We start from the raw sequence: 144,179 nt of genomic DNA, 5'->3' as shown, positions 1-144,179 counted from the left end.
GATGAAATCCGTGATATTTGGGGATATTTAATAATTATGATTGTAGTGTAAATACATGCCTGTTGGTATCTCTAGCTATGCAGGTTGCTTATACATGTATATATATTTGGACATAAAGCACATCATGACATGACTGACTAATATTACCTTATTGCAGTTACAATGATACATTAAATGGTTTCTAATAAAATATCAAATATAACAAGCACACACGGGACTGACTTTATTTCATAATAACAATTCCATATGACATCCTTAACTTTTGCAATAACTTATTTTATGAAAAAATTATGTCAGATGCTACAAGTATATATCTCTTGTAACTCTAGATAAAAAAAACGCCTTAGCAAAAGTTGCTAAAACCTTTCTTTTATCTTTAGCAAAAAAGAAATATTTTTAGCAGAACACACCCTAGTGCCCAACAAAGTCACTTATTTGTCTTTTTAACATTACGATATCTACAATAGCGCATAGGGCAAAATTTGCAATGCTTAAATTGCTAAAAGTAAACTAAGAAAATAGTAAAAGAACATGATATTTTCATAATCTTCCACATAAATCTCCCTTTATTCCTCAAGGCCATAACAAGGCCATTATTTTTTCAGTGTAACACTTGGAATGACAAATGTTTAGGAACTTAAATTCCATCTTGAATCATATGGATTTGATAGCTCAGGTATTTAGAATGAAAAAAAAATCAAACTACAAATTTATTCTCGTTCTTCAGCCAAAAAAATGGCTTAGCAAAAAATGCTAAAATGATTATTTTTATTTTAGCAATTATTGTCTTCTATTAGCAAAATGCCCAAAATTCTATCCATTGAGTGAGCACAGTATATGATTTTTCCTGAAACTTTTTAAATTTATTTAATTAAACACTGGTAATGCTGAGTAATCTGATTTTTTGTATATATAACCAAAAAATGTTAAGAGAAACTCGAACATTTTTTTTATCTTACTATGACTATTTTAGAGGGAAAAAACCAACGCATTTGATGACAAAGTGTTCTTTATTTCCAGAACAGTGTACAATATGATTCCGACTTCTAATGAAAGTGTTAACACAGTATGCCATCTCCAGTATATTACATGCAGTTTGACTTTATGTCCGTAGATTCAGCTAAATAACTTGTAGATCATGTGCAGTTTGAATGTAAATGTTTCTCTTTTACATTTCAGGGATTGCAGTGGCAAGAAGATCAAGTAAAGGACTTTTGGAAGATAAATAACATAAAGCAGAAAACAGACTTTGTCATTGTTTTCCTAGGGATGGGGAGGGGGAGGGGGGGGGAGGAGGATTCTAGGCTGTGTAACAGATCCTCTACGAAAAAAATCGACCCACTAAAGTCAAAGTTCCTAGAAAAAAATAGTTGAAGAAGGTGAACCTCTTTGAATGTGAATCGTTTAAAGCTATCATGAAATGACAAAACAATCTGTGATTGTCATTTCTTCTTTTTAATAGATAAATGTATTTACAACATGTACGTATATATAAAACTTAAACAATATGCTATGGTGAAGAATACTTGTTAAAATGTGACCTTTTTGTCAGACAATTGATTTATATTCTGTAATTTCTTATAAGACTTCGCTAGGTTGTCTCCTGATGGTAGCATTACCCGACTGTACGTGTTGAAGGAGGTTATAAACATGTGCGGATGCTGCAACCTAGTAACCTCGTGACCTGATCATTTGGAATGTTTAGGGCCATAAGCTCCTTGCTATGAACTGGATGCGGTCTTTTATATCCACGAAGTTCATGGTTTAGAAGTAGTTAAGCCGCCTCTGCTACTTTTGGGTGGTCACAATCATTCCTTATGGTCAGTAAAGTTGAAAATGTTATGAAAAATAAAAACAATCCAATGTTCACATTTTGATTAATATTCTTTAACTGTAAAAGACTGTTTCCTTTTCCAAAATATCTTGATACAAATGACCAAAATCACCAAACATTCCTCAGCAGTGTGATTGCAACACCTGATATGCTCAGAAATGGGTACAATTCTAGAACTACAGTGATGCAAGTGAGCCATTTACCAGGACATTGCCAGTAAAATTGAACTGAAAATGACCAGAAGAAAACTTGACCTGAAATTGACCAAGATTTTTTCTGGTAAATTTGACCTGAAAGGAGCAGAAAAGTCAATTTCAGGTTTAAAATCTAACCTGAAATTGACCAGAATTTCATATGATTTTAACCAGAATTTCACCTGAAAATGACCTCAGAAAATTGAGGTCAATTTCAGGTTAAAAGTCTAACCTGAAATTGACCAGAATTTCACATGAAATTGACCAGAATATAATTTGAGGTTAATTTCAGGTTAAAAGTCTAACCTGAAATTGACCAGAATTTCACATGAAATTGACCAGAATATAATTTGAGGTCAATTTCAGGTTAAAAAACTAACCTGAAATTGACCAGAATTTCACATGAATTTGACCAGAAATTTCACATTAATTTGACCAGAAATTGACCAGAATTTGACCTCAGCAAGTTTAAATGTGAAATTCAGGTCAATTTCAGGTGAAATTCAGGTTAGTTTTTTAACCTGAAATTGACTGTTCTGCTCCTTTCAGGTCAATTTCAGGTCAAAATTTTAACCAGAAATTCTGGTCAATTTCAGGTTAGGAAATATTGGCTGTGTAATGCAAAGTAGTGATCGTATGAGAAAGATTTTTGAAAACCATACAATTTTACAAAGTAGAAGACAACCTAACAATTTAAAACAAATGTTAACAAGTTCCAAGTTCAATAACTCTATTGCTGACTCCGGGGTGTCGAAATGTAAGACACCTAGATGCGGTACATGTCCAATTATTATTGAATGTAGTACATATGTGTTTAAAAATGGCTTGCATTTTACTATAAAAGCTAACATGAATTGCAAATCGAAGTGTGTGATATATGCTATAATTTGTTCTCGTTGTGGTGATTTTTACATCGGCCAAACTAGTAATGAACTTAGAACACGTATGACTGTTCATAGGCAACAAACAAGAACGGATTCTCTACGTAATTTGAATGTCAATAAGCATATACATGGTTGTGCAGGTAATCAATTTAATGTTATACCTTTATATAGAGATTACATTCTTCAGACACTAAAACCAACTCTCAATTCCAAATTTGCATATTACAGAGTTATCCGCACTTGCGGGTACATAGCCAATATTTCCTAACCTGAAATTGACCTGAAATTGACCAGAACTTCTGGTTAAAATTTTGACCTGAAATTGACCTGAAAGGAGCAGAACAGTCAATTTCAGGTTAAAAAACTAACCTGAATTTCACCTGAAATTGACCTGAATTTCACATTAAAATTTGCTGAGGTCAAATTCTGGTCAATTTCTGGTCAAATTCATGTGAAATTCTGGTCAATTTCAGGTTAGTTTTTTTAACCTGAAATTGACCTCAAATTATATTCTGGTCAATTTCATGTGAAATTCTGGTCAATTTCAGGTTAGACTTTTGACCTGAAATTGACCACAATTTTCTCATGTCATTTTCAGGTGAAATTCTGGTTAAATTAATATGAAATTCTGGTCAATTTCAGGTTTGATTTTTAACCTGAAATTGACTTTTCTGCTCCTTTCAGGTCAATTTGACCAGAAAAAATCTTGACCTGAAATTGACCTGAAATTCAGGTCAATTTCTGGTCAAGATTTTTTCTGGTCATTTTCAGGTCAATTTTACTGTCTATGTCATTTCCAGGTAAATGGTTCACTTGCATCAGGGTATTGTTAGAATTTGTAGCCATTTCTGAGCATATCAGGTGTTGCAATCACGCTGCTGAGGAATGTTTGGTGAGTTTGGTCATTTGTATCTTATGTTGTAGGAAACAGAGTTTTACAGGTGAAGAATATTAATCAAAATGTGACCATTGAATTGTTTTTCCTTGACATTTTCAACTTTACTGACCATAAGGAATGAGTGTGACCACCCAAAAGTAGCAGAGGCGGCTTAACTACTTCTAAACCATGAACTTCGTGGATATAAAAGACCGCATCCAGTTCATAGCAAGGAGCTTATGGCCCTAAACATTCCAAATGATCAGATCACGAGGCTACTAGGTCGCAGCATCCGCACATGTTTATAACCTCCTTCAACACGTACAGTCGGGTAATGCTACCATCAGGAGACAACCTAGCGAAGTCTTATAAGAAATTACAGAATATAAATCAATTGTCTGACAAAAAAGTCACATTTTAACAAGTATTCTTCACCATAGCATATTGTTTAAGTTTTATATACATGTACATGTAGATATACGTACATGTTGTAAATACATTTATCTATTAAAAGAAGAAATGACAATCACAGATTGTTTTGTCACTTCATGATAGCTTTAAACGATTCACATTCAAAGAGGTTCACCTTCTTCAACTCTTTTTTTCTAGGAACTTCGACTTTAGTGGGTCGATTTTTTTCGTAGAGGATATGGTACACAGCCTAGAACTCTCCTCCCCTCCCTCCCCCTCCCCATCCCTAGGGAAACAATGACAAAGTCTGTTTTCTGCTTTATGTTATTTATCTTCCAAAAGTCCTTTACTTGATCTTCTTGCCACTGCAATCCCTGAAATGTAAAAGAGAAACATTTACATTTCAACTGCACATGATCTACAAGTTATTTAGCTGAATCTACAGACATAAAGTCAAAACTCAAAATAAAACTGCATGTAATATACTGGAGATGGCATACCGTGTTAACACTTTCATTATAAGTCGGAATCATATTGTACACTGTTCTGAAAATAAAGAACACTTTGTCATTAAATGCGTTGGTTTTTTCCCTCTAAAATAGTCATAGTGAGATAAAAAAATGTTAAAGTTTCTCTTAACATTTTTTGGGTTATATATACAGTAAAACAGATGACTCAGCATTACCAGTGTTTAATTAAATTAGATTAAAAAAGTTTCAGGAAAAATCATATATACATGTAGCATCTGACATGTTTACTGTATATAGAATTCTACATAATTTTTTTCATAAAATAAGTTATTGCAAAAGCTTAAGGATGTCATATGGAATTGTTATTATGAAATAAAGTCAGTCCCTTATTTTCCACGTATGGTTCTTCATAAAGATGTTGTGTGCATGTTATATTTGATACTTTATTAGAAACCATTTAATGTATCGTTGTAACTGCAATAAGGTAATATTAGTCAGTCATGTCATGATGTGCTTCATGTCCAAATATATATACATGTATTAGCAACCTGCATAGCTAGAGATACCAACAGGCATGCATTTACACTACAATTATTTTATAATTATTAAATATCCCCAAAAAACACGCATTTCATCACAAATATCAATACAGCAGTCAGTCAATTTATTATATACAGCATAAGCCTACATGTACAAATGTAGTTGCCTGTTACAATATTTTACTCAACATGGTATTAACATAATAATAAGAAAACCAACAAATCAGAATAAATTAACAATAAATCTGTGTAATTATGACGACTAGAATATTTGATGAAAGGCGTGATGTTTTACATACAATGATAATTATTCTATATAGACAATGCAATTTGTAACTTGGTTTTTTTTAAGAACTTGTAAAATTAATCGCATCTTTACTTTAATTTTAATAGGCCTAGCATAAAGTACAAATTTAGTTCTACATGGTACATTACTTGTCATTAGCTGCAACAAATTAGCTACTGTTTTAGCTAAAAGATATCACCTTCTGACTGATCTTTTTTATTTTTATTCTTTTTCTTGTACAGGTACCCCTATACTTAAAACCACTTTTAAATATAGTACTGAAAATCAATTTGGAGTAGTTTATATATTATATTGTAAATTTACATACCGTACATGTACAATTGACAAAACGTCAAGCTCCTATGATTTACATGTACTGGCTAGGCTACTTCAGTCATATTTTTTCTGTATTTTGACAAAATTTCAATTTACTGTCATGCTTTTATTAAATTTTCCTAAATTGGCAATTATTGCAGTTATGGGCTTAACGAATCATATTCCTAGGGAAATCTAATAAAATAACCGCAAGGAAAAAATATCCCAAGGTCTGGGTCAGGACCCCAATGAAACTTTTCACAAATATTGTCTGATCAACAAAAAAAACAACCTCGTTTGTTTTATGAGAGAGAAAAAAACTCGTCTAAATTTAATATTCATATCGATGGATTACCTGAAACAACTTCTTTCGCCTCTACTCATTTTCTACGGAAGATTGTCAACATCCCGGCCTCTGTAGTCAAAACGCGCACGTGCTGTTGTTTACGTCTGCTCGATATAGATGGCGCTCTAGCTAAAATCTAGATCATCGATATGTTTATCATTTACGGATCGATGGAGTCAAACATCTCATCGACCCAGATTGGATGGAGTCTGTGACAACAGATCAAGACGGTGGCTTTTGATATTGTCACAATATTTTGATTATATCGTCAATATTAGTGAATGTGGTGTAATACATTACGATATATGATGTTTGCCGGTACACTACGACTAGGATGCCTAACTGTCAGCGATATTACAAGCAGCTTAACTATGTTATCGGAAAAAAATACGACAATCACAAAGTAAGTTTGAGAAGCCAACATCTGATGAAAAATAAATCCTATGCCGCCCGGAAGCGGGGAGGTTCTGATTAAGACAGTAGTTTTAGTGTGTCTTTTTATGACTCCATATATTTACAAAGTACCTAAAATTAAAGCCAAAATAAATCCGTAAGAAAGCCCAGTCCATCTGACCCAAAAATAAAGGTGTATACATTATGTCCAATAGGCCTACTGTTTGTAGGTCTACTCTATGTAGAGTCTAGTAGTTTGTGTATCATCAGGTACTGTATGGAGTGTATGCATATCCATATTCAGTGAATTAGATTGTCACAACCCATACTGTAATGAATCCTTCAAATTACATTTATAATCATGATTGGCATGAAGAAGTATACATGTACATTAATTGTACCCTACATGTAGACTACATAGTACATGTAGAAATCTACATATAATAATTCTACATGTAGAACTAACTATATTTATAAGACTCAAGACTGTCATCATTCTCTTTTGTCCATAACCTTGCGTAAAAAAAAGCTTATATAAAGAATAAAGGTTAAATAAGAAATCAAATAAAACATGAACACTAGCTGTTTGTGTTATCACAACTTCAGTGTGGTAATTGTATAAATTCCACACCATTATGGATAATGTTTATATATATAAATGGCGAAGTTTACATTGGTATACATTATTCTGCAGCTTCACAAATTAATAAATATAGTGTATAATTATGTAAATGTACCTACCAGGAAAGGATCCCTTCATGTTTTCGACACAGCTTTTTTAATGAAAAAAAAATCACTAGACTAAGAAAATAGAAATACCAGAGTAGTGATGCTTTAATTTAGATACAATAATAATTTTATAATTAATATAATCCTGATTCAATGATGGCATTTATGTTTTGTAAACATTCTTTAATTTGTTCTTAAATTTATCTATGGTACATATTGTGTCAACTGAATATTAATTCAGATCCAATATTGATGTTTTCTTTGTGAATCTTATCAATATGCACTTTTGAAATACATAGATTATTTATAGTAAATAACTGACAACCAATGGCTAAATATAATTATATGATTATTTAATAATATATTTTCTTATATTTTGCTATCATGAAAATATAGAATATTGAAATTAATTGTGGATACTTATAATGACATTTTGTATGTCTAGTCTTTGATGAGGACATTTATATAACTTTTAACTGATTCGATAGTTCTGTAAAAGTTTATTTTAAGAGAACAGTTATCAGCATGGTGTAATAGGGAAAAGTAAATCTTTAAAGAACCTTACTTGCAATATTGATTCAATAACCCCAAGTAAATACGGGTAGTTAACCTATAGGTACATATAGTTACATACACAAAATGTATATATGTACATACATGTATATGTCAGATATACAAACATGTTAAATTGCCATCATTAGTTTATTTTTCTTTAATTTTCCAGATTTGACAGATTGATGTCTTTGAAATTAAATACCGGAGATATAAAATTGATTTTAATCAAGAAAAATATTCCAGGACTGGGCAAGAAGAACTTACCCAAACTTTTTTATTTGGTAAGCAAACAAAATATGGAAAAAAAAGTTTGTATGATATTGTACATATGAATGTCACTGTATTGATAAGTGTATTGGGAGCAAAGTTTTTATTCATTGTAAGTTTTATTCCATAATTAACTTTAAAATTAGATTGCTATAACTCATGTGGTATGTTATACCATATACATGTATACTTCATAATATCTTCCCTTTGAATAAAGTGAGATATATTGTATAAGAACTGGCTCTTCATCCTCTTCTTATCTAATAATATCCTGCAAAGCCCTGCATTTCTGAAGTGTTAAATATATGACTTATGGTGATGAAATTTGAAGGATACATATGTAGTTCAATTCTATAACCCAGAGCTAATGTTTAATACACTACATTCAGGTCATTGACCCTATGTTCTAAGAGAAAGGTAAAAAATAAAAGCCAAGTTCACAGTGATTTGATTGTCCAGGCTGGACCCTATTCTGAACTATTTGTAGTAATAACTACTAATAAGGGGAGACAATCTTGAGTTACGCTGCATATGATTTGTTCTACAGATGTAATATTTAATTTAGTCACAATTTTTTTTTTTTTTTCTTTTTCATACACATGGGTCTGTGAAAGACTTGCCATGGACCTAACATATATAAAAAGTATGTACCCATTTTCACAAATATGTACATGATCTAATAGTGACTTTCCAACATTATAATTTATATGTCTAGGCATTGATCATAACAAAAAGGCACTAGTATTGTAGCCTCTTTGTTGTAAAACTTTATTAATGACAACTGTTGAATATTTCAGACTGACCACATTAAAATGCATGGCCACAAACAGCACTTTTCTCCAGACGTGACAGTGTTTGAAAATTGAAGATCAGCAAACTAGCCATGCCTCTTCGGCTACGAAGATCAGGTATTTTTTCACATCTGAAATGATTTCATACTGAAATACGAGTTGTCTTTCTGAAATTTATGAAACTTACTTAGTCAATATATTTCTTTTGTGACATTAAGGTCCTGCTTGTAAATTTTATATAATGTGGTTAACATTTACCTTGTTTGAAACACATACATTTCTAATGTAAGAAATAAGGACTTTTCAGTTGGAGTTGGAGAATGGTTTTATACTAACCATGTAGAATTTTAAATACTTGTTGTAATACCTTCGGATAGATCAAATGTCCATAATTAATTAACTTGGTAAAAGACACAAATGGTTTTCGGGATGAATAACATGACTTGGTAATTTGACGAACAAATAACAAAATGTTTTTCTTTTTTACTTGCGGTTAATTAAGACCAATATTCATATTTTATGCGTGCCGGCAAACCACAGAAACATCTAGTAATACATACACTATGTACATGCTATCATGATATTTACTTAGTCAACATCATATTCATTGTGGCATTTGTTTTTTATTTCTATTTTTTTAGGTTTTCTTTCTCCCTAAATGGATGGACTGCTGCCTTCTGTTGGTATGAGATTGCAGATATCTGGGGCCAGTCAGTGCCTGTAACCCCTGAATTGGAGTGAGGAGTCCATACTCTGTTTGTCTGAATTATTGGTTAGGTCAACAAGCGACGGCTACTCTCAAGTAACAGGCTTGACCATGGCAACAAGGGATTTGATTGGCTACAAGGCAACACCTCTGGTCATATACACAGCTCCATATATAGCAAACTGACAAAACCCACATCATACTTTGTACAAAGCATGTACATATATGTAAAAAGTTAACTTCATTAGTGTATATACCAATTATTACCGAATTTTGTAATTATAAGTACAATTGCTATGTGTCAGAGAAGGAACTTTTGTACATACCGGTATATATATCATGCATAATCTGCATATTTCTCTGTCCAAAGTGATGATCAAACAAGATATTGGTAAAGAGTTATCGCTCTTTGCTACAAATGATAAGCAAAACATGTGCTTAAGTTTTATGTAGCAGTTTTTTTTTTCTTAACTGCAAAATAAATACTGCTTTAAAACACTTACAATGTCTTTTTTTTCAGACGTTTTTTATACTGGAGGAATCATTTTAATAGACAATTTTACAAATTATTTTTAATAGAAAGTAGATCAATGAAAGCCATAACAGTATCCAGTAAATGATCCAAAGAAAATTTGAAAAATTTTGGGTGACCTGAAAGTCACCCAAGGAAATCTTAACCAGAATTTCAGGTCAAGATTTCTTGACCCAAATTTGACCTGAAATTCAGGTGAAGATTTCTTAACCTGAATTTTAGGTCAAGATTTCTTGACCAGAAATTGACCTGATAATGACCAGAATTTCAGGTCAAGAAATCTTGACCTGAAATTCAGGTTAAGATTTCTTGACCTGAATTTCGTGTCAAGATTTCTTAACCTGAATTTCAGGTGAAGATTTCTTGACCTGAAATTCACCTGAAATTCACCAGAATTTCGCATGAAATTTGACCTGAATTTCAGGTCAAGAAACCTTCACCTGAAATTGACCAGAATTTCTCTTGAAATTTGACCTGAAATTCAGGTCAAGAAATCTTAACCTGAAATTGACCAGAAATCGACCAGAATTTCAGGTCAAGAAATCTTGACCTGAATTTCACCTGAAATTTACCAGAAGTTCTGGTCAATTTCAGGTGAATTTCAGGAATTTCAAGAAATCTTGACCTGAAATTCAGGTTAGGAAATATTGGCTGTGTAGCCTTTGATTGTGACGTCATGTGTTTGCGAGCGTAACGTCATACGTTTCGGAGAAAACGACGTAGATTGCGCTCACAAAATAATGACGTAACAATCGATACCTACCCGCAAGGGAGCTAATTCTGCAATATGCAAAGACGGAATAGGCCATAATAGAAAATGGCGCAACTTCATATTGTTGTTATGTAAACATGTGTATCTTGTGACGTCACGCTATTTGTGACGTCATTAATTTGTTCTTTGAAAAATAAACATATTCCTGAAGAGCCATCATGAAATGGTGAATGTACAAGAGGAAAGTCGTTGACTTTTTTTTTTATATATTAAACTCTACATGGACACGTACTTTTGGGAAGTTTCTAGTATAGCGGACCCCGGAAGTTTAGAAACATAATAATCAGTGCGCATGTCAGAGGTTGCTACGGGTCATGTAAATATGTCGCCATTTTGAATCACCGCTTCGAAGAGCCGACGGGGGTTCGGGGGTGAAACCCCGAGGAAAAGAAAAAAAAAAACCCTCAATTTTACATCTTGAACTCATCTAACTGTTTTTGTAGCATTTGAAATATCTAAAAAAACAATTCTAGGACATTTGAAAGGAACTTTAGCCTCAGTGTGATCTTCGATAATGTTTGGACCATGGCCAGCACATGTGAACACTGAGTCGCTGTCTTTTCCACGCCAAATTTTCCTCTGTTGAGCAATATTTACCTGACAAACTGAATAATGATCCAATTTCAATAAGCCAGTGGATGGATATTGCCACGTTTTCATTATTTCTGTCATATATCATTCATTCGAATCGTCACCATCGTAAACTACACGTGTACTTGTGTTTACAAATAAAATCAAAGTCCGTAAAATCACTCATTGCGCATGTTCAGCGCGTGCTCGGCTAACAACCAAAACGAAATCCCGAATTTTTTTCTCGTACAGTCTACAATGTTTTCCGCATGATCCCTAGTTAAAAACTTTGTTGAAAACTTCAGTTTTTAACCAAAAAAGGACACGGTAAGCTCAAATTTTAACATTTTTTTGCATAAAAAACCCATATTTTTTATTTTTGACCGCCCGCTCACGCGGTCACTATATATACAGGTCGCCGTCAATAAACTCGTGATATTTCGCGGAAAAAATGGGGTCCGCTATACTAGATGTGTTCCGTACTTTTTTCTTGGTTTACATATATATATGAATTATTTCAAATACACAATATATCAAATGTATTAAGTACTGAATAGAGATATGTTGGAAAACATTAGGAAGGCTTGCACAATTGTAACTTGAATAGAAAGAGGTAGGTGATAGAGAATGTACAGAAATCAAAATCTTTTTGTATCGTTAATATATTTCTGAGTGTGCAGAAATATTTTTTCATTGTCTGCTTTGGATAATTCTTGACTGCTATGTAAAATTAGCTGAAGGTCCAGTGGGATGAAGTCATTTAACTCACGGTACCACTTTATTCTCTGATCTACATACTTATTGCAATTAAAAAAAAGTGAAAAGCATTTTTAATAGAATGTCCACAATTACAAAGTTTGAAATCAATTAAATTAGCATGAAATAAGTCATCGTTTAGAGTACTTGAATTAGTTCTTAATTAAGGTCTTGATTTCAGTCATATTATCCGTTTTAATGATACAGCAGTAAGCTATACCAGTAAATGTATAACCTATATACATGGAACTCACAACACTCAGTAGCTATATAGGTCAGCAGCTTAACAGGATAAGCCATGTCGTACGCGTGTAAGCTAATGTCTACTCGAATACATCAAGGCGTTGAATATATTACACTTACCGCGTACCTTTTTATTTTGGTATCCACCCATTATTTACATCAAATGAGATGTTTGACTTTGACGATGAAAAGGGTTTGCACACACAAACATTAAAGGGTCATTGAATTGATGGACATCGAGCCGCGTGTCATATCATATTACTCCATCTCTTCCAATTCTTTTGTCATCTTAAAGACACCATTGTCAATACTAGTCTGTGATATTTTAAAGATAAAATATGCATACTATACTTGACCTTGGTGCAGTAAGTCGATACTCGGAGAGACATTGAAGTGAGGTTATTTTTACTTGGTCTAGTTCTTGCCTATATCGTGATTAATTTACGTAGTAAATAAAACAGTTTAAGAGTTTCATAAAACCGTTCGTACGTAAAAGATGCAAACCTATTTAAATGATAACTGTTCAAATTAATGCACTCACGTTAAAACCGGTATAATCCAGTTGTCGCATTATGTAACCAATAAATAAACATACAATTGAATGGTATAGGGCGTGGCATCAATATTAAAGGGTTTTCTAAGTTTGTCTTAAAAACTTTTTTTTTCTAACCTGTTCTATATATACACCGCTGGAGATCGTTAAGTCATTTCATTACCTTAAACCTCACAGCATCTAAACATCGTGGGGTATACACCGCCGGAGCTCGTTAAGTTATTTCATTGCCTTACCTCACACATTCTAAACATCGTGGGGTATACACCGCCGGAGCTCGTTAAGTCATTTCATTGCCTTACCTTACAGCATCTAAACATCGTGGGGTATACACCGCCGGAGCTCGTTAAGTTATTACATTGCCTTAAACCTCACAGCATTTAAACATCGTGGGGTATACACCGCCGGAGCTCGTTCAGTTATTTTCATTGCCTTAAACCTCACACATTCTAAACATCGTGGGGTATACACCGCCGGAGCCCGTTAAGTCATTTCATTGCCTTAAACCTCACACATTCTAAACATCGTGGGGTATACACCGCCGGAGCTCGTTAAGTCATTTCATTGCCTTACCTCACAGCATCTAAACATCGTGGGGTATACACCGCCGGAGCTCATTAAGTCATTTCATTGCCTTAAACCTCACAGCATCTAAACATCGTGGGGTATACACCGCCGGAGCCCGTTAAGTCATTTCATTGCCTTAAACCTCACAGCATTTAAACATCGCGGGGTATACACCGCCGGAGCTCGTTAAGTCATTTCATTGCCTTAAACCTCACAGCATCTAAACATCGCGGGGGTATACACCGCCGGAGCTTGTTAAGTCATTTCATTGCCTTAAACCTCACAGCATCTAAACATCGTGGGGTATACACCGCCGGAGCCCGTTAAGTCATTTCATTGCCTTAAACCTCACAGCATCTAAACATCGTGGGGTATACACCGCCGGAGCTCGTTAAGTCATTTCATTGCCTTAAACCTCACAGCATCTAAACATCGTGGGGTATACACCGCCGGAGCTCGTTAAGTCATTTCATTGCCTTAAACCTCACAGCATCTAAACATCGTGGGGTATACACCGCCGGAGCTCGTTCAGTTATTTCATTGCCTTAAACCTCACAGCATCTAAACATCGTGGGGTATACACCGCCGGAGCTCGTTCAGTTATTTCATTGCCTTAAACCTCACAGCATCTAAACATCGTAGGGTATACACCGCCGGAGCTCGTTAAGTCATTTCATTGCATTAAACTTCACAGCATCTAAACATCGTGGGGTATACACCGCCGGACAATCTAATTAAAATTAGACTTGTAATTCCGCTCCCACTACGATACTCTACGTTACGCTTCAATACAAGATCTAACGATACCCCGTTCGGGGTCACCTCAGCATGACCCCTGGCCTAGATTTGAAGGCCAATGAAAAATTGGCAATGACGTCATACTTCGACCAATCAGAAATCGCCTCCTAGAATCAGTTCGGTTCTATATATTTGTAAACAAATATGGCTGCGTACATAAAGAACGTATCGTCGCGACTAAAACTACAACTGAAAGAAGAACAGATAAAGATAATCAATAGCCTGTTAGACAAGAAAGACTGCATGGCCGTTCTCCCAACAGGATTCGGGAAGTCTCTGCCATTCCAGGTACTGCCACTCATCCAAAAAGAAATGGGAACCACAGGCATCGTACTAGTGTGTTGTCCCTTGATATCCCTTATGAAAGACCAGATAGAGAGGGCGAATGCCATAGAAGGTGTCACGGCAGCACAGAAAGGTAGGCGATATAATACCAATGTCAAATGCCAAAGTAATAAATTTAGCATACTCCAAAGCATCACATCCACGCCGGTGCCAATAAAGGCTATATCAAAAAATGGCCGCCGCACACTGAACTTGCCCGTACTAGCCTAATCGACCAGCTCTCGACGAGTATCAATTTTCGCCATCGTATGTGTACGATTGCCTCTCAAATTTATTTCAATTAAGTAAACACTACCATGCTGGTTTCCATAAAAAAAGTCTGAAAATTCATGTGTGATCGAAACGACATGAAACCTTTGAGATTTTTTTGTTGAGAAGACTTATATTTTTTATATTATCACAGGAAAGAGTCCAGAATTGGATAGAGACATTTTGGACGGCAAAATAGACATTGTCTTTGGAAGTCCTGAGGTGTTGCTGGATGAGCAGAGAGAATCATTAGGACAAATGAATGTGTCAACTATAGTAATTGACGAATTTCATTTGATTTCCACATGGTAAGATTAATAATGTTTTTGTCATTTTCAACCAATACAACCTGCTTTTCAAACCCAACAAACTTATTTATCCTGCAACTGCCCTGCAAACTGACAGATAGCTACTGCTGGATAAACGTTGAATGTCATATTGGTTGCAGGATAAATACAGTTAGTATCTTACAGTACAAGTTTTATTTTGGTGTTTGACACGGACAGCCTAAGTTTCGCACCAAAATAAACCTTGCATTGTAAGATACTAACCATGTATTCTCTATATACATTTTGAATTCAACAATATCCAGAGCAAGCTATATACACGTGACATACTGAACAAATCATTATAAGTGATTATTTATTTTTTCACAGTAAAATATGAAGAACCAATATTCTGTAGTTAAAAATATTCATTTGAAGATTTTCCATGTTACCGGTATCCTTTATATTTTTATCAGGGGACAAGATGACAAAGAGCAGCGAAAGAAAGCCTTCAGAAAATGGTTTGGGGAACTTGGAGAGCTGCGGTCTTTATTCCCAAATGCTACACTTTTGGCTTTAAGTGCCACATGTACCTTGAAAGTCCAACAGCGTGTCATGAAAGCTGTGATGTTTCGACATAATTATACATACGTTTATGTATCACCGGACAAAAGGAACATTAAGTTTGTTATAAAGAAAAGTCCTAATGATGTAGAAATGGCTTTTACGTGGTTAGTAGATGGACTCCTACAAGGAAACACGTTCCCCAGAATTCTTGTCTATTGTAAATCAATTGGAGAAGTTGCCAAAATCTATGACTACATAACAGATGAATTACCTGATCATCTCAAGTGTTCAATATCAATGTTCCATTCTGAGACAGAGGAAATGGTTAAAGAACATGTATTGTCCTCCATAAGTGATAGTGAAAGTGAGTTACGGGTGATTGTTTCGACGAATGCTTTGGGTATGGGAGTAGATTTTAAAAAACTGTCTGGTATCATTTTATATGGTCCTCCAAATTCAATGCTTGATGTAGTGCAAGAAATTGGACGAGCAGGAAGAGACGGTGAAAAGGCTGTGGCCATACTTGTACACAATTCCCATCATCTTCGTCAATGTGATCCAGATGTTAAAAAGTTGTACCAGAAAAATGAATGTCGGAGGCTTAGTATGATGGAGTCATTTCTAAAGGAAGACGAACTTGAGAAACTGAAATCTAACATCGGGGACTGTACTTGTTGCGACATATGCCAGGCTACCTGTACTTGTGGAGATTGTTCATTACTTCCCCTTGAGAAACTCTTCCTGGGTGACAGTTCAGTAGATGAGGTAGAGTCAGATAATCCTGATGACGATGATTTTTCTGATGATGCAGAATTAGAAGACATTGATTTAGGTGATTATGATTAAAATGTGCATACTTTTGTCTATGATTTGTACTGCAACCAGTTCAACATGGTATATAAAATATATTTAAAAGCTATATGTGCCACGACAATTTTGACAAACTATAGCTATTTGTTCTTTATTACGTTGAGTAATATATTGAAAGCCATAAGGTGATAAAGTCTGTGTGAAAACCATCAAATCCAGATTAAAATATTTGATGAGTTATGAACATTAAGTAACAACAGATGTTTTGGCACTGTAAACAAGTTCTTGTTTGTATGTTTTATGAATAGATAAAAATTGCAAACATATCTGCAAAAGTCACTCTACAATTACTATTAACACAAAAAATGTGAATTGAAATAATTATAGTCCACAACTTGGCTTCCTGTAAGCATTTCACTACACAATCAATGTTAATGTGAGGATTTTTGGCAGAAATTCTTATTTGTATATGTAAAATGAAAAAAAAAATACCAGGTATTTGTTCTGTATTTCTCAAAATGTCTTAACTTTTTGTGGTGAAGATATGTAACTATGTTTTGATTAGTCAGATTACTTAGCACATATGTCCTTAAATAGTACTACTAGTTGTGTTAAATTGTGTTCATAAAAGAAAGGTATATGTTATCAACAATTAACTGATTTTTACTTTTTTCGTTTATTAAAGAAATCTGCATGTATATATACTTTAAGTTTTAATTTGTAAACATGCATTATAGCTAGGCCATAAAAAAGAATATGTCTATTTAGAGTTACATTGGCAAAAAAAATTCAGGTCGGTAGGTGGGGATGTTTTGGGGTTTTTTAGTGTCCTTCACTCTAAAGTAGTGGCCGGTATCTAGTGGCCGGAACTGGAGTCTGAGATGAAACACCCGACTTTAAATTATATTTTTCAAAAAAAAGTGGACAAAAATTAGGGTGGGGGTAAAAATTTAAGGTTGGTCGGGAAACCCTAAACAGACATTTTTTTTGTTGGCCTTAGAAAAATTAGTCATGAATTTATTTTACTTTTCCTTCTCTTTATTATACATGTTCAGTCATTCATAATATGCAGAATACATGTACAATCATTATTATCAGTATAATCGTGAAAATCCCAACTGCTACATGTGTAATGATACTTGTATATGAAAGCACAAGTGAATTTTGATTCATTGAAATGGATAATATATCTATAAAAAACTTTATTTTGTTATTTTGTCATTTTTTCCCTGAAAGAGGTCCAGCGAATATAGCTTTTTAATATAAGAAACAAATGGATTATTCCGATTAATACAGTCCTACCAATTCAAATGGCTGTGTGAATTGAAGCAGCTAAATTATATTTCTGTAAACTACAATGTACACATACTAAACACAGCATGTTGCATAAAAATGAAAAGATTCTCATGGAAGTGAATACATTATATATTGCTTCCCAAACCAAATTTGATTCATTTAAACAGTAACTTTTGAGTTTTATTATATAATGGTTATGACAGTTACATATTGGTTTAACAGAGACATGACCTTGGCATTCAACCATTACAGACTAGGGCCTATATATTTTATTAATGAACAGATGGCTGTTAAAGCCCATTGGGCCTCTTGTTATATATACTCTGAAATTGTTACTAACAGGAGAAAAAGTTTTACATTTAACTATATTGATTTCAAGGGAGGTTATTCTAAACATTAAAAGTAACCGTGAAGAACTCTTCTTGGCCTGAAGTGTAACTGCATAACTCATGCAGTGGTACTACACAACTAAACTTAAAACTTGCAGTCTCTTAATCGTCCATATGGGGACCAAGGTCTATGCCGATGTAGCATGGTTGGCAAATCTTGCGAACAGTTTGAAAATGGATTTCTGTCCAGACCAGGAAGCCTTTTGTGAAGTTTCCTTGTGTGATCGGTCCTGAAGACATCATGCTCTACTAAGTCTTTAAGTACCTTCTGAACATCTGCATTATAGGATGGCAGATGATGGAAACCCTTCCTTTGGCCAAACTCACTGGCCTCCTCCAATTTCTTTGTCAGCAGTATGATTAAAGGATACTCTTTGGAGTGTCGCAAAATACTTTCTTTTGTTTTGTGACCTGTACATGAAGCCTTGCTGTCACGGTTCAGCATTTCGATATACTCGTCCAAGGCAATGTTGTTGTTTTTTCCGCCCTGCAAATTAACGAACCTGTTGCTTATGAATCGTTCCTCCTGGTCTGCTGTAAGAAGACCTGAAGCCATAGCTGTAGTATGCACAGAGCAAATAGTGTATTTAATTTTGTGTGTTTTGTGATAGATTGGAAGCTCATACTTAGCAGAGCGGACACAGCGGCCACCATCTCCCATATCTACACCACTATCAAAGTTCCTATGGAGCATTACCAACTTAAATAACATTAGGACGTAGTCATGAACTTCATCAGTTTTCACTTCCTTTTTCTTTTTGGTGCGACTTAATGACACTCCATGGGATGAGGACTCGTGAGCTTTCAGTGAACCAACTCTTTTATAATCACGATCACAGAAATGGCACTGAAAACGTCCATCTTTGCACTGACCACTCCAGTAGTTTTCCTCATGCTGAGGATTCTCCAGTACGTGCCTCAATTCCTCACAAAGATCATCTGTCTCCTCGAAAAACCATTTCTTCAGTAATTGTTCACAAGTATCATTTAGCCAGCAAATCCGATCGTTTGGGCTCATTTCTTCTAAATCTGGTAACTGCAGATTATCCACATCCTTTGACTGAAACTTGTCAAGGAACAATGCTACACAAATAGCATCTAGAACTGTGTAATACAGCATTTTGTATGCTCTATATGCGTTCTTCACAGGTCCCTTGGCACTTCGGTGTCCAAGGAGGTTTCTGTAGTAATGCACAGTACCTGGGTCTCCTGCCATATCTGTACTGTAGGTTAACTTGAAAATAGCCTGTAGATGAAAATTATGTTATATTAGAAATACGTTGTTGTAAATTTAGCTTTATTTCAGAGTAATCAAACATATCGAACTATCAGTTTATCCCCCAAGCTGTTTTTTACACAGATATAAGGATCTTATGTGGATGGGAAAACTACATAATCACACATATTATCCCTATTTATAATAATCTAATCTGAACTGGAAATCACACTTGTACACCTATTGAAACACAATTACTGACCCACTGTCCATTCTGACCACCTAACATGGCAACATAACAGTAAACCTAATTTCTAACTGAAATGATATTATATATATTACAAATTAAAGTATTATTACTTACTTCAAGAAAATTCATCAGGCGATGAAAGTCTTCTGACTTTGAAATAAACCCTTCCAATCTTCCTTTTGATGTCCTTGAGTCTTTCAAGGCAACCTGAGCACACTGGACTCTCTCATCAGTAAGACGATCACCTTGGAAAAAAGACAAAAATTTAAAGTAAATCTAGACACTGACAATCGTCATCCAAAAAAGTAACCTTATAGACATGATATTTCCAAAATTCAAATTTGTCTCCAATAAAGTTGAGAATTTTGCAATAAGAATGATACAAGTGTAACAGATATGAACATTCTAGGCAGATTGATATATGTATAGCAAAGAAAACTTTTATTTTAAATGCTGTAGTATATAATGTACACCAACTGGGAAAGGAAAAAAGGTCTTTCCAAACAAGTTGTCTTTTTTATAGAAAATGAAATTGGTTCTATAGTAAGTCCAGAAAGTGGTTGTATTAATCAGGTCATTGTTATACAGAGGTTGTCGCTACAGCAGGTTTTATCATACCTCCGAAGAACACAGCATCAACGACCTCATCATTTTCTGTTGGAACATACAGATCTGTAAGAGTCTTCAGGAGTCGAATCATTTCATCAGTTTTGTTTTCATTGGTATCGAAAAGTCCTAATGGAAACTGTGAATAGAATAGTAATTATGTAATTATGTAAGATTGAGCAGAATTACAATTAAGACAAACATGACTTAACATAATGATATATAAGAAAACATCTTTAAATTTTTATATATAATGTACATCAAAATAACAGTAATACATTGTGTGTCTATAATGTGTAAATGTGAAAATTTTTCAAAAGTTTTCAAACTTGCGTTTGATGGTTTCAGTAATATCTCTAATAAACTAACTTCAAAAGGTAATTTTTACATGATACCTTAATTACATACTAGTAAACATTTTTATACATGTACCTGTGTTGTTTTAATTCCAGCATGATTAGTATGCTTGTGCTCCAAATGTTTTGGAAAAATCTTTTCCAAATACTTGGCCACTTGTGGAATGTGTCTGATGACAGCTGATGCATAAATAAATGTAAGTTCTTTGAGTAGTTGTTCCTGCTCCTGGATTGAGGGAATGTACGTGATGTTATTTTCAAATCCTTCAGACCTAGTTGGATTGATGGGATTGAATCGGTCAACAATGGCATAAACATGAAACAGATGAAGACTCTGAGTTTTCCTGTCAGTTGTCCGATAAGAGGGGAGAATGTCTTTATCCCAGTTGTCGCCAACAAGCTGAAATTTCTGAGACAAGTCTTTATTCACTTCCCAATTAGTCTACAATAAAAAGATAAATTTAACATTTTTCAGTTAATACTTGTATTCATAATTTATTTTTAAAGTGCACAACATTCATGTATTGATGAGTTGATCCCTTAATACCGATCAATTTATGAAACTGAGGATTTGAACAAAACTAAGTAAATATATTTAAATTAATTACAAATGTACACTGATGTTTAGTGTGTAGAATGGTGTAAAATGGTCATAAGATTTTAACTAAATCACACTTTTTACATTGTTTATTTATAAGAAACACAGTATTTTCTGTATTGAATTACCTTCAGCAATCGAAGTTCTTCATCTAACTTTTCATTCCATCCTTCCAGTTTGTTGTGAAGAGTTCGAGGGTGTACACACAGACCAATCTTACAGAGTAATTCTATTACCTGTGTTAAAAACAAAAGATAAAATTATAGAATATTTCATTGAGATATAAATTGAAACGCAAGTCGAACAAATTCACTGTGTATCAAAATAGTTTTCTCTTCAGCCTACAGAATTTGACTGGTTTATGAAACAAGAAGTTGTTTAAAGGACTTTAGCCTATTTGACCCGGGTGACCTTGAATGAAGGTCAAGGTCATTCATTTGAACAAACTTGGTAGCCCTTCATCCCAGCATGCTACAGGCCAAATATCAGTACCCTGGGCCTTTCGGTTAATGAGAAGAAGTCGTTTGAATGTAAAGTTTACAGACGGTGCAGGGCGGACAGCGCACGACGATGGACGGTGCATGATGACAATAGGTCATCCTGACCCTTCAGGTCAGATGACCTAAAAAATATAGTCACTTCTACAGTGAGATTTAACAAATAGCAGCTTGACTATAACTAGTTAAAGCTTGTACAGTGTTCATCAAGAAATAGCATTATTCTGTGCTATGCACATTTACAGAATTAAATTTGCTAGAGATATTAAGTTACCTACATGTATATACACAATTTGAAATCTATTAGATTTATTTTTGAATAGCTAATTTTAGTTAATTACCCTTTGAGTGCAGCCACCACGGGCTAGGAGGAGTGCAATAATGTAGTGTATGGTAGACATCTCCTGATTTCTGCCATGCAAACCTATGGCTGTGGAAAGCATTCTATGGAAAGAAGGTTTACTGACTATGGGTGCATCTTTCACTATAGATGTTAACACAGATGTCATATGTGGACATCTTTCCTGAAAATCAGCATGAAAAGTCTCCCAATTGAAGTTCATGAAATGTTCAAAATCTTTGTTTTGGAGGCAGGCACCAGAGCCTCGCTGACAGATATTGGTGCATTCTTCTTCAATAAGTTTAGAGACAGCTTCAACAACAACATCTGGATTTTTCTGGCATAAAGTTGTGGTTATTGTTTTGTCTAGTCCATCTCTGTTGTCCACTATGGCCTTACATATAGACGAAATAGAAGATGAGGTGACAAGTACCGATTTCTTCCCACTAGGATAATTAACAGACACCTAAAAAAGGAAAAAGGTGAATTGAAGTAATGGCAAAACAGCATATCATGGCAATACATATAATAATAATTGTCTTACTATTAGTCAAGTATAATAAATGTATCAAAACACCTTTTCATTTCATCATAATTACATATATAAAATGCATTGAATAGGATCAATCAAATGCATACAATTATGTCATTGTAACAGTAGAATACATGTTTTAAATTTATATATAAAAATTGTATTCCAATAAAACAAACCTTAATCAACAGTAAAACTTACCAAGTTATTGATCCAAGAGGTTAGAATAACACTAGTTAACTATGAGTAACAAATCATGCGAGAACTGTAACATCTCCAACACAAAGTTTCTGAAAAAAAAACAACAAACATAACACAAAAATCAACTGTAACATGAAAAAGAAATAGCCAAGCAATAAAAGGTAAATTCATAATGAGCATTTGAGTTTTTATAGTGTTTGAATGAGCTATTTTTATTTCAATAAATGTAGATAAATGTTAATCTTGCTTTATGCGATAGATACAATTTAAAGACAAGAACAAAATAGGCACCATCTGACCACCATCAATCAATTTAAAATTTAAATAAATATTGATATATGTATAGGTAATAAACATACTTCCACATATGTGTTTTCATTGAATATTAACTTGTTCATATGAATATTTCAGTAGTTACTGTAAAATGCAAACAATGTCAATTACGGTCTGTTAATTAGTTATACATGTACATAGTAGGCTTTACACAATGATGGTAGCTAAAGTCTTGTACCCTGAACATGAATCAGTGGAGTAAACTGATTTTAAGTTAAAATTCTAATAAATTGTCTCTTACAATCAAGATGCATATGAAGATCTTGCCTTATAAATATGTCTACTCTTATGAAATATTTGCTTTGATTATGTATGAAATATGTGTTCATTTACACTGGTACCTGTTGCAGTAGCAGACACCATGTTTGATTACATTTATACACACAGATTGTATGTTTATACAAGTAAAAATGCCCAAGATTTCAATTGAAATAGTTAGCATGTATTGAATTATCATTATGTACTACACATTTGTTTTATTTTTCAACAGGGTACAATGTATATCCTTTAAATTCAGAAATAGTGTGAAAATTTGATTCACAAGTTCACACATCCCTACATGTATAACCAAAAACAGATTTGAATTTAATTTATACTCTGTAAGAGATATAAATTTGCTTTTGCAAATCAAACCAGAAACTATGCATGCATAACATTAACTGCAACTCTTCAAACAAAAACCTACCTCTACTTCACTTTGGCCAGGGATATCAGGCCTTTGACTAGAGCTTGGAATGGTGCGCATTTTCAGATCATCTGCAAAAAATAAGGTTTATAATGTTTATTAGGTTTATATCAGGTATGGTTAATGTTAAACCAGTACCTGAAGGAAACAACCATCAGTGCATGACAAAGGATATACCAAGTATTGTGGGTTTAATAGAAAGGAGAATGTTAATTATTCAGCCAATTAAAATTTTAGAACTTTAAATCTGAAAACAAACAAAAAAGACTTTTAAACTTACCAAAATATCTGATTTTCAGTAACAGGAGCAGAAATTTAATTATTGATTAATATATAGCTATTAATTAACATGTATAATAGTGATTCCTCTACACTTTATGCCAGGTGAAGAGTGCATGAAAAGAGAGTTTGTGTAATTCATCTGAATTACAACATGTTTGTATCTTTAAATTGATAAGCTTAATGTCTTATAGCATACAAAGAACTCTAACATAGAACTTTTTCTTTCTAAGATACAGCACTGTATGATGTATACATATGTATGCAGATTTCTCTTCTTAAATTAACCTAATACCAAAGCATTAGGTTATTACTTCTTACCTGTATTCTTCAACAGAGAACTAATAGGGCAAACACCTATGTCTTTATGCTGATGTTTTACAGCTTCTGCAATATCACAAATACATTGAAATGAATCATACAAAGTCTTTTTCATAATACTATCTGAAAAAGGGAAGTTTCATTTGAATCATTTAACTTTTGAGTATTTCAATTCTATTAGGTATAGTGGTGAAGGAAGAACACAATACAATGAAATACCCATTAAATATTGATACAATACAATCATATAATATGAATGAAACAATGGCTGCGAGATATCCCATACTTTTACACAATAGTATTCACAATTACTATTCAAATGCACATTAACTAAAATGCATATATGCTAACCTTTTGTAGTAGTACTCTCATCCGAAAACAGAGACTTCCTTGCTGTTATTTCTTCCTGACCTGTAAAATTTAGTATTTACAATAAGGGCATTATAGGATGATGATGCAAAGTTCATTAATAGCTTAATATAATAATAGCACAGTAACTTATTATTAATACAATACATATCAAATTTCCTATGTGGTGAAATTTGTGTAACAGGAGAGAAGAAAATGTAGCGACCAGACCGGGATTTGAACCCGGGACCCAGATCGCTAGCCAAGTACTCTACTGACTGAGCTACGGATACCTGGTCACCGATGATTGACCCAGTCCAATCCAGCTACATTCAAATAAATATTGTAACATAGCATCCATATCACAACTTTTAATGCCTAGCCATCTCATTATCAATTTGGAAATATACACCTTTTCATTACCATTATTTTAAAAATAAATCTCTTATTTGAAATATTCAATTTACATAATTCTAGCTGGCATTTGTCCAGTAGTGTCTGTCTATGAAATTACATGATATGCGACATAAAGTTTTCATTATTCAATGCACATAATTACAATATGATTTACTTTGATCTTTGCTTAAATTATCTGCTTGCATACATCTATACAACTTCTTACCTTTAGGTTTTGGCAATATGGCTTTAAGTTTGGTGTCAGGCATGGCTTCACTGCTAACTTTTATATGTATGTCCTTTGATCCAGACATCTAAATGAGAATACGTAGACATATTGTATATATTTAATTGACTTTGAAGATCATCGGATCTTGATGGTATATACAATGTACATTTATATTTTGGATAGTTGTATACAATGTACATGGGATAGGTGTGATTACATGTATCTGTGCATGTATAGGGAAGGGGGAAATAATTATGGAAAGGTTAGAGGTCTAACTGAAGCCTGTTACAATACGCGGAAAACTGACTGTTTGCGAGAGTCTGTTCTGCAGTAATTAGCCTAGGGGATGATTGTAAAATTGTATCTCAAACTTTCATTAGCTACTGTTATGAGTGTTTGTGGTCATGACACACAAAACGAGGTGACATATATTTCATATTGTTTTCATTCTATATAACGAGTAGAGTGTCAAACGTGTCGTTTCTCTCCCATATTCCAAAAGTATCCATAATATGCGTTTTTCATAGACAATCTAGTAGTGAAACACATAGTTACCTGTGGGGAACCAAGCTTTCGCTTTCTAGCGGATGATCCTGGAGTCTTTGCCTGGAACCTCTTCCTCGTTTCTTCAAACTTTGTTATAATATCATGTATTTCAGCTCGGTATTTTAAAACCTTCTCAACTTTTGAAAAACACTTAACACATACACCGTCTGCGCGAGACGGTAAGTCAATAACTTTGCGCATAACATTAGCCCTTTCTTCTGTAAATTTTAGCTTCAATTTGTACAATTTTTTCACTCTTGTGCTTCCATCATTACATGTCTCTTTTACAATGAAAGAAAATCCGCACAGGCAACAAACATTGCTTAAACTGTAAACCCGATGGGGCGTCCGCGGCGTAGTTGGCATGGAGGCAGCCATAGTTTTATCTCTATCGGAACACCTCGGGACGTTCTAGTAAACGTTTATACCTCCGAGAGAATCAAGCACACCGAAGATTTCATAGGCGACGCGCTGATTGGCTAATCGTAGGGGTCATGCTGAGGTGACCCCGAACGGGGTATCGTTAGATCTTGTATTGAAGCGTAAACGTAGAGTATCGTAGTGGGAGCGGAATTACATAGTTAATTTTAATTAGATTGACACTCTCCTAGAAAAGTAAACTATGAACGATCACCTAATATCGATCACGGGAAATCATAATACGAATCTCGTGATTTAAACACATGGTACGTGGGCTTGTATCTCTGACTTCCAGAAGTCTACTTACAAACAATGATCATTTGGTATCTCTTTATGGCATTCCATGACCTATGAACTCGCCTTTAATCTTCTATAATTGGCCAAAATGGTGTTCAGTTTCGAGCCGTGTTAGTGTAGAAAGGGCTAAAATAGACTATAGATTTTGACAGGTATTTTTAATGTCATTAGAACAGAAAAATGTTATTATGAAGCACAGAAATTGACAGTAGCACAGAAAAGAAAATGAGAGAGAGAGAAAAGGTTTTCGTGTTTTTATTTGTTTGATTCAATTCCTATTAATAGTCATGGTCATGTAAGGACGGCCTCCCATGTATGTGGTGTGTTGCGTATGAAGTGCGTGTTGCATGACAGTGGTATGTCTTCTTGTATAGTAGGACTATTGCCCTTTTTATAGTGCTATGACCGGGTGGGGTTTGTTGCTTGGTGTCTTTGGCGGCATGCTTCAGTGATATAGCACTATAAAAAGGGCAACAGTTCCACTATACAAGAAGACACAACACGAACATACCGCAGTCTCCCAGTACACTCACCTCGCACAACATACACGCAACACACCGCATACATGGGAGGCCGTCCTTACATGACCATAGCTGTTAATAGGACGTTAATAAATCAAACAAACAAACAAACAAAAATCCTGTGTGAGGTACACAAATCACAGTACATAAAACCATCGACATATCTCAACCAGCTGTATGTCTGAAGCCACTGCTGACGAAAATTTCTAGTTTTTGACTTTACAGTTTCTTTTTCATTCGAGTTTATGTCTGTTGAACTTTCTACATGTTTTTCTATTGTTCCGCTAAACGTTAGACGTGTTTGTGTCGGTTCAGGATTGTTAAATTTTCGTTTACGTATTTTACATCTCTGGTATTTACATCTGGATAAATGAAGCGCTTTCATGCCAACTGTGCTTTGTTACCCTGTATTCAAAACGGCTTAATGACCAAGACTTTCGACGGTACTAATTCCTAGGGTAAATCCCGAGACGCTCCGAATGCTTATAGTCTTGTTCAATCGGACCCTTGTTGCCTACGTGTGTTATGCCAGATTAATCAAGCGTTTGAACGTACACATGATTAACGAGGTATTACGAGGGAAACGACACTTCCGACATTTATCGACGTTCTCATGAATCTAAACACGGCAAACAAATAAACACAACTCGTTAGATAATATTTCTTTGCATCCTTTCAAATTTCCGTGCGTATTATACGCGGGACGCAAGGCAAAATCAATCACTGTTTCATATGAAAATTGAGCAAAAAATGCTCAAAAATATATTTTCTCTATAATATAGTTAATTTGACCCCCTCTCCAGGGTCATACAATTCATATTTTTTTTGTAAAGGAACTTAAGACCTTCCCATCTATGAAAAGTATTTCATATTTTCAGACGATTTTTGAAGTTTTAGCCTATTTGACCCGTAAGGCCCCTGGGGGTTAGACATGGAAAATTTGTTAAAATGATTCAATAGCCATCTCATACTTAAAATTCTGACAATATTTTAATCATTTCCTATTTCAAATGACCAAATAATGGCCAAAAATGTGTTTTCGCTATATAAACTATAGTAAACTTAACCTCCTCCCCAGGGGGGAACGAGAGACCCCAGGGTCATAAAATTAACAATATTGGTAAAGGACCTTAAGACCTTTCTATCTGAAGAGTATTTGATTCCACCACATGTATGAGTGGAGACGAAGTTTTTTGAAAATTTAAATATTTTTTTACCCCTTTTGGCCTTTCCCACAGCCCCCTGGGGGAACCATATAATTCACAATTTTGACTGGCCTTATGCCTTAAAAGATTTGTACAAAGTTTCATTGAAATTGCTTCAGCAGTTTTGGAGAAGTCGAAAATGTAAATTGTTTATGGACATACGAAGGAGAAAAGGCGATTAGTTTGTTTGATGAATTAATGTCCTATTAAGAGCTATGGTCATGTAAGGACGGCTTCCCATGTATGCGTTGTGTTGCGTGTTTGTTGTGCGAGGTGCGTGTCTTGGCAGACAGTGGTATATACATGTTGTGTCTTCTTGTATAGTGGAATTGTTGCTCTTTTATAGTGTTATATATCACTGAAGCATGCCGCCAAAGACACCAAGCAACCCACCCCACCCGGTCACATTATACTGACAACGGGCGAACCAGTCGTCCCACTCCTTGTATGCCGAGCGCTAAGCAGGAGCAGAAACTAAACACTTTTATAGACTTTGGTGTGTCTCGGCCAGGGGACAGAACCTAGAGCCTTTCTCACAGGAGCGAACACTCAAGGCCAAAAGTGAGGCGGTGCCAAGGAAGGCATTAGGAAAGATAAAGTCAGTTAGGAAGAAGAGAAAAAATAAGATCCTATTATTGAACCTTGTGAACACGGTAATGTAAGTGAATATGCACCAAGCTTAATGAAACTTTATAGTTAGACCTTTTAGATGTGACTACTGGCTCGCCCGTTGTCAGTATAATGTGACTGGGTGGGGTGTGTCGCTTGGTGTCTTCGGCGGCATGCTTCAGTGATATAGCACTATAAAAAGGGCAATAGTTCCACTATACAAGAAGACATAACATGAATTTACTGCAGTCTCCCAAAACACGCACCTCGCACAACATACACGCAACACACCGCATACATGGGAGGCCGTCCTTACATGACCATAGCTGTTAATAGGACGTTAATTAATCAAACAAACAAACAAAAATGTTCCATTTTGTGAACAAAAGACATCAGCTAGCTAGTGAATCACATAATTTCTTTGAATTAAATATCAGATTACCATTAAGGCCAAAGGGCCAATTGTTTGAATTAAGAAAATTTCTAAAAGTTATAATTATATTTCCGTGACAGTTACGGTTAATTGTATAGTACAGATGTGTGACCTATTCCTAAACTTCTGTGATTGGTGCACGAGACCTATGTGAGATATAACTGGAACTGAAACGACAAAATCGTGCTAATTACATAATTGTACATTTAACCTATTGAAAGCCCCACCATTTCACACAATTTAAAGTAAATTGTGCTTTAAACGTTGTATATTTTGCAGCTGAACGTAATTGTTTCAACGCCTTCCTCAAATTTCAGGTAATGCATTGTTGTGTATGTATCGTTTCTATGGACGCTATGCGTATCCAAGGGAAATCATTGATTCCCTGTACAAGTACTATATCTGAAAGGTGCCAGGAATACACTTGCTCTTACAAATTACACAACACACCACATACATGGGAGGCCGTCCTTACATGACCATAGCTGTTAATAGGACGTTAATTAATCAAACAAACAAACAAACAAACAAACAACTGAAGTCACAAATGGTTTATGCTTAGTGATTTCTAGTGTTAGTGATTGAAATGTATTCCATCCAATACGGAGTTCAACGCCGTGGGCTGATCAGCATCCCATAATATAAAGAAAATGCTATTTTCATATCACCCACTCGCGAAACAACTACATGTATACAAGTTTGATTAGTGTCGTGACATCTTGTCTATTTCAATATTGTTTTTGTTTGGTTGTAGATTTGTACAATTAATAACAGTGTGCTTCAGGTCGTTCTTGATCACGACGGGATAATAAACGTAAATGAAACGCCATTATGTCTTACAATTCCGTAGAGTAAGGTCGTGGCTTTTCACTTAAGAAGGGTAAATTGTATTTGTGATAATTCCGTTTTGACGACACCAGTGCAATAAACTACAGCTGTGAAGCTCAACTTTGGCAATGACATGCTGTGTTTTCGTGGAAAAAAACCTATCTAAACCATCATTTATCTTCAATCGTTCATCACACATATGTAGTAACGGAAAACAATGCATGTATTATTCATTTGAGAATGTTTTAATTAAATGACAAAATAAAGACACGAGAGTAGCACATGTTTCAAACAGTTTTTTAATTTTATTCATTATTTTCCTATTTTACAAGTCATAAAAAACATTGCTTTATTTTCACTATCAGAGTAGTGTATTTACGAACATCGTTGGTAATTTGACATTTTCTGCTACATTTGATAGATGGTTATTTGATGGAAAAATCGAAACGTAAATTATTAAATGTAAGATGTATATAATGATTTATTAGATGACTCCAGCATTGGGCAATGATGTTATCAACGTCAAATCGGTACAAATGAACCGATGAGAATGCAATTTAATTTGAAATAGCGCAAATTAGGTCAATAGTGTCGAATTTACCCAGTGCTTTCTGCACATTACTAAATGCTTTTTGAAAAATAGGCAAATGATGAAAACAAACAAATTCAAAAGTAAATTTACGAAGATAACTACACCGCGTGAACGCTAATATCCGAGGAAGTGGGACATACTGGCATTTTTATACGACACATGCAGTTTATTATCGTGTCATGTCATTCAATGCTAGTGTTTCATTGTTGTGAAGCTCGTCCCAGGGGAAGTGAAGATTATCCCTCAAATCGGTTGGTTTTTAGTTGGCAGCATGGAGTACATAGGCGTACACGCAATAGGAACTCCACAATTTTCCTCGCTTTTTAAAATATTTCTATGAAAGGAGGCCAATATGTCTTACCATTCGCCTGTGTTCTGATGAGCCGTTTATTCCACATGAACCCACCAGTTTCTTTTTTTAACCAGAACGTGTTTGAATGTTCAGAATATCATAATAATGGTATAATTCAGTGCTTTTGGAGAAGTCAAATACGATACAGTTTACCGACACACGACGATGGACAAGAGGCAATTGGATAAGATTTATTTTGTTTTATTAAAACTATTAAAACTTAGGTGATAAAGCAACGAGCGCCATCACGACTCTCAAAGAGATAATAAAATATGAAACTATTTATAATTCTCGTGGGAAAAACGTAAACGTGAATATCAGTGAACACGGCTTAAAGCTAAAACGCCAAAGGTCGTTTTTGTTTAATTGTTGGATTAATATCGATTTGTTATTTAGTTAGACTTACGCTTTGTTTTTATCTAATATTAATCATCCTTATTTCACTTGAATTACCATTACTCGATATAATAGAATATGCACTTAGGGATCTGATATTAGAGACAAATATTTATATCGCTTGGGTATGATGTTTAATGTGATTGTGTTAGTGTCGAATGGAAATCGGGCAATTCATGTGCAATACGTAATCATTGTTTCATATTTTCTATTTTTGCCATAATGTTCATATTCCATCATGATTTCGTTATAAAACTTTTCATATAATATGAGGGGAAACCTTTATTAATGATTATCTAATATGATCAATTATCAATTATTCATTATAATCATAATTATAAATAAGATCAAAATTACTTATTATGAATTAATTATTGTTCATGATAATTAATTATTGACCATAAATGTCATAATGAAAGAAAACTCGGGTTGATAATTAAAGCTGTCAATGCAAGTTAAAAAGTATACATTGGAGATTTTTTTTTTAAATCAATTTTTTTTTAATCTCAAAAGTATAATTTTTAACTTGCATTGTGAGCTTTAATATATTATGTCTTGAACTCTTTATTGAAAAAATAGCATAAATCATTGCAATTTCGGCGAATATTATCATCGTTTCGTTTAATTATATGGATTCACGCTATTATGGATTAATGGTCAATTTGCTCCTTCATAAAATGAATTTTTGGTTGATTATGCATAATGCCTTATCAACAGCTTTACCCCAGTCTATAAAAGTGATAGTTTCTGCTCCTGCTTAGCCCTCCGCCTAAAGGGGACGACTGGTTCGCCGATTGTCAGTACAATGTGTCCGGTTGGGTTGTGTTTGGTGTCTTCGGCGGAATGATTAAGTGGCATTGCACTATAAAAAAGGCAAGAGTTCCACTATAAAAAGACATAACACAAATATTTCGCAATCTCCCAGAACAAGCACCTCTCACTTCACATACACATGACGCCACATCCACGGGAAGCCGCCATTAGATGTTGAGAGGACGCAAATATAACAAGAGGCCCAAGAGGCCTTGGCGGTAACCTGAGTGCTGCTAGAGAAAGAGTATTGCGAAGTTGGTTCAAATCTATAAGAAATATTTACGAATTAAAACAAACTTTAAAGTTGAACTTTCGTATTAGAATTTTTTTATTTTTTGTTTTTCATTTTGATAGTTAGTGTATTATGTTACCAAACCTTATGCTTAAAATTCCAATTTGCTTTGCTAACGTTAAACAACAAAATCAAACTATAAGTCAGTCAGTGTCAGTGATTTTATAAATTTCACTTTTTAATCTAGGAGATTATTTGGTTCCATCAAATCTGTGAATTCAGAAGAAGATTTTTGAAATTTTAGCCATTTTGACCCGCCCCTCTGGTCCCTGGGGGTCAGCCAGGACCAATATGGATATAGTGTGTTCAAAATGCTATTTCAGGCTAATAATTCTAACCAAGTTTGACTCGTTTCCTATTAAAACTAAACAAATAATCTTCATAAATGTGTGTTTTTCCTATATAGACTTGATCAAATTTGATCCCCTCCCCAGGGGAAAATCTGAGATCCCAGGGCCATGAAATTCACAATTTTTGTTAAGGGCCTTAAGACCTTCCAATCTATGAAGAGTATTTGGTTCCAATTCAGAAGAAGATTTTTGAGATTTTAGCCTATTTTACCCTTTTTTGCCCCGCCCCTTAGGCTCCTGGGGGTCGGCCAGGACCAATATGGATATGACGATAAAATGCTATCTCAGGCTAATAATTCTAACCAAGTTTGACTAATTTCCTATGAAAGATAAGCAGATTACATTCATTAATGTGTTTTACAATATAAACTATAGTAAATTTGACCCCTTCCCCAGGGGGAAACATGAGACCCCAGGGTCATATAATTAAAATGTTTTGTAAAGGACCTTAAGACCTTTCAATCTATGAAGAGTCTTTGATCCTACCAGTTCAAGAATTTCAGAAGAAGGCTTTTGAAGTTTTAGCTTATTTGACCCCTTTTGGCCCCATCCCTATGGCCCCTTGGGGTCAGTCATGGAAAAGATGTTAAGAGGATTCAATGGCCATTTAATAGGGATAATTCTGACAACATTTGACTCGTTTCCTTTCACAAACGACCACATAATCCTCAACAATGCGTTTTCTCTATATAAACTATAGTAAAATTAACCCCCTCCCCAAGGGGAATCCTGAGACTCCAGGGTCATATAATTCACAACTTTTGTAAAGGACCTTTAGAACTTTCTATCTATGAAGAGTATTTGATTCCATCACATCTGTGAGTGGAGAAGAAGATTTTTGAAATTATAGTCAATTTTACACCTTTTGGCCCCTCCCACAGCCCCCAGGGGGTTGGGGACCATATAATTCACAATTTTGATTGGCCTTATGCCTTAGAAGGTTTGTGCAAAATTTCATTGAATTTGCTTCAGCGGTTTTTGAGAAGTCGAAAATGTAAATTGTTTACTGACATACGACGGACGACGCACGACGACGGACAAAAGGCGATTGGTTTATTTGGTTTATTTGGTCACCCAAACCAAACTAAAATAAGTGCGATCGCCTCTCTATGCAACACGTTTTGCGTCTAGCTGTGTGATTTTTTTGGAAGGCTACAGATTGTTGGGTCTTCTGTGATTGTGGAACTATTGTTTTCTTTATATTGCTATTTATCGCACCTCGGACAGGGAAATGTCCATGATTTCCAGTGATAGATTTTTGTATCTCGTCCGATCTGTCTGGTACCTTTACGCGATTTTTTGCACTGTCGGGAATCACGTGGTTTGAAGTGATGATCCCACAAACAGACAAAATGGCTGGCGCTTCGAGGCGCTTCGGGAGAAACCAGACGGTAAGCTTCCGAACTCAATGGGTCGAATGTATCAAGAACTGGCCTATAGACGTCCGACATTATTACTTAATATACCCATGTTTACATTTCTGCTGAATTTTGTGTCATTGTTGCAAACATTCAAATAATCGGAGGGTGGGTGTAGAAAAAAATCTCCAAATGGTGGGTGACACGAATAGGTCATCGTAGTAACAAGGCGGTGGGTTACCACGAATGATAAATGTTTCAAAGTTATATAACAGAGGTCTTGGTAATATTCGCAGTTTCCAAGGCTGCTAACTCGATTTGGTGACTGACGACACTTCACCGCACTTCAATCGATTAAATATAAACTATTCTGAATATAACGTTACAAATTGTATTTGAATCGGTTATGTAAAATCAAAATGTTATAAGTGATGTGATTCTCAAAATGTTGGTATCTTTTAGTAATGAATGACATTTAAAATTATTCTTCACTCAGTGAATTCCACGCAAACCATTTGGGTTGAGGGGGCGGTCATAGTACAAAAACCTGTAGATTTAAAAATTACCATTTCTTTACTTTTTTCTAGATGCTATGTCAATCGGTCCACTCCTTCAGATGTTGAAATAAGCTATTGTATACATGTACGTGATGTTTTCATAGTGTTGATCTCTTAACTTTGCTCTCAGAGAACAATAACAGGTTATTTTTAGAGGTATAATGTACTTTGGCAAAGTAAAAGTATATAAAAACATGTAAATCATAATTCGCATCCTTGATGACTAGTTTACAACTTATGTATAATTTCAATAAATTGATTGGTTATATTTCAAATTTGACATAAACAATTTAGACAGCAATAAAAGGAGCAACATAATACAACTATCAAATTGGCTTATGTGTTTATGCTTTCAAATAATATGATTAATATGAGATCTATGTGCTATTATAAACATATGTAATAATATTTACCCCTTAAAGGCAATGCCTGCTTCACAATAAAACAACACATGTGATCGCGGCTGATTATCGTTTATGTGTATATGTTATGTGTATGTACATACAACCCTTCTTGTTTCCGATAGGCTTTCAACTTCGGACTACTTTTTATAGCGTATTTTCTTTCTATTGCATTTATAACAGGGCCCAGTTTCACGAAAATGGAACTTTATCAGTGTTTAAGTTAATGGATGTTTATCAACTAATTCGAGTTTGATAAACTTGCTTTACATAGTCACTTGTTGGGAACCTCTATTTTATTATTAAATGATGATGATTACTAGAATCAAAACTAATTTACATCAGTCACTTATTTCATTCGCATGATGAAATTCAAGTCGTACACGTATAACTTTAGGCCCAGACTTAACACTCAGAAGTTGCGAAATACGTATTTAGTTGCATTTGAATCTGCATACAGTTTGTATGCGCAATAAAAAAAAGCGCGGAACAATTGACAGACTGGCGAACTATAATTAAATACCAATGTTGATACAAATGAATAAACTTAATGAGCTTTAACATATTAATACTTACGACTTGGTTGGGATTATGTTACAAAATCTTAGCCCTCGACTGAGATAACCCGATTTCGATCACTTACAAGTAACCGATTTTATTATTCTCCCAAACTTCACAGGGATATCCCGTGGTTGCTAAGGAAAAGCTAACTTTGTCTTACAAGGGGGGTGTACCCCTGCGTAAGACAACTCACACGCGCTAGACAAGTACGTTACGTCATCAATACAAGCGGCGTAACCGCGGATGTATTGTAGATGTCGTCATTGACAAGCCTCGGGTTGACCAGCCAAAATCTTTCACTCGGGTTGAGATATTCCTGTCCATTTGACAGACCCCTGTAAAACTCTATAAATCCCAGTGAATTATGATCTCGAAGATACTGAACAAAAACATCCCACAGGCCATATTATAAAAGCGCAGCTCTTCACAGTTGAATTAACCATGTCATATGTGTCAAAAATACCGTACGACTCTTTCATGTGTTGATATGAAGAACAGAAATATGCTACCCGAGGATCACATATTAAAATTTTGTATAACTCTTAAAAATATTTTTCTCTCATATTTCGAGGTTTTATTACAGTTTTACAGTCAGATTTATGATATCACACCATTTTGAAAATTGCATTGATATCGTTAAGATCTCATTGTTGGTGTTCTTGATAATAAAACCGGTATAGGATTGGCAAATGGCTTAAAAATCTTACCAAAAATAGAATTTTGTTGATGCAATGACGTCCATGGTTAGTATGCTATTGCCTCTTTCAGATGGTATAAGGATAAGGGATATTCATGCACATATAAAACCCGAGGGTTAACCGACCCGAATTGTAGGACTATATTATATACATTATGAAAGATTAACCAGTTTTATGCAATCCAATAGCCTTATGAATGATAACAAAATCAAGTACAGTTCGCTACCCCTTGCACTTTAATATTGCGTCCCGTAGTACATTGTAAGACATGTTCTCGTCAGTCATCATCACGACGAGATTTGAAATATTTTTCTATAGACCAAACTTGCCATCGGATACAATTTGAAATCACTGTTAGTATTTAAAAAAAAAAAACATATTGACATGAATGGCAGGCATTGATCAAAAAGATACTGTTACTATGCAAGAATGAAAAAACAGAGATTAAGTTGAGGGACAATTGAACTGTTCCAATTTGAATTATTTTTTTCTGGTGTATATATGAGCGGCCAATTATCGATATTCTGTCAATGAAAAGCATATACATATTTTGCTTAACATAAAACATCTATCATACATGTAATATTAAAGAATCTTATTTCTTTTATACCTACGGGCTAGCTGGTCTAGGGCAATACACTCATGTCGCCTGAGGCTGTATTGCAAGGCTACCCATGCAATAAAGCCTCGTGACGTCATGGCATCAACAAAATCTCTTTTTTCTCAGCAAAACATTTTTTTCTCGCAAATATGACTGGTTTTACTATAAAAGATGAAAACAACGGAACTTTTGTAGAAAATAACACGTAATTTTTCATGTATGGAAAATTGACTTCCAGTCGCGGATATCTTCGAATTTCTTTCAAAGTGGCGGGATATTATAGTTGTAAAATTGCAATAAAACGTCGAGGAATGAAAGAAAAATACTCTTTCATAAGTGGATATGAAGGATAGGGATATTCTACCTTCGGGATCATAAAATGTTGCAAAACCCTCGGCAAGCCTCGGGTTTCCCTCAGGTAGAATATCCCTATCCTTCATATCCACACATGAAAGAGTCCTATAATATTATATACCCCAGCAATCATTTCATTTAAAATGCTTACAGAATTTATGGCACGAAATGTTCAACTTAATGAAAAATGACCCGGGGAAAAAGTACATACGCCATGCATTCTCATACATTATGACCAAGACATCTGTATCACAATATATTCTGGTTGACGATTAGATGCTATAATGATTTTGCACATAAACCGTGCTAAATACTAAATGTTAAAACTCCAGAGACTATTTAGAGTTAAACTTTTTATATACTATTGCAGCTCCAACTGTAATGCCGAAATGCAATGTTCAACAGAAGCCACCACCTAAAATGATTTGTGCCTTTTTTACAAAATGATCTTCAAATTAAGATTTATTCTCAGTATAAAATATACCAGTAAGAAAATTGAGCAGATTTTAGCGGGCGAGTTTTGCGTACTCCGACCGATGATATATCTATACCAATAGTTAAAGAAAACCGCAGATATCATGTCGTTATGTGTTTTCGCCTTTCTCACTACTCCTTGTGTAACTTCGAAATCGGGTAATATCTAAGACCTTTGTATGTTTTCACTATAAGACCCATATGTTCCAAATAAATAGATGGAGTCGAGTTTACCAAACAGTTTCTGGCGATCCTGGTAAACACATTTCTCATATTCAAATCGATTATATCTTTACACAAATAAGTATTAATTGTTATCATTCCGTTCCGAAACATAAATTGTCACAATTCTCCTTTTTATTCTGTACTCTTCAAAGAAGGTGACCTTTAATACCTCTGTGCGTCTTTGTTTCTCTCTATATAAGCCTAATGTACTAAAGTTCGTGGGTGTTTTCAATTATCCTGTCTGTGACCCACTATTGAATTTACATCTCTGATCTTATCCGTTGTGTTCCCAGAGTGCAGGGAGGTCATCTGGTCATACTCATAACATGGAATAATTAGATTATTTCCTGAAAGGAACTCGCATGTTCACAAGTGTTGATCAATGTACTCCCATTTGCCATGTGGAATGATACGTTTCATTGATAAATGATTAAATAAAACCAACACCAGAAAAGATAATTACTTAGCTAGCCAGACAGCCCTCTTAATGGACAACATTTTTCAGGAAATCTTTACAGTTCCATTAAGCATCACTAGTCAATATCCTGATATACAGCGCAATATGCCAGATTGCTTTGCCACATAAAATATTCGTCCTTAACAGACGTGACATGAGTGCTAATTTTGTTCTTTGATTTACCACTTTAAATGGATACGAGTGATCTGACCTTACGTTGGATCCCGAGCCTGTCGCATCTCATCAAATCGAAATCATGGACATGTGGAAACGAAAGCGGAAGCTGTTTATAAAATCACTTTAATCTTATAACGTTCGGGTGACAAAGTGATTCGACATGTTCATTGGTCTGCAGAGCATCGTTTGAAACAAATATGGACTACAAGACAATCAGAACCAGATCTTAATGTAGAAATTACCTTCACGATTCAATACATGTATGAGCAGATTGATCTTGTTGTTCATCAATATCACGTAACTGCTGCTGTTTTATCTTGTCGTGGGATATCTATTTATCCGTATCCATCGTTGCACTCTGGTGTTTGTCTATTTGTTAACCTTTTACATCAGTAACGTTTCCTTTTAAATTAACACTGATTAGATTTTTTGATTCAACGTTCACTTTTAACCGCCAGTGTCATTTCAAGTTTTTATTTAAACGTGCCAGGTTTGTTGGAGGCAAGCTAGAGTGGTTAAGATGTCTCGGAATATTACCACAAGCCCTCCACCTCTGAGTCACATGTTCGAATCCCATGTGAAGCAGCTGTCGGGTGTTTTATCTCCGGCTTTCAACTACCAACAGACCTGACACGTCCTTACATGACCCTGGCTGTTAACTAGGACGTGCACTGAACTGCAAAGATTGAGGTGTTTAAGAAACAATTCATGACCTAAGGTCGATAAAAGTATGGGTCTTAAAGTATGGGTCATCTGCACGTTGGCCTTTATGTGGTTATATAACATTTAGGGCATAATGATTATGTCTGCTTTCTCCTTGCAGAGTTGTAAAAAACTACATAATGTGATGTCTTGTCATAAATAGATTATTTATTCTGAACTACGTCCACATATTACTATTAAGCCATAAGAGGCAAAATTTCAAAAATCTTATTCACAGATGTGGTAAAATAAAAAAAACCTAGGAAAGGGAGGTCAGTGTTACTATACATTTATTTTATATAGGAAAAACACGTTTATAAGCATTATTGTTGAATTTCATAAAACCTGATTAGAATTGATGACAAAGCATTTTAACAACATATCCATATTGTCCTGGCTGACTTCCACGTGCCAGAGGGACGGGGCCAAAGGGGTCAAAATGACTGAAATGTCGAAAATCTTCTGCATTTACAGATTTGATAGAACAAAATACCCTTTATTGATTGGAAGGTACTAAGGCCCTTCACAAATACTGTGAATTTCATGACCATGGGGTCAGAGATTTTCCCCTGGGTAGGAGTCAAATTTACAATAAAATACTTCTTAGCATAATTTACTCAATTTTCAAGAGCCTGCTGGATCACTATATAGTGTACATATGTCTTTGTTTTATTCTGTATCCGTTAAATACAAGGCCATTGGGCTACGTTACATAAAATGTGATTGGTTAATTATGTTAAACATTCTTCGAAAAACTATGACCACTACTCACCATCCGTTATGCAATATGATGCATGTGGTATTTGGGAGACTGTCGTATGTTTCTGATTGTATAAAAGGAGTGGGACGACTGGTTCGGGTGGGTTGTATTGCTTGGTGTATTCGACGGCATGCTTCAGTGATATAGCACTATAAAAGTGCCACTTTACAAGATAACACAACACGAATATATCGTAGCCTCCCAAAACACGCACCACCCACTTCATACACACTACACACATGGGAATCCGTCCTTACATGACCTGGCTGTTAATAGACGTTAATTATTCAAGCAAACAAACAAACAAACAAAAAGAAAAAACCATATAGATATTCGTGGTCACTCTTGTCCGTTTTATAATGATATCTCTCTGTAATATACTGTAACATTAACTTACAAAAGAACAACAATTGTATAATAAATCAAACATTTGCGTTAAATAAATAACAGTTTAGTGTACTAAGTTCGGTTAGAATGAAATCTATATACTACATTTTCGATGACGTTCGTCTGCGTACTCAATTCTCTACGGTATAACATCTGCCTCCTCTTTTATACTTTACCAATATACATAACGTTAACAACTTCGTAGGCTAGAATGCCTTTACGCATTTGTCATTCAGTTTACCAATCCCAAATTGTCTGAGAGTATACTACCCTGAAACACGGTTAATGGCCTTCACATACATCAAACAATTAGCAAGACGAGTCAAATGTGTAAATGACAAGAATGCGGTCCTTGCCCTATAAATTCCATGAACACGTCTCCAATGCTTAATCGTTATTTGGTCGTTAAATCTCCAAACCGGAAATATGCGTCAGGGATAGCCGTGCGCATGTCATCGTACAACTAAACTGAAATTTATATTGCCGATCGTAAACTCACAACAAGGACTTTTTGGTGTCGCCGTTTCCGTCAAAACATTAAGGCGTCACTCCTTTCATTGCAACTTTTAACGAAGGCTTTACGCTATTTTTAAATTGAAGTCTCTTGTTGGACATGACCATAGCTGTTAATAGGACGTTAATTAATCAAACAAACAAACATTGTCGATACGAAGACAAGCCGACAAAAAACAATCCAAGTAAACAAAAATAAGGTCCTGTGCAGAAGTGAATAGGCTTCATTTTATTGACCTATATAGTGCAAGAATTGTGTTTGAAATTAATATCGGATATCAAAACCACTTCCTTTGCTTAAACATCAACATGAATGTCGCTGTCTTAGAAAACAGTCTTAGCATTTTAATATGCAGTGCAAAAAAATGCGTTTAAAATTAGAATGGGAAATTGATTTATGATTTTATATTCTTAGACAATGTTGGATGTGCTAATGAACAGGGGATAGTGAACTACGCAACACATATTGAATTTGATTGTCCAAAGCAGTTTATGTTGATTACACAAGATTTGTTTTTTCCGCATGTACATTGAAATATTGTCACATATGTTTTTTGATTTGCAGTTTATTTGTTCCCAGGGTATGTAAATATACAGGAACTTCAATCGTTTGCATTCTGCTGTGTCATCGACATGTAGATATTGATCTGATAAAAGTATTGTTTTAATCGTCAGCTAGGGCATATCTAGCCCTTTATCGTCTGGAAAAATCAGATGAATAAACAAAATAAGTATAGATATAATACAAAAAATAGTCTCCTTGGAATTAATCGGAACGTATAGTAATGGATGCACACTATATATAGATTAGTGATTGTTGATTGAAATCCTTTATCGTCTAGAAATATCAGAAAATGCTGGGAGAAAAAATACGTAGATATATAACAAAACGTGAAATCGCCATGGAATAAACCGGATATTATAACAATGGTTGCACAATATATAGATCCGTAAGTGTCGATTGAAGTTTCCATTTTGAAATTAATACTATATCGATTTCGCTCTGTTTAAATTCCAATTGCATTTTAGCGTAACTTCAACAATATAACTTTAGCAATCAGATATATTATCGGCACTTTTCTTATAAATACTTAACAACAAAACACGGAGGATTCAGCCTTCATTCTCATAAAAAAACCATCATATTATATTTGTATAGCGTACAACCGATGCTAGATACTTGGCCAAGGAAAAACGCGCTGCGTCATCAATCAGTTGACATATATTTCATTCAACCATGATGAGGATATTTTTTTGAGAATAAAAGGCGTATGTCAGCAGGGAATTTGCTATAATTTCATGAATGAAACAAATTCTGGTAAATTAAATGGATCCCTAGAGTAAAGTGTTACCGATTTGAAACGTGCTGGGTATCGTGTGTGCCTAGCTGTGTGTGCTCACCAAAACGTAATGTTTTATTTTGCGTTTTCTCGACAGCCATGGTTATTTAAAGACGGCGTATGATGGGAGAATGCTTTTGAAGTTGTGTCTCCTTTTAATAATGGAACATAATAATATCACATTAATAATGCAAAGTGCAAGCAGAAGCCGAAAATAGTTATAAAAAAACAATGGTCCAATTTGGAAACACAATAAACAATAGTGATTACACTACTGCAAGGTGAATACCTTACGAATCCATCAATTTACTTATACCATCAGGCCTATTTATACACACTGGGACAAGGCCATCCTTAAGTAGCTTTAGATGCTAAGAAGATTTTCAGTAAAGTAACAATAATTAGTTTCCCTGACGTTTGGGCTACAGGTCGTGCCGTTGTTGTCGCTTATGGGTTAACAATGCTGAAACAGTTTGCTCCATACCGTTATCAAGTCACTGTGACCTACAATGTTACTTTTCCTGGCTCTAAAACCTGTATCACAAGGTACTATAACTCCACACCTGCTTCATAAGTCTATGTACATAATTATGCCACTATGATCTACATTTTAACCTTTCCTGGCTCCAACTCGTGTGTAATATGACTAGAACTTCATACTTGTTATATGTGTGTATATACATCACATTATAAATGAGACGGTGTGTCATGTACCCAAACTAGGTCACTGTGATCTATAATTTGACCTTTCCTAGCTCTAACCCCTGTGTGATAAGACGGGCATTTCATACTTGTTACATTGGGTTATACTGTTGAGACGGTGTGTTGTTTCCATGCATTAAATTCGGTCAATATAGACTATACAGTGTTAAATCTTTGAATTAAAAAATAGTTCACGTCCAATATTAACCACTTTATTTGTATCTTTAATAGTTTGAGATGTCTTAATGTTAAGGAAAACAATTGCCAATTGCAATGCTACACCATTGTTTTATACCGCTTAATAAGAAAGCCTTTACAGCCGATGTCAAAGTCCACCTGTCGAGGACATAGTTTGAAAGATTAGCTCACCTTACCAACAGGGTCGGTGATCCAGCTTATGTCATTGTGCAGCGTTTGTCGTCCGTCAGCTTTTCGAAAAAATCCATACTAGTCATTAATGGCTAAATTGGTTTTGACCCGATTTGGTTTGCAGTTTCTTGATAATACACAACGTGTCTGGTACCTTAGGGGCGTGAGGTACGGAGCCAGTCAGGGGAAATGTAGCAAATCCTTTAATATTATTTCCTTCTGTACGAATGAAGAAATCTCGTAATAACTTGGTCTTAAGGTTCATGTAAAGGCTTTAACCAGTGATATTTTGCAAGCCTATAACTCATTACTGTGCTGCAATTGAACAAAACTAAATTCATTAATTGTTGGTATGTACCCTGGCTAACTGTCAGTCTTACTGTGGATTCGCTGGTCCGATTTTGCCAAACAAACTGTTGGAGTACCTGGCATATTCACAACTGAACACGATGGCATGATTATTTGGTTCCATCAATGCAATTCACACGAGTTCTATTTCTTCTCCAGAAATATACATTTTTCTCATATTTTACTGAATTTTACAAGCAGCTTCACAAATTACATATCAACAGTAAGGTGTTTGATATGTATGGATGTTTGTAGAATTTATTTTCCAGTTGTCTTCTTTAAAAAAATATACCAGTTTTGATTAATAAGACTAATATTTTTTCTCCGAATAACAACATATACTACCCCTACCCCTTAATTTTGATTTACAAAGTGCACCATTTTCAGCCTTTTTTGCAAAATCTAACCCTTTATAGAAAAAGTTCTGGTATTAAACTTTTGTTAATAATTTGCATTACAACAGGGAAAGGATTGTTTTTTTTCTAAATCAGACAGAAAATTGGGGGTCCGTGAGCTTACTTTTTTGCCCCATTTGAATATTTGTTATTTTTCAGTATTCTAAAGTGAAAAATAAAAGTGCTTAATTTGCCATTAAATGTAAAAATAAAGTGACAAAAGTGTATCATTTCACACATTAATGCTCAATATTTTAATAACCACGAACCCAGTAAAGATTTACAGCAAAAATTAGCTCAATACAGCTAAAACTACTGGCACAGTGATGATTTAAGTAAAAACAGGTTCAGTAAAAAAAGGTTAAACTGTGGCTCTACTCAAAGCGAAAAAAGACACAATTTCAAAATGGCCGCCAAATTGGTCATTTCTTAAAATCCCTGTATAAAATAAATCTACTAAAAATAGAAAAGTATTTTTTGACAAAATTTGCAACTGGCAACTTCCTACAGATATTGAAAGATTTTATTTGGAAATCACAAAACTTCTTTGATCTATGTCGAAACGAGACTTCAACGGGACTGAAACCTCAGAAGAATACATCTTTAAACAACTTTGTATTAACGGCGGGTCTAGCGCACTGAGGTCTGAGCCCAATTTTTTTCAAAATCGTTTTTTTTTTCTGTACGAGCGTTCAATTTGGTCTATCAAATCCAACGCCTTGCTAGTTTGTGTTCTTGAACTGAAACAGGAGAGCGATACAGACCAAATGGACCTATTGTTAAAATCCGGTTAACTTAATAAGATACTGTGTTCTCCTCTGAGTATTTATAGCTAGCCGAATTCGAATCTCATCACTGTCCTTTTTTCATGTACGGAATTCTTTCAGATGTGTTATACTGTGTTTGACTTGCTTAATTAGGTTAGGCAGCAAACATAACATTTGTAGATCTACTGCATTTTTAGGTCATCTGACCCGAAGGGTCCAGGAAGACCTATTGTCATTACATGCACCGTCCGTCGTTCGTGGCCGTGCGCCGTGCGCCGAACCACCGTCCGCCGTGAACGCCGTGCCGCCGTGCGTAAACTTTTTTGTATACAAAACGACTTATTCTCAATAACCGGGAAGGCCAGGGTACTCCATATTTGGGCCTGTAGGTTGCTGGGTTAGAGGGCTACCTAGTTTGTTCAAATGTATGGACCTTGACCTTCAATTCAAGGTCACAGGGGTCAAAAAGGCTTAGGAATATTCTTTAAAACAAACTTCTTCTCAAGAACCAGAAGGCCCAGGGGTACGCTGATATTTGAACATGGCCTGTAGGATGTTTTTTTTTTTAATGAGGATTTTTTTTTTTGCTACCAACGTTTGTTTTTTTTTTTTTTTTTTTTTTTTTTCAAAATAAATGTACATTGACCTTCATTCAAGCGTACACTGGGTGTCAAATAGGCTAAAATCCTTTAAACAACTTCTTGTGAATAACTAAGAGGCTTAGAGACCTGATATTAGGCCTGTGGCATGCTGGGATGAAGGGCTACCAAGTTTGTTCAAATAAATGACCTTTACCTGCATTCAAGGTCACGAGGGTCAAATAGGCTAAAATCTTTAAACAACTTCTTCTCAAAAACCAGAAGGCCCAGGGTACTGATATTGGGCCTGTGACATGCTTGGATGAAGGGCTACCAAGTTTGTTCAAATGAATGACCTTAACCTTCATTCAAGGTCACGGGGGTCAAAAAGGCTATTTAAATGACTTCTTCTCAAGAACCAGAATGCCCAGGGTACTGATATTTGGCCTGTAGGATGCTGGGGATGAAGGGCTACCAAGTTTTTGTTTCAAATAAATGACCTTGACCTTCATTCAAGGTCACAGGGGTCAAATAGGCTAAAATCATTTAAAACAAATTCTTGTGAATAACTAAGAGGCCTAGAGACCTGATATTAGGCCTGTGGCATGCTGGGATAAAGGGCTACCAAGTTTGTTCAAATGAATGACCTTGATCTTCATTCAAGGTCACAGGGGTCAAATATGCTAAAATCTTTAAATGACTTCTTCTTAAGAACCAGAAGGCCCAGGGTACTGATATTGGGCATGTAGCATGCTAGGATGAAGGGCTACCAAGTTTGTATAAATAAATGACCTTGACCTTCACTTCATCAAGGTCACAGGGGTCAAATAGGCTAAAATCTTTTAATGACTTCTTCTCAAGAACTAGAAGGCCAAGGGTACTGATATTGGGCATGTAGCATGCTTGGATGAAGGGCTATCAAGTTTATTCAAATGAATGACCTTGATCTTCATTTAAGGTCACGGGCGGCAAATAGACTAAAATCTTTAAATGCCTTCTTCTCAAGAACCAGAAGGCCCAGGGTACTGATATTTTGAGCATGTGGCATGCTGGTAGCATGCTGGGATGAAGGGCTACCAAGTTTGTTCAAATGAATTACCTTGACCTTCAATCAAGGTCACAGAGGTCAAATAGGCTAAAATCTTTAAACAACTATGTTGTATTGTACTAATAGTCAGATGACCGTTAAGGCCCATGGGCCTCTTGTTTCTTTTTTTTCTCACACTTTTACACTGATATTTCAAGACACTGTCTGTCTTGTTTGTTTTTAATTGCTCAGCTTAACTAAATAGTTTAGCGCAGATAGACATGGCGGGCCCGAATCATATACAAGCGATTCGAGCGCATACGTGTACTTAGTTCTCGTACAACGAGATTTTCTTTGTTTGTTAAATTAAATTGACGTCCTATTAACAACCAGGATCGGTGTGTAGCGTGTATGTAGTGTTTGGTGTTTCTGGGAGTATATATTCGTATATCAGGTATATTCGTGTTGTGTCCTCTTGTATTGTGGAACACTGGAAAAAAACTTCATACTTGGTATGTAGGTCTATCTATGTAAGGTGATTTTTCACATTTTGACAGTAGATTTAATGATTCAGTTTGTATAATGTGCAAACCAATCAAAATAATGATAATAGCAATATTTTAATTGATTGCCTGACTCGATTCCTAATATAAATTTATTAGTTACATCCAGTCTCTGTTTAAAAAAAAATATGTCATATACTAAAACTAGATTCATCTGCAGATTTCTTGATTGAAGGAGAATCATTGATGGATAAACGGCGTGTCTGGTCCCCAGGGATCCAAGGTGCGAGGCCCGAAAGGAGAAATATATATCAACTTATCTAAAATCCTTTTTTTTCTGTAAGAATGAAGAAATTTCGTACTTTTTTCGGTCTAAAGCTTACTTGGATGAAGAAAAATCAGCGTTGTTTAAACGCTGGATGTGAGGGGAGGGGCCTTGGGAAATCCGGCAAATTCATCAAAATAGCTATTCCTTCTTGCTTGGGATTGTACTAACTTGGTCTAGCAAATTAAAAAGTAGTTTGTGTTCCTAGTCTGGAACAATTGAACGGTACAGGACCAATGGAACTCTTGTTAAAACACGGTTAATTTAAGAAAATGTCTCCTTTTCAGGGCAAGTTAGTCTTATTCGACTCTCATGCAGTAATGTCAATTGGTTTTTCATGTACGTGTATTTTGTTATTTGAGTAGTGTTTTTATGTGTGTATATTGCTTGAATAGAAAAAGCATCAAAGCATAGCATTTGCAGATCTAATGTATTATTTCTTGTACATTTACACTGATTTTTCGAGACACATTCTGTCTGGGCTGTTTTTTAAACCGCTCAGCCGGCTTATCCAGATAATTTGTCGCAAATAGACATGGTCGGATCGGATTCATTTCCTGGTGATGCGAGAGCATAAAGGTGCTTACTTCTTCCACCGAGAGAAAAAATATCGCTGTGAAATTAGTAAAAGCAATCCCAGGAATTACCCATAACGAGGTCTAATACTAAGCATAGTGTAATGTTGATGTTAATAGCTTATTCAAATATGTGTTTCTTTTACAATTATGTTTCTTTTTGTCTGGTTACGTTACGATGGCTTTCAACAGTTTAATATAACCATAATACCAACTATGTACATGTATAAAGGATTATCTATATAAATCACCATTTCCCTGTAGATTATTTATTTTAAATTGTATTTAAAATAAGATGAAATAATAATATTGTACAGTTGGCAGCACAAAAATTATCATCCCTGTCAGCAGACTTCAAAAAGGATTGGGGGCGGGGGTCATAATGTGACCAAAGCTATTAAAAGAACGTTCAACTCGTGCCACATAGCGAGGGTATACGGTATGTCTGTGTCGTCCGATGCCGTCCAGTTAATATGGAGGCGAAACTTCCATATCATATCTTGTTTCGATAACGGTAATACAATAATGATAACGTTAAGAACACGTTCCTTGTAATATTATTTTTATAATAACTCTCTGTCAGTTTACTTAATGCCAGTTCAAATTATCAGCTCTTCCGGGAAATCTCGTTGCCAGTATTTGTGGCGCCGACAGCAGGTTTTGTATTTCCTACATACGTGACTTCAAGATTGCCAGAGGCGGACTTTAAATACTCGTCGTTAAATTAATCTTTAGCTTAGTGTCAACGTTTTAGACAGCACTATGATGATAGCAGGTTTAAATACAAGATACATATATTGAACGGGGTTATTCTATCCAGACATTAACTAATTTACTGTAGCCCCCCAGTACATAAAAATTCACACACCCTACACACATGGGCGGCCATCTTTAAACAATCATAGCTGTTGTAATAGGACAATAAACCAAATAAATCAACAAAACGAATTTGTAAAGTTTATTTGAGGATTAACTTGAATATGTTTTTTTATGTTATGGAGATATAACACAAAAATCCGAGTGTACTCTATATATCTTAATAACATAACAAAATATATTCAAATTAATCCGTATAATTCAATCTACTAAAGATAAACGCTTCAATACTCAAAATTCATTTTGGGACTCTTTTGTCAATGAAATCATTACGCCGTCATTTCAGCCAATCAGAAACAACGTCACAAACGGCGACGCCATATTTTCCTTTATAGACTGATAAAATAAATTTTTAAAGCCAATGGAAATGCTCGTAACAAGCAAAACTGCATTAATTAAGTATAAACATGCAAATATAGCGAAAATAAAACACAAGAAAAAAATACCCGCAGTACAGAATTCACATTCGACGATGATTCATTATTTGCTCTGGGTTTTCTTGGTTACTGTAAACTATGAAAACAATAATTATAATAATTACGTCACAATAAAAGTGTAACGTCCAGGGGCTTGTGTAGCAAACGCAACCCAGTATTTAGCTTTATTGGCCTGAGTCCTGCACCATAAAACTTTCTCAGACATATTTGTTTTACAGAATTCTATGTGAAATCCTATACTGGAGTAAAAAAATCTGTCTGAGAATAGTTTTATGGTGCCGGGCCCAGGACAGACCTGTATCAGTTTTGAGCTGGTTTCCTGCAACCAACAGTCAAAACTGTCATCCCAAGGTGTGCTTACAGTTTACGTGGGCGGAGTCAATGCCGAGGGACTAGGCATGAATCAGTAATTTTGTTATCTGGCCATTGTTGTGGAAATAAACAAAACATAAACTTAATCAAATTTAGCCCGTTAATCAAAAACGGTGATAAAGTTTGCCATGGTTTATCGTACGCCATATATTCGTTTTCCATATAGATATCTATTTTTGATTAACAAGTGTGTTTCACTTTTGTTATGATTGACATTGAATATTCTCCATCACTTATAAATAAAAAAATAAAATGAAGCAGACGAAATAAATCATATCAACGTTTGAAACTAGGCGTGTTCGATTCCGAACTACGTAACTGATTAATAGTTTGTGGATACATGTAGCATACACGATAAATCATTTTACATAAACTGGAAAACCTGTCTATAAAGACTATCATAAGGACCAGAGATGCTGGTCTTTATAACCAGGTGGTCTTAATTGTGTTTAATTTGAACATTCGGGACTCTTTTATATAGAGGTGGTCAGGTGGCTGTTAAATTTCCATACCGCTGGTTGTATGCTGATTTGCATGAGTTGCATGTTACACCAATTTTCGGTTCTGCATTAGGCTCAGCTACTCATAAGATGTCATTTGTTTTCAACCCAAGTATGTAGTGGGAGTGTCTTAATACCAGCCAATATCACGCGAAATCAACTCATGAGGTAATAAATACATATGGGAATTTCGGCGATATTTTTGTGTCTACGTATCGATTTGCGTTGGTCTTAAAACTTCAGTGTCTATATTCACAATTCCGTATTTAAGGAAATGACTCCGAACACGGAAGATTTCAATAGTGAAACGGAAATGGTTATTGAAGAACTATAATTGATTCCATGCCGAGGAACAATATATGACACTATGACCTATATGGAATGAGGTAGATTGTGCAAACAACAAAAGCAAATTTATTTTTATGTATTTTTCTCTTAATAAAACAAATATTTATACATCATTAACTGTCGGTTATTCTCCAAATGATAGATATGATTTATGCTCCGTCAGCAATGGAGCATCTTTAAAAAAATCTTGCTTCTTGCAGATTGCTGACTCCTTAGGTTCTGATGGAATATGATGTTTTTTGACCAAATAAATGAATGCTGGAAATCAATAACTTAGAAGTACGGGGAGTGTTCCTTTAATTTGTATCGGTATTGCATTTTCCATATTTTCAAATTTAATAAGAAATTCTTTATATCGTTCTTAATTGATTTGCGGAAACGCAGAAGCGACGGTTTCTGTGAATCCGCTCTACTTCAAACATCCGCATCGACAATTCCATGATTACATTTTATTGCATTTAAATTTCTTTATATCAGTTTAAATTGATTTTCCAGGAAAACTAGAGCAAAGCATTCAATAAATCGACTTTACCTCAAACTTCGCATCGACGAGCTCACGATTACATTATAATAATGAATAGAGATTTCATATGAATTAATTTACTGCCACATGGGTTATAAATTGAATATACTGTCATATGTGATTTAAAGCAGTTGAATTGCATATAAGATATGGAGGAATGTATCGCTGAAGAAAATCGAACCTCATCTGAATTCTATCAAATCGCCCTGTTGGTGTTGATGTAAAAACATAACCTAGCCATATGTTAAGAAATGTATGTCAGGTCATATCCTTGAACAAAATTAATTAATAATAAAAAATATATCAAATTAATTTCACGTGTATTGACTTTCTACTCTAATTTCTTTGCCTTGACCTATTTGTCGAAGAAAAATACTTTAAATTACCTACGTACGTTAAGAAAAGAAGGCCGACTAGATCCTTGAACAAAATTATCTTTAAAGAAAAACGAGGATATAAAATCAGTTACAAATGCATAACGTATTAATTTCCCGTTCTCCTTTTTTTTTACCTCTTGACATTCTGCTCTACTGTCTTTGCATTGACTTATTTGTCGGAGAAAATACTTTAAATAACCTCACCTTCGTAAAGAAAAGAATGCCGAATCAGATCCTTGAACAAAATTATCTAAAAGACAAAAAGGCAATATTTTTTAAAGGACATACTAAATAATATTGTTTTTTATTAAATTACTCACAATGCATATCCTAATGACTCTGCCATTCTACTTTCTTTGTAGTGACTTATTGAGAAGGAAAAAAAAATGACGGAGAAAAATTACTTTACATATTTGTATAATTAAGTCTATATTGATTTTGCAATAAATGTAAACAATCATGATGTCGTGTCTTTTATTATATTTGCTAACTTGTTCACAGGAAGATAAATGGCATAATCGATTCCGTCATTTTAGGGCCATTCGAATCATTAATAGTATAACTACCTTTTTTGCTATGCCGGGTTTCGCCTAGAGACCTTCCGGTGTTGAATGGCATATTGAGGTCACAGCGCCGGTCTTGTATATAAATGTTAACTTAGTTAGGGTTGACACGCACTTAACGATGTTATTTAGTTGTTCTAACTAGTCCCGACAGTCCTTCAGATTCAGTTTATTAATTTGAGAAGATTTTATTAAATTCATTTTCAGTGCCGTATTATTTTTATAGGTCAATGGCTAATTTGGTTAGATTTTATAAATTCTTGAGAGAACGTTGAACGAACCTTTAAATCCTATATGTACTGCTCAGTAGTTTACTAATTTAATCATTTGCATCAGAATTTCCTTCTTTCAATTTCAACAAACATATAAAAAAACCTTCAAATAACTGCAGCAGAATGAGCGCCCACCACTGTGAGGAAGGCTCTGCTTTATGCTCCATGGCCGAGACGCACTGTTGATTTAAAGAGGTTAGTTTCTGCTTTTGCTCAAAGTTCAGTATATAAGGAGTAGGACGGAGTCTAGTATGTTATTTGTAAAATGTGGTTGGCTTTCAGTTGGATAGCAAGTGATATAAAAGGAGTACGCATCCCACTATTTCAATAAGACCTAACACCAATATACCTCACCTCCCCCCCCAAAAAAAGAAAAACATTAACATCAACATACAAAACTGACTGTCTTGTGTAGTTTATCCTTCCATAACCATGTCTGTTATTATGAAATTAATAAGACCATAGAACCAAATGATTTACCGTAGACAACAATTTTAACGTTTGCCGCTGTCCAGGTTAAATAAAGTTTTAAAGTCCAGTCATTCATCACTAATTTTGAAGAGGGTTATCATACACAACTGTGAATAAAAACTGTTAAAGAAGTATCATCTTGTTACACTTTTATGGGATGGTTCCATTTCTTGTTGAAATCCGCACTTAAATTTTGATCAAAATTTTCATAAGATTCCTATCTTAATTATCTCGCCTGTCAGTAACAGACTTAAAAAATTCAAAAATTTCTTTGAATATCACATCTGCATATATTGCCCTACCCACACATTCAACATTTGAAACTGATAAACCATTAATACCCAATCAGCAGGCTCCGAAACATCTACCTGTCTATGAATTCTTGTGTCCAAAATGAGATTTCCAGACGTTTATTTTTGGTTTCATTCTGCGGTGCCTTTTCAAACCGATCAACAAACCAATCTAGTAATATTTGTCATATATCACATACACTTTTCTATTGCAATCCTAAGCAGTAATTTTTAGAACTACTTCACATTCTGATCTGTGCACTGACCCTTCATTCTATCACGGCGAACTCGATTATAACTATATTTGACTTTAAAAGTGACGATTCCATCGTTAATACTATTATAACAGTATTATAAATCAACTCATAGTGTAGATTGATTGGATCAGTTGTCGGTGTTATCATCATCTTCGGTTAATAGGTTGTTTACATAAGTAAAGCAATCATTTAATGGTATATTTCCAAAGAAGGTTCGACGTCCCTTCCACATAAAGTGTAAATTAAGGCCAGTCGTTACGGTGTAAGTCTGGTAAGGCGGAAACAGACTACTTCCATTTGTTGATTAGGGTTTTCATTAAGTCCGCTAGTGTTACCTGGCCAGGACAAATTAGCCATTAACCAGGTGATATATCGAGAGGTTACACAACCAATGGTTTGGATTGGTTTATCATGTGTGACGTCCTTTTAGCAACTAAAGGTCATTGACGGACGGCCTTGTTTGTGTGTTTGTTTGTTTGATTATTTTAACGTCCTATTAAAGGTAGGTTTCGCCCAATGAAATATTAAGACTGCGAAATTGAAATTTATCCTATACGTAGATATAATCTTCAGATCATTTTCAATGCATACAGCGAACAATATGGGTGGTCAGTTGCCTAGCTTGACCAGGAAAATACTCCTCTAAAAATAGAGCGAAGTCAAGCTTTACATAGAACATGACGTATTTTTTCCAAAACGAGGCCGCAGCAACAAACGGAAGCGTGCAACAAAATGTCAGATAGAATTGACAGTCTTGCAACGGCATGTTTAGTTAAAAAACAAACAACAAATCGAAGAGCGAGGGACTGTTTATACATATAATATGAATCTAAAACACTTCATGTTACTTACATACGCTCGCTAACTTTGTACACCAAATATACATGTAGTTAGTCTGTGGCTGTTTGTGCGCTGGTATATGTGTTGAAATTTAACTCACCACGTGCAATGCCGTTACACGAGTCCCAACAGATCCCGGCAAGTTCCGCTTAAGATATGGCTTCTGTTTCTTCTATTGCTACATGCCATCTGTGAATTGAATTCCCTATAGATATCCTAGGGTGCTACCGAATCCATTATAATTTCCTCCACTTTGTTGCCGATTCAGATATATTTTTTTCATCTCACACACTTGCGTTCAGCCATTTTGTTTACTTGTAGTGCGTGACAATGCGCATGCGCCCAAACTTCGACAACACAATCCATCGCAGCTTCATTTGCATATTATTTTGTCTGACGGACACCGTAATAAATCAAGGATTTCCTTCAATTTTGTATTCAAGACACATTTGTTCAATCTCAAACACATAAAGAAATTAAATTGCGATATTTTAATATGTTTTTTCATCTTTTTTTCCCGCTTATCGCATTTCACAAAAAAAAATCATTTGGTTGGGCGAAACCTACCTTTAACAGCCAGCGTCATGTAAGGACGGCCTCCCATGTATGCAGCGTGTAGCGTGTGTGAAGTGCCTGTTTTGGGAGACTGCGGTATGTTCGTGTTGTGTCTTCTTGTATAGTGGAACTGTTGCCCTTTTTTATAGTGCTCTATCATTGAAGCATGCCGCCGGAGACACCACGCAACACACCCCACCCGGTCACATTATACTGACAACGGGCAAACCAGTCGTCCCAATCCCTGTTTGCTGAACGCTTAGCAGCAGCAGAAACTACCACTTTTATAAACTTTGGTGTGTCTCGGCCAGGGGACAGAACCCAGTCTTCCCAGCGTGCGTGTATGTATGTCTGTTACTACAAGACTGATAAAACAAAGCATGTCCCATGCCGTTGATGAAAAATAAAAAAAAAAATCATACTCATTGGTTGCTTTCTAAAATTTATTATTGTCTTTCTTGACTTTTGAATAATGATTCACGCATGTGAATGAAATCCAAAACATGTATTCACCAATCAACCATGTGCATCATACAGTTAAAGCGTTTGAATTGTGAATTGATTTTTTGATGATTATACGAGTATATTATCATGTCTTCATCTACGCGGTATAAATTATTCGGTAGGTTGACTGGCTTTACGTCCTTTTATCAGCTAAACCCTTTATAGGAAGCCCATCCGAAGTATAGTGTGTTGCGCATATGGATGTATCAATGTTGTTGGAGGCTGCAGTATATTCGTCCAGTGCATCATTTCATAGTGCTATATCACTGCAACATACCGCAATCGATATCAGATGCACACCTCACTCGATTAGAAGACGTTGTAGAAATTATACAAAATATAGTACTTACACAATTTTTTACTTGGGAATCTTACTTTTATTGACATTATTTAAGGATTAACTTGAATAGATTTTTTATGTTATGGAGATATAACACAAAAATCTTAGTGTGCTCTAAATAAACCGCGAAGCGGTTCATGATGAGAGTACATTAAGATTTTTGTGTTATATCTCCATAACATAAAAAATATATTCAAATTAATCCTTATAATTCAATTTACTAAAAGATATTCTCTTCAATATTCAAAATTCATTTTGGGACTCTTTTGTCTATGAAATCATTACGCCGTCATCTCAGCCAATCAGAAGCAACGTTATAAACGACGACGCCATTTTTTCCTTTATGGGCCGATAAAGTAAAAAAGCAATGCAAAATGCTGTAACAAGCAAAATAACTATACTGATGTATATCTACTCTGACTGATAGTCATCAAATGGTAAATAACGGTTTTCAAAATTTAATTTTCAAATTACCTTTGGTATTCAAATGGATGAGAAAGGACATTCGGTTATATGTGTTGATCTGTTCCGATTCTATCTAGGGAACTTTTTTTAATGAAATCACATTTTGACCTAAAATAAAAGCAGTGGACGGTGTTCTTATAAAGTGAAGGTAAAATCAACTCTTATTGAAATTTTATCTAATAGAATCTTCTCGGAGGTTATAGCACACTTGAACCCTAGTCAAATTTGAGCAGATTCTTTATAAATTGGATTACACTACACCTTATATCAAATCACGTATTCAAGCCCCCATTACTCTTCCATTAACTTTCTTACATTACGTAATTCCGACATGATATAAGATTAAAAAAAACTGATTTTTTGAGATTTGTACCTCCTTTGATATTTAAGCAATGACAAATGTCAACTTAATGTTCATGAAAAAGTTCCACCTTTACATAAATTCGCACAAAAAGACTCTCTCAAACTACCCCAGGAAGTATTATAGACAACTGATTTTTATTTTAGTTAAACAAGATGTTTTTCGATGTATATCTTTTGCATAAAAGGTCGTTGGCTGTTTCTGTGGGTATTATATAATCTGAATACCATTTATTTTAGTTAAACAAGATGTTTTTCGATGTATATCTTTTGCATAAAAGGTCGTTGGCTGTCTCTGTGGGTATTATATAATCTGAATACAATAAACGCCAAGGTATAAGCAGACATAAGAACAAATTATGATATACATATATGTCTTCATTGATTTGTGAGTATCAGAGTATATAAAAGGGGTAGTTTCTGCTCTAGTTTTAATAGTATTGTTCTAAAGACTTCTAGGCAGATAATGGAGAATTGATCGGCTAGTGAAACAAAGTAAAATAAATGTAACAGCTTATATACACATTTATATTCGTATGACATATACAGATCACAGACATATCTTATCTATATCATCTTCACAAATTGCCGTCTGTACGAAGGAAAATTGCACAATAATTCATTAGATTGAAAAAAAAATCATGTAGACTTCTATTGTCTTTTGTACTATTTAGTTTGAAAAATAGATATTTAGAACGGTTGCTATGTTAAAATAAAGGTCCTCCACATCACAGTTACCTCCCCTTTAAACATCTCTTACCAATGAAATACGGTTATCATTCGAGACCTAAATATTACAGTTCCCTCCCCTTGAGACTTATCGTTGCCGCTAGGATACTTAATGGGTATTATGGTATTAAGGATATATGCATATATAACGGGTGGTAAACCCCAAATCAGATCAATCCTCAAAAAATATAAACGTGATAGATACCCATAATCCAGGACCCATCAAAGCAATGTTCCCTTTTATTTTGGCCACAGAATCACTGCCCTGGTTTCATTCCGTTAAATAGATGGGTGGTACCATTGCACGGCCCGTCATTGGTTACAACCACCGCCTCCTGTTGTCTTCATCAAGTTGTATTTTACTGGCATACGTGTAGCGGACTATACCAATCAATATTGCCGATAGTTTTGGTCTGTCTATTAGTGGGATTCGACTCGTGTAGTCTCCTTCATATCAGCTGAAACACACAGTATCAGTGCATTCGTATCGGGATTATTGTTCGGTGGTGCAAAACTAAAAAAAGTTCTTAAAGGTGTTGAAAAGCATTTTTGATCAATATCAAAGAACACGTCAACCAACTCATTATTAACAGTTCTGAATTTCGAGAACGTTTTAAGTTGTTAAACATTACTGGATATTCTTAACATTTGATGATATTCCAAGTTATTAGTTCACGTGGAGAATAGTTTGAATTGTTGTTGAAATACTGTGTAATGTTTTGACTAAAGGTCAGGAGTTTACCCGGTAAGATATATTCTCATATCACGCTACCTGGATATGGACTTTGGATCCCATTGATGACAGATGTGCAAGGTAACATGATACTTGGTGACCAGATAAGTCCTTCAGTACGTAATATAACCTAATATCATTTAATCATTGAGGTCAGTATTTTTCAACTTCATGGGGCTATGAACAGAAATAATATTCTTTGCAAACTATAGGGTTCGCATAATAAAATAATGTGAATCCGTGTGGCGCATTCTTTCAAAAGTTTGCAAACAATTTTCTAAATTTCATGACTCAATGAACGTAAAACATACTGACGTCAACTCTTATGATGTATTTTTCAGAATACGTGACAAAATAATAAAAGTTTTAATGTACTATGCAATTGATTTATCAAAAGTTTATAGAGGTTTGGACAATGATGATTGGTCAATCAGAAAGTCAGATTTAGTATGATACATACATGTAAATATATAAAATTGTTTTAACGTATAGTTCTACATCGTGGACAAGCTTTATTTCGAATTGCAGTTTTACTCAATTGATTTTGAAAGTAACATTGTTTTAACAATATTTTTTGTCCTATGTATTTCGCGTTGACGAGATGTGACTATCCACTTTGGTGTGTTTATGAATAGGATGAAGTAGAATATGTTCAGTCGACCAAAATATAGAGATAAACTTATGTGATAAAACTAATTATGCAAACACTACGGAATTAACAAATTATTCCTACAATTATGAGTTATGTACAGTCGTCCAGAGTATGGAGATAAACTTATTCAGCTCCAAACGCTTCGATGAACGTGCTATCATTGACTGCATTTTGCTTGTCAAACTTTGCATTTTAAAGCTCATTTATTATTAATATAATCAATGCACGGCTATCGGATTACATATTATTATCTTCTTCTATTTCAAATTAATGCGTCAGTAAAAATGGCATTTCAGAAACTTAATCCATGAAATAATTCCGGTTGATTACTGCTTCAATAGCGCCATTTCCTATTTCGTAGGTTTCCGAACCCAGTATCTCATGTTTTGACAAACAAACCCATTTCATTTTCTATAACTATAAATTGTGTTACTAATCGTGCCAAGCAATTGCGAAACCAAACACTATATTTTCTATAAATGTCCGAAATAACTCTTGTATATGAACGAATGGAATTTTAATACTGTAAACCAACTTTCTTTCGCGCGCGATTTATTTTCGCGAATTTTGTGGTCAAGGTGAAGTACTCTCTGCGAAGTAGTATCTTAGATCGTTCTTGTACAATAAAATTGAAAAAAAATATCTCGATTCAATTTAAAATCCGCGAATCTGAATCTCCGCCAAAAAAATTTGAAATGGAAATCGCGAAATGTAGAAGCCGCGAAAAAAAGTTGGTTAACAGAATCATCAATGTGAGACATACATGCTTAATAAGAAAATGTGACATATTCTGTCGGGGGTTTTATTGGATGGACATTAAAATCAAGTGTTATATAGTGACGGGTTAAGGAGGTGGATGAAACCACTAACATACAAGTACATACTTACAATGCAACTGCCAACTACATGACATGGGATTCAAATTCGCGATTCAGAAGTGTTATAGGATGTTAACTAATCAAACAAATACACAAACAAGAGGTGGAGGGCGTGTAGTAGTGTGTCTAAATAGCGAATAAATTAAATTCAAAACAACGCCGATGTAACGTGACAAGAAAACTTGATTCCGTCATTTGTATAAATGAGTATGGAATACGATATTAATATGGAGGCACGTATAGTGCCTACGTTCAGAATAAAGAGACATCTGAACTACCAGACCTCCATAAGTTCGGGGAGGAAAACTAGTTTTATTAAAAGCTATTTATGTCAGCATTATAACACTGAGTAGTATGGTATCCTAACCGGGTTATGGTATTAAATTAAGTCCTAGTAAATGTCCTGCGTACTACGCGCACCGGACTATATGACATGTATATCCTGCAGGAAGCAAATTCATGCATTTACTGCAAATTACGTTTTTAACGATGATTTAATTTCATGGTTTAGCTTTATTCAGAACTACTTCACCCTGAGCAGAAAATTTTGCGGCGATTCATTTTCGCGGTGTTTTATCTTTTGCGCAAACCGCAAATTTAATCACACGCTCTAATGACTTGTTTAACAGTTATATGGTAATGAACATCAAAATCCAAATAGGTCGCATTGTCTGCGGTTGATCAGTTAACGCGTTAGACGTGTAATTCTAGAGTGCACTAATAATGATAAACGAGTGTATTATGCTACATTATATGAATTGTGATTTTCTTGGATACGACATTTATATGTATATTCAAAGATATATGACCTTTACAATTACACCATATTTGTTTGAAAATAGGCTTCAAATAAAAAACAAAACAAAAAAAGTATAGTCGATTTACGTATACTTTAACATGATAAAAGAGGACCTTAACTATTCCACTGCAGTTTTATGTAGATTTGCAATAGATTATACCTGTACATTGCCCGATTTGTTTTTCAGCCTTAACATTTTTACAAATAACCCGATACATTTTCTGATGTAAACATCATATAGTCTGCGGGTAATACAGAAGAAATGACTGTAATTTTGTTCAGTATACTTCAGTTAAATATCTCTAAAAGTTCCTTTCTAACGAATATGATAGTCACACAAAACACGCCGAAAATAATTGGACTTAATTTATTTCTCGTCCAACTTTAAACTTGACAATTTGTATTTAAAGGTGCGTTTTTTGGTGTCTGCGGTAATATTACATGTCGTGTCCTTTGTATAGTGGAACTATTGCCCTTTTTATAGTGCAACACTGAAGCATTGCTACCGAAGACACCAAGCAACACACCCCACCCGGTCACATATACTGACAATGGGCGAAAGTCGTCCCACTCCCTGTGTGTGCTGAGCACTAAGCAGTTGAGACTACAGAAACTACCAAGACTTTGGTGTGTCTCGGTCCAGGGGACAGAACCACAGAGCCTCCTAAACAGGGGTAACGCTCAACTCAGGCCAAAAGTGATGAGGCGGTGCCAAGGGAGGCATTAGAAATATAAAGTCAGTTAGGAAGTAAAGAAAAAAATAAATCCTAAAATTTAGTCGCCTTTTACGAAATGCAATAGGGCAGCTTACAATTCTCAACGCCCTACCTGCAGGCCGGGGGGTGATGATACATGGTGTGTCATCAGAAACCTTCATGAGTGATACATGTATCACCTAGGCTTGACTCGATTGAGTGATACATGTGCAGTCACCTAAATGCCTGAGTCTGGTGATTGATAAATGTGTCTCATCCTAGGACTGAGTCTTTATGATCGATACATGTAGCGTCACATACTTGACTATGATGTGATACATGTTCATCACCTAGGCCTGAGTCGGGTGAGTGATACATGTGTGTCACCTTCGCTTGCCTTGGGTGAGTTGATACTTTGTTTCATCATTGTTGGGCGAGTTGATACATTAGTATCACCTAGGACTGAGTCATATCGAAAGAAAAATGAGAAACGTTATGTGTGTCACCAGGGGAACTTTGTTGTAACAAAGAGATAAATGTTGAGTCTACATGGCTGCCACAAAGACATAAGCTTAAACATCTATTGCTTTGGCAAGCATGTGAGATCTATATGATGGCAAGAATTACAAGCAAAGTCACCAAACATACTGCAAGCCTCCCAAAACTCATGACTTACATGTAGCAATTTTCATACAACTAACAAACAACTTAACAATAAATTTAACACTTATTACATCAGGTTGTATTTTTGTAATAGTTCATATAATCACAAAGAGCTTTGGTGTGTGACAAATAAAATCCATACTGGTACAACAATATCATGATCAATATAATTAGCACTTATAATGATGCAATATAAATAGGTAATGTGTCATGAGGATAGGTGTGTCATTAGTCTGATCTATTCTGCCATTCATATCATACATTATGAGCGTTAGAACTAGTCTGTTACAAATACAAATCACATTTCATGCATTAAATGCATTTTCAATGAAAGATTAAAAGTAATCAGAAATCCAATGTTATTCATGGCTAACTCAATTCTTGCAAACACATCACGATAACTGCCATCTATACCTCTCCAATATTTGCAATTTATCCAGGAAAATGTCGAGACTGTATAAATACTCATCTGTGTGCTGACTACATTTTTTCCAACAGTTTAGATGGGACTAAGTTCCAACATTCATCTGCCCAAGGCCTATAATTTGAGGAAATGCAAAATGATGCTCAAGAACGGCAGAACAATTCAGACTAGTATGCTATAATATGCATCAGTGAGGCAGACTACATTCTGTTCAGACAATCCCAATTCACAATAGTTCTGAATTTAATTTACTTTTTAGGTCCAACTTCTGATAAAAATCTCGCAATCATCTCTTCATTACGACAGGCATTGATACAAAAGACTTGCTTCTAATGCAGGCATATGAAATGAGTATGGAAAGCATTCATTAGAAAGACGAAAGGCGATTTGAAAAATCAGTTATTAGAAAAGGAATAAGATCTTATAAGCTTTATGTTATAATATAGATAATTTGATAATCTTGCTCCGATTTCTCGAAACATAAGTGCAGACTAAAGTCAAAACTTCTCCTTATGCAACTTTGTAAAACAATTTTGACTATACAAATGTAGTCAGTTTCCTTAGGTTTATTTTGAGAAATTAGAACCAGGACAGCTTGATTTTTTTTGTTTTCAGAAGATGAGAATTTCATCTTTTTTAACAGAGGAGAGAGCAATGGTTATAACTAAACTACAACCGAAGCTGAAATACTGTAAAATGTTATTTTTTCCTGACAATTTATGTATATTGCACAGGGGCTTGACGTAATTTCCAACAAATGTATAGTATTCTGCATTTGCATATTACAAGAGTTATCTACCCTATTTATTATGATGTTATTTGTTCGTTAGCATAACTTCATACAGAGAAAATGCTCGCTCACTAAATAATTATGTCATAATGGATACTTAATTAAAAGGGAGTTAACTCTATAACATGCAGACACAATTGTGGATGAACATGCTTATTATACTAGTTTTGTCAAGTCCACTGAGCTACAATATTGATAATAGGTGGTTTTACTGGCTCTATACAACTTAAAGCAAGATCGTGGTGATTAAGTGTGTACAATCATACTTAGCATCTTATCATTCTTATCTTTGATACATCGCAAAAACAAAAATTGAAAATAAAAAATGATGCATATAAATGCTTTCAATAATATAATCAACTCAAAAACAAATATAGACAAATACAAGTAACAACAAATCTTCTTTCTCACCACCATTGCTCACTCAAACCATATGTCTCAAATGTTTTAAACCGTAAGACGTGAATACCATACATACATGTACATTAGAAAAGTCAGCATATGTGTCAATCATGTTCAAATTTATGTGTTTTCCGCAAAATTATATAACCTTTTCAAGCCCACTTTACGATAACGGCAAGATATATAAAACACGCATTTTTTGTACTAGATTCATATGGTAGTGTCCAGGGAAAAATTGTGCCAGTTACAATTTAATAACAATGCATAATATGTACATGGCATCAATAGTATCCGGTCTGTCCTGTGATACATTATCAGATTGGTAAAATTATCATCAACATCATAGATTCCATATTTGCATAGTGCATGACTTTAGGTTGTCGGCACAATAATTAGGTTACCGAAAAATTAAACAAATAAATTAATGTTTTAAATGCCAAATTAACAGGCAATTATATTGAAAGTCACCATTTTTGTATATTTCATTGATTTTCATTATATTTGCTACATGTCAGTCAAGAGAAGTATCTCGCAGTTCATGGTATATTCAATCAATTTATAATAGAGTTAATCTTGCCCTTTCCTTTTACGTTATGGTCCCCATAGTCTTTTTCGTTAATAGCTGAGCATGAGCTGTCTATAATATAGTTCCTCATCAGGAAAATTATCAGTGTTTAATTCACTCACACACTATAAATAATACATAAGAATCATTACCCGCACAGTTCAACATAGGTGAGGTAACACTATAGTATACATATGACCGGCCATACATGATACCCACATACGTTAGCTGAATATAAGCATGATCATAGTATTAAATCTGGTCAAAGCTATGTCTGTATGTTTTAAGTTTTGATATAATGTAGATTCACAAATTACTTCAGAATTCGTCAACCGAATATTAACAAGACTATATAAACTTTAACACCTTACATATTCTATTTTCATGGCTGACAGTGAATGTGACAAATTATATTTGTGATATTAAAACTGTTTGTTTGTTTTGTAATTATTTTAACGTCCCTTTTTAACACTTATGGTCATGTATGAAAGGGACAGCCACTCAATGTATGATGTGTGGGTGTGCTGCGTTTATATGTTGGTGTCGTGGAGCAATGTTTTGCGGATTCTGTGTATATTCCATGTTGAGTGCTTTTTGTATGAGTGGTGTGAACTGTTGCCCTTTTTTATAGATGCATAAATCACTGAAAAGTATGAGGCCGCTGAATACACCAAGGCTACACTCCCCATTGCCCCGTAATTGTGGATAGTGCACAGAAAAAGAACTGTTTATGTTGGATACCAAAGATGCGTATATTTATTTTCACAATTGTGAAGTGTGTGTTTGAGCAATGTAATTTATATCATTAAAGTCATAGTAGTATCATCTAAATTTTTAATGAATTCAGGAAAAGGCAGTAAAGTTGCTAGTTTTCAAATATATCTAATAACTATACAGTTATAATACAAAATTGACAAAAAAGATAAAATTCATTATCTTCTCTCTTTTCCACTCTCCGACTGTGATCTCAACAATAACTTAAACATAGATACAATCAATGAAACATTGGATTGAGTTTTGAATAAAAATTAAATAATGCTCAAAACATAATATGAATGGCCATGGAAACATTTCCAGTCCTCAGATTCTAAAAGACGATCTAATACAATCATGTATATATCATGAAGATATATATATACATATATATGCAGACAATTCTTTACAATCGATCACTATCTGTTTGTTTTTCCTAGTAGAAACTTTGCCTATTGACATAATGTTTTAATATCATAATTGTAACACCAGTAATATAATGGTGATAACTTGTCATAACAGTGACATCTTCAGCTTTACTTTTATCTGAACTCTAGAGATTCCAATTGATCATGTACAAACAAGAAATGGTTCGTTCAGTCAGGTCTTCAAATTTGCAAGACATGTAATATACATACAGGTTATAGATGTGACATCACAGGTAAGACATGTAACTATACTTTGTGACATCACAGGTAAGAATGTTAATTTACTTGTTGACAATCACAGGTGGGACACCACAATATACTTGTGGACAGGTAAGACAGTTAAAATACTTGTGACATCACAGGTAAGACATGTAACATATTGTGACTTCACTGGTAATGACATACAATATTAGTTGTGAACGTCAACATGTATCACACACTACATACTTGTGACGTCACAGGTAAGACACACAAATATACTTGTGACGTCACAGGTTAGACACACAATATACTTGTGACGTCACAGGTAAGAGACACAATTATACTTGTGTGACGTTACAGGTAAAGACACATAATATACTTGTGATGTCACAGGGTAAGACACACAATGTACTTGTGACGTCACAGGTAAGACACACAATATTACTTATGACCATTACACACATATATTCTTGTGTCATCACAGGTAAGGACACACAATATACTTGTGAAATCACATGTAAGAACATCCACAAGATACTGGTGACATCACAGGAAGAAACACGCTATATAATTGTGACATAAACAGAATAACACATGTAATTATGATAACCTGTGACGTCCCAAAGGTAAGACACATATCTTGTGAAGTTACTGGTATGACTTGTGACGTCACAGGTAAGAAACACACAATAATACTTGTGACATCACAGGTTAAGGACACACAATATACTTGTGGACACAGTAAGACACACAATATTCTTGTGACAAGACACAGACAACATATACTTGTGACATCACAGGTAAGACACACAATATACTTGTGACATCACAGGTAAGACATCACAATATACTTGTGACTTCACAAGTAAGACACACAATATTACTTGGGGACGTCACAGGTTAAGACACACAATATACTTGTGACGTTCAACAGGTAAGACACACAATATACTTGTGACATCACATGGTAAGACACACAATATACTTGTGACATCACAGGTAAGACACACAATATACTTGTTGACATTCACAGGGTAAGAACACACAGCTATACTACTTCATGTATGACACTCATTATCCATCAGGTAAGACACACAATATTCCTGATGACATCACAACTAACGACCACACAATATACTTGTGACATCACAGTAGGGGGGGGGGAGACACACAATATACTTGTGACATCACATGTAAGACAAACAAGATATTTGTGAAATCACAGGTAAAGACTCACAATATACTTGTGACATCACATGTAAGACACCACAATATGACTTGTGACATCACAGGTAAACAACGCAAATATAAATTTGTGACATAACATCTAACACATGTAATTATATACTTGTGACGTCACGGGTAATATAATATGACATCATACAATTATCTCCTTTGACAGAATGTCACATTCATGCCTTTAAATTTATGAGAAACTTGAGTAGTGTTGTAGTGTTCTATTTCACTACTGCCATAAAACGGTGATTTTCAAACAAAATATTTCCAACTTACACAATCAGAATATCTATCATTACTTACATGACCTACTAAATATTAACATAAAATAGTTGCTGTAACACAAAATAAGAACTTTACACGAAACCTCTAAATGTTTGAGTGTTTGATTTCACGTACATTACAGTTTACATTGTCTTCATTTATTTTTTTCTATATGTTTGATCTAGAACACTGATTAAGTTTCTGTTTTCTTTCTCCTTTCATACATTTCTCTGTGTAAACTTGTCCTTTCTTCAGTCTTTCACTCCTACGATCACTCAGACAGGCATACTGGAGTTATTGTCAATAAGTCCCTCCTGGGATGGACTACGATATCTAGCTGGCACCTACAAAACAACATTTCACAGCTCAAGTTTTTTTTATATATCAAACGTACAACACAACATTTCACATCTCAGGTTATTTATAAATAAAATCTACAACACAACATTTCACATCTCCTAGGGTATTTATAAATAAAATCTACAACAAGCAACATTGTCACTAATCTCTGGGTATTTATATATCAAACCTACAATCAAAGGTACGTGAAAGTAATGCTGAGAGCTTTAAGGCTGGTTTATAAAGTTTAATTTATGCAGCGTATTACAGGACAATAAGGACCAATTGAAAACATACGAAAATATCACTACAATCCCTACACCTTCAAAAAATGTTTTTCTTTTGAAAATAGTCCCTCAGACGTTGTTTTTTTTTTGAATATTCATAGTTTTATGCAGTTTGTAAAATCTCTTGGATATTGAAATAATTTATCTTGATAACTTATAGAAATGGTTTATTAATATTGTACAATCTGAAGTTCAGTGAAGCATTTGTAATTCTATTTGTTTTGGTACATGATCATGTGAAACATGACCATCAAAATGAACTTCATATTTTGGTAAAATATAAGAAGACAGCTGTGTAAAATTATAGGTAGACAGTAGTTTATGGCTCAGGAAAAATCAGAAAGTCTAAGTAAATCTCTAAGAACTAAAGTCAATGCATTATCAAAGAAAATGTCATATTTTGTGAACCTGGCTATGTTTTCTATTTCATATGTATTTGATGTTATAAGTCAGCTTTGATATCGGGTATTACATCACTGTAAGCATCTCCATCAAAAATGATTTGATACTGAAAATGTGAGTAATAAGTTAATTCATATCTTGTTAAAATTTGCAGCAGCTGTCTGATCAGTTACCATTAAGTACTATTAGAAATAATATCTCTTTCTACAGAGTACAGAATGTTCATAATTCTGTAATAGTCTAACAGCTCTTAATCAGCAAACTTTAACTACATTTTGTTTAATACATCCAAAATATTTTGGTCTAAACATTCTATAGACCCTTGATCTTAGTTTGTTTTTTAAACTATGGCTTACTATAATTCCCAAATGCATTTTGGTTACCATATCATAAAACAATGATGTACTGGTACTCTAGGATCATCTGATCATTTTCCCGATAAGCTATCATTTTTAACTATTGAATACTGGTATCATTGTAACATTTCTAATCAAACCCACAATAATCCATTGAAACATTCAATTGTAAAAAGATATTGAAATTCGCCAAAGTGATATAGTTTCCCAACCTCATGATAATATTTGGTAATATTTGATGAAATTAGTAATGAAATCAGGTTTGTAACAAAAGGAGTATCTTCCTAATATTAGACAAATTTGTTGTTAGCTTAAAAAGTACAGAAAACTTCTCCACGGGACAGCTCTGTATATATATTTAGTAAAGTCCCCATTCTCCTCTTTCACTATGAACAATAGGTCCTGAGGGAGACTGTATCACTCACCTGTTTTTTTTATGACAAGTAATGTTCGAATACAAGATCATTCATCTTGGTTCTTTTCTGAAGGAATTCAAATATTTTTAAAGATTTCTAATTTCCCTATTTGGTCCCGCCCACTTTTTTCTGCTCCAAGGGGTCAGGATAAAAAATTTATGTAAATTCTGTTTCCATTCACCCTAGAAGGTTTTCTGGCACAAATTTGGTTACAATTTATGTAAAGCTATTATAACTAGTAGAAATTTATAACAAGATAATGTTAATGGACGGACAGCTTGCTGCATCATGACATAAGCTCACTGGCCCTTTTGGCCACGTTAGCAAAAAATCAGAACAATATTGAAAAGTGCTGACGCAGTAATTCACATGTGACCTAAGCAGACTTTCAATTCTGTCCTGTTTTTCTTAGTTATATAAGACAATCTGACATAAGGGGTCACATCCAGATGACGTTTATAAATACCACGTAAATATCACATGCATTTTCTACACCTTGCTACATCAATTGAAAACGACACTTCATCCCAATTCAATATACTATTTATACAATTAGCTTTGTTGTGCTCTTGGGGCGAAATTACTATGTGCACGAAAATAACTCGTAAAAAAATGACAGATTTTTTCAAAATATTTCGTCCCCTGAAATTCACAGTCTAAGATTTGGCAGGCAGCAATTTCTTTGGCCATTTCCAAAGGTCTTATGGATATAACCCCTAATGGGATTTTTCTCTGATTCTCTTATCAAACCTAGTGATATTAAGGATCTGTAATTTTAATTCAGATTGTTGGTGATAAGAATACGGTAAATTTAACACAAACCTTAATTTGTTTGGCCTGATACACAGTGCTGAAGGAATGAGTGGCAGTTTCTGATAAATAATCTAGGTTAGCTTGAAGCAAGTGAAGTAAAGCAGTATATAGTATATAGCAGTACTGAATAGGTGTGCTGGACCTTAAAGCATCTGACAAGGATTGTTAAAAAAAGATCTTTACCAAAAGGCCAATGGTGACTATCTGAATCTGAATCTGAATTATCATCATATTTCTGCAAAGAAAAACATAATGAGTTGTTCTTACATAACAGTGAGTAATTATATAATGATTTTGTATCAAAAATATAAGTGGCGAAAGTGAAAATCTTTGTGATATTGCAAACTTTGAAACTATCTGTCTGAGAACATTTTTGAGCTTATATAGTTATGTTGTCCGTATGGAGCAAAATGTAGATTGAAAACACTCTATATATTTTTAGGAATCATAATCTGCCTGATATACCAGTTGATTTTGTCTATGGATATAGTATGTCATTAGTGTAAATATAACCCTGGAAGGATTTTCATTGGCTGGAACTTTATTGCGAAGTCAAGACAGAAACATTAACACAACTTCCAGAAAAACGACGTTCATGTCAGGATTTCATAGGACGGCGAGACAAATATGGCAGCCTCTGGATTTTTGTAATACATTTTGATGCGAAACCTGTCTGTAAAGTTTAATGTTTTTGTTTGTAAGGTCGCAAAAATAAAAAGGTTTCTTAAGTCTTGTGAAATTCATCTTAATATGAAATCATATATGAAACCTGTCTGGAAGTTAATTATAGTGTTATATCATTTTAAGGCTACAGCCAAATGTTAAATTACAGAGTGCTCTAAGACCTTGCCCAGCAATGTTAACATAAATTCTCATATTAAAAATGAGCATGCACTCATGTTAAGATCTTATATAACAATACACACAGATTAAGTGAGCTCGAATTTATAATAACCCAGCAATTATTATACAAGATCTTATTTACTATCACAGACAGATTAAGTGGAGCTCTAATTATAGTTATACTCACAAACTATATTCACAGAATGCTCACATATAATATAAGCTCAACCCATGTTAACAGACATTTACAGAGTGCTCACAGATAATCAAGCCCAGCATATGTTATCATTACAGAGTGCTCACAGATAATAAAGCCCAGCCATGTTAACATTACATTACAGAATGCTCACAGATAATAAAGCCCAGCCATGTTAACATTACAGAGTGCTCACAGATAATAAAACCCAGCAATGTTAACATTACATTACAGAATGCTCACAGACAATAAAGCCCAGCAATGTTAACATTACAGAGTGCTCACAGATAATAAAGCCCAGCCATGTTAACATTACAGAGGTGCTCACAGATAATGCTCACAGATAATACAAGCCCAGCCATGTTAACATTACAGAGTGCTCACAGATAATAAAGCCCAGCAATGTTAACATTACAGAGTGCTCACAGATAATAAAGCCCAGCCATGTTAACATTACAGAGTGCTCACACAGATAATAAAGCCCAGCAATGTTAACATTACAGAGTGCTCACAGATAATCAAGCCACAGCCCATGTTTAAACATTACAGAGGTGCTCACAGATAATAAAGCCCAGCCTTGTTTAGTACATTACAGAGTGCTCACAGACAAAGTAAAGCCCAGCCATGTTAACATTTACAGAGTGCTCACAGACAATAAAGCCCAGCCATGTTAACAGTTACAGAGTGCTCACAGATAATAAAGCCCAGCCATGTTAACAGAAATGCTCACAGATAATACAAGCTCAAGCCTTTTACAGTAGTGCTCACAGACAATAAAGCCCAGCCATGTTAACATTACATTACAGAATGCTCATAGACAATAAAGCCCCGCAATGTTAACATTACAGAGTGCTCACAGATAATAAAGCCCAGCCATGTTAACATTACAGACTGTGCTCACGGAGATAATAAAGCCCAGCCATGTTAAACATTACAGGACATTACAGATGCTCACAGATAATAAAGCCCAGCCATGTTAACATTACAGAGTGCTCACAGATAATAAGCCTGCCAAGTTAACGTGCTCACAGATAATCAAGCCCAGCCATGTTTAACATTACAGAGTGCTCACAGATAATAAAGCCCAGCAAATGTTAACATTACATTTACAGAGTGCTCACAGTTAATAAAGCCCAGCCATGTTTTACATATTACAGAGTGCTCACAGATAAATAAAATCCCCAGCCATGTTTAACATTACAGAGTGCTCACAGATAATCAAGCCCAACCTTGCCACATTATCATTACAGAGTGCTCACAGATAATAAAGCCCAGCACATGAGATAAATCCCACAATTAACAGAGTGGCTCACAGTTAATAATGCCCAGCCATGTTTACATTGCAGAGTGCTCACAGATAAATAAAGCCCAGCAATGTTAACATTACAGAGTGCTCACAGATAAAAAAGCCCCAGCCATGTTAACATTACAGAGTGCTCACAGAAAATTAAAGCCCAGCCAATGTTAACATTACATTACAGAGAGCTCATCCTTCATGACAATAAAGCCCACCCAGCCCATGTTAACATTACAGAGAGCTCACAGATAATAAAAGCCCAAGCCATGTTAACATTACAGAGTGCTCACAGATAATCAAGCCCAGCAATAGCCAGCCATTTTACATTACAGAGTAGCTCACACAGATAATAAAACCCAGCCATGTTAACATTACAGAGTGCTCACAGACAATAAAGCCCCAGCCCTTGGTTAACATTACAGACTAGTGCTCACAGATTAATAAAGCCCAGCAATGTTAACATTACCGTACAGAGTGCTCACAGATAATAAAGCCTAGACCAATGTTAACATTACAGAGTGCTCACAGATAATTCAAAGCCCAGCCATGTTAACCATTACAGAGTGGCTCACAAATTATTAAAAGATCCTAGCCATTTTAAACAATTACACGAAGTGCTCACAAACAATCAAGCCCCAGCCAATGTTAACATATTACATTACAGCTTGCTCACCAGTATATAATCAATGCTTTCCAGCCATGTTAACGATTACAGAGTGCTCACAGAATCAATAAAGCCCAGCAATGTTAACATTACAGAGTTGCTCACAGACAATCAAGCCCAGCAATGTTAACATTACAGATTGCTCACAACATTAAAGCCCAGTATGTCTAACATTACATCATGGCCAGCTTCACATACAATCCTCCCCCAACTTTAAAGTAATCCTTAGAACATTTAATTCCCCATAGAAAACCATTACACAACTTACAATAATTCAAATAAAAACTTTTTCCTTGTTAACATTTCAGATTGCTCAAAATAAATAAGAAGCCCAGCCAATGTTTTATTTCAGGAGTGTTCATGAAATTGGACCCAGATGTTTAAACATTTGCTGCATAATAAAGCCCAGCCATGTGAACATCAAAGTGCTGAACACACAAATCTATTAAATAGACTGTTTCCCTTAATTTCTCACGATAATCCGCCCAGGCATGTGCTCCGCTTACTAAGGAACGTCTGTAGCAGGTAAAAATGATAAATTTTCCCAGCCAATTAACATACCAGAGTTAGTTTTGCATGCGCCATTATAAAGCCCATGTAAACATTTTACATTACCAAGAGTGCGACGAATAAAGTAAAGAGCCATGTGTATAACATTTTTTTAAATGGAATAAAGCTGAAACACAAATTTTGAAATTTCATTACTTACAGAGCTCACATCAAATCAGCCAATAATCAAGTCCCGGTTATTTTTAACTCAAGATTGCTCATGCGCAGAGGCCACTCATGTTTAAATTCCCTACTCAAAGTTACTTTACGCAATACCAAGCCCAGCAATTTTATACTTTACAAATGCTCAGTGATCAACTGAGGCTGGAATCTGTCTAAGCTGACATATCAATGTTAACATTTGATAGATATAAACCCACCTCTGCCATTACAGGACATAAACATAAAAACCCCAGCGAATGTTAACTTACAGGAGTGACCTCAAGAAAACAATCTCGTTAATATTGTATAAACTGAGTGGCTATACAGAACAATAAAGCCCAGGACTGTGCTGATGGTCACAAATATGTGGATATCATACAGGGAACTGTCAGTCACTGAAAATAAAGCCCAGCAATAACATTGAGATTGTCAGTCACAGATAACAAAGCCCATACATGTTAACATTACAGAGTGCTCACAGTCTGAAAATATAAGCCCAGGGAATGTCTGTCTGAAGATATACAGACATCACAGTGAACTGTCAGTCCAGCAAATATACAACATAGCAGTTACAACTGTGTCTCTTAATATATACAAAATAACATGTACATGTGGGAGCTGAGTCATATACAACATATAGGGAGAATGCTCAGTCAGAAATAAAGCCCAACTCATACTGGACCTCATAAACAGAACTCTGTCTGAAATAAACCCATCATAGTTGACCTTACATACAGGGAGTGTATCAGTCTGTTAATAATATAAATATAGCCATGTTAACATTACAGGAAACTGTCAGTCCCTGATAATATATACAACATACAGGAAACTGTCAGTCTGTTAATATACAACATACAGGAACTGTCAGTCTGATAATAACAACATACAGAACTGTCAATTTCTGGATATGTACAACATCACACTGCAGGGATAAAAGCCCTGAAAATGTTAACAACATACAGCAATGCTCACTGATCTGATAATAAAGCAACATACAGGGAACTGTCTTTCTGGTATATAACAACATACATGAAAAGTCCTGTCCCCTGATACATGTATACAACATACATGAACTGTACAGAATGATAATAAATACAACATACAGGAACTGTCAGTCATAATCATATACAACATACAGGGAACTGCTCTTTCTGGATATATACAACATACAATGTTAACTTCAGAGTCTGGAAAATACAAGATACAGTGAACTGTCAGTCTGATAATATACAACATACAAAACTGTCAGTCATGTTAACATATATACAACATACAGGGAAATGTCAGTCTGATAATATACAAACATACAGGGAAATGACAGTCTGATAAAAACAACATACAGGGAACTGTCAGTCCTGTCTGAAAAATATACAACATACTGCAGGGAACTGTCAGTCTGATTATATACAACATACAGGGAAATGTCAGTCTGATAATATACAACATACAGTGAACTGTCAGTCTGAAAATATACAACATACATGGAAATGTCAGTGTCTGATAATAATACAACATACAGGGAACATCAGTCTGATTATATACAACATACAGGAAATGTCAGTCTGATGATATACAACATACAGGAACTGTCAGTCTGATTATATACAACATACAGGGAAATGTCAGTCTGAAATATACAACATACAGTGAACTGTCAGTCTGGATATATACAACATACAAGAAACTGTCTAGTCTGATAAATATATATAACATACAGGATAAAATGTCAGTCTGAAAAAAATATACACATACCGGGAAATGTCAGTCTGAAAATATAAATATACAAATCATAGTGGACTTCATAAAGGGAGCTGCCAGTAATAAAGAGGCTAGGGCTGTTAACATACAAGTGCTCACAGATAAGCGAACCACGATATCATTGTGATGTTAACAACAGCTGAGTGCTAATATGTATTGCAATAATTTGACCTTAACATATGTGGTGTCTATTTTTACAGATGCTCACATTCCATAATAAAACCACTGTTCCTGTTACACTATACAAACAAACAATGCTACATGTAATGAACTGTTACATGTTTGATAATCGTTTGTTGAGTACATAAAAATGCTCCAATGTGAGGTTCTTGTTTTACAAATGCTGGAGAAAAAGCTAGGCTGCAGACAATGCAAACTAATAATTACAGATTTAATAAACATGAGAGTGTCTGCAAATATTAACATATCAATTTTGAACCTACAAGTTATGATAAACAAATTTACATGTTAAATTACAGAGTGTCCTGGAAAAATTAGCTTATGATCGTGATTTAACTTCAAAGAGTGCTGATCGGTTTAAATTTGCAGTGTTGTTTTGAATCCTGTAGGAATTCGAAAAATTACAGTGGACGATGAAGTCTGAACTGTTTTAGCTGGCAAAAACCCTGCACCCATGTAATAACTGGGCCTTAAATGTGTTAGATAATATCCAGTATGTTGATTACAGAGGCTGAGCGAATCACTTGATAATAAAATTTCAGAAACTGTTAACCTAAAACCATATGTGTTTATATTCAACATCGTGCAAATGTTAACATGAATACAGTGAACCTTATACAAGTTACAAACATTTGACCGACATCAGAATGGAATGAAAACAAAAGGGATACCTAACATTATGGAGTGCTAAATATCAACAGAAAGGAAAATAAATACAATTGCTGGTTTAGTTTTAATGACAGACATTTTAATTATATCAAATCAATGAAATTATTATACTAGAAAAAATATCGTAAAAATCCGGTATAGGTAGACTGAATCGTGGTATAATATTTTTTGGCAATGCATTACAATACCCCCAATTTACCGGTTAACCACGGTAGCCCTAGTCGAGGCAATAGCCAAGAATGAAATCAGGTCGTGATCTTACCTTATATTGGTCGTGTTTCGTCCAGTCGAGGGCGTAGCCAAGAATCAACAGGACAGTGATAGCCATATATAGCACTAGTGTAAATAGGGTCAGGTTAAAAAACTTTCTCACCTGTTAAAAATAAATGCATTAATCATTTAGCAACATAGTATATCTAATGTAAAAGCTGGCCTTCCTCCACCCTCATAGCCAGATGTAGAACTATAAACTATAGCTAAGGTACATGTACTAAGAAGGTATGTCTCAAGAAGTTCTTAACACAGCTAAGGTACATGTAATAAGACGATATGTCTCAAGAAGTTCTTAACACGGCTAAGGTACATGTAATAAGAAGGTACAGTTGGGAGCAAGCTAAACTTGGTAGTGAAGTGCACTTGAGTGCACAAGTAAAGTTAACTCCGGTTCACTAGCTAGTGCACTAGAGTTAACATCGTAGTGCACTAGAGTTAACATCGTAGTGCACTAGAGTTAACAACGTAGTGCACTAGAGTTAACACTGTAGTGCACTAGAGTTCACATCGTAGTGCACAAGATAAATGAGCCTGATACTCCTACTTATTGCATAAATTGTACATGTACAATCTTTCATGTATATATATTTCATTGAATGGTTTTAAATATCTTTTAATTATTTCAGATGGATTACCAAATGTACTCTGTATTTAAAAAGTAGCATAACTAAGAACTGAGTATATATATGTAAATAATTAATTTATTAAATAAAATGGTTACTTTTATTGGTGTGCATTATACATTATATATAGGTTTCATCTGAGTAATTTAGCCTAATATCTCAAGAGGTTCTTAACATAGAGATTAACGACCATGTATGTTTGGTTCAAATTGATAGGCTTTTTTATCAGTCTTTACAGATAACAGATTGATAAGTAAGAAAAATCTGTGTTGGAACATTTGTATCAGAGCCTGGATTATCTCCAGCCTGCATCTGAACATTTCTATCAGTGCCTGGATTATCTCCAGCCTACATCTGAACATTTCTATCAGAGCCTGGATTATCTCCAGCCTACATCTGAACATTTCTATCAGAGCCTGGATTACTCTCCAGCCTACATCTGAACAATACTATCAGAGCCTGGACTATAATTACCTACACAAAAGGGAATGTTCTATCAGAGCCTGGATTATCTCCAGCCTACATCTGAACATTTCTATCAGAGCCTGGATTATCTCCATATACAACATCTTAACATTTCTATCAGAGCCTGGATTATCTCCAGCCTACATCTAAACATTTCTATCAGAGCCTGGATATCTCCAGCCTACATCTGAACTTTTCTATCAGAGCCTGGATTATCTCCAGCCTACATCAAAAAAACATTTCTATCAGAGCCTGGATTATCTCCAGCCTACATCTAAACATTTCTATCAGAGCCTGGATTATCTCCAGCCTACATCTGAACATTTCTATCAGAGCCTGGATTATCTCCAGCCTACATCTGAACATTTCTATCAGAGCCTGGATTATCTCCAGCCTACATCTGAACATTTCTATCAGAGCCTGGATTATCTCCAGCCTACATCTGAACATTTCTATCAGAGCCTGGATTATCTCCAGCCTACATCATAAAACATGTCTATCAGAGCCTGGATTATCTCCAGCCTACATCTAAACATTTCTATCAGAGCCTGGAGTATCTCCAGCCTACATCTGAACAATTCTATCAGAGCCTGGACTATCTCCACCCTACATTTGAACACTTCTATCAGAGCCTGGATTATCTCCAGCCTACACCTGAACATTTCTATCAGAGCCTGGATTATCTCCAGCCTACACCTGAACATTTCTATCAGAGCCTGGATTATCTCCAGCCTACACCTGAACATTTCTATCAGAGCCTGGATTATCTCCAGCCTACATCTGAACATTTCTATCAGTGCCTGGATTATCTCCAGCCTACACCTGAACATTTCTATCAGAGCCTGGATTATCTCCAGCCTACATCTGAACATTTCTCTACTATTGCTGTTCAGATCTAAGATGATAAGTGTATTTGCTATATACTTACAGAAGTGGGACGTCGACTGATGGAGGATCTATTAGCACTTCCTGTCAATATCATCTGAAACTAAAAAGTGCCAAGGCCACTCATAGATGCTGTGAATTAATTTATGATATATATGAAGTTTTTTCAAAGAACAATAAGTTTGAATAACTTATTATCCTGAAAAAAACTGTAATAATTTAATATTTCTAAAGGTTTTTTGAAATAACGATTTAACAGCAATGAAACCAGAAAACACAAAATACATGATATGTAGTATATGTTTTCTAATAAAACCGTTCAGTAATCTGAGTATCATTTTTTTTATAAATTTTAATTATTAAGCCTAAATTATCAATTCATCATCAATGGCTCTTCAAAGACAAAAAAATAATAAGTGAACATTTTCGTATCTTGATATCCACTTAACATTGAATATTTTTCGGAAAAATATAACATTAGAAATATCACCATTTTGAGCCGGATTATGTTTTGGTTTCCTTTTTAGAAAACTAACATGGGTTGCTTTGACTACTTTTGACTAATAAATCATAGCCAGACTTTTGCCTAAATCTGAAAGGTACATATTTCTACGTATATCACTATTTCTTCAAAAGAACGCTAGCCGTTAACACTATCAAGAAAACTTCATGTAATGTATCGGACTTTAGCAAGTCTTCGTAAGCCAAACAGTAACTGGTTGGCGAGATATTATCGTGCAGAACATTTATTTCTATCAAGTAAAGGGTACATTATTTGGTTACTTATAACAGTCTATAATTTCTTTTGAATTCATAAGAATGCTAACATCAAGAAAACTCCCTGCAATACATCGGACTTTAGAAAGTCTAATCTGGATTGCATCTCCAGCCTCATAAGGCTACCGTACATTACACAGTAATATAAGTTTATTTTCTACTTTAAGTTGCCCGTACATAAATGAACAGATCTATATTATCATTACATTTTGTAATTTTATGTCATAGATTTGGATTATCTCCCCTACTAATCTGAACATATACTTACAGAAGTGGGACGTCGACTGATGGAGGATCTTATAGCAGCACTTCCTGTCAATATCATCTGAAACAAAACAAAACTCAAGTCTAAAGCAATGCAATTAAAGACCCCTTTAAACCCTGCCCCTCAGGCACCCAGTGGGTCAGCCCCTACTATTTTCAGTCCAAACCCCATAAGGATATGCTACCAGGCAAATTTTGTTAAATTCCAACCAGCAGTTATGAAAATTTGATTGTTGATGGATGGACGGATGCCACGGTATCGCATAAGCTCAACTTAGTCCTTAATATATACCTACATGTAATTACTGTACTCACGAAAAAATGCATGAATATATCTAATTACTGTACAAACAATTTTTTTTTATAAATATATAACTAATTACTGTACTCACAAAAAATCCTGCTAGTAGTCCAGCTCCATAACAGTTGTCTTTACCCAAGTGTAGATTTGCTGGAGAATCGGGATACTCCACAAGAGGGATAACAAATAACTCTAATGTACCTGTAATAAACAAGTTGAACAACATCTATCAGTGAATGTTATCAAACATTAATTTAAAGGGACCTGGACCTAAATAAACCATGTAAATTTGAGTAAAATACACATCTAAGACGTATCAGATACCTTACTAAAATACACATCTAAGACGTATCAGATACCTTACTAAGTAATATAAATCACGTGTGCAAATGTTTCAAATAAAATAATTATAGTGGAAATTCCATCTTTCTGTAATTTGAACCGGCCCGGTCGTATTTTGTAGACTGAGTGTGATAAAAAAAGTAGTGTTGAACTTTAGTGACCTCCCACAATGCACTGCACAAATTAAATGAATTTAAACAAAATGGTGTGTCAAAAACGTGGGTGAAGCGAACACAAACGAATTGCGATAGAAAACAGAGTATACGTCAAGAGTCAGTAACGTGCGCAACTAGGAAAGTAGGAATATATAAATGGATCGCTGAAATGCAAGAGACGGGAGCAACTTCCTACTTTATACTTGCGTGATGTACATGTTTGGAATAAGTCAAGAACCTCCCTTCGCGGTGCCCCGTCGAATGAAGTCTCATTTGACTTTTGACTTATCATTCTTACGCTAAATACAATTTTTTTTAATGCAAATATTAATGAATATGGCTTAAACTTCATTTGTCAACCATCGTAAATTAGAAAATAAATGTGGAAAACTAATATTCCTTGTCATGTCATGAAATTTGTTGTTCATTATAACCCGTTTTTCGGTCAGCTTTTGTTTTTGTTCAAAAAATAGAATATGACAGTCTATTTTTATCATTTTTGGGATAGGTATTCCGAATGTTTTCCTGTCATTTTAAATAACCAATCATTGTAATAACATATTCAATATACATCTGAACACCATATCTTAGCATACAGAACAACTTATTTAAGGTTCATGTCCCTTTAAATGGTTGCACTTAGCTGAATATAATCTACAGTGGAACTCAGTTAATACGAACTCGAAGGGACCAGGATAAAAGTTCGAGTTATCCGAGTGTTCGAATTAAGCGAGTTCTCATGTCTACTGACTATCTCTTTACTTGGTATTTAAAGACCAGTTCCATGTCGTAAAACGATCTGAAAAAGTCAAAATTGCCGATAGTAATTGCAAAATTATAACAAGAAAACCAAGATATATATTTTGAAATACTGTTCAACGGCAGATTTATGAAAAATAAATCAGCATTTTCGGCGACCTCGTTGTCCAAAAAATCTCATTTCGAGTTATAAGAACATTTTATGTATGGTTTTTGTCATACAAACCCAAAATTTACTTTGTATTATCCGAGTTCTTCGAGTTTTCCGAATTCGAATTATACGAGTTCTTAAAACGTTTGGTTTGATTAGTTTAACGTCCTATTAACAGCCAGGGTAATTTAAGGATGTACCAGGTTTGTTGGTGGAGGAAAGCCGGAGTAGAAGGAGAAAAACCACCAACCAGCGGTCAGTACCTGGCAACTGCCCCACATGGGATTCGAACTCGCGACACAGAGGTGGAGGGCATGTGGTAACATGTTGGTACATATTAACCACTCGGCCACCGCGGCCCCCGTTCTTAAAACAAAGATAAAGAGGGAATTCAGTCTGGACCGTTGAAGTACTTCGTATTAGCTGGGTTGTCAAATTATCCGCGTTCGTATCAACCAAGTTCCACTGTATTTAATGTAACTCAATTAGCTATCAAAGTTTTGGGATCTCGAAACCTCTGTATTACTATTGCATACAGTCACTTTCTAGCTTTGCAAGCTCTTGAATGAATTTCTCTTGAGCTCAATCTGTAAAGCGATAGACCAAAGTCTGGGTTAATGGGGTTAAGCCCAGCTGGCGGTGGCACACTTTTCTTGCCCAGCTAAACTCAAGATCTGTATATAGTGTGATATTTATTTTATTTGTTTTTTTTTTTATTACAAAAGATATTATCATAAGGAATCTGCATTTGAACTTATTATGATGTATTTTACCCAGTATAGCGGTAATGAAGCCGTTACATAGCTGTACCACCCCGATAATGGTCGGCCATGTTTTCAGATGCAAATCTCCAGCGTGTGTAGAATCAGAATTCAGAGAAACTTCGTCCAATTCTCCGTCGTCATCATTATCTTCTTCCTCTAGTGTTTCGATCAAGTCCGAGTTTACTGCTGGTGCAAGGTTGTGTCTCACCATGACTGCTCGCTCCAATGAGACGCGCTACGCGCTGAAAACGTGTGTATAACTATTTATTCCTAATATTAATCTTTTGATAAGAATGTAATTTTGTGTTCCAATTTAAAATATACAGTCCTCTAAAACACTACTCGACCCCCTGAAACATCATAGTACTCTCATAACATGGGAGACCACTAGTTAACTTATTATTTTTTTAATTATAAAACCAGGCTCCAAGCTCATGAAACAGTCGAAGGTTAAGCTTAGCGAATCACAAATGACGCTACAAAAAGTTACATACATTTGCATTATATGTCCTTTTGTATTGGCTAATAAGCAAAAACTTAAGTCTGAGACTGTTTCATGATCCTTCGACCAGATGTTATTTTGTTGACAACATTATGTTTTGAAGGTTTCTCATTTTGCTAAACATCCAACATTATTTGTTTGAATGCTCTGCAATTTATGTAATCAGGAGTCCAGTACTTGTCGAGAGGCGAGTCCTGTAAATCACTTGTGAACTGATCTACATCAAAATTGATAAATATAAATGCTTACATCTGCATATACAATTGTTGATTTTTTACCAATGCTAACCTTAACTTTAATTTTGTAGTTATATGCCGTAATTAATCTATCTACCAGTGAAGTTGTGACTTGAAATCTAAGTTATCAATGCTTAACTGTTCGTCATTGTCATACAAACTGAAAACACGAATATGAACTCTATTTTAAATTGTAATCAGATTTAGATCATACCAGTTCCATCGAGACCATCGTAACAAAATAACTCCATTGCAACCCTAGATACTGATTAAAGCACGTCTTACCTCAGAACACCATCAAAATATCCGTGAGTCGGCCTCAAGTGGACGTTCTGTCACCAGTCACATGCGTTTCCTGTTTTCATTTTTTGAACGCGGTTGACACCCTAACTTCCGCTTCCGGTCGCAAAATACTTTTAAGCTTTCTAATTTTTTAACTAATTCTGAACGATTTCTGAAAATTGTCTCTTTTGAGTGAAAACATAAGTATCAAACAGACCAATATGTCTTATCTAAGCTACCGAGATTTGTCTATAAACCTTATTTTTAGAAAAAGTTCAAATTTGGTTTTGAGATTTCCCCAACTTCCGGCGTCAATGGTTACCCTAATATTTATGTTCCGGTTTTAGTTTCGTCTGTATGAAATTTTGTATGTGTGTGCAAGGGACCGTGTATTCCATTACCACTCCATGCCAAAACAGTGATTGGACTCGGATGCGTGAGTATACTGATTGAAGAATTTATTTAGAGAATCAGATCAGTAAACCTAGCTATCTACATGACAAATGTAAATTTTCCTGAAAATAAAAACAACACTGACAGCTGAACACTGAACAGTCGAAGCAAGTGCTCTTAGACAGGTAAAATTATGATATCAATATGATCATCACCTAAGTTATTTCGTAAGCGACACATTGGCTGAGTTAATGACAAGTGTGCATGGGACCACAGGAGTTTGACGTTCTGTCAATGATACATAGTACATATATAAAAACATAGGGGTATTTTTTATATACATGTATGTATACTATATATCATTGACAGAACGTCAAACTCCTGTAATGGGACATATTATATGGTTTGCAAAGTTAATGAATTTTAGTTCTGACTGTCCGTGTAAACAACAAATAAGCAGGGCGATTGAAAACTATTGAATGTACAGCATGGCATATATTTACAAGTATCTCACACGATAAGTTAATCAAGAGGATGATGGTAATTATAAAAGTTGATTTATTTCTATCAACTATGGAGGATATCGACTTTCTTATATATGTTTAGGTATTAACAATTGAACAATTTCCCGGAATATATTGAAGTTAATTACAGTTATATTATACCCATGATGTCGGATCTGGTTAATTGTACGCATTATAGTATTTTGGTTCATCTGACATCATGTTATAGGTGATTTAAGTGGACAGCAAACAATGATGGAATAATTGATGAAAGTCTATGATTTATCAACAAATAAACTATTTCGAAAGGATTCCAATAGGCAATTTATATTGGTTTTTTTTTGCAAAATATTTATTTTCAAATTTCTCATGTGAGCTTTTCTATTGCTCATATGCTTTGTAAAGCTCATATGGTTTTGGTAGCTCACATGGTACTACCTCAAAGCTCATGTGAGCCATGTAAGCTTTTTACCTCATTTGCCTGTTAAAATTCACGTAAGAAGCTCATGTGCAAAATTATGTTAGTTTTCATGGTAGTTTCTCACATGAAGCTCATGAGCTCTTGGGTAGCAGAATTCTGTATGGGTAGGTATACCTTTGATTTTTCTAAGTTTAGATATTGCTCACATGGTCTGCTAGCTTTCCAAAAATCATGTGAGCTTTTGTTAGTTTTCAGAAAGCTCATGTGCAAATCAGATGAGCTTTTCAAGAGCTAACCTCAGCTCACATGGCTCACCTAATTTGCATAGGATTCTAACATCATTCTTATGTGAAGCTCATGTGCTGCTCATGAGCTTCTCATGAGCTTTGGTTAGCTTTTTCTGTACGGTAATCCAAGATCAAAGTTTGAACTAACTATTAGAATTTAAGGCATAAATTTGAAGAATGGAAAGAAAATAAAATTTAAGAATTGTTCTCAATCATCTGGGTTTATGAAGTCATGGACAAAAAGTAGAACTACATTCAATCATCTGGGTTTATGAAGTCATGGACAAAAAGTAGAACTACATTTTTCATAGATGTGAAGCGTCTCTGAATAGGAATGCATATATTTCCATCCGTTTTTTATCTACGTATATGAACTTCATAAACCCAAAAGATATTGAAAATAATGTGTTATCATTTAATTTGTATAATTCAGTTATGTACTAACTAGGCATTATTTTTTATGTTTTTATTTTTTTTTTTTGTAAATCAAATTCAGTTATGACACATTGATAATTTAGTCAATAGTTTAGTTTGGCAACTTCTTGTAAAAATGTTCTGTGTGTATGATCAGAGTTTGCGTTTATACCGTCTCCATATTATTTTTGAGCACAGAAAATGAAAAAGGACCCCATTTTTAACTGAACTCCATTTAAATTATATTTAAAAGGACTCTGTTTTATCTGAAGATGGTTCCATTTATGGTACACCCAGCGCAAACCCTAATGAGGTCATAATACTCAATGTACAATGTTTCCAGACTGAGACTACGAAAAAATAACCTCTAACTTCTAACTGATACAAATTGGTGTACAATGTATATAACTTATCAAATTAAATTGTAATTAAAATAATTGTAGTATTATATAAGGTCTTATTTAAGATCTGAAAATACATGAAATATTACAATAATCTGCAATTAGGAATTTAATCTAATCAACAAAAAATGTATCTATACTCATAAACAAATTTGTTTATATAATATTATCAGCATTATTCCCATTAAACTTTACATGTGTCTCTTTCTAATAAAAAAAAATTGTAATATGATATACTAATGTATCCAATGAGAATAGGCAACATACATCAGTATATATATATACTAATATATATATAATATAACCCTACTATATAGCCTCGACTATTAAATTGTATATGATGATACTATCATATATCCGATAGAAAATAGAAAGCATATAATCAGTATATATATAATAATGTATATACCCTACTATTAAATGTAATATGATATACTAAATATATCCATATAATAGCTAGCTATATATCTATACTAATATATCCAATATAATAGTATATATATAATATAGTATAATACCCTACTCCCAATAGCCAGTATGTTATACACAGTCAATTTACACAGCTTGCTAGGTTATTTTGATGTAGGAGAATATTGTGTATATAGTGAATATTGAAGCAGTGGAGGTACAGGTGAAGCTTAAAATTGAGTTTATTTTCACCAGACCATTTAAAGATCAGCTGCAAAACGATATCACATGATTCCATTCTGGCCTTGAAATGACTGAGTTACATATTTTAACTTTAAATACTACAGGGATGTAATTATCTAAAATGTCAATTAGTCTTACTAAAGCTGGATACTTGGTAAATAACTGGATTTGAGTGTCACGTGTGTATTGGGCTGATCACAGGTAAATAGATAAGATCAGATAATTTGTGTTTCTATAGAATTGACTGGTGCCAATGATCTACACTTCCTGAAATAGAGCCGTGATATTCTAACTCCTTAATTACAACACAGGCAAAGTCTATGACGAAAAAAGATATGTTAAAACTAGAAATGAATGATATACAAGTCAGATTTAAGGTACCTGGTAAACGAAAGGTGTTTTGAGAGCGTTATATAATTAGCTTACCAAAAGCTGGGTTTAAGATTTTAAATAGTTAGTGTTTTACTAAATTCTAAAAAAACAGCCATTGAAATCAGCTATGAAACTTAAACAAATGGTTTACAAAATCTTCCATATAGTTCATTGTTATAACCATGATATGTGAATATGCTATGGGGCTGTGCATGTGTGGTTAATTTAATATATATACCCTACACCATAGAACATGTAGTCACACCTGTATATAGAGGTCACCCTACACTCTAGAACATATTTAAGGTGTCCAGTACTGACCATATGTTGATGGTTTTTCTTTTGGTACTCTGCACTTCATCCACCTGCTAAATCTGGCACATCCTTAAATGACACTGTCTGTTTTGGGATAAATATAAAAAAAAATGTGTCAAAAAATTAATTACCAGACATAAAATTGTGATAATGGTGAATGGTCAAGGCTTGACCAGTGTATGTCTGGATACAGTTCTGTCTGAGTTTGGCCAGTCCATGCTCATATCACCTTAATTTAGGACCTGTCAATCATATAGAGTGATGTTTGAGCTCAGCCTTGTAAATACTTTGTGTATCATCAATTGTCTGATATCTTTAAATTGACAATATGATCCCAGCATGCTTTATTTATCTGTCTTTATGTGGCCTTTAACATTTACCCATATAAGTAACATACACTACCCACTACCAGGGTAAGTTTCTACCCTATATTAATTTGTGTACACAAGTGTCAGCCTGAAGGTTACTGATACTTACAAAGTTTATTTACTTTGGCTGGTGACTTGTAAGGATTTTAACTACACACTACTGTATATAACAAAGTTAGTAGGTTTTCTCACGTACATACAGTTAAATGTGTGTTTATGCAGGTTTACAGCCAGTTTGGAATTATGTCTTAACTGACAGAAGAGACGTGTAGATGCGGCAGTTGAAGCATTTATTCCTTTTTGTCATTTAGCGTTAAGTTTTTATATCTCACTGGTATATTTTGTCTTTTTGAAAGTTTTTTTTTTCTGCTGAAAAGTAAAACAAAACAGTTTAATATTTGTATGACCTGAAGAAGAATTCAGTGTTAAAACCCTAGTTGGAGCTTCACATTCAATCAGTTATAGATATTATGGAAGCGTTAAAGATACAGTATCAAATTCTGTCAAATTTCTGATGATGGAGTTAAAAATTTATAAAGATGAAGTTTAAAAAAAAAGAAATAAAAATTGCAGGATTTTTTTTTTATTATAATGGTTATTAACAGAAATGAAAATGATTTGGCTAAAAACAATGATGTACGGTTTGTGTTATCTGTATATTTCCAGAGGAGCAGAATGCCTCAGCCTGCTCTACAGGATCCACGGTCGTACATCAAGGCCCAGCGACTACCACTGCCTTCTCATGTCGGGTCGAAGATCGAAACGCGAGGCACCAGCGACTACCGGGCTGCCTCACCCATGCGGATCGAAGTTAGAAATGAGAACTATTTCCGGCGACTCCAACAGATGAGAACCATGGGATTTAATGCTGTGAAGCATGAGGCCTACATTGGAATCGGTGATCCTTTCTACCTGGACGAGAAAAAACTGATTCTAAATGCGCTGGGACAGTTGGAGGAGGTAACTTAACAAACTGTTATCTCGGTTCTTACAATGTTTTTAGATTTAGTATTATTATCTAAAATTATATTTGTTACACAAAGATACATATTTTTTTTTATATCAGACCCAGTTTACAAGAGTAAAAGTACTCACTTTCCAGAAAGAATCTGCATTGCTATATGTATTCTGACCTTTCTCCCACCAAAATATTTGAAACATTATAATAGTAATTCAGGCAATTATAAAGAAGATTGTGAGAACAATGAACTGGGTGTTATGTTCTCACTTGAGGTACTATAGCTAATAACTTACTGCCAAATTTCTCACATTGACAGTGACTATAGAATTACAGAAAAAGAAAACAACTCTAAGGAGAAAAAGTAACATCAGTGATTTAGATTTGGTGAGGAAGGGCTGGGTAGGGGTCTAGTGAATTTGGTGAAGAGGGGCTGGGTAGGGGTTTGGTGAATTTTGTGAAGAGGGGCTGGGTAGGGGTCTGGTGAATTGGTGAAGAGGGCTGGGAAGGGGTTGGTGAATTTGGTGAGGAGGGGCTGGGTAGGGGTCTAGTGAATTGGTGAAGAGGGGCTGGGTAGGGGTTCTAGTGAATGTGGTGAAGAGGGGCTGGGTAGGGTTCTGGTGAATATGGTGAGGAGGGGCTGGGTAGGGGTTTGGTGTAATTTTGTGAAGAGGGGCTGGGTAGGGTCTGGTGAATTTGGTGAAGAGGGGGCTGGGTAGGGGTCTGGTGAATTTGGTGAGGAGGGGCTGGGTAGGGGTTCTGGTGAATATGGTGAGGTGGGGTAGGGGTCTGGTGATACGGGTCTGGTGAATTTGGTGAAGAGAGGCTGGGTAGGGGTCTGGGTGAATTTGGTGAGGAGGGGCTGGGTAGGGGTCTGGTGAATTTGGTGAGGAGGGGCTGGGTAGGGGTCCAGTGAATTTGGTGAAGAGGGGCTGGGTAGGGGTCTGGTGAATTTGGTGAAGAGGGGCTGGGTAGGGGTCTGGTGAATTTGGTGAGGAGGGGCTGGGTAGGCGTCTAGTGAATTTGGTGAAGAGGGGGCTGGGAAGGGGTCTGGTGAATTTGGTGAGGAGGGGCTGGGTAGGGGTTTGGTGAATTTGGTGAAGAGGGGCTGGGTAGGGGTCTGGTGAATTTGGTGAGGAGGGGCTGGGTAGGGGTCTGGTGAATTTGGTGAGGGGGGCTGGGAGGGGTCTGGTGAATTTGGTGAAGAGGGGCTGGGTAGGGTCTGGTGAATTTGGTGAGGAGGGGCTGGGTAGGGGTCTGGTGAATTTGGTGAGGAGGGGCTGGGTAGGGGTCTGGTGAATTTGGTGAGGAGGGGCTGGGTAGGGGTCTGGTGAATTTGGTGAGGAGGGGCTGGGTAGGGGTTTGGTGAATTTGGTGAGGAGGGGCTGGGTAGGGGTCTGGTGAATTTGGTGAAGAGGGGCTGGGAAGGGGTCTGGTGAATTTGGTGAGGAGGGGCTGGGTAGGGGTCTGGTGAATATGGTGAGGGGGGCTGGATACGGGTCTGGTGAATTTGGTGAAGAGGGGCTGGGTAGGGGTTTGGTGAATTTGGTGAGGAGGGGCTGGGTAGGGGTCTGGTGAATTTGGTGAGGAGGGGCTGGGTAGGGGTCTGGTGAATTTGGTGAAGAGGGGCTGGGTAGGGGTCTGGTGAATTTGGTGAGGAGGGGCTGGGTAGGGGTCTGGTGAATTTGGTGAGGAGGGGCTGGGTAGGGGTCTGGTGAATTTGGTGAGGAGGGGCTGGGTAGGGGTCTGGTGAATTTGGTGAGGAGGGGCTGGGTAGGGGTCTGGTGAATTTGGTGAGGAGGGGCTGGGTAGGGGTCTGGTGAATTTGGTGAGGAGGGGCTGGGTAGGGGTTTGGGGAATTTGGTGAGGAGGGGCTGGACACAGGTCTGGTGAATTTGGTGAGGAGGGGCTGGATACGGGTCTGGTGAATTTGTTGAGAAGGGCTGGATACAGGTCTGGTGAATTCGGTAAGGAGGGGCTGGGTAGGGGTTTGGTGAATTTGGGGAAGAGGGCTGGGTAGGGGTCTGGTGAATTTGGTGAGGAGGGGCTGGATACGGGTCTGGTGAATTTGGTGAAGAGGGGCTGGATATGGGTTTGGTGAATTTGGTGAGGAGGGGCTGGGTAGGGGTTTGGTGAATCTGGTGGATTGTTCAAGATAGATATGGAGTCAGTATTCTGTGTCAAAATTCTACTCCAATTGAAAAAAATGCAAATTGTTTAGGATAGAGATCTCTCCCTTCGTTTATTAGAGGATCTGACAACACATTCCACAAGGGGTCATGTTCAGGTGACCTTTATACTACTTCAGATTAGGTGCATTTTCTACACATTAATAGCTATACTGCCATTTTGTCCCATTATACATACATGTAGCTTTGTTGTGCTCTTTGATAAGATGACTAAGTATATGGAAATTATTCTTACAGTTTTCAAATTATTTTTAAGAAATTCACTTCCAAGTTTCTGGAAACCGCAATTTGATTGCATGCATAGCCAATTTGAAAGGTCACCAGAACATGACCCCTAATGATTCTTTATTAAATGGCATAAAATAAGGATCTGTATTTTAATCAGAAAAGAATAACAAGTAACTTATGCTTGCTTAATTTAGTTACACTGTATGTTAGGTTTTTTTCACTATCTTGCAAAATGGTTTTTTGAAAATCAAATGAAATACAAAAAAAAAAAAAAAAAAACTGTGAACACATACTTGGAAGATTTTAGTGGTAGATGTTTTAAGAATATGGTTTCACTAGAGAAAGTGGTTGTTATGCAGTGGTACAGTGATGTAGACATGTACTTGTGTTGCTGCCAATACGGCCCAGGTACTTAATCTGTCTGACCATGTGTTTTATATACATTACAGGTAGGATTTAGATAACACAGGTGAAATGTCTCCTTAGTCGTGTCAATTTTCACACCTGTATTACAACGAAATCAATAACACATACTTAAATCTTTAAACCTACTGATAATGATATTGGGATCTTTAAATGAAAATCTATTTTCCCCTGATATTGAATAGTCATTGAACCGTTTTAACCAGCATTCAAATAGAGATCTTGGCCTTACATAGGATGTAATGCTGGAATTAAAAAATGAATAAAAAATCAAATACATGTGAAATGAGATTTGAAAGTAGCAATTCAGCTTTATTACAATTGAAATTTTATGGTCATTTTAACTTTGAATAATTTTATATGAATCTATGGTAAGTCTGGATTGTACATCAAATATTTCAATTTAATGGTGAGAAAGCGTCAGAATCTCCTCAATCCGACCTATGTTGTCTGAACTCAGGGCTTTTTTCAACATGATTTGTGGCCGAAAATTGGCCCCATTCCCCATGGCAAAACCTCTAAATTTTTCCCAATTTAAGCCTTAAATTTCCCAAAATCAAAATTTCTTGAAAACTATCCAAAAAAAAGTGCATAACCTTAGTTGGTTAAAACTTAAAATATTTGTGAATTGGCTTCAGAAAAGTACATAAACTACATTGGAAATAAAAAAATCTTGTTTGTTATGCTTTATTTCATATTTCATAATTTTTCACAAATCCTGATTTTGTTGCACATTTTCCCAAGTTCAAAGCCACAGGCCCCATTCCCAAAGCAGTGAGAAAAAGCCCTGGAACTACACTTACATATATATATATATATATATAAAGTAACCATCAATTAATCTGACGTTGAGTTAAGACTTGATTGACAGTATACCATGTATTACTGGAGAATTTCAATATAGCTATATGGCTATTAAGTCTGAATTGATATGCTGAACAATTCTCTGTAAATTGATTAGCTACCAAATTTATTATTTTTCGATGATTAAGGCCTCGATCTATAGACATTTATGAAGCAGTGATGACCGAGTCCGGTCAAGATGTCCCGACATATTACCAACAGTTTGATAAACGAGTGGTCAAGATGTCCCGATATATTACCAACAGTGTGATTACCGAGTCGTCAAGATGTCCTGACACATTACCAACAGTTTGATAAACGAGTGGTCAACATGTGTGATTACCGAGTCGTCAAGATGTCCTGACACATTACCAACAGTTTGATAAACGAGTGGTCAAGATGTCCCGACATATTACCAACAGTGTGATTACCGAGTCGTCAAGATGTCCTGACATATTACCAACAGTTTGATAAACGAGTGGTCAAGATGTCCCGACATATTACCAACAGTGTGATAAACGAGTCGTCAAGATGTCCCGACATATTACCAACAGTGTGATAAACGATGTCGTCAAGATGTCCCGACATATTACCGACAGTGTGGTTACCGAGTGGTCAAGATGTCCGGACATATTACCAACAGTTTTGATAAACGAGTGGTCAAGATGTCCCGATAATATTACCAACAGTGTGATTACCGAGTCGTCAAGATGTCCTGACATATTACCGACAGTTCGATAAACGAGTGGTCAAGATGTCCCGACATATTACCAACAGTTTGATAAACGAGTGGTCAAGATGTCCCGATATATTACCAACAGTGTGATTACCGAGTCGTCAAGATGTCCTGAACATATTACCAACAGTTTGATAAACGAGTGGTCAAGATGTCCCGACATATTACCAACAGTGTGATAAACGAGTCGTCAAGATGTCCCGACATATTACCAACAGTGTTATAAACGAGTCGTCAAGATGTCCTGACATATTACCAACAGTTTGATAAACGAGTGGTCAAGATGTCCCGACATATTACCAACAGTGTGATAAAACGAGTCGTCAAGATGTTGTTACCCTACATATTACCAACAGTGTGATAAACGAGTCGTCAAGATGTCCCGACATATTTACCGACAGTGTGGTTACCGAGTGGTCAAGATGTCCCTGGACATATTACCAACAGTTTGATAAACGAGTGGTCAAGATGTCCCGATATATTACCAACAGTGTGATTACCGAGTCGTCAAGATGTCTGACATTATTACCAACAGTTTGATAAACGAGTGGTCAAGATGTCCTGACATATTACTGACCAGTGTGGTTACCGAGTGGCCAAGATGTCCTGACATATTACCGACAAGCTGTTATTTTAAGTCATTCCTGCGTCTTGAGTTCAAATGTCATGTGGGGTAGTTGCTAGGTATACTGACCGCAGGTTATGGTTTTTCTCTGGGTCCTCTGACCTTACTCCAATCACACCAAATTGAAGACTTTATTTATACAAGACACCAAAAGCGAAACAAAAACTGATTACAATATCATGGTTACCATAAAATTATATTAAATAAAATTATATTTCTGATATCTTGGTCTCTGGAACATATACACGTAGCGATCTATTTTTTAGATACCATATTCACAGTAATTAGCGCCCAGGAAGCTTAAATTGATATAACAAAGGGGGGCACTTATCAATAAAGAAAATGCAAGTTTTGGACGAAAAAAGTCAGCAATATTTTAAATCTTTCTGTACCCATGGTACATGAATCTTTTACAGTATACATTATCCTTTGAGATGTATTATAATGGCGTGATTCCCATGTAAAAGACTCGCAAGTTCATGTAATATGGGATACAATGCTGATGTTAGTGGCATCACATGTCGTAAAACTTGGTTAAATCCATGGGATTGGGGCATTTTTATAACTTCAACTTTTCTTTAGAAAAAGGGAGAGGCGTTTATAAGGGGAGGTGCTCTAATTACGGCGAATTTGGTATTGTTAATTGAACGGGCATTAGTTGAGGTTGATATGTGTTCTATTAACCTGGTAAAATAAAATGTTTTCAAAGGTCTTGCCCTTAAAGAGTAAAGACATTCTGAAACTTTCTGTATATGTCAGTAGACAATGAAACATATTTTTAAAGCCCAATCATATATATACATACTGCTTGAATGAAAATAGTTTGATTAAGATTCTTAAAACAGAATTAAGACTAAGTTTAACACTGTACATTAGCGATGAGACACAATCATAGTAATTATAGTTTACAGAGGTTTTTAGGAAGGTGTTTACAGAGGTTTTTAGGAAGGTGTTGACAATGTGATCTGATCTGTACAGTACAGACCAGATCCTACACAATGATATGTACATATTGTATTGTTGTTGAATTATCATAGTCTTTACGTCCGTGGCTTTATACTGTGTAGGTCATGCGTGGATGACACGTTTCTGTTATTGTTATATAAGTACAATCATATTAGATCTCTGTAGTGTAGCAATGTTCTGAACGTTGCAGACTAGTTATTATCGAGTGACTTTGTCAGTTTATCGAGTGATTGTGTCAGTTTATCGAGTGTTCTCCGGGTAATGATATTGCTCTGTAATGTTATTCCCCCTGGAACAAGAAGATATTGATCCTCAATAGAATTGATGTATAAACGTATATATAAAGACCAAGCCATTTTCTGAGTATATATACAAAGTAATGATCAGTTACATTATAATGCACTTAACATCACAATGTAACAGATCTGAATACATTGTATCTATAATCAAACTAATTTATACTTTACTAACAAAACTACCACTTACCATTGTAACAAATATATATAATCAATTAATTGGTTAAAAACTAAACTACCAATTTTTTACTCATTGCATTTCCATTTAAAGCACTTTGTCAGAAATGTAATTTTCAATAGTCGTATGACTTTTTGATTTACCTATAACATTTATAATGTAAAAAAAGAGAAATTAGAAGGTGTCATTAACACAATATTACAGAACTCAATGTCACCATAATACTACATACCTCGCATACAATAATTATTACATTATATAGAACCAATATGCATTATCAGAAAGTAGTACATAATTTGCAGATATAAAACTATAGATGGTTTGACATATACGATCATGAGAAGGAGATGGTTATTAGTACAATACACTGTACTCGGAGAAAACCCACTGACCAGGAAGCAGTCAGTACATGGCAACTGCCTCACATGGTATTTGAATTTGCAACACAGAGGTGGAGTGCTTGTGATAATATGTTGGCACATCTAACCCACTCATTCACCACAGCCCACAAAACACATACAATATGGCATTCTGTATGTTATATCTAAAACATGAGCTAATATATGTCAGATACAGCCATTACTCAAACCAAAGTAAACAGCGTGATGTGTGTTAGGTTCTCCTGCCAATCACATCAAAGATAACATAGGTCAACACGCCAGATAGATTCTGATAAATTTATCAATTTGTTAAACTTTAAAACCCAATTAGTCACCAGTTTGTCCTTATAAATGGTTTAAATAATTAGCCAATATCTGGTAACCTCAGTACATGGCACTTGACCTTCAGATGAAGTTGTACAAATTGTCTGTGATTCATATCTTATATCCATGTTGTGTTCATATGTCATCCTGTCAAGTGGTCAATTAATTTTGGTTACAACGTCCGAGATATCGTGTCTCAAAAGGGACAATGTTCTACATTCAGTTGAAATCATATTTTCAATATTTTGTTACAGTTAGATAATTCCAAATTTCCTGTAACAAGGATTTTCATTGGTTTAAAAAAAAATGTTATCATTTCTATAAAACGACACCGACGTTTCTCACACTAATTCAAAAACAACAATTTTCATAGAAAAAAGATTCCCTCAAAAAATATAAAATAAAATTCATAGGGTTAGATTGAATTATAAGGATTAACTTAAACATATTCATGTTAATGTTATTCCTTATACATGTTGACACATCAAAATAAAAAATCATATTCCATAAGCAAAGTGTAAGATTTCTGTCTCTATTGTTAGTCACTAAAATGGGTAATAAAGATAAAATTATACAATCATGTAAAAAATTGATCAATATGATTGTAAGTAAAGATTGTCTATACAAGCAATCAATGCCTGCTATCTAGTCCCTTTGATGTTTGTGAATAAAATTGTTTGAAATTAAATTGTAAGTAAAGAAACACGATTGCTGTTGATTACAGTCTAAGGACCTGGACACGAGCAGTAGTTCTGATGGGGAGGACGGGGAGCCGGACGCTGATGCTGCTAACAAGAAAGGCAAAGGGGTGAGTTAACACAGTATATCTGATGTCGTACAAAATTGAGTTTGTAGCAGGGGACACTCACTAAAACAGGGGTTACCAGGATTCCTTAGCAAGAATCACAGTTATATTCCTCTGTCATAATGTGGGTGTTAATACAACAGGGTGCAGGATTTTTACCAAAAAACATAATCACTTAGTGGGCTCTGATGCTCAACCAATCAAGCTCAAGAGAAGATCTTAACATAAAATAATCACTTAGTTGACTCTGATGCTCAACCAATCAAACTAAAGAGAAGATCTTTACATAAACATAATCACTAAGTGGGACTCAGACTCCTCAACCAATCAAACAAAAAGAGAAGATCTTTACATAAACATAATCACTAAGTGGACTCTGACTCTCAACCAATCAAACTAAAGAGAAAATCTTTACATAAACATAATCACTAAGTGGGCTCTGACACTTCAACCAAAAAATAATAAACTAAAATTCATAGGGTTAGATTGAATTATAAGGATTAACTTAAACATATATTCATGTTAATGTTAATCCTTATACATGTTGACACATCAAAATAAAAAATCATATTCCATAAGTGTAAGATTTCTGTCTCTATTGTTAGTCACTAAAATGGGTAATAAAGAGATAAAATTACAATCATGTAAAAAATTGATCAATATGATTTTAAGTAAAGATTGTCTATACAAGCAATCAATGCCTGCTATCTAGTCCCTTTGATGTTTGTGAATAAAATTGTTTGAAATTAAATTGTTAAGTAAAGAAACACAATTGCTGTTGATTACAGTCTAAGGACCTGGACACGAGCAGTAGTTCTGATGGGGAGGACGGGGAGCCGGACGCTGATTCTGCTAACAAGAAAGGCAAAGGGGTGAGTTAACACAGTATATCTGATGTCGTACAAAATTGTGTTTGTAGCAGAGGACACTCACTAAAACAGTGGTTACCAGGATTCCTTAGCAAGAATCACAGTTATATTCCTCTGTCTTTAATGTGGGTGTTAATACAACAGGGTGCAGGGTTTTTACCAAAAAACATAATCACTTAGTGGGCTCTGATGCTCAACCAATCAAACTAAAGAGAAGATCTTTACATAAACATAATCACTAGTGGGACTCTGACTCTCAACCAATCAAGCTAAAGAGAAGATCTTTACATAAACATAAATCACTAAGTGGGCTCCACTCTCAACCAATCAAACTAAAGAGAAAATCTTTACATAAACATAATCACTAAGTGGACTCAGTCTCTCAACCAATCAAGCTAAAGAGAAGATCTTTATATAAACATAATCACTAAGTGGGCTCTGATACTCAACCAATCAAACTAAAGAGAAGATCTTTACATAAACATAATCACTAAGTGGGCTCAGACTCTCAACCAATCAAACTAAAGTGAATATCTTTCTAACAAGGAGGTACATTTTGACTATTCCAGGGTTACATCATTATATACTCCCCTTCCAGGAAATAACTTGTTTTCAATTTTTACAGGGGTCACAACAATTCCTTTGACAGAATCAGAGTACTATTCCCGAGTCAATATACGTGTGCACCAATGTAACAGAGTGCAGGAGTTTATGTAAATTCAATAGTTAAATATCAAAGAAACACAATTTAACAAAGCATGACAATTTATTGACTCGTGCCCTATCCGGGCCTCAAACTCACGATCTACGGCACCCAATCGCCTAGCCAAACATACCTGTGCCTTCTACCACTGCGCCACATCCACATCTCCACATTTTTGTAAATTCAATAATTATATACATTGTAATTACTTTACATCTGATAGGAATCAAACTCAATACCTCTGTATTAATAGTCTGACGCTTTACCATTCAAGTTAAAGAGAAATTCTATCTAGCCAAGAGGTCCATGTATATTGTGAATAGTATTGACCAGGGTTACATTTGGATGTCACAGTCGAGGTGTTCTATGTTATATTTCTTTTCTTTTAAACTTTTTCAGTGTAGACATACAGCAGTCAGTTGTGACAGTTTAGAAGATAGATTTTTTTTAATTAGCTTCTTGGATCATGAATATTTACATTAGGAAACTCTCAACATTTTGAAATCTTTGTATATACACATACATCTTATGTACATTGTATATAATTCATACTTGCTATTTTTCTACTTGGCCTATTCAATATGATATACAATACAAGGTAATTTTTTATATACAATACGAGGTAATTTTTTATATACGAGGTAATTTTTTATATACAATACGAGGTAATTTTTTATATACGAGGTAATTACAATAGGAAGGGGGCCTTTGTAATTAAAAGTCCTTAGGGAATATTAGGCAAGGATAATCCTCTTACATTATATGTTATAATTACAATCCAATAACTAAAGCAGATTAGCTAACAATATTAAATCTCAATGACCTGTGTAAGTGGTCGGCGTACAGAGGTAAAACCTTCGTTATGTTATATTCAGTGTTATCAAATCAATACACCTGTATTATAATTTTGTTGTTTTTATTACAGGTATCTGCTGCAAAGTTTGTACTGAGAAGGTCTAGAAAGGACCTTAATACACTAAAACAGGAGGTGTCACACAGCAGGTAAAATCATCATCTTTACGTGTACAGTGGGGGGGTGGATATAACACATTGAACAAAAAGGGATAGTTTGGTTTGATTAGTTTAACGTCCTATTAACAGCCAGGGTCATTTAAGGACGTGTCAGGTTTGTTGATGGAGGAAAGCCGGAGAACCCGGAGAAAAACCACTGACCAGCGGTCAGTACTTGGCAACTACCCCACATGGGATTCGAACTAGTGACCCAGAGGTGGAGGGCATGTGGTAATATATGTATATTATAAGGGTCCACTACAAAATAAACACTGTCTTACTGAATAAATCACTCATCAACTTCCTACCGATTAACAAATCAGAACTTTATACTGATTAACACATCAAAACTTTACAAATCTCCATTCAGCATGTACAAAAGAGCCAGTCCAGAATTAAAGACAAGTTATGATAGTGTAATATTAACTTAGAGACAAATTATGATATATAGTGTAATATTATATCTAATTATGGTATAGTGTAATATCTTACTTAACAAATTATGGTATAGTGTAATATTATCTTACAAATTATGGTATAGTATTGTAATATTAACTTAGATACAAATTATGGTATAGTGTAATGTAATATTATCTTACAGAAGATATTATCTTACAGAAATCTGATTAGGAATGTGAGACTTGGACACGGCTTGTTTGATTTGATAAAGAAAGAAAGAGAAGCAAAGGTAAATATGAACATTTAATTACTTTGTAGTGTGACTTTATGTTAAAGATGTATTTATTATCAAAATTTCAGAGGCGTTTGTCAGGGAGGTATAATTAGGTACCTCTTTTTTTAGCTTTGGAAGAACACATAGTACAGGAATAACTTTTATGTTCCATGGAAAAGGTATTATAAATAATTAAGATTTTTTTCTCTTTCATGTCTAGAAATGAAAATTTGTCTAGGGTGATTTTAAAGTTGTTGTAATATGTTTCTATCAGCAAGAAGAAGAGGAGAAACAGAACAAACGTAAAGCTGAAGCCATGAGGAACGAATGGCAGCCTCCAAAAACAGACTCGTCCAGCGATGAGGAGAGTTCCGACGAAGGTCTTCTGGCAGAGGAAGACCTCAGCAGGTAACTACACTAACAATGGTATACCACTAGACAGTTAATGGACGGTATATAGGTATCAGAGAATTGTAGATTCATTTGTAGTTTGTTTTGTTGTTAATTCAGCTACAATTAAAATCAGGATAATTAGGTGTGCTGTAGGATGCTAAATGTTGTGTTGATCCTGACATCACCTGTTGATCCTTACATCACCTGTTGATCCTGACATCACCTGTTGATCCTTACATCACCTGTTGATATACTATTTATCCCCATCTCACTCTGTACACACTTGTGTCACATACCGAGATGGTGTGTCCACTTCTACACTATTGACACAGAAAGCACTTCACTAATTGTATTGGGAATATGAGGGTTTTACGAAATTTCAGTTTTGTAATGGATAGTAGTACATAAACAAGTTCTATCAAAAAACATTTCACCACATAATCTTGAACACATCTTTTTAGGTAATCTTACCCGAACGGTCCATCGTCGTGCGCCGTCAGCCATGCATAAACTTTTTATTTAAATAACTTCTTCTCAATAACCCAAAGCCCCAGGGCACTGCTATTTTGCCTGTAGCATGTTGGGATAAAGGGCTACCGAGTTTGTTCAAATGAATGACCTTGACCTTCTTTAAACAACTTATTTTCAATAACCCAAAGCCCCAGGGCACTGCTATTTTGCCTGTAGCATGTTGGGATAAAGGGCTATCAAGTTTGTTCAAATGAATGACCTTGACCTTCATTCAAGGTCACAGGGGTCAAATATGATCAACTCTTTAAACCAATTCTTCTCAAGAATTGAAAGGCCCAGGATACTTATATTAGGCCTGCAGCATGCTTGGATAAAGGGCTACTAAGTTTGTTTAAATGAATGACCTTGATCTTAATTCAAGGTCACACGAGTCAAATATGCTAAAAAATTTAAATTACTTCTTCTCAAGACCCAATAGGCTCAGGTTATTCATATTGGGCTCACAGCATGCTGAGATGAAGGGCTACCAAGTTTGTTCAAATGAATGACCTTGCCCTCCATTCAAGGTCATGTGGGTCAAACAGGATAAACTCTTTAAACAACTTCTTAAGAATCAAAAGGTCCAGGATACTCATATTGGGCCTACGGCATGCTGGGGTAAAGGGCTACCATGTTTGTTCAAATAAATGACATTGACCTTCATTCAAGGCCACAGGAGTCAAAATGGCTAAAATCTTTAAATGACTTCTTGTGAATAACAAAGAGGCTTAGATACTTGATGTTTAGCCTGTCATATTCTGGGATGAAGAGCAACCAAGTTTGTTCAGATGATTGACCTTAACCTTCATTCAAGGTCACAGGAGTCAAATAGGCTAAAATCTTTAAATGACTTCTTGTGAATAACTAAGAGGCCAAGAGACCTGGTATTGGGCCTGTGACATGCTTGGATGAAGGGTTACCAAGTTTGTTGAAATAAATGACCTTGATCTTCATTCAAGGTCGCAGGAGTCAATTAGACTAAAATCTTTAAGCATCTGTCAGTTGTTTTGTGCCAATCTGATGACCGTTAAGGCCCATGGGCCTCTTGTTTCGTTATTCTAATGGTTCGGATTGAGATTTATTCATGTTTTGTTCTTTTTTGAAATTGCATGAATTTGAATTTGAAAGTTTTTGGTTTTACTAAATTTTCACTGAACTTTTAGACAGGAAAGCTAACAGTGTGGTCATTATAATATTAGTGTTTTAGGAATATGTCCTCTGTACAATATATTTTTAAGTTTTCCATCTTATATAATTGAATGAAATCTGTACTATACATTTAGATTTCAACCTGAAAGTAAAACATTTTTCTCTCATATGAAACACTGCTATTGACTAGAACAAAGTATCAAAGTGGGCTCCCCCAGAATCTGTTGGATCAGCAACAAACCAATTTGTGTATTTTAACATGAGTGTAAAAATCCATGGTATTGATTGCTATAGGTGTATAATGTGGACTCTGGCCTACACAATGTTATTATTGGATTATAAGTTTAAACTGCAGACTTACATTTGTAGTATGGGAGAACTCTCACCTGGCAGACATAAAACTGTGGGTATTTACCTGAGTATTTACCTGGGTATTGATTCATGTATAAGTAGTGGTGATATTCATCGATTTTTTATATAAACACATTATTGGCCTCCAGATCGTGGTAGTATTTAAAGTATAGTTTAATGTTCACTATGAACATATTTATAGCAGCTTTGAGAATAAACACTTTGTTTTTGTTATCTGTTATTGAACTTCATAGATAAAATACTGATCTTTAGGCTGCGATTAATTTTCATGGTAATTTTTCTCATTAATTAATCAGTGCCTAGCTTCCATCTTTTTAAGTTTTTCACTATTCTCACTTCCAATAGACATATGCATACAAATTAACCATAGAAATATATAAACAGTTTGGAAAAGTTATTAAGATAATAGTAATAAAAAACTTTATAGAGCACAGACCAATATTGAGACAATTCGATTTTACTGTGTATATATTGTAAGTATTTTATATAAGATGTGGACACAAGAATTGTTTCAAACATATAATATATATATGTACTGTTACAATATGTTGGTTGATACACAAAGTGGAACCCACTTATAATTAAGTACATTAACATTTGATGGAGAGAGGCTAGGTGTATGACATTTGATGGAGAGAGTCTATATAATGACTGGCTAGGTGTATGACATTTGATGGAGAGAGTCTATATAATGACTGGCTAGGTGTATGACATTTGATGGAGAGAGTCTATATAATGACTGGCTAGGTGTATGACATTTGATGGAGAGAGTCTATATAATGACTGGCTAGGTGTATGACATTTGATGGAGAGAGTCTATATAATGACTAGCTAGGTGCATGATATTTGATGGAGAGAGTCTATATAATTACTGGCTAGGTGCATGACATTTGATGGAGAGAGTCTATATAATTACTGGCTATGCATGACATTTGATGGAGAGAGTCTATATAATTACTGGCTAGGTGTATGACATTTGATGGAGAGAGTCTATATAATGACTGGCTAGGTGTATGACATTTGATGGAGAGAGTCTATATAATGACTGGCTAGGTGTATGACATTTGATGGAGAGAGTCTATATAATGACTGGCTAGGTGTATGACATTTGATGGAGAGAGTCTATATAATGACTAGCTAGGTGTATGACATTTGATGGAGAGAGTCTATATAATGACTGGCTAGGTGTATGACATTTGATGGAGAGAGTCTATATAACTGCTGTTATACATTTGATGGAGAGAGTCTATATAATACTGGCTAGGTGTATGACATTTGATGGAGAGAGTCTATATAATTACTGGCTAGGTGTATGACATTTGATGGAGAGAGTCTATGACATTTGATGGAGAGAGTCTATATAATTACTGGCTAGGTGTATGATATTTGATGGAGAGAGTCTATATAATTACTGGCTAGGTGTATGACATTTGATGGAGAGAGTCTATATAATTACTGGCTAGGTATATAGTAATGATGGTGTTAGAAGTGTGGAGGAGTTTCTAACTGCACGGTGTTCACAATGTTAAACAATTGTATGTGTATAGATACAAAATTTAACTGTGTGTTTATCATCAAGTTCTGTCTTCATAGACTGATGGCATCATTTAACCCCCTAAAAACACATATTGGAGCCAAAGAAGTAAAAACAAAATATTTATAAAAGAGAAATATTGCAAAATATTGTGCAAAAAATGCGTAATTATAAGAGACCCACAGTATAGAATTCAAAATTTCCTTTTCATATTTGAAGCAGAATAATATTCCATGTGGTTGTGTTTTAATAAATTCCGTTTTTGACTTACGTAATTATATTTATCTATTTTTCTTCATTATTAAAACAATTTCATTATCAATTTTATCAGTGGCATCCTTGTTCCCTTCAGTCCATGAAGAACAGCCTAAATATCAATGCTAATTCATACTGTGTTACAGTAGATTACCGCTAATCTCAGTCTACCTGTAGTCTACCTGTAGTCTACGCTAACGAGTTTTGTGTGTTAATGTTAAGATATATGGCCGAGTTCAGAAAACAGGACAGTGATGATGACGATGACGATGGCGATGACAATGTTGAGGATTGCGCGGGAGGTAGTGAGACCCCAGAAGGGAAGGGCCTGGTTCAGTTGTTGTCACGGTTTGTACCCCCAGCATGTGAACACTAACACCACTGTGTAATGATCCCAGCATTGTATTTATACTATTTATTGGATATTATATATATTGTTATGAGTACTCATATTTTGTAGGAATTTCTATAAAACACTTTTTTTTCTGTAATTAAAAAAAAACTCAATTAATTGATAACCAAATATCAAAAAAAAATATCAGACAAGTTTATAAAATTTGTTCTAAATGTAGTTTTGATGTAATAAGCGATATATAACAGGTAGAAAGAACGCTCAATGTATCAAAGAGGAGCATAATGGTTAAGTTTAGAATTTATTATGAATACATCTAGTTTTCATGGTTATTTGTAACTAATTAGTTTGCTTATTTGAATAAGAATTATTAAAAGAAATCAATAGAAAGGTATTAACTGAAAAAAAAACATTTTGTTTTTATCTTGATACATTTTACTGAAAATTACTAGAAAGTCTTTCTTTGTATTTCCCAATCTCTGAGAATGTTTTGTCAATATTGCTCTGTTTCATTGTAGCATAAGGTCTTAAAATGTAAACATGTTTTCTTCCAATTCTACTTTTTTACTGAATTATCCAATTTCTCCACTCTGTTTGTTTAAGATTATTGATGTGTTTTAATTTATCATGAAAATCAAGGACAATGGTAATAATCTTGTGTTTATCAAAGCAAGAGGAGAAGAGATTTCTCTCCATCAACCTTTGTTCTCTGTGAATTACAGCATGATTTATCAGTAGATTATTCAAAGGATCTTGTTAATCCGTGTCAATTTATTTGGTAGGAATTGATTTGACAATTTAACCTTTCAACCTTGGGTATACAATTTCTGGAATAAAATGATTTGAAGCTAAAAGATGATTTTTCTTGAAAAAGTAAATATCTAGCTGTCTGAGCTGAAAAAGCCAAAGGATAGTGCAGTGATATTCCATATTTAAATTTCTAAGAAAAAGAAAACTTGACTTTTGAGATCACCAAATATGGTAAAACCCTGGCATATCTTCAATTTTACTGCATAGTTTTCAATCTTATACATTTATACAGCTGGCTTTCTGCAGCGTTGTCATGAAGATAATGACTAAGATTGATTTTAACATCTTTTTTCTGTGGTTGTAGAATTACCCAGGATGATGAGGAGTCAGAAACACCCATGAGTAAATCAATAATGACGACGTCACGGCCACAGAGTACGAAGAAAAAGAAAGTAAAGATGCCACGCCCTTACACCCCGCATCACACCAACCTTGGGGAGGCTCGCAGCCAGGTCTCCAAGTAAGTATAATACATAATTTATGGTGTCATGTCCAATCTTAAAGGGATATACTGGCTTTCTTTTGATAAGAGCTTTTATAGACTTGAGCTGTTGACACGCTCTGTTTGCAAACATCATCACTAAGGTAACATTTCCTGAAAAGGAACAAAGATTGAAGGTTGTCATTCTATTTAAAAAGAGGCATTCAGATTGTAGACACCACTCAGAAATCAGAAGGTACGTGATACAAGCATCAATCTGAAATACGTTTGTTTAATTTTCAGTGAAGTCCCTTTGCATGCACGATCAAGTTGTTTCTTTATTTTAGGTAATCTGACCCCAAAGGGTCACAATCACTTAGAGTCATTGTGTTTTGTTGTTGCTGTATGTTTAATGTTTGTCGTTCGTAAGCTTTCCATTTTTAGCATTTTTGCTAGTGCAATTTAGCTGAAACTTGCTTGAAATGATCCTTGCATGGTCCCAACTAAGTGTTATCATTTTAGGGTTGTTCCCAAATCCAAAATGGCCACAATGATACCATATCAGATGACCATTAAGACCCACTGTTTTCTGATAATTTTCTCTTTTGTAAAACAAAGAACATAATTCAACAAAACGTCAGATAAGGAAGTAATTCCAACACTTTGGAAAAATTGATATTTCTTTTTCATTGTGTCGTCATTGCTGATATTTTAGGTAGTCACTATTCCGATAATTATGCACTCCTACATGGATTGTTGATGAAGTTATTTTTGTTTTCTATTTTTAAGAGAGTCCCTGTTCCGACAACTATATACTCCTACATGGATTATTGATCAAGTTAGTTTTGTTTTCCATTTTTAAGAGAGTCCCTGTTCCGACAACTATATACTCCTACATGGATTGTTGATCAAGTTATTTTTGTTTTTTATTTTTTCAGAGATTCGCTATTCCGACAACTATGCACACTTAACTGGATTCTTGATGCTATGAAACAGGATTCTCTACACAACCTTCCTCCCATCATGTCAAGTTGGAAACTCAAGTAAGTATCAGCATGATTACAGTACGGTACAGTATTACAGCATGATAGGAGTATGGTTCATTATTACAGCATGATTGCAGTTTGGTACAGTATTGCAGCATGATTGCAGTATGGTAATTTTTATATTCAAACCACATAAGTTATTACAGCATGATTGCAGTATGGTACATTTTTATATTCAAACCACATAAATTATTACAGCATGATTGGAGTATGGTACAGTTTTATGTTCAAACCACATAAGTATTTACAGCATGATTGCAACATTACACTATGCTGTTTTACAGTGCATGCTGCAATCGTGCTTCTGATTAATGTATTTATATAAATGTATAAAACAGGTATGGTTGCAGTTTGTGGTGTAATGAAGCATGATAATTGACAACATGCTACATTCATGCTTTATATACTGCAGCATGATGCCAGCATACACAGCAGCATGGTTTCAGCATACGCTGCAAATTGGTAAGGGCCGCACTGAGAGTTGTAAAATGTTGAAATATTAGGAATGACCCAAATTGTACGAAAACATGTTGACGTGAGTTTCCACTCAACAAGCACATACTATTTTACCGCAGTCTTGGATGTATTTTTTTACTTTCATTGAAGAAAAACATGTGCCTTTGACAGAAAGAGTCTATTAAAATTTTTGCTAATAAACTAAATTATTATTTCTTAAACAGTGACATTGGTGGAATGAGAAGTCAGGAACAGAAATCGAGAGAGAAAGAATTTGACTACAGATGGAAGGACTTTTTGGTGAACCCAGGCTCAAAGGTAAAGTCTTCACTATTTGTTTTACTGCTTACTTAGTAACATAATCATGGTACATTTTGGCTTTTAGAAATTGCTTGATTTCCTAATATTTCTCTCTATATAACATATCAGTTGAATAATTAACGCTTTTACTCTCGCCAGTTAAACGGTAGATTTTCTTTGTTTGCAATTTTTATGTAATTTATTTGTCATTAGGATTTAGACAATTTTGTTTACTCTGCCTAATGCAATACCCTACTCTCAAATACATTCATTTTAAAGTAAACACTGTAAAAGTGAAAGATACCCTGTTTTTAACAAGATAATAAATAAGAAGATACTATATAAGAAAAAAAATACTGTGACCATAATTATTTTGGTTCATTTTTGAATTTGCCCTCTCACAATTACAGTATATGACTAAGGCCACGGTTATAGCAAATTCGTTTCAGAAGCAGCAGTATTTTACAATCGAATTATTCTGTATAATAAGACATATCACTTTCGGTTATTTCGACAGTGTACATTTCAGTATTTACTATTCTTTCTTCCATTTATTTGCTGGATCGATTTTTTGAAAAAGAAATGTGTGAAACCCGTTTACAGAGAAGACGACGTCGAGGAATATGGGGGGACCCACTACAACATATTCAAATACTAAACATAGTAGAACAGTTAAAAGCAATGACATTTGGAGACAATGAGTCTGTAAGATATTGTTTGTATCGACAGTTCATTTCTATAGTTTTTATCGTTATACGGGTTTTTTTTCTGCCATTTCAACATGTTTAAATTTGTGCTAAAGAATAAAAAGTAAAGTATCACCAAGTATTGGTTTGTTGGTACACAGAAGCAGCTCATAACCTGTAGCAAATGGCATTACACACATTGGTCACTGGAAAACGAAAGCTTCATTTTGAACGTATCTATAAGAATGGTTATTATAATACTAGGCTGTATCTACAATTGATGAAATGGCAGATTTTATTTTTCGTATTGTTATAAACAAATTGTTGAAAAGTAAAAGTACTTGCAGTTGTTTGCTTTCAAGTTTCGTTCGTTTCGTTATGCTGTAAAACCAATCAGATTTGAATACTGTTATATGTGATCATAACTAGGAAGCACTTGTAAACCTATCATGTATCTTTTCTTCTTTTATCTTTGATCTTTTCAATTCATCTTTTGTTAAAAAATCTGTTTAGCTATAGTATTAAAAAGGTCCATTTATGCTTCGTTTAGAATTTCCTTAAGTTATGGAATGGAATTTTTGCGATATAGAAGTTTAGAACCAGAGAGAAGTTTAGACTATTTCATACAAAATGTGTAAAGATATAGACAAATGTTAATTGTTCATGTATAAAATGCCTTCTAGGGTGCATTTTGATTGTGAATAATGTACAGTAGACAGAATCAATCCCGTTAGTATCACTTCTTTTGAATTATGTTTGCTTTGTATTTTGTTTTGCTATATTTACTATACATACAATTACTATATTACTTATTATACTTATTGCGAATTGTTTATCTCCTTTTTAAACAAATGTCTAACATATTGTTTCTTAAAGCTTTTGTGAATGCAGTTTTTGTGGTTCACGGTTTTGCAGATTTACTGATTGTTATAGAGAATGCATATTATCTGAAATCTGAAACTTCTTGATTTGTTACCGCTTTTCTTTTCCATTAATTTTACATAAATCAGCAAAAAAAAGTAATCACACCAATCAGCTGTATATATTTTACATTCCCTACCTTTTATTTCAGTTTAATGCTTTATTTCTTACCTAATGTATCATGCGCTGTAATTTCTCTTGCTTTACAGATGGGATTAATGTCTTTATTATTTGTGAGTAATTATAAATGTCATGGAATTTCACCTGTCAGTTTTGCACCTGTCCAGATCTACCCAAAGAATGGCTCGACAAACTACGCATTTCTCAGTCTGAATAGGGTATAATGTAAAAACAAATAATATATTGCATTTGCTCCAATAGTTTTCAAATTTGTTTCATTATTTGATATATTACAGGAATGAATTCGTGTTTACATACCATCCGGTTACTGTGAAAAGCCTCAATTAATTTTAGAAGACTTATCATAAAATGATATCTACCATTAGCTAGGGAAGATAATTATGAAACGAAATTTGTTAAAAACATTTTTTATTGCGGTTATATTCAACAAATGCATGGCGCAAACTAAAATACTTTTGATCTTTGTTTTTGGAAAAAAAAGGAATGTACTAAGATTTATACGACTGTTAAAAACATACTTAGGTTTGAGTATATAATTACTTTTTAGATACATAGCCACAGTCTGGCGTGTTATAGGTTTGACTAGCCAGAGTTTGGGTAGAAATGGAACTGGAACATCACTATCCAGGAGTCCTAGTAGTTGGACAGACGTGTTAGTGGTATCATTGGTTACAGTGTGGATTCTCTGTGGAATATAAAACTAGGTTGTTCTGGAAGAGATCAACTTTTGTGGAATATACAAATTGTGTTTCTGAAAGAGATCCACTTTTGTGGAATTTTGGATATACAAATTGTGTTTCTGAAAGAGATCCACTTTTGTGGAATATACAAATTGTGGTTCAGAAAGGGATCCACTTTTGTGGAATATACAAATTGTGTTTCTGAAAGATATCCACTTTTGTGGAATATACAAATTGTGTTTCAGAAAGAGATCCACTTTTATGGAATATTCAAATTGTGGTTCTGAAAGAGATCCACTTTTGTGGAATACAAAGAAAGAGCTCTAATTCTGTGGGGCATAATAATTGCAGTTATGGAAGAGCTCTTATTATCATAAAATGATAATTCCCTAATAAAATCTGAAATCGATGGGGTTTAGTTCATAGCTGCATGCCTTTACTATAAATCTTACAGAGAAAGCAGACAATATGAATTATTTCAATCCAAATATGATTTGATAAAATGCTACTTAGGAATGGGATGTCATCAAATTTTCTCTCTTTATATTAGACATTCTCCATTTTATATAGCAGTTGTGTTGAAAAAATCACTTACTTACATTCTGAATAAATGTTTTAAAGACCTGATGAAAATGTCAGCTAGCATTTATTTTGATTTTAAATGATTAAAATGAGATGTGATATTGATGCATGTCTAGTTGTTGTTTATATGTAAAGCTGTTGTGTTCCTATTGTATCCCATGGTACAGATGTGGGGTATGTGGCTGCATGTAGATTTATTTAATGTTTACCTCTGGTTTCCTGGTGATCCAAATATGGACGTTTGTAGATTATCCCTGGATACGTTTGGTGCGTTACTGACCATATTGTCCATCTATTATTCTGATATGTATTGTGACATCTGGTCCGTGATTCTTCCATGTATTATTCTGACGGTTATTGTGACTTCAGGGTTAGTCTGTGTTTGTGATCTGATGAAAGCCCTTTTTAATTTTCCAGTCGATGTTACCTTCATGTGATATGCCTTTCCTTAATCACAAAGACAAATAAGCATTACTTTTGAGTCACATTTTTTCACAACAATTTTATATGGGCCATCTCTCCAGGTTATTAAAATCATTATGCTATATATTTGTGGAACAGTTTTGTTTACATCTGAAATTGATCGATATTTTCCTTCTGAACGTAATAGGTCGAAATAATAATCAAAATCATGTTAAATGCAATTCAAATGTTACTGACAATGTTAAAGGGATAAGACATCAGTTTGCTGTGCTTACATATCAGACAGGTTTAAAAAGGTTTTAAGAAAGTTTCATCGACGAGTAACTTAGTTTTCAGAGTCAGTTAATGCATCTTTCTTTGCATCTGGGATAGGGACAGGAATTCTGGCACGATTGACCCTGCAGTGTATCGTTTGACCTAAATATTGTATAATAGTTGTCTGCACTTTGGTCTATTGCATCACAGTGATATGTATTAGACAATGTTAAATGTTGATGTATCACGAGTTTACAGCACGTTTGTCTAACGTCAGACAATGATACAGGTAAGACTGGTGGGGATGTAATGTCTTACGTCAGACAATGATACAGGTAAGATAGGTGGGGATGTATACAGAACTCACTGGTTTACTGGTATCACTTTACATCATTGATACAGGTAAGACTGGTGGGGATGTATACTGAACTCACTGGTTTACTGGTATCACTTTACATCATTGATACAGGTAAACTGGTGGGGATGTATACAGAACTCACTGGTTTACTGGTATCACTTTACATCATTGATACAGGTAAGACTGGTGGGGATGTATACTGAACTCACTGGTTTACTGGTATCACTTTACATCATTGATACAGGTAAGACTGGTGGGGATGTATACTGAACTCACCTGGTTTACTGGTATCACTTTACATCATTGATACAGGTAAGACTGGTGGGGATGTATACTGAACTCACTGGTTTACTGGTATCACTTTACATCATTGATACAGGTAAGACTGGTGGGGATGTATACTGAACTCACTGGTTTACTGGTATCACTTTACATCATTGATACAGGTAAGACTGGTGGGGATGTATACAGAACTCACTGGTTTACTGGTATCACTTTACATCATTGATACAGGTAAGACTGGTGGGGATGTATACAGAACTCACTGGTTTACTGGTATCACTTTACATCATTGATACAGGTAAGACTGGTGGGGATGTATACAGAACTCACTGGTTTACTGGTATCACTTTACATCATTGATACAGGTAAGACTGGTGGGGATGTATACTGAACTCACTGGTTTACTGGTATCACTTTACATCATTGATACAGGTAAAACAGGTGGGGATGTATACAGAACTCACTGGTTTACTGGTATCACTTTACATCATTGATACAGGTAAAACAGGTGGGGATGTATACTGAAATCACTGGTTTACTGGTATCACTTTACATCATTGATACAGGTAAAACAGGTGGGGATGTATACAGAAACTCACTGGTTTACTGGTATCACTTTACATCATTGATACAGGTAAAACAGGCGGGGATGTATACTGAAACTCACTGGTTTACTGGTATCACTTTACATCATTGATACAGGTAAAACAGGTGGGGATGTATACAGAACTCACTGGTTTACTGGTATCACTTTACATCATTGATACAGGTAAAACAGGTGGGGATGTATACTGAACTCACTGGTTTACTGGTATCACTTTACATCATTGATACAGGTAAAACAGGTGGGGATGTATACTGAACTCACTGGTTTACTGGTATCACTTTACACATCATTGATACAGGTAAAACAGGTGGGGATGTATACTGAAACTCACTGGTTTACTGGTATCACTTTACATCATTGATACAGGTAAGACAGGTGGGGATGTATACAGAACTCACTGGTTTACTGGTATCACTTTACATCATTGATACAGGTAAGACTGGTGGGGATGTATACTGAACTCACTGGTTTACTGGTATCACTTTACATCATTGATACAGGTAAGACTGGTGGGGATGTATACTGAACTCACTGGTTTACTGGTATCACTTTACATCATTGATACAGGTAAGACTGGTGGGGATGTATACAGAACTCACTGGTTTACTGGTATCACTTTACATCATTGATACAGGTAAGACTGGTGGGGATGTATACTGAACTCACTGGTTTACTGGTATCACTTTACATCATTGATACAGGTAAAACTGGTGGGGATGTATACAGAACTCACTGGTTTACTGGTATCACTTTACATCATTGATACAGGTAAGACTGGTGGGGATGTATACTGAACTCACTGGTTTACTGGTATCACTTTACATCATTGATACAGGTAAAACAGGTGGGGATGTATACTGAACTCACTGGTTTACTGGTATCACTTTACATCATTGATACAGGTAAAACAGGTGGGGATGTATACTGAACTCACTGGTTTACTGGTATCACTTTACATCATTGATACAGGTAAGACTGGTGGGGATGTATACAGAACTCACTGGTTTACTGGTATCACTTTACATCATTGATACAGGTAAGACTAGTGGGGATGTATACTGAACTCACTGGTTTACTGGTATCACTTTACATTATTGATAGAGGGTCATTTAGTGATATTCTTTAATGTCGTTTAGTTGGCAATCAACTTGTTATAGATTATACATGACGTGAAGTAGAACACATGTCAGATATCAGCAAATTATTTTATTTTAACCCTATCAGGAATACTAGTATCCAATGAATGAAATCCTTTTTGGATCACTTATTATTAAAGTCAAATTTAACTTATACAGTTACTGCTTTGATGTTTATCATTTTTTATATTGTAAAGATATTTTACCCTAGATAAATATTATTTAGAAGTCATATATTTAGATTTTCAGTCTCAATATACTTCTAGTATATTCAAGATTATTCTTATGTAATCTATTTTTTTTTTTTATAAATTTGCCTTTTTACTATAAAAAAAACTATTTAGATATTCTGTAATATTTGTTGACATGCACCTTTCGTCTAACAAATTTGAAATTTATATAAACTTACCATTTGCTATTTAACAGGTAAACAAAAGCCAGCGTCGTAATGTTCCTGGAAGAATGGGAGCCAAGCGAGGTTGGTTGACGTCCAAAAATTCTGTGTTGTCTGGCGCACCTGCTGGACTGACCACGCCCACCACCGCTATGGGCTCCCTCCGCCTCGGGGCATCACATGACTCAAATCACGAGGAGGCATCAGTGTTATCGTCACGACAAGACGCGGAGGAAGACGACGAACATCCGCATAAAAGTAAGCTATTGATAAAACATCCACATAAAAATTCATCCATATTGTCAACTGACCCCAAAATCTTTGATCTGAATCTATGGTCCCAGGCTAGAAGTGTTATTGCTTTGATATACCATGCATTATTGATTCATGTAAGTTTTACACCCCTTTGACTAGAGTTTGACTCGACAAACGTTTCAATAATAATGATTTTTTCCAGGCCTGTTCAGGTTTGGAGAGAACCAGAACACAACTCATCGGGAGGAAGAGACCGACGGACGGACGGACGATACACAAAACGCAAACTCAGGTCAACGCAAAAAGGAAAAGAGGTAAGGTGTACACATGATGATTTAGACACCATTGCATAATAGGTGTATAGATCTCTGTCCTGTAAAGGCTGATGTCTACTATTTAATTTCAGAAATATTACACTTTATCCGACATTGACGAAACTAATTTTATAGTATAGAACACAAAAAATTAATTTGGAATATTTGAAATTAAATGATCAGTTAATCAATTAAATATATAGCTCTGAAGTTGATTATAAACGACTTTGTTGAAAAGCCTATTGTTTTTTGTGTTTTCAGCATTAAATACAAACACTTGAAAAAATCGAGGAGTAAGTTCTTATGTTTGATGATAAGTTACATCGCGATATGTATAACCCTAGTATTTTGATAACCTACTTTAATATGTGGTAATAATCTTAAAATTAGAAAATAAATATACTGATACTTGTCTAGCTTACGGTAACTGCTTTTGTTATGCATGCCCAAAATTGATTTTACATGTATTTATCAATAACATACAATGTTTATGATATTAACTTAAACCATAATAAGAAACTGAACACAGTAGCACTTTTCAATCCCCAACTAAATAATATATGATTCATAACCATACATCTACCATTTGAATAGTATAACTGAATAACAATTGTCAAAAAAAATCCAAAATAACTAGCTGCTATAATCATTAACAATGTAATCGTGATAAACGAAACTATGCAAGTTTTTTTTTTTTTTTTTTTTTTTTTTTTTTTGGGGGGGGGGGGGTTATTTCCACAATTTTTTTTTTATGTAAAATAAAAGTTTGAAACTTCTCAACCGAAGATATATCAAAGACGATTACTTTTGACAAAAATGTTAAAAACCGTAATATATGTACAAGGATGTATTTGAAACACTCGACCCAAGCAGTATGTCTTTGGAAGACTTGATGTCGTTTTGTTTCAGATCATCCGACATGGAAACAACAGTACGGAGAAAATCTGCTCGACTTAAATCATCAGATATTAGTGTAAGTGATTTGTATAACTCTGCTACGTGGGAGTGAATGTGTGTTAAAACTGCTCGTAATTCGTATTTGCACAAGTTACGGCATCCGGCAATTTGTCTTAAAAGTCATCTGTCAACTTAACGCTGGATATACTTTTCGAATTGATAATCTTGGATTAACCAAGTTACGAGAATTTGTTTTGAAGTTATGAAATCGTACTCAGAATTCCTATTATTGTATAACTATATCACATAATTATATTCAACGAACTTGTGTAAAACCTATCACTATATTATAGCAACGTCTTAAATTGATTATTATTTTCATCATTTTATAGAAAAGTGTTGAAAAAGAAAGCTTTAGAAATTCGCAGACACCAAGAGAGAGAATGTCGGCTCAAACATTCCGTGCTGAGGTCAATGTACGGCCAAAAAGGTGGGTATTCCAGCATTTTAACTGTAAACATTAATATTAAATACAGTAATGTGTATTGATTGTTTCCTGGACTTTAACACAAGACAAACACAGACAGTAATAAGCTGTGTCACATTTAGATCGTATGATGATTGAGGACACAGACAGTAATAAGCTGCATCACATATAGATCGTGTGATGATTGGGGCAATTTCAAGGTTTAACATTAGAATTTAGATATCACCAGACGTTTAATTTTACTAAATGATCTTTGGTTATAGTTCTCCTCAGTTACTTCAGTTCCAAGCCAATCGTCCAAGTATAAAATATGGTAACCGCGTCAGTGAGTGGAGCAACACATTCAGGGAACTACAGGAGGACAAGGCGCTCACCCTGCACGACACCCTGGAGAATATGGACAGGTATTACAGTCACTGCCTCAATCAAACCACATTTTGACTACTTTCAACTGATTAAAGGTTTTGTTAAAACTGTGATATGAACAAATCAAATTACTTTCAAATGATTTTGGTGCTGACGCAAGGTCGGATATACATTATATAAAACTGAAACAGGAAAAATATTACATACCTGTTCTGTTGTGTTTATATGAAGGATTTCCACTATTACAAAGAGTCACAATACAAACATACTGTAGTCTCCCAAAACATTATCATACTGTAGTCTCAAAACATGAACATACTGTAGTCTCCCAAAACATGAACATACTGTAGTCTCCCAAAACATGAACATACTGTAGTCTCCCAAAACATGAACATACTGCAGTCTCCCAAAACATGAACATACTGTAGTCTTCCAAACCATGAACATACTGTAGTCTCCCAAAACATGAACATACTGTACTCCCAAAACATGAACATAGTCTCCAAAACATGAACATACTGTAGTCCCAAAACATGTACATACTGCAGTCTCCCAAAACATGAACATACTGCAGTCTCCCAAAACATAAAACAGCACTACCCACACCGCATACAAGGACACTGGCTGTTAATAGAACGTCTATCTAACCAACCAACCAAATCTTTATGTTTGTTCTCTTAGTTACACTGACAGAAGATGTCGATATACCTTGCTCTCTTGCGTTGTTACACTGACAGAAGATGTCTATATACCTTGCTCTCTTGCGTTGTTACACTGACAGAAGATGTCATATACCTTGCTCTCTTGCGTTGTTACACTGACAGAAGATGTCTATATACCTTTTTCTCTTGCGTTGTTACACTGACAAAGAAGATGTCTATATACATTTTTCTCTCTTGCGTTGTTACACTGACAGAAGATGTCTATATACCTTTTTCTCTTGCGTTTTTACACTGACAGAAGATGTCTATATACCTTTTTCTCTTGCGTTGTTACACTGACAGAAGATGTCGATATACCTTGCTCTCTTGCGTTGTTACACTGACAGAAGATGTCTATATACCTTGCTCTCTTGCGTTGTTACACTGACAGAAGATGTCTATATACCTTTTTCTCTTGCGTTGTTACACTGACAGAAGATGTCTATATACCTTGCTCTCTTGCGTTGTTACACTGACAGAAGATGTCTATATACCTTTTTCTCTTGCGTTGTTACACTGACAGAAGATGTCTATATACCTTGCTCTCTTGCGTTGTTACACTGACAGAAGATGTCTATATACCTTTTTCTCTTGCATTGTTACACAGACAGAAGATGTCTATATGCGTTGTTACACTGACAAAAGATGTCTACATACCTTGCTCTCTTGCGTTGTTACACAGACAGAAGATGTCGATATACCTTGTTTTCTTGTGTTGTTACACAGACAGAAGATGTCGATATACCTTGTTTTCTTGTGATGTTACACTGACAGAAGATGTCGATATACCTTGTTTTCTTGCGTTGTTACACTGACAAAAGATGTCTATATACCATGCTTTCTTGCGTTGTTACACTGACAGAAGATGTCTATATACCTTGCTCTCTTGCGTTGTTAAACTGACAGAAGATGTCTATATACCTTTTTATCTTGCATTGTTACACAGACAAAAGATGTCTATATGCCAAAACAAGTTCATAGCCATCAACTCGAATCAACAGGAACATTTCCACAGGGCGGTGCGTCAGATGAGGGCGCGTAGTGCGGCCTGTATGTACGGCAGTCCAACCAAAGAACAGATCCAAAGGAAGAAGGATGAGGCGGAGCAAAACAAAGGCAACTGGTAGGACTAGAATTATAATCTATAGGAAAGAGAAACTGCATTAAAAATAATACTAAAGGCATAGAAATAAATAGGACCTACCAGGAAATAACAAGCTCTAAAATGTACTTGCAGAATTGGGAATATTTATTAGTATATATTGGCAATGCAAAAATATAAAACAAGCAAACAAATAATAACAAGTAAATAAAAACGAGAAAAGCAAAACAAAAAAAAGTACTAGTGACATGACTTTGATCAAAATGGGTTTTTTATATAACCAGGGACATTCAAATTAACCTATTACTGCAATGCTACCACATCACAATATTGTTAACACAATCTTTTGTTTGCATTAGGTACTCAGAATTGTTGAAAAACATTCCTGCAGAACTGCAAGCCAGATGGGAATACAAAAATATCATGTTCAAATTAGCAAGATATGGACTGGTGAGTGTTAACATTCAGATATTATATACATATTTGTTATTGATATTCATTTGATTAGAATATTATTGTAACAATGGAGCGATAAGTCATTTTAGAAATTTAGAAATACATCCACCGTGACAGACATTGCTGTATTTGTGTATGTACTTGTATTGCTAGACTACTTTTTAAATCAATCTTTTCATGTTTAATACATACAGTGTTGTGTGTAGTGTTGAGTTGTCTCCCCTTTAACACGTGTTAAAATGCCGTGACATAATAAAAAGGTTCTTTGTAGATGGAGCAGGTGGCGTCGATGGATGGAAACTTTTCTGACTGAAAACAAGTATATCAAAACCTTGACAGAAAATACAATTTGAAAAGTGCTCACATTTGATATGACCTTCTTACTCAACTCATCCTTCTGTAGGTTATTCTTGTACTGTAAATTACATTACTCAACTCATCCTTCTGTAGGTTATTCTTGTACTGTAAATTACATTACATCATACTTATAAACATGTATATTCCTCCTTTCCCTGTAGCAAGATGATCATAAGAAGAGACGGAGAGTAAGTCTATATCAAAGCGGGAATTATGGATTTTTTTACGTAAACCATGCACTCTTTGTTGTTGTTCGTAGCTTCCTTTTATACCCTGGTTTGCTGTATTGTCACAGTAGTCATTTCAGCATTACAGCTTTTCGACAGAAATGTTGTTCGACAAATGTGAAATCGTAATGAAATTTCTTTGAAGAGGTGGAAAATAATCACAAAACAAAACTGATATGTTTAGTATATCAAAAGATATATCAAAATACGGACATCAATTTTTCTAAGTTAATTAAAATTTGCTAACACATTGACATTGCTTTATACATATATAAACGTTTTCGTAAACTGGGTTAAGATATATCTAACACAAATAAAACTTTTTTTCTCATTATTTTATTTTAATATTTTGGGCGTTTTTAATATGCTTGTCAAATCATGCCTAATATGACTCCCACAACCCTTTAGAACTAGTTTTACTCAGCCTTTTAATGTTGTCGCAAAAAGCTTTTTAATGCGCCTGTTTACAACAAATATAAGGAACGAACTGCGGGTGAAAGGAAGCTTTTCCTTTTTAACACAGATTTACAATGAAGGTTTTATACCTATAGAGAGAGGATCTTACATAAGTGGCTATGTGATATGATATTTATGAAACGATTTCAATAATTTCATATGCCGCGATACTTTAGGCTCGGATGTAACGTTTCCTTCTACTGAGACAATTATGCGACGTCATATATAGATTATGACGTCAAAACTACCGGTCACATCACAATAGTGTAATTACAAACGTGCCTTACGACAGTAATGACATGGCCATGTGAAACAGCTTGACAGGCTAGTTGTGTGATAAATTTAAAACTACCAAAAATCAATTGATCTAACGACAAGTTTACTAAGGTATTTAAGTGGAATGTAATAAAACTGTCTGAGATAGGTGTTAATTGTCTGAGGTAACTGTCTGAGATAGGTGTTAACTGAGGTAGGTGTTAACTGTCTGAGGGTAACTGTCTGAGGTAGGTGTTAACTGTCTGTAGGTGTCTGAGGTAGGTGTTAACTGTCTGAGGTAGGTGTTAACTGTCTGAGGTAGGTGTTAACTGTCTGAGGTAGGTGTTAACTGTCTGAGGTAGGTTTTAACTGTCTGAGGTGGGTAGGTGTTAACTGTCTGAGGTAGGTACTGTCTGAGTAGGTGTTACTGTCTGAGGTAACTTCAACGTCTGAGGTAGGTGTTAACTGTCTGAGGTAGTGTACTGTCTGAGGTAGGTGGTTAACTGTCTGAGGTAACTGTCTGAGTAGGTGTTAACTGTCTGAGGTAGTGTAACTGTCTGAGTAGTGTTAACTGTCTGAGGTAGGTGTTAACTGTCTGAGGTAGGTGTTTACTGTCGGAGGTAACTGTCAGAGATGGGTGTTAACTGTCTGAGGTAGGTTTTAACTGTCTGAGGTAGGTGTGTAACTGTCTGAGGTAACTGTCTGAGGTAACTGTCTGAGGTAGGTGTTAACTGTCTGAGGTAGGTGTTAACTGTCTGAGGTCTGAGGTAACTGTCTGAGGTAACTGTCTGAGGTAGGTGTTAACTGTCTGAGGTAACGGTGTTAACTGTCTGAGTAGGTAGGTTTAACTGTCTGAGGTAGAGGTATGTTAACTGTCTGAGGTAGGTGTTAACTGTCTGAGTAGGACTGAGGTAGGGTGTTAACTGTCTGAGGTAGGTGTTTAACTGTCTGAGAGGTGTAACTGTCTGAGGTGGTGAGGTTAGGTCTGAGGTAGTGTTAACTGTCTGAGGTAACTGAAAACTGTCTGAGGTAGGTGTTACTGTCTGAGAGTGTTAACTGTCTGAGGTAACTGTTGAGTAGTGTTAACTGTCTGAGGTAACTGTCTAAGTGCTGAGGTAACTGTCTGAGGAAACTGTCTGAGGTAGGGGTTAACTGTCCGAGGTAGGAGATTTAGATTTATTTTACTTTATATCACAATACATTGTAGATATGCACGGTGTGTTAGCTCTGACCCCCGATTTATGACAACTCTAAGTTGATTTCAAATGTATTTCAGATTATTTTGCATATTGATTTTAACTTCAATATTTTGTGTCATGTATGAATAGTACTTTTCTTCATCGATATCAAATCTATTCGAGACGATTGTTTTCTTAAATCAAAACATAGGGAAGTGCATTTGATGGAGAAGAATATCCTTTAAAATTATGCACATTTAGATTTAGATTTCTGGAGGAAATTGTGCCGTCTTGCGGATTGAAAGTCACAGATTTCATTTATATTTAGAACGCTATCCAAAGTTAGATTGTCTTTCGACAACAATAAGGAAATGTGCCGTCTTGCGGATTGAAAGTCACAGATTTCATAATTTAAGCATTTAAATGCTATTCAAATTATTGAAATAATCAAAATGATAGGTCAAGGATGAGTAATCGTGATTTTTTTTTTTAATTTATATTTGCATATTGCACTGTTATCTGCTCTTGTTGTAGGTATTGAATTTTACGTCATGTTTTGATGATAACGTTAAATTTTATAAAGAATGTCACGTCAATTCTGCTCATAAAATTGTAATCGATACCTACCTACAAGGAAGATAACTGCATACGGACTATATCATGGTCATTACACATACGAAACTAAGACCAGGGTAGAACTGTTAGTTAATTATATTGTAGCGTTAAGTGTGTTTGGTAGGCTTCCATAGAGTCTTCGCAAGTTTGCTTTCAGACTGCAGCGCCAGCCTCACAGGTTATCGTAGCACAATGGATTTACGGTCAATTAAAACTAAACGAAAATTTCATTTCAGGAAAATTTCGTAGTCATCTGACTTTATTTAATGACATGCTTATACTCACATTTAATATTTTTGTTTCCATATTTTATATTTTTTTTATCTTATATTTGGTCGACAATTATTTAGTTTCATTTACATTTTTTGCTGAATGTTGCTTTTAGTTTGGAATAAGGGCTTTCCATGAAGTAATATGTTTATAAGTGATGATAATATTTCGGTACATTAACCCATTACCTGACTCCCTCCCTAACAGAACACTCTCGCCCGGCGGCGCAGTACAATCATCCAGGTAGTACGGCACAGCGTCCAGTGACGTCACAGTATCAGTGACGCCATAGCTACAGCTATTGTAGCAGTCTCACAAGCGCTCATGCGTTCACTTGACAAGCTTTCTCTGTCAAGCACAACATTATATACATCAGCTTCTTATGTAGCTTCTATAGGCCTCGATATACTTCAGATTTCGATATCTACAATTGTTTCATTATCTATTCAAGACACCTTTGATGGCGATTTATACAATTGTTTCATTATGCGTTCAAGACACCGTAGATGTCGATATATATACCATTGCTTCATTATGTGTTTAAGACACCTTAGATGTCGACATATACAATTGTTTCATAAATGAAACATTAACATTTATCTTTTATACATCAAACAATATCACAGAAAGAAAAATAGATGTAGCATTTTGTCTATTGAAATATAGTCACGTAATCGTGATGATAACACAAAATATGATTATGATAGCCTATACCATAATGCGTCAGTTGAAGTTTTAATACAAACACATTTTCCCACATTTCTATCAATTTGTCATTCATTTCTTTCATTCTTAATGACATGTATGCATCCTGTGTGACTTGTCTACATGCATGGTCTATGTTCACGCTCTGAAAGTATATATCACGTTGTTACAGTCATATTATTGCATGTCTCCAGGAAAATGGTGGAAATATCCAAATCTGTTCACGGTCATTATGTGTCCCGTATCACTGTGGCATCAATTTGCATGTGTTCTCCAGAAATGGTGGAAAAATCTTCATCTATTAGTTCACTTCGTATATTTCTATATGAAATATGGAATAGGACATTGACTAGAGTAATTAACACAAGGAATGTAATTAGATATAGCGCACGTGTGATTAGTTTATGTTGATTATTAGGTTCAAAATATAACAGAGCATACTTTCATTGAATGATTTCTATAAACATTTAGATATCCCTCTGCTTATTTGTGTATTGTCGTTGATTGTATATGTTATGTTGAAGAAGGGTTTTATATGAATTGTCTCCTTTATTCTATATTTGCATATTACAGAGTCTTCCCTCCTTGTTGGTAAGCATTGATTGTAACGACGTTGCAATGGATACCTGCCAACAAGGAGAAGCTAACTTTGTAATATGCATAGACGGAATGTTCAAAACGTAAAGAAATGATATTTGCATATTACAGAGTCTTCCCTCCTTGTTGGTAAGCATTGATTGTAACGACGTTGCAATGGATACCTGCCAACAAGGAGAAGCTAACTTTGTAATATGCATAGACGGAATATTCAAAACGTAAAGAAATGAGTAAATCAGTTGGTAAAGCACAGATTTGGGTAAATACGTAATTTATAATCAGTACTAGATTTTATAAGCGATATCTAATACGTATCATATACGTTAGCAGAAAACATTTGGTAATTGATCACTGTATCTGGATACGTCTGTCAACAGATAATGATCGCAGATATTTAAAAATGTTTTAAAATGGCCTTTACTTAAATCTCAGTAACTTGGTGTCAAGAGAGCAATCTCAGTAACTTGGTGTCAAGAGAGCAACTCCTTAGTAAATATCATATTGAATTAACTTGGCATCACAACATTGTAAATTCCGTTTAATATGACTGATTCATGTCAGGAACATTTTAACTACTATCAGAGTTTATGTAAAATTTGCAACCATTAAAATAAATCTTATATGGGAAGAATTTAACTAGTTAAAAATAAATATCCAAGTTAAAAGTTAGTAAATATGAACATTTATATGTATTAGATAAATTAAGAGAACCATACATATAAACACAAGGTGTGCTGAATTATTTTACGAAATTAAGTCTTAGGACACATGAATCGTTATACATATTACCTCTTTTTGGTATTATTGGAGTTTGTATAAACTTATCATTTTGGTATTTATAGATGGAAGGTTCGGGTCAGCAGCACAGCATGCTCAAGTTTATCAAGGTCCTGGGTACACTCCATGAGTGGGAGATCTGTAGTCCTGACGTCAGTGCTGCCGTGGAGTTCGCACGGGAAAAGATCATCGATATGAGTGTAGAGGATTTCGAGGCTTGGTTCCAGACGCAGTTCCCTAAGGTAGCAAGGCCACAGACAGCGCCACCTAGGAGCGAGAAGAAGGACGACGGTGATAACAAAAGTCGGGATGGCCGTACTAGTGTAACACGGGCATCCTTTAGTGTACGGAATGCACAATCCGCATCAGTGAAGGGAAGAAACGGACCATCTGCCTCTGCTAAAAATAGAAATGCCAAATCTGCAGTATATAGACGCTAAAGTATGTAAAAGTTAGGAATAGGACACATCCATCCGCTAAAATATGAATGCCAAATCAGCAGCATATATAGACACCAACGTTCTGTAAAAGGTAGAAATGAGACTCTTCTATCTGCTTAAACCAAGAATGCCAAATCTGCTGTATATAGATGCTTCTGTAAAAATCGGAATAGGCACATATACCCGCTTTTATACAGACTGTAATGTTCCTACAATGTTCAGAGGTTGTTTTTTTCTTGGCCAATCTTGCTCACTGCCAAACAACCATGTTTTTTTACTGGTCAATTGAAAAATGGGCAATTTCTGTTTCAAATGGAGGTGTTACATAAACATTTTTCTTTGTCTCAGTAAGTCCAGGTGGGGTATCTTCAAAATACAAAAATAATTGGTCATGAAATTTTAAAATTAGAAATGCTAGTTATGGTTTATACTTTGACGTATACATAAATAATTCATTTTCATCCGTCGTGGTTACTACTGAAAAAAAAACCCATCGGGATATCGGCCTGAATGAAAATCAAAATTTTATTGTTGGCTTGTACCTTACGTTGGTGTTCTTAAACGAAAATGGTTATATTGGTCTGTATTTCGACAACACGATATGGGCATGGATAAATATTAAAAATGTGTTTGATAACTTAATCGTTTTATCTATCCGGATATGCGTAAGCCAAGCCAACGCCTAATTGTAAGTCTTCTAGTTTACATAAACAACGCTACATAATATGTACGTTTCGCTTATTTGTAGTTCAGATCCTCCAACATAAATATGTAGGTGTTAGTATTAATCATATTTGACTGCTGCCTTATGAAGGGTTAGAACATTGTTATAAACATAAACAAATCCTTTCAGAATTATGCATGTAAAATATTATGACGACATCTGAACCAAATGACATTGGCCTATTAAACTTGATCTCAGGTATTTGACTGATATCTTACTACAGTGTTCATGTAAGACATAGCATATAGGTGGCATAACTAATATTTAAATTATGCTTGGTGTGTAATATGACAATTTATCTGATGTTGTTCAACAGTCGTTTTTATCTTTTTGAACCAAAGCCTGTAATCCTGCTATGACTGGTTGATTCTGCTCAAGGTGTTTTTATTGTGACCAATGGGATCACTGTATTACTGTGATAAATTTAGTGTGCTACACTATATAGATGTGAGGTTGCTGGAAAATAGATCTGTATTTCATGGAATGTTTTAAAACGAGGAAAGGTTTCATGAAATAATGAATACTCTTTGTGAAATGTCAAATACAAATGTTATATATTTGTAAACAATTTCATATACTTTTAATGAATGATTTTAGTGCTGTAGGTAGTGGATTAAACTAATTTTATTGATACAAGTATTGTTAACTTGACATGATGTAAAGCTGAATGTGATACGGCATATGATTGTTCATTAAGATGTAATTATGTCAATTATCCCGTACGTCTTTATGTCCAAGAACTGCATTTCTCGTTAGGTCATTAGGTTTTCTGTTGCGATGTCTAAACTTGCGCTGGTTTGGGAGAATGTCTTATCTATCGTCTTACTTTAAAACCGGTCTGTAGACTAGTCATGAGTGATGTGTAAACTTGGGATGTTTCCAAGGTTTAAAATATGAGCAAAGCTTTTCTTCTCCATTTAAAAAATCGCATTTATTTTTATACTGTGTCCCATACTAATATGACATTTGATGACTCGTTAAACATATAACACATAAATTTAATCACTGATTTCCCGAAACTATATTTTCTGTAAATCTCTATTTTTCGAAATTGCTTTTTAGTAATATGTTTAGTGTGAGACACTTGGAATGGGACTTTTTATTCTTTGTTTGGTGGTAATAAGTTCTAAGTGCGAGAGATTTCAAATGGGCCTATTTTTGCTAAATGATTTATCTTTACAATATATATGACGTTACATAACGGTAATGGGGACAGGCCGTCGGTATGTTTGTGGATGCCTGTTATGATTAACTATGTTTATTATCTTATCTGTTCCTTGATAGTGTCCTTTAACTTTTTTGACAATGTCACTGCTGTAGTGAAGTTTCTTAATTCTGCCAATTTTTGTATGATCTTCTTATTTGGAAATTTGTATGTAAAGCTCTATTGTTGAATCACTTTATTGGAATTGATGACTGACTATATACCTTTGTACCCATTATTTGATATGAGCGAATCTCCGACGTATTATCATTATCCGTGTTTATACTGTTATAACATTTGAAAAACATCATTAAGATTTATATTCTTGTTATAAGTTTCAACGATTGAAAGCTTTATTTAATGTACAGTAATAACTGTATATACATCAATTTGATATATTTCATGATTTTTTAGACTCATTGTAGATTGTAAATGATAATCTTATAATTAATGGTATAAAATGGTTATCTACTGTCACACTATTTAAATCTATTATTGTTAACGATGATCTGGAGTACCGATAATCTGTCAGAAATTGCCGATAATCTGTTAGGGATTGCCGATAATCCGTTAGAGATTGCCGGTAATCTGTCACAGATTGTCGATAATCTGTCAGATGTTGTCGATAATCTGTCAGATGTTGTCGATAATCTGTCAGATGTTGCCGATAATCTGTCAGAAATTGTCGATTATCTGTCATGGATGACCGATAATCTGTCAGATTGTCGAAAATCTTAAAGAAATTGCCAATTATCTGCCACAGATTCCCGGCGATCTGTCATGGATTAACGATTATCTGTCTGAGATTGCCGATAATCTGCCAGATTGCCGATTGTCTGTCATATATTGCCGATAATTTGTCAGATTGCCGATAATCTATCAGCAATAACAGATAATCTGTCAGAAATTATCACACAAATCTCACAACCAAACCGTCTGTAGAAACGTGTAAGACAACTATTTAACATTTATAAATTCTGCTAGACTGTGATGAACTATTTTCTATATTGAAAATAAAAGTTATTGAAATGATTCCTATGGCGTATATGTAGTCTTTATCGTTATTCGGTTGTGTATAGATGTTATATTAATATTCAAAGTTATCTTTGACTGATTACGTTATTGATGTTGTCGTTAGTAGGTTGGTTTGTTGATTCGATTTACGTCCTATTAACAGCGAGGATCATTTAATGACAGCCTTCCGTTAATACGGCATATTGTGTGTGTGAAGCGCGTCAGCGTTTTGGAAGACTGCAGTTTGTGGGTGTTGTGACATCTGTAAGTGCTATCTCACTGAAGCATGCCAACAATGACGTTTTCGTTTGAAGGAATGAACTTCATATGTTCTCAAACAAATAACGGCGTAACCTACATCACGACGTATGTTACTATGCAACTATTATCTTTACTTATTTTAGTTTTTATTATTGTATAATTTTAAAGAACTTTTGGAAAAAGCTCGTGAATGAATTTTTAAAAAAAAATTAAGCACTTTCCCCAACAAAACATTTTCATATGTGATGATCCCTGAAATATCTTGCATTGCACACAATAGAGAATCTAAACAAAGACCAGTTAAAGGGAGAACTCTCATTAGTAAATACAGATACTTTTAGTATAAACCAGTTAAAGGGAGAACTCTCAATGGTATAAATAGATACTGTAAACATACATCAGTTAAAAGAAGAATTTTTAATGATTAACAAGAGATTGCAAACCTAAAATAAATTTTTAAACATTTTAGAAATAAAAAAAACACACACACAGGTCTAAATTACATTATAACTTTCATTGGCCGTTTGCTCTACATGGACCTTGTACCCTTCTATAATCGAATATAATTTTATCAAAATATTTTATTCGTGCCATGTTTTAGAACAGGACATGAATGAAGTGTCGGGTTCGGATATCTCTTCAAAACAAAGATGATATTGACACATGTTACCGTAACTTGTTATTTTTGTGAAGTAGAAAATTTAAATCACACAGACTACCTCTGATTATTATTCACATTCCAAGTTTAGTCATGATTTATATTCGACCAAGAAGACGATATGTCGACCTTTCGATCGAAGATAAGCAAAATCCAAATTTACAATGGTGATACAAAAATGCGTTTTCGTGACAGCAGAATAACATATCCGTAGTCTACAATACACCTTGTACATCAAAAACACCTACCACAATCTACACTACACATATTACACGGATCAACCTCAGGTGTGGCCAGTCTTCGTTAAAAATGGCTGACGAAAAAGGTAAACACGTCAACACGCCTGATGGTGATCACTTAGATAGTGTTCCTCGTTCTGGTACAGACAAGAAGACAGTGGCTGCCATACACTTCGGTACGACCTACTCCGGGTATGCCTTAACGTTCAGGACAGAGTTTGACAATTCGGACGGAGCTCGACAGATATTCACCAATAGATGGTCCAACTCGGGGTCACTATTGTTTGCCAAGGCCCCCACCACGGCCCTGTTTGATCCCGAATACAAGTTCCACTCCTTCGGATACGAGGCCGAGGAGAAATACGCTGAACAAGTCGACATGAAGCAACATAAGGACTGGCACTGCTTCAGGAGATTTAAAATGTAAATTCACAACACCATGGTAACGTTTATTACAAATAATGTTCATTAACCTTGAAAATATATTTTTGTGAAATAGACTTCATCGACCACCCATATCATATTATACGGGTATTATATAAATCGTTTTGTAAAATTCAATTGGTTTCAGGGTTGAATCCACTTTGGCCATTTACTAGATGAGTCAATTGGGGTATTCCGATGTATGGTTTGGTTTAATTCTATGCCATATGATCAAATACTATATTTTCTACAAACACAACGCGATCAAATATTAGCAGGAAACATGCGGCGAAAGCATTTTACAGCTACAATATCTGCGTTGATATCACGATTGATTGAGTGAGTGTTAGTTTGATCTGTTTTATACAGAGGCTGAAGCAAGAAATGGAAATAAAAGATGAAACCGTGCAGCTATTTTTTGCGCCAAAGAAGTCTTCACTGAAAGCATCCGTTACTTACGAGGAAAGTTGCTAAAGGAAATCGAGACACGGAATCCAATGAAGATAATGGATATACTTTTGGTCCTTACAGTGCCAGCCATATGGACTGAGCCAAACAGTTCCTGCGCGAGGCTACAACCGAAGTAAGCATGACATATCATTCAGTTTCTGAATTTTGCTAAAGCCACGCTGTTACAAAACAAATAACACACGATACCATAAAACTTTGATAAACTGTATTACAACAAGTCCTCCCCCTCTGGGTAAACGGCATTATCACATTGAGAGATTGACAGGAACTGATTGTTAGTTACGCAAGTAACACCGACTATTGATAGGATTCTGAACATTTGTAATCCTATCCAAACCCGTTCGTTCCGTCAATAAGCCCGACGTAAAGAATCTGAAGTTCTTACCATACTGAACATAAATAAATGAAGAGAAGAAATTAGATTAAGTTTTATATATTTGCAACTGGATTCAACAGAGTTTTAATGTATTAGCAATCCGATTAAATACAGATCCATCATATCACTCTGTTTTAAAGAGGATCTGACAACATCCCATTTGGTGTCACGTCTGGTGACCATTATGTTCCCTGAACTTCAAATTGATTTTCTCCGAGTAGCTACTTCATCTGAATACGACATTTCATCCCAGACCACATATACATTTAGCTATGTTGTGTTCTCTGGATGAAGGGACTACATACACGAAAATGATTGGCTATTTTGAAAGGTCACAATAATTTGATTCCTTTATTGGAAGTTGCCAGCTCGTTTATCAAATGGATTGATTATAAGATGGATTCTTTTTAATTAATAAAGGCGGGGAGACCACCTGAACACCTACAGACCGTTCTGGAGCCTGAGGCAGCTGCGTTGTTGGACTCCAAGGACCAGGATGTGACTGTCGCCTTCCGGCCTGATGGGTCGTACATGATGTTCGATATGGGAGGTAAGGCAGTTCAACATTCAGACGATTATTAATATTCACTTCATGATTGTATTTGTATTTGCTGTCATGATTGTTTATGAAAATGGGCATTCTATACTATGTATTCCTTTAAGATAATATTGAAAGAAAACACATTAATATATATCAATACTCAGTTTTATTTTTTCCAACGACAGGCTGGGTTTCCATTGATGTTTGATCAAAATATGATAGCATTATGATGATAATGATATACATTCGTTCATCTCTAGGTGGAACAATTGACATGACGGTTCACAAATTAAAGTGGCTGAGGACGGCCGACTAGTTGAGATCTGGCAAGCGTCTGGTGGACCCTGGGGAGGTGTCACTGTAGACCAGACGTTTTACGACTTTGTTGTCAAAACGCTCAGAAAGGAATTTATAGAAAATTTCCGAAATGAGAAAGCAAAAGAATGGATGAATTTGAAGATAGAGTTTGAGACGCAGGAAAGGCAAAAAAGTTTGACACCAACTATGACATCAAGCTTGAGCTGCCCGCGCGTCTTATTGCAGAAAGTAATCTAGACTAGAAGTGGCGGATTTAACATTATATAACAAACTTGGAATAGAAAACGATGAATTAAAAAAAAAATCTTCCAACCTTCCACAAAAAATATAATTGATCACATTAAGTCTATTTTGACAGAAGAAAGCCATGTTGACTTGATTTTGCTTGTCGGCGGGTTCGCTACCTCCAAGTATGTTAGCCGTGTTATCGCCGACGCTTTCCCTGACAAACGTGTCGTGGTGCCGCTACAGGCAGAGGTAGCCGTTATGTACGGCGCGGTACTGTTTGGATTTGAACCACTGGTGATCAGTTCCCGGATTTGTCGACACACATATGGGGTCAAAGTATATGAAGTTTTCAAAGAAGGCTGTCATCGACCCGAGCATAAAGCGATTGTTGACGGCGATATCGTGTGTAAGGACTTATTCGATGGGCTTGTTAGAAAGGGGGATGCTGTGAAAATAATGGAGACCCGAAGTCAAAATTACATATCCACACACCGTGACATATCAAGACGTTTTATTACTACGGGATGTGGTATGTATGCCTCAACGTCGACCAGTCCCAGGTACACGATAGACGACTCCTGTGTACGTCTGGGATGTATCAATATCGAGCCTCCGGCTGACGGGTGGCCACAGACCGTCAACTATAACGTCAACATGTTCTTCGGTCAGACTGAGTTCAAGGTAACAGTGACAAACGATGTCACTGGACTCGAATACAGCTCTACTTTTGACTTCCTCAATTAAATTCAATACAGACTACGATAATTGTATAAGTCTTACAATCACGTTAAAGCAATTTAATGTAAGATTTAACTTGTGTGATGCCTACCTTGAGGAGTCGTGTAAATATGTAAATAAAGAAATATTATTTATAGTAACATGGGTTCCCATACGTGACATTAGCATAAATAAATATGTAAATAAGGAAATATTATTTATAGTTGCATGGGTTCCCATTTGTGAATTAGCATGTTACACTATACGATACAAATTACTTGCAGAGTGATTTTTTGTGATTAATGACATATTATAAAAGCTTTTCTTGATTCGTTTGAATGAAAAATACGACACATATAAATTTAATGAGTTAAAACCTGGAAATTCAATTCGGCTTTAGTAAAATAAATTGCTTGGTAAAGTAGGATATTTAAATAAATTATATTCAAATCTCTGGTAAAGCGGAATATTTACATTTCACTAAAATTGACATTTATTTCAATATGGTTATATGCATTATAAATAAAGCTGTTTGGGAAAATTAAGATTAGAAGAATATTATCTATTTTACAAACTTACTGTATAGCCTCCGAGACTCAGACACATGTAAATGGATCCCCGTTGAGTTAAGTGAGGCGATGACCTGGGGCGGTGGCCAGGTGTTCTGGCCGACGGTTCACCTGATGACAGAATGACACCTGTATATAGCAGTTGCAAATTACTTTCCGTTAATTAGATATCAAATTATGCTATCTATCACAGCTCGATCGGCACTGTATCTCTTCGCCATGGTATATTGGGTGCCTTCGATAATTTGTTAACACTTGTACTTGAGCTTTAAAAGTTTCCATATGTAGAAACTCAATCAATAGAAAACGGAAATCAGTCAATTATTGAAATCAGTGTACGTGGTTTTAATTGTGCTATCTTTCACGACCCTATCGGAACAGTATCGTCGCCATTATAAATTTAGGGTAGCTTCGATAATTTGTGTACAATTTTACCTCCGAAAATTCAAAAAGTTCAATATGTTCAAATTAGATCAATTTAATATATTAACATTTAAAATTTACCAAGCAACAAATATTTGAAAACTAAATGGAAATCGGTCAATTATTGAAATCAGAGTACGTGGGTTTTATTATATTAATATTTCACGGGGCGATAGATCGTACCGATCGAGGAAGTAATCATGCCGGGATGAGGACATTCACAGTTAACATTACGTTTATTAAGTGTAACACCTCTACATTTATGAAAATGTGATGGATTATTCAAATAAATTACATTTTCAATAAAGAGCAAACTTGAAGCTATTTGGGTTTTTTTCTGTTCATCTCCTGAATTATAGCCTAGATCGCTTCATCGGACGAAGCGTAGTTTCAATATGGCGTCGTTAGACTGTACTCGACTGTAATTTAGACACGCGATGCACTCTGGGATAGCTTCCGCTGCGGGCGTCGTTAAGTAAGGCTATGAGCTACCTTCTTATCCCTACTATATAAATCTCTGGTAACAGTAAAAATTGGTTTGTAGTCAAATATGCCGTACACAGATTCATGGGCTAACACTATGATAACTCGCCTCCAGCTATTAGTGCGCAGACGCACGGCTTGGTCTCGCGGTAACCGTTCATCCGTTTACGATAACAATAGGTGGGTACGTGATATCGCGAGAACAGCCCTAGTTACTTATCCCAATTATATTTAAATCTCTGTTATTAGCTTGTAGTCAAATATGCCGTACACAGCTTCATGGCCTAACACTATTATAACTCGCCTCCAGCTATTAGTGCGCAGACGCATGGCTTGGTCTCGCGGTTATTACCGTTCATCCGTTTACGATAACAATAGGTGGGTACGTGATATCGCGAGAACAGCCCTAGTTACTTAATAATAATAATAATATAATAATAATAATACTGGACGCAGGCATAATGCCTATATATCCAGATCGCTAATCATACTATACATCCCGACTATTAATAAGTTCAGTATTATCTATCTCATGATTAAAGTAGCATTCGGGCTGCCCCCAATGCTTACATGTATCCAAGCGAGATTCAAATTTTTATTGATGGTGACGTAACCACGGCTTCGGGAAGAGAGTTGCAGTGATTGATGATCCGCTCCTTGAATGAATACTTTCTCAAATTTAGACGACTTCGTCGTTTTAACAATGTCAAAGAGTGGCCCCTAGTTCTTTTGTTGTTATTTTGAATAAAAAATCCCTCTACGACGACTCGATCATATCCTCCATGTATCAATTTATATACTTGGATCATGTCTCCTCTAAGCCTTCTGTGTTTTAGTGTAGGTAACTTCAGGATCCTCAGCCTGTTTTCATAGGTTAAATCTTTCATTCCCGGTATTTGTTTTGTTGCTCTTCTTTGTACATTTTCTATCTCGTTTATTTGTGTTTGTAAGTACGGGTTCCATATGCAGGCTCCATATTCCAAATGTGGTCTGACAAGTGCTTTATATAATAGACAGAATGTTTGATTATCTAAATAATTATAGGTTCTTCGGATAGTTCCCATTATTCTATTTGCTTTATTGACGGCACCATGAATATGTTCACTGAAGCTTAGGCTGTTGTCTGTTGTTATCCCAAGATTCTTTTCTTTCAAGACCTCCTCTAATTGTACCTGTATTCTTCCTTCCAAAGTGTCTTTATATAAATGTAGGGCCGTTTTATTTGGGTTCTTTCCTAGATATAACACCTTATATTTATCAGGATGAAATTTTAAAAGCCATCGATCAGACCATTTTTAGAGTTGATTAAGATCATCCTGTAGATTTGTGTTTTCGTAATATTTAAAAAGTTTAGTATCATCTGCAAACAAGTAAGTTGCTGATTTAATAGTTTCTGGAAGGTCATTAATATAGATTACAAACATAATCGGTCCTAAAACACTTCCCTGGGGGATACCACTTGTCACCTCCATCCATTTTGACAGTTCTCCGTTTACCGATACTGCTGTTTCCAGTTAGTTAAAAACTTTCTACCCATTTGATGATTCCAGTTGATAATCCGTATGATTTTAATTTGCCGATGAGCCGTAAGTGTGGGACTGTGTCAAAGGCTTTCATGAAGTCTAGATAAATGGTTTGGATTGATCCTCCTTGGTCGATAACTTCTGTCCACTTATCAATAACTTTAAGTAACTGTAAAATAGTTGATCTTCCCTTGATGAATCCATATTGCTGTTTACTAAGAAGATTATTCTTATCTAGATGATCCATTATTCTTTTCCTCACATTTTTTTCCATAGTTTTACAAACAACACTCGTCAAACTTACTGGCCTGTAATTCCCTGAATTTTTCTTGTCTCCTTTTTTGTGGATCGCAGTTATCTGACTTTCCTTTCAGGTATTGGGGAGTTCTCCTGTTTTCAGTGACCAGTTAAATATTTCACACAAAGGAGTCTTCAGTATGTCCGCTGTTTCTTTTAGTACTTTCGGATGAATATTATCTGCTCCTGGTGATTTGGTTGGATTTAATGACTTCAAAATATTAAATACTTCCAGTTCTGATATATCAGTGTTAATAAATGGATTTTCTATGCTAAGTTTCTTCAATACGGGAATATCATCTTGTGGTTCTACGGTGAAAACACTTGAAAAATAGTCCCTTAATGCGTTTGCTTTATCTTGATCAGAGTGAGCGATGGTCAGTTCGTTTCCACATTTAATGTGCAGCTCTGTGATTCCGGATTTCGATTTAGTTTTTGAATTTGCATATCTCCAAAACTTTTTCGGGTTCGTCTTGACATCTTTAGCGATATCCTTTTCTAAACGCTTTTTAAATTTCCTTACTAATGTTTTAACTTTGTTTCTTGCTTTCACGTATTCGTTATATTTCCGCACTTCCCTGGTTTCAAGATATCTCTGCCAGCTCCTATGTTTCCGTTTTATAGCCTGTACAGTTTGATTGTCGAGAGGATTTTGCCTTTTCTTCGTTTCTTGAATGATCTTTGGTATATTCATATCAATAGTGGATTTTACAATCTTCTGAAATAATTCGTATTTTGATTTAGTGTCCGGTGCGCGCTGTAATATTTCCTTCCAATCTAACGATAGATCTTTCCTTACTTGTTTGTAATCGCCCTTGTTGTAGTTATACTTAACTGTTTTGCTAATGTTTTAAGTTTTTGTACAGTTCAGTTCAAAAAAATATAGTACCATGGTCGCTCTTTCCTATTCCGCTTTTTATTGCAATGTTACTAATCATATCTTGTTCGTTTGTAAATATTAGGTCTTAAATACTGGGTTCATTATTGGCTCTGATTCTCGTTGGATTCCTTATATGTTGAAATAAAAACGCGTCTTTGATTGATTCAATGAATTGGTATTCCAAATGTTTTGCTTTTCTAGATGGAGTCAACTGTTCCCAATTGATATATTTCAAATTAAAGTCTCCCATTATTAGCAAATGTGATGTTTTCATCTCTACTATATTGGTAAGTAGCGCGCACAAATCTCTGTTGTTTTCATCCTCGCTGTTTGGACTCCTGTACAGACACCCAATAGTTAATACGTTTCCATTATCAAGATTTATTTTTACCCATAATTGTTCATTAAATGTTTTGTTGATTGATATTTTCGTGGCTCCTAGTTTGTGTGCCGTGTATATGATAATTCCTCTCGATCCATTTTTTTGCTCCATCTCTCCGGGAAAAGCTTCAAATCCATCAATATTCAACTTAGACTTGTTTATTTGGTATCTGGAATTTTTAGGAAAAGCCACGACAACTCCTATGATATCTAACTCTTCATGATTTATTACAGATTTAAGTTCCTCGATTTTGTTGGTGAGAGTATCTGCATTTGTAAACATACATCGGAATTTTTCGACATGCATTAATCTTTTCTTACTGCCAGGCGGACGATTTTCCTGTTCCACGGCGGTCCCCGTACCCGATGCATGAATTCCCCCGATTCTTTCTTTTCCCTTTCCTTCGCCTCATTTCTAAGAGCAGTTTCCGCTTCCCTTTCTTGTTTTGTGAGGTCGTTACTGATACGAATTTCTTTGTATTTATCGCTGTTTTTCTATTCAGATATATTTCTGAAGAGTGATTTCTTTCTCTCGGAGGATACAAAAGAAACCAACAGCGGTCTCGATTTCACATTTGTTTTGTCAAATTTGCCAAGTCTTATAACTTTAGCTACATTGTCCTCATAAATAACTTTGCATGTTTTGAGCATCTCCCGTATTTCCTTCTCATCCGCTGCTTTTCTCGCGGACCCGTCTGCACCGGATTGCTCCTTAATTCCGAAGACAATGATGTTTGCTTCCCTGGTTTTTCTCTCATTGATTTCCGTGATAACATCCAGTTGATGGGTAGTGGCCTCCTTTCCATTTTTCTTAGTTTCGTGCTGTTCGTTTTCTTCTTCACTTTTCTTTAACTCGTGTCTTATCATGTTCTTCACTACACATATTAAGAACTCTTGCCTCCAGCGATTTGATTCTTTCCTCAAACGTTTCTCTTAATTCTGCACACTTCTGTTCAATTTGTATTTCTGTCTGGAGGTTTTTCTCTACTGTGGCAAGGCAAGGAGGACAAAACCACATGGAGTCCACAGAGTTACTTAATACGGCATGCTCGTTGTCATTTTTGTTGACACATTTGATGCAGTATTGATGACTACATCTCCGACATTTCAGCACCTTTGTATTGGAATCCGATATTACTGAGCAACGTTTGCAACAGTCTCCATCCCACGGTAGAAGGAACGGGTTTCCGGGAGGTTTATTCTCAGACTTGCTTGTAGACCTGGTCGCACGGACCGTTGTTTGGTCTCTATCATTTTGTTTGTTGACATCACGGAACTCCCGTCCTGGTTGTGGCATGTTGATGTGTGACGTTTTCAACAGGTTTCCAGTTTCCAATTCTTCCAATATTTTGGGTGTAGCACGTTAGTGCCTTTTGGCACGTCTCTGCCAAGTTTGGCTGGATTCTATCTATGTTTATAGTGTAAATCTATAATATTTGTCTTCACTGGTTACGGAGCTCAGGACAATCACGTCCGTTGCCATCGATGACGTCACAATATCCTTATCCCAATTATATTTTAATCTTTGATATAATTTCCCAATCTTTCTTGTCACTTTGAACTCTTAATCTGACAGAATGTGCATGTCAAAGGATACAAAATGACAGATCATACAAAAATAATTCTATAAAGGTATCTCTGAAAAAAAGCTTTAATTCAATGGATGTTATTTAATTAGAGCGTACATTATAATTTTTTTTACTTGGATGGATAACGCTAATCCAGAAACTATAGAGTATGCATGATCAGTGTCTAAAATATAAGCTGTATTCCGCCGGATATGGCGTGCCAAACGTTGCAAAATTCAATAAGTAAAAACATTTGTGCAAAAAAATGTGTTTGTAATATATCGTTATATGTGTTCATTATTTTTAATATATATTTGTGTATCTTTTTTTATATTTTTGTGTGAAAAAAATGGTTTGTGTGTAAAAATATATATTTGTGTGTAATTTTGTTTTATATTTGTGTGTGAAAATCACACATAAATATATATTTTTACACACAAATATATTTTTCACACACACAAAGAAATTATTGAACAAAATTTTTTTTTTTACATATGAATATTTTTAAAAATTACACAAACATTCATTGTTTTTACACACAAATTAAACATATTGAACACATATAACGATATATTACAAAATTTTTTTTTCTTTTCTTTTACTTATTGAATTTTGCAACGTTCGGCACGCCATAGCCGGAGGCTCGCCATTTTTGTCTTTCGTAACCATCGCCAAAATACTATTATTGTTATTAAAAAAAAACATTTTGCCCATTGGGCAATAAACAAATAAATAAAAGTCTAATAATATAGCCAGGTTTAGCGGACTAATACATGGTGGGTGCTCAATCGTGGACAACACACTTACAAGTTACATCGAATATGCATTGCCCGGCATGCATTATATTCACCGTGTACGAAATGGCGCCTATGTGTCACAGAGGAATTCTATCCTCAGATAAATCACTCTGCCATATTGTTGTTGTAGGTTCCCATATTATTGTAAGCGTATGCATGCATTTATATATTATTTTTGTCTAAAACAAACATAACGACCATTCTTAAAGGATTTGTGCAGCCATTTTTTTATAATACGTCAGGATATTGCTTTGGATGAATGAAAAATCAAGACCAATTCAACGAATCGCCTAGCTTTTAGCGCTATCGGTTGATTTGGTCGTGATTTACGGGTAGTGTCAACTACGGTTCAGAGATAATGAGCTAGGCGGTCACGTTGTCTTGTGATGTCACAGGGTGTCTTCCCACGCAGCCAACATATCCTATTTTAACATTGGGGGGAGGAACAATAGAGAACAATAGGGGCTAATTACAGGTAAGTTATAGTCTATTTTAGAAAAAGTGGTTACCTGTGTTTACCTGTATTTACCTGTATAGTTGTATCATACATGTACATGTATATAGGCATGGTTATACATTATAATATATTTTATCACAGTAAATATGCTTTATTAATTACATTTTGAAAAAAAAACTCATATAAATCTTAAATTTCTGAAATTCACTGTGATACACATATATTATATTGCATATAAATAAATTTGGAAAAACAACAACTAAAGTAAATATCTTATTATAATTTAATAATTAGCAATACATACTCATGCTTTTTTGTTTTATGTAGACATAAACTTAGCAAACGAAATTTAACATTTTTAATATATTTCTAATATAACTTAAGCATGATTTCGATAATACATAGTGTCCTTTTTAACGACCGGATGATTCCGACACTTAATACAGTTTTAACATTTACTATCACTAATGAGATACTGATGAGATAAATATAGTAGAACTTTAATCAATGTTTAAGTCACACGGAGTATACATATAATCCAGGAACTAAAGGAGGTTGTCCATCAATTCACAATGCATATAGTAGAACTATAAATATTTCAGTTACACAGAGTACACATATATTCCAGGAACTAAAGAATATTCACATCACAAGTCACAAATACTGAATAATACCCATCATGGTATATGTATTGGCTCTACTCCAGGTGTACCAAATGAGATGCAGCATCTGCATAGGCCATGATGTTGATATTGTTGGTCTGCAGCCTGGTCTTGAGAATTTGAAGTCTGGATTCAAGTTCCCGATATTTCCTTTTCTTCGCAACAGGTTTCCCACCGGCTTCAAGCTGAATGATCTTGGCGTCATTTGTAGCTTGGACTCCCTGCAATAGCTTGACCATGGCATAGATGTTGGGATGAGGACGCTTACAAATTCGGTTCAGTTTGCTGTGCCATCCCTCTACGTTGCTTGTTGTTCGTGATCCGTCATGATCGTAATGATTCCACAGAGTCTTGTCGCCCTCTACCCATGTCTCTGTCACATAATCTGTGGAAGGAAACGTTCTCCTGATGTTGTCTCTGTCCATGCTCCTTGCAGATCAATCTCCCCCTGTCTTGTTGGTAGTTTTGGGATAAGTTTGGCACGACTCCTGTAGAGTGCTGATTTGCAGCCGTTGAATGTTGGGATTCTTTCTATCATGGAGGCCACATCGGCGTCGAATTCACGATCACACAATTTTCCAAGTTCTTCATCAAACAAGGACGGAATGTGTTCTGCATCTTCCCGACATCTTTTTTTCACGTCGTTGAGGAATGCAAAGGCAGCCAAACCTACAGCATCTCCTGGATGGTTATGTGCGTCACCGAATGTTACAGGGATGTTGTTGAGCGTTGTAATGGTTGCTGGGCACTGGCGATCAACACATCTCCAATAACATCTATCATTTCGCTTTGTCTTTATGGGAAATTTGTATCCATCCTTCACTAAATAATGTCCTCCTCTACCATTTTCTATAAAGTCCACTCTAATCTATGCGTTTGCCATCAAAGCATTTAATAATTAGATATACTGTATAGAACAAACTGAACTGAATAAGTCTTACAGTATAACTAAAAACCAGCAAAACCGAAATGTGTACTTTTAAAATAATTTCTCTCATTTTGAGGAAATATTAATTGATTGTTTACATTTTAGCTTTCCTTTGAAGTACAATTAATATTGTTCAGATAAACAATTGAAAGTTGTTTACTAATCTCTATGATCATGTTGTATTCGCATAATCAAAACAAATATTCATTTTCATAACGAAAACAGAAAATTACCTGTTTGTTTATTTAATTATATAATTGATATTCAAGACATGTAGCTATTAATAAATACATGCATAGGTTTTTACTTTGAATATTAAAAATAAATTAAATATAGACTAATAATGACTTAGGTATATATATGCTTTTTATCTGATATATTGCAATTAATCTATGGAAATAACCAGTTATGCTTTGTATACATATTAGAGATATTTCTTAATCAGCCTGTATTTATTACGATTATAATTTATGATTTTTATTTTTTTAATTGAACCACCTAAATCCTATCTTTTCCAGTACATTTAATAGTGGTTACTGTACAACTATACATTTTCTCCCTTTTTACCTGCACACCTATAAGCTATGTATGTAAGGACGGTGACATAGTTGATACAGACTATAGCCAACTTTTATACAGGTAAACTCAGATAACGTTTATACAGCAAAAACAACATGTTGGCTGAGTGGGAATGAACCGTGAGTAGTCCGCGGCTACACAAGGTAAGCCCAGTACTATACATCTACAAGTATACAGCACATACATGTATATGTATACGTTAGATCTACAATTTGAGTTTTTCGAGTAAACGATTATTCTAGCTTTATGATGTAGATATTTTCAGTTTCAAAACATTCCATTTACACCATTTCAAACATTCAAACAAGCAAATATCTAACTTTAGATTAGATAATCAGTCCAATTTGATAGCGATATCAAAATGATGTTCGGGTCAGTCTGGACTGAGATTTAGATAGCATATTATGTAAATTTCTGTGTAATAAAATAACAGTATAGTGTAACATTATCTTTTTACGAATAAAATCACAAAAATAAGCATGAAGATATCTAGAATGCGTCTTTTTACTTCAAACTTCTGCAATAACGATTCAAACACGGCACAGTTTTTGAGTAAAAATAAAATGTGGACGGTTGTCAGTTATGTGATATTGGAGAAACAGTACCGATCTTATACCGAAAATAATATGTATATCTATATTGTTGCCTTCGAAACTTTATTCATAACGTTTACTTAAAAGCAGAAATACATCAGTGATATTTCTGATATATTTTTTTAAATTACAGTATAAGTGAAGATTAAAAAAATCATTATTTCAAAATTATACCAAATCCTTAAAATAGCCTATTCATTGTCGATCCTTTTGTATATCATACCGAGATTTAAATAGTGTGATATATGAACATACTTAGCGATATTTAAATAAGTATATTTAGTGTGGTAATGCTGTAACCCTTCTTGTATGACTATACATGTAGATTCGAAACGGTGAAAATACATGCATAGAATTCTTACTAATACCTTAGAAATTACGGAAGATTGCTATATGCCACGATTCCGTAAATACAATACTTGACTGGAATAATGTTTAAGGTTAAACCTTTAGATGAAATAGTTCTCAGACCCATTTTTGTTTCTGAATAAGTCAACTTCCATTATTGTTTTACCTGTGTACTATATTTATGTAATATATATATCCTAGGTATGATCAGGGATATTTTATTTCCATTTGCTTTCACATCTTCATTTTAAAAATGGAGATGACAATAAAAAACCCTAGAACATAGATGTACGGGGTTTCCATAATTCAAATCACCATCCAGTTAACGGATGTCCTAACCTGATTGACAGTAAGACAATAGCAAATACCCGATATAGTCCACCGAATAGCAAATTGCCTGCGGCCAGGTATAGTCGTAATTACAGGTGAGTTCGATGAATGGCGTTGTGTACAGGTAAACAACATCCTGGTCCAGGTATTACATAACCATCAAATCAAAGGCATGGCTAATTATATATCTATATCGGTGTAGCTATTCGAATATTGATTAAAATTTGAAAGCGACCGCACAGTCTAAAAATAGTTAGTTTTGCTTAATATTTCAATATTTTGATCTTTTATAATATCAAACATAAATTCTTTCTACCACATGTTGAAACGTATTACGGTATTGTAATAAATGTATCTCAATTTATTCGGTTAGCACACAACACAATGTTTGTAATGATCAATCATCGGTGTGTACGTACGTCAAGCATCATATCATCGATGCTTAAATCAAGGAACACTTTACGTGTTACGTAAAATTTTATTTTACAGTCACAATTTTGCAATTCACAATGAATCAAAGAACTAGTACTGTAGCTGTGTTATTTATAGACTCGAGTACTGTCGCCAATCCACAGGTTAATCGCGGGCGCTCTGGCTACATTAGCTGTACCAAACACAATCATAATTGTTACAAATACCGTTAAAAAATTGTGTAACTTACACACCACTGTACTTTGCACATGTGTTTTTTCTTAGGGCTGAAAATTCTAAGGAAAAAAAATCTACTATCGGTATATTTTACGCATTCAAAAATTTTGGGAAAACGATGTCCGGGGAACCACAAATTCAATGTTATAAAAATGGTAATTTCATTGCAAAACATTCACAATAAATGCTTGACAACTTGCACAAAGAATTGTTGTATTTAGAAGAAATAACATAATATAATTGCACTGTGTTCTTTTATTGACCACCGTAACTGAAACAGTGAAATATATTTTAATATAACGTTAACATGTCAAAAACATTGGCAGTCCGCCGTACTCCGTACACCTGTCAATGTCTGGAGATATTACACATGAATTGATATCAGAACTATTTGAAAATATCACAAGAGGCCCATGTGCCTTAACGGTCATCTGACTATTAATACAATACAACATAGTCGTTTAAAGATTTTAGCCTATTTGACCCCGTGACCTTGATTGAAGGTCAAGGTTATTCATTTGAACAAACTTGGTAGCCCTTCATCCCAGCATGCTACATGCCCAATATCAGTACCCTTGGCCTTCTGGTTCTTAAGAAGAAGTCATTTAAAGATTTTAGCCTATTTGACTCCAGTGACATTGAATGAAGATCAAAGTCATTCATTTGAACAAACATGGTAGCCCTTTATCCCAGCATGCCACAGGCCTAATATCAGGTCTTTAAACCTCTTCATTATTCACAAGATGTTGTTTAAATGATTATAGCCTATTTGACCCCTGTGACCTTGAATGAAGGTCAAGGTCATTTATTCGAACAAACTTGGTAGCCTTTCATCCCAGCATCCTACGGGTCCAATCTCAGTACCCTGGGCCGTCTGGTTCTTGAGATGAAGTCATTTAAAGATTTTAGCCTTTTTGACCCCTGTGACCTTGAATGAAGGTTAAGGTCATTCATTTGAACAAACTTTGTAGCATTTCATCCCAGCATGTCACAAGCCCAATATCAATACCCTGGGCCTTCTGGTTCTTGAGAAGGAGTCGTTAATTTTTTTTAGCCTATTTGACCCCCGTGACCTTGAATGAAGGTTTAGGTCATTCATTTGAACAAACTTGGTAGCCCTTCATCCCAGCATGTCACAGGCCCAATACCAGTACCCTGGGACTTCTGGTTCTTGAGAAGAAGTCATTTAAAGATTTTATCCTATTTGACCCCCGTGACCTTAAATGAAGATCATGGTCATTCATTTGAACAAACTTGGTAGCCCTTCATCCCAGCATGCCACAGGCCTAATATCATGTCTCTAGGCCTCTTAGTTATTCACAAGATGTTGTTTAAATGATTAAAGCCTATTTGACCCCTGCGACCTTGAATGAAGGTCAAGGTCATTCATTTGAACAAATTTGGTAGCCCTTCTTCCAAGCAACCTACAGGCCAAATATGAGTACCCTGGGCTTTCTGGTTCTTGAGAAGAATTCGTTTAAAGATTTTAGCCTTTTGACCCCTGTGACCTTGAATGAAGGTCAAGGTCATTCATTTGAACAGACTTGGTAGCCCTCCATCGAAGCAACCTACAGGCCAAATATGAGTACCCTGGGCCTTCCGATTATTGAGAAGAAGTTGTTTGAATGAAAAGTTTACGGACGGCGCACGGTGGACGGCGGACGGCGCACGACGACGATGACCTAATAATCTAGTTACTTAAAATCGCCACAATAAGTTATATGTGTGTTTGAGATGATTAACAAACTTGAAAGAGCAATCGGATAGCAGATATGTTGGCTTGCAATAATCACATTGTGAGTAAACTCACTACCTGTACGGCACCAGATCCAAGCTGATGGCTAATTATATAAAACAGTAAGGTTAAAAATGCCACTAACCTTGTAGGTTGTCAGTTTTGCTGTAATAATATTACAAACCACTTTTTGAAAATCCTAAATACAGGACAGTTTAGGACTCATCTTATAAATCCCACGTGTGTTTTGACTTTTTGCACACCTCTCTGCAGCCAGGACATGGTATGGCGGTTCCCAATGTAATGAGCATCGTTAGATCTATGAGAAGTTTCATATGCAATTTTACTAGAAATAGGAAGATTTGTTAAAATATCTA

The 144,179-nt window shown here is 35.1% G+C and overlaps 5 protein-coding genes, 1 long non-coding RNA gene and 1 pseudogene across 12 annotated transcripts; 4 read left to right on the top strand and 3 right to left on the bottom strand.

Moving 5' to 3' along the window:
• Positions 1–6,335: 6,335 nt before the first annotated feature.
• On the top strand, positions 6,336–11,079 carry LOC138309321 (uncharacterized). Of its 2 annotated transcripts, XR_011206251.1 has the most exons (5): positions 6,336–6,559; positions 8,003–8,114; positions 8,898–9,008; positions 9,533–10,553; positions 10,615–11,079. It is a non-coding gene; the product is annotated as an uncharacterized lncRNA (long non-coding RNA). The 2 variants fall into 2 exon arrangements; XR_011206250.1 differs by having other exon boundaries at positions 6,342–6,559; positions 9,533–11,079.
• Positions 11,080–14,305: 3,226 nt separating this feature from the next.
• Positions 14,306–17,830, top strand: LOC138309865 (ATP-dependent DNA helicase RecQ-like). Its single transcript, XM_069251106.1, has 3 exons — positions 14,306–14,806; positions 15,137–15,290; positions 15,725–17,830. The coding sequence occupies exons 1-3, from the start codon at positions 14,533–14,535 to the stop codon at positions 16,659–16,661; spliced, it is 1,365 nt and encodes a 454-aa protein (XP_069107207.1). The 5' UTR covers positions 14,306–14,532; the 3' UTR covers positions 16,662–17,830.
• LOC138308588 (uncharacterized) lies at positions 17,642–22,841 on the bottom strand. The gene is made up of 7 exons (XM_069249634.1): positions 22,830–22,841; positions 22,175–22,639; positions 21,465–21,572; positions 20,815–21,180; positions 20,395–20,521; positions 19,891–20,021; positions 17,642–19,556 (listed from the first exon to the last, which is right to left on the bottom strand). Exons 1-7 carry the CDS (start codon positions 22,839–22,841, stop codon positions 18,396–18,398), a joined length of 2,370 nt encoding a protein of 789 aa, XP_069105735.1. The 3' UTR covers positions 17,642–18,395.
• LOC138309866 (uncharacterized) lies at positions 22,501–26,599 on the bottom strand. The gene is made up of 7 exons (XM_069251107.1): positions 26,053–26,599; positions 25,495–25,582; positions 24,876–24,935; positions 24,525–24,590; positions 23,925–23,995; positions 22,907–22,995; positions 22,501–22,639 (listed from the first exon to the last, which is right to left on the bottom strand). Exons 1-6 carry the CDS (start codon positions 26,419–26,421, stop codon positions 22,960–22,962), a joined length of 690 nt encoding a protein of 229 aa, XP_069107208.1. The 5' UTR covers positions 26,422–26,599; the 3' UTR covers positions 22,501–22,639; positions 22,907–22,959.
• A 47,941-nt stretch (positions 26,600–74,540) lies between these two features.
• Positions 74,541–82,710, bottom strand: LOC138308587 (uncharacterized). The gene is made up of 7 exons (XM_069249633.1): positions 82,581–82,710; positions 81,567–81,799; positions 79,478–79,587; positions 79,090–79,146; positions 76,061–76,171; positions 74,837–74,850; positions 74,541–74,550 (listed from the first exon to the last, which is right to left on the bottom strand). The coding sequence occupies exons 2-7, from the start codon at positions 81,766–81,768 to the stop codon at positions 74,541–74,543; spliced, it is 504 nt and encodes a 167-aa protein (XP_069105734.1). The 5' UTR covers positions 81,769–81,799; positions 82,581–82,710.
• Positions 82,711–82,875: 165 nt separating this feature from the next.
• Positions 82,876–126,388, top strand: LOC138309492 (coiled-coil domain-containing protein 60-like). Of its 6 annotated transcripts, none has more exons than XM_069250700.1 (19): positions 82,876–83,013; positions 87,369–87,662; positions 96,442–96,525; positions 98,151–98,227; positions 98,855–98,924; positions 99,184–99,317; positions 103,345–103,470; positions 104,589–104,744; positions 105,644–105,748; positions 106,432–106,525; positions 113,005–113,230; positions 113,430–113,541; positions 114,451–114,514; positions 114,831–114,928; positions 115,189–115,329; positions 116,939–117,115; positions 117,454–117,544; positions 121,116–121,151; positions 123,053–126,388. In XM_069250700.1, the coding sequence occupies exons 2-19, from the start codon at positions 87,378–87,380 to the stop codon at positions 123,425–123,427; spliced, it is 2,451 nt and encodes an 816-aa protein (XP_069106801.1). In that variant the 5' UTR covers positions 82,876–83,013; positions 87,369–87,377; the 3' UTR covers positions 123,428–126,388. The 6 variants fall into 6 exon arrangements, with proteins under 6 accessions (XP_069106801.1, XP_069106804.1, XP_069106802.1 ...); XM_069250703.1 differs by lacking the exon at positions 121,116–121,151 and adding an exon at positions 118,069–118,095; XM_069250701.1 differs by lacking the exon at positions 96,442–96,525 and adding an exon at positions 95,573–95,656.
• A 531-nt stretch (positions 126,389–126,919) lies between these two features.
• Positions 126,920–131,865, top strand: LOC138309716 (heat shock 70 kDa protein 12A-like; annotated as a pseudogene).
• Positions 131,866–144,179: the final 12,314 nt, after the last annotated feature.

The sequence above is a fragment of the Argopecten irradians genome, chromosome 15 (genome assembly GCF_041381155.1).
Source record: "Argopecten irradians isolate NY chromosome 15, Ai_NY, whole genome shotgun sequence".
Classification (NCBI taxonomy): Eukaryota; Metazoa; Mollusca; class Bivalvia; order Pectinida; family Pectinidae; genus Argopecten; species Argopecten irradians.
Note: the sequence above shows the minus strand (reverse complement) of the source record. Positions and strands in the feature narration are given on the sequence as shown.

What these genes read in the sequence shown, in the direction of transcription:
- LOC138309865 (XM_069251106.1), top strand. Translation starts at nt 14,533, where the DNA reads ATGGCTGCGTACATAAAGAACGTATCGTCGCGACTAAAACTACAACTG. An exon ending in TGTCACGGCAGCACAGAAAG is followed by an intron (nt 14,807 to 15,136) that starts GTAGGCGATATA and finishes ATATTATCACAG; the next exon opens with GAAAGAGTCCAGAATTGGAT. An exon ending in TTTCATTTGATTTCCACATG is followed by an intron (nt 15,291 to 15,724) that starts GTAAGATTAATA and finishes TATTTTTATCAG; the next exon opens with GGGACAAGATGACAAAGAGC.
- LOC138308588 (XM_069249634.1), bottom strand. An exon ending in AAGAACTTCGATTGCTGAAG is followed by an intron (nt 21,181 to 21,464) that starts GTAATTCAATAC and finishes TTTTTATTGTAG; the next exon opens with ACTAATTGGGAAGTGAATAA. An exon ending in TGATGCTGTGTTCTTCGGAG is followed by an intron (nt 20,022 to 20,394) that starts GTATGATAAAAC and finishes CTTTTTTCCAAG; the next exon opens with GTGATCGTCTTACTGATGAG.
- LOC138309866 (XM_069251107.1), bottom strand. Translation starts at nt 26,421, where the DNA reads ATGGCTGCCTCCATGCCAACTACGCCGCGGACGCCCCATCGGGTTTAC. An exon ending in TTCTCTGTTGAAGAATACAG is followed by an intron (nt 23,996 to 24,524) that starts GTAAGAAGTAAT and finishes TATTTTTTGCAG; the next exon opens with ATGATCTGAAAATGCGCACC. An exon ending in CTGGCCAAAGTGAAGTAGAG is followed by an intron (nt 22,996 to 23,924) that starts GTAGGTTTTTGT and finishes TTTTTTTTTCAG; the next exon opens with AAACTTTGTGTTGGAGATGT.
- LOC138308587 (XM_069249633.1), bottom strand. Translation starts at nt 81,768, where the DNA reads ATGGTGAGACACAACCTTGCACCAGCAGTAAACTCGGACTTGATCGAA. An exon ending in GACTACTAGCAGGATTTTTT is followed by an intron (nt 79,147 to 79,477) that starts GTGAGTACAGTA and finishes GTTTTGTTTCAG; the next exon opens with ATGATATTGACAGGAAGTGC. An exon ending in TCAGTCGACGTCCCACTTCT is followed by an intron (nt 76,172 to 79,089) that starts GTAAGTATATGT and finishes TATTTTTAACAG; the next exon opens with GTGAGAAAGTTTTTTAACCT.
- LOC138309492 (XM_069250700.1), top strand. Translation starts at nt 87,378, where the DNA reads ATGCCTCAGCCTGCTCTACAGGATCCACGGTCGTACATCAAGGCCCAG. An exon ending in AGAAAGAAAGAGAAGCAAAG is followed by an intron (nt 98,925 to 99,183) that starts GTAAATATGAAC and finishes TGTTTCTATCAG; the next exon opens with CAAGAAGAAGAGGAGAAACA. An exon ending in ATGTCAAGTTGGAAACTCAA is followed by an intron (nt 105,749 to 106,431) that starts GTAAGTATCAGC and finishes TTTCTTAAACAG; the next exon opens with TGACATTGGTGGAATGAGAA.